This window comes from Pseudopodoces humilis, chromosome 4 (assembly GCF_049639895.1).
Source record: "Pseudopodoces humilis isolate 2021_Gansu_Grassland_sample_001 chromosome 4, ASM4963989v1, whole genome shotgun sequence".
Taxonomy (NCBI): Eukaryota; Metazoa; Chordata; class Aves; order Passeriformes; family Paridae; genus Pseudopodoces; species Pseudopodoces humilis.
In genome coordinates, this window is record NC_142203.1 from 72,966,691 (window position 1) to 73,110,869 (window position 144,179).

Sequence of the window (144,179 nt, forward strand, 5' to 3'; positions counted from 1 at the left end):
CAGCAGACACAAAGGTCCTGGACAGCTGTGTCTCCCCTCACCTGAACATCTGCAGGCAAGTTTTCTTGGGAGTTAAAGATTCAGGTTTCTTTGAATCAGCAGTCAGATCTAGTGGGTAGCATCCCTACTTGTGGCAGGGAATTGGGACTAGATACTCAACCATTCTATGGTTCTAGGCAAATAAAGAGTTATTATTTGTGTTTAGCTATGTTTCTCCTTCTCCCTTATCCCCCCCAAACATGTGGTCTACTAGTAAGAAATCATCTGGTCATTCCAATCAGCTACAGGAAGTTCAAGACTGTGACTGATAAATTATATGCACGATCTCTAATTACTCTGTCATCTGTTTTCTATCAAGTACTGGGCAATTTCAATGAAGCCTTAAGTAGGGAACTCGAGTCATACTTTCTTGTCACAGATGCATTGTACTTTGTTTGCCTCTCTGAAATATAAGTACTGCCATTTTTCCTGTAGCATCCATATTTATTTTCACTACTTCCCTCTACATCCTTCTATCTCTCGTTCCTTCTCTCTCTCACAACACTTGGCAAGTTTATTTGTGAAAAAAAAATCCATCTGTAAAAAATAAACAGAACAATAACACCTTGTAGGCATGATGTAAGTGTTGCTTGGGTTTTATTTTTGTACTGATACTTACATATTTAATTAAACACAGTCCTGGCAGCTTTGTAATTGCTTAAGAGTATTCTAACAAAAGCCTAACTGCTGAAGTGGGCAGAATTGCATATTCCTTCATTTTTCTTGCTCTTCTTTAGCACATTCTGTGTAGTGCAGCAGTGAGCGTATGATTTACTATTGTCCTGGAACAATCTCTGCAAAACCTCACTTCTGATTCCCCTCCCCACCTCTGCCTGTTCATACACACATCTACACATTTTCTATCTGGAGTAGTCCCATGGGAAGATCTGATTCACCTTGTACAACTACTTGAAGTCAGTGAAGTTTCACCATCACAGATGAGTTTGGCCTCTTCAAGCAAAGCTCTGTAGTGCTTACAAAATATATATGAAACAACCCAAAAGATATTCTCTTCCAGATTATGAAGCAGCAGATCAGGCAGACAGATGGAGCAGCAGGCAGAGAGGAATAGATAGTATTTTCTCAGAAGAAGAAATGGCAAATACATCCATGGCTGAGCTCAGAGCAGTTTAGCTTTGGAACAGATATTTGAAAGGAATTTCAAGGGTTTGGAGGCAAGTTGCAACTATAAAAACAGATGTTGCCAACGGCAAGAAAGAGGAAAGTGTTCTTAGGCATGCTTGTACCAGGTTCAGCTCCTTGACCCTCTTGGTGCTATAGGGTCAATAGATACAACCAGGGCGTGACTTCTGAAGATGCTTGGTGCATCTCTATAAAACACCATGGAACAAAATAGAAACTAACCAGAAGTTTACTTCTGAGCAACCTTCATCCTAGAAAATAAGTTATTCCCAGACAATAGTTAGTCAAAATCAAGAACTGTAGAGTAAAGCTCACATCAAAAGTTCCACACATGGTCTCATTACCAAAGCCAAGCCTTTCAGTGCACAGGTATTATGTAAGAGCAAATCTCAGTGATGAGATCAATGCTGGTTTTTCCTGAAGCTTTGTTTTTGTGAAAAATGTTCCTGCTCATAGCAGCTACCATGAAACTAATGAATGGACTTTGTCCTTCAGGAGAACTTGTCCTGTGCTCAAGGAGACTTAGATCAGGCCCAAAGCTGTTGTTTTTCTGTTATGAAGCTTGGCATGGAAAAGCAAAGAAATATGAAGCAACTGATCTTTCCTAAGGAAAAGTTAGGTCTAGGTAACAAAGCCATTCCCTACTAACTCTCTGGCTCATTTAACCCTTTATAACATTTTTAGATGCACATTTCTATCCTTAATGCCATTCATGGTTGTTTGTAAAAAGATATCACAGGATAAACACTCACAGGAGTGTTTGGGTTTTCTTTTGTTGTTGGGTTTTTTTGTTTGTTTGTTGGTTTGGTATGGTTTTTGTTTTTATTGTTGGATAATCAGAGACACCAAACAAATATTTGGAGGGTTTAGAGCTCAGTAACACAGAATACCTTAGAGACAAATTGTTTTAGATACTTTTAGAAAAGACCTAGTGGCGTTTTTTTTTTAGAGAATAAGAATCAGCCTAACCTTTTCATGTACATTGAGCAACAGTATTGATCCACAAACCTCCAGGGACAGCTTATAGGCAGAAGAGGTCAGAAAGAAATGCTCCCCGTTGCACAGCAGGGTGTTCATCAGGAGGAACCACGGAGAGACATTTGTTATTCACAATTTCCTGGAAAATCTCACTGACCTCTCCTGTGCTACTCTTTGCTGTAAAAAAATTATGTGGGGAATGAAGGTAAACCAAAGCATCAGGTTAAACTACTGAGCCTGGGACCGAATGGGAGAGGTTACCCAGCACAAATAGAAGAACAGGATTGAGTTTATGCTAAGAAGTCAGACTGAAAGTCCAAAATCTGCAGCCAAGTACACTTTTAAATTTCCAGGTAGCCCCTGCAATATCATTCTTATAGATGGAAATTCCTCCCCTACTTACTTTTGGAAATATATTGTTTACTCTGGAAACTAGAATGAGGAAAAGAGAGCTTCTGCAATTGAGCTGTCATTTCTTTAGACCTGCTCCCTATCTCTTCCAGCCTTTCCTCCAGAAAATGTAAAAATTGCAAAAAAAAAAAAAAATCTTAAAGTAACATGCAGGCATTTATGGCTGTGCAGGCATGTGTTTGCATGTATATGAAAGAGACAGATAGGGAGAGGATTCCTGACCCAGAAGTGTGATTAAATCCAAAGCAGGTTGATAAAGGATCTACTGTAGTAGGATGTATTAAAAAAGAGAGTTATTGTATCTTCTGAACTGATCAAGGTGATAAAGTAACTGATCACACAGAAGAACTGCTGGAACTGCACCCAATTCTACTCTATGAGTAAACAGAGTCCTGTGGCTCATTCAAGAGCCTATAAATTTAAGCTTAGTATTTCAGGTCTATATCTAAAGAGTGACAGAACCTCATATCTCCTGATTCATCCAGAAAGAATGCATCATCTTTTTGTACCAATCTAATCAGAAACACTTTTGCCACGTCCATTTTTCTTTTTTAAGTCAAAAAAAGGCACAGAAGAGATTTAGTTTTGGGTTTTCTTTCCCCCCTCCCCCCCACACTTCCTCCTGGATATAGAAAAAGCCAACCTCGACTTTGCTAAGCCTCTGACATACATACCCTCACTACACATCTCACAGAGAGCAACTCATTCCAATCCTGTGCTTTAAGTACCATCTAGTGGTTACAGGGATATTTGCATTTCCATTGTTGGAGGGTCTTTGGAGGGTCTTTGGATTAAGATATCTGCATCTTTTAAAAGATTAGCTAGCTTTATAATTTTTCTGAAATGAAATAAAATTAAACACTCTTCTATTTATTCTTCCCCTTTTTTGAAAGAAAATCTTTATGTCTTTCTACTTACATCATCTCAGTTCCACTGCAATATTTAGCAACTTCAGAGAAAAGAGGGCTCAAGAAAAATGTAAATGTGTTTTTTTTCTTTTACAGAGAGAAAGTAAATGTCAGCTCATGATCCTACATTACCTTTTATTTTTTTCTTTTATGATTTTTCCATTAAGAGTTCAACACATATGTCTCTGAATATGTATTTCAGAATTGGCCTTCAATTTGAGCCATTTATTATTTTTGAAAGTACTGCTCCATCTATCTGCCTATCTCACATTAATATCTCTCTTTGTGTGTTCTCCTTTCCATATTGCCTGCCATATGTTACATGATCACTGAGAGATAAGCCTGGTTTGCTTGTTTGATTTGTTATCTTGCTTTCTATGTCAGTGGACATTGGTTAAATGTACCAATTGTATTGCTCTCCTGATATCAGCAAAGTTACATCATAAACAGGGAGAGGTGACCTCTTTTCCACCAAATCTGTGTGATTCTCTTCCAGCACAAGGCTCCAAATGTCAGTTTTGTGATCACATTCAGTCTCCTTTAAACAGTGGTTTGGGAGAAATTAGATTTTGTCTTAATCTATAATAGATATTTATGACAGATTAAACGAAAATGTGTAAGACACCTGTCTTCTCCCTGATTACAAAGGCTGCTCATTGATACAGGTCAGGTTCCTTGCTATCGACCTCCAGAGATGGTCAAGCTCCTCAAAACAGAGCTGTCAGGAGACTCTCCTCTGCCTGACTGCTAGCCCAGGGCAGGAGGGTACTATAGCAGCTCCAAGGGCCTGAAATCAGGAAGGATGAGCTGAGTCCTTGCATGCTTCAGCTCTGCTGATTTGCTGTGAGACCCATCAGTCAGTGCAGCTTGTGGAGTGAGGGGATGATGCTGTTCCAGGCTCCAGGACTGCTCCAACAGCTGCCCAGGAGCCACAGGCATTGTGGTAAGAATGGCCTAAACACCAGTCTGGACATAAACATCACTAGGTGTCTAAATTCAAGTATTTTATTTACAGATAATATCCCACTCAATACTTCAGTCAGCCAAAATTTAGCAAGACAAACTCCACCACAGAAGGTTACTAATTTCACCTTGTAAGTCTAACTGGCAAGTGATGTGAGAAAAATAAAGACAATAAAACATTTATCATTCTCACACTGCCTCAGCACGGGTTATTACCCTCTCTGAGTTTGTCCCCACAAACATTCAATTTGGTGTTTGTCACAAGTGATGGAGCAGGATCCCATAAAGAAGGTCCTGCTGCTGATGGAAAATGTTTCTGTCCCTGGTTCTCAATCCCAGCTGTTTAAGCCCTCTCCCCTACAACATACATACTTGCATATAGCCATAGTCTAACTGGAGCTACCAAGAATATATGCACAGGGAGAATTCTTATATGGCAGTTAAAGAAGTCCGTTAAGTTCCTAAGTGAGAAAAACACCATTTAACTACCTTCCATTTGACAAAATTTAGAGATTCCCCCTCTTCCTGCTAGAATACTGCTCATGCTGCTTGTATCATACATCATAAATTGCTGCCTAATGTTGAGCTGTGAATTTTCATCCTAAAAGTTCTGCTGAAGACATTTTGACATAAGCACAAGATTTATTCCAGGGCAGCCAGTAGATCTGACATCTGTGATGACAGATATTCTTTTTTCAAATGAGTATAATGACACCGGGAAGAACAGGATCAAACTTAATGTCCCTGAAATATTTTTCTGTGAGTTGCAGATGTACCTGAATGCAGATTTCTGAGGAATCCCCATCAGAAGCAGGGTTATGGGAGCAAGAAGGATGTGGGTGTTTGTTTCATCAGGCAAATGCATCTTGCCCACAGGGGTGGAGAGGGCAGAAGGGTAGAATGTGGAGACCTGGACTGCAGCTAGTGGAGAGATCCTACTCTTACAGGGGAAGATACGGCACATCTGTGGGCTACAGCACATTTCTGTTACATTATCCAGAGCGAATAGTTTATTACGTATCATTACCTCTGAACAACAGATAATCAATTTGGATGTGTCCTTATTTACCTGGACAAACTCTGAAAGGCTTTGCAATTTAATGGCCTAACTGTTTGTTAGAACAAATAGACCTATTCAATTCTGAGATCACAGTCAATCTGACGGTTTATAGCTGGTTGGTTTCTGCTTTCGAACTGTGAAACCCTGATTTGTTTTCAAGGTGTAAAATTAGCAGTAACATTTTCACATGCTAACGGATAAGTCCCTTATTGAAACATATGACTGCACTTGCTTGCTGTAGAGTGAAAATAGCCTTGCTCAAAAACCCAGCACAAAGCCCATGGCCTGCCTGAATTCCACACAAGCCCTGAAGTGATACCAGGTGTGAACTGGCCCAGACACCAGCTGTCTGCTCAAGAGTAAATTTCAACTATTAATTTACAGGTTGGAGCAGGAGGTTTTCCACTCATTATTAAACTATATTATTTGTATACGGCTCTGCAGAGTAGCAATGGAGTGCTTGAACCAAGCATGGGCATTTAAAACAGTAATTCTCTGAAATTATTAGCCTTGGTAAACACCCTGAAAAGGGGTGTTAAATCATCTTCCATTGGTTTAGTAATACATTCCACCTTGTAATCACACTAGCATAAATAAGCACAAGGTTAAGAAAGGAAGGAATACCAGAACTCAAATTTCTGCCTGGAGATTTTTGAAGTTAAACGAGTGAGAACAGTATACAAGGAAAGGAAAACCAGCAAGAGGGGAAAATGCATTTTACCATCTTAAAGCATTAGTTATTTTCTTCTGTTTAGCTGGGTAGGCCAAACTAAATTCTCTTAATCAGAGAGCCAAGATAAATTTTGAAAATATCAAACCAGACTTCAGTGATAGAGTTGAAGATGGAGAAAGAAAAAGTCTGGCAAATTAAAATCCCTGTAAATCTGGTCAGTGTGGTATGAGTTGTTTCCAATACAAACAAATGTTATCCAGCAGTATCTCAGCATTAATCTACTTAAGAGACCTGCTGGAGTTCAGACTTATAAAAAAGACATCTATTAAGATGCAGAGAAAAATATACATGGAGTTTATGTGATAAGGAGATACTGTAAATACACAGTGATGTTCAAAGAGGATGCTTTTCAAAATGGCAAGTGGGTGTTTCCAGCACTCTCTGTCCGGAGGACAGATGCACCCAGCATCTTATCTTATCTGCACCCATCTGCATTTTTCATTGTTTTTCTTTTACTAGAATACCATTTGTTTCCATGAGGAAAGCCGATTATACAGTAATAATATTACTCCCCTGCCTTGCTCCTGCCTGTTTTATTTTGAAGTCCAGTCTCTTTTAAAGTCTCTATGTAAAGGGGTTCTATATTCCCCTTTTAATAGTCCTTCTCTGTAGCTACTCCAGTTTGGATTTGTCTTTTTGTAGATATTAGTACCTGTAAGTTCCTGTTAGAATTTTTTTGTATTTTCTTTGCTTTTCTTGTAGTTTCATCACTGAAATGATTCACACACATCACACAACTTCTATGAGGCACAGGTTTTTCCTCTTCCTCAACAATAACTGATTACTCTTCTTTTTAAATCAGAAATGGCTAAGTTACAATTCCTCCTAAGCTCATGAATGATACCACAGAACTGGTTCAAAAGGAATCCTACCAGCAACCTGAAGAAAATTCCACATCTGACACAATGTGTTTTATTAAGTCCATTTACATTTTGGCTATCTCACCCTTGGCCATGCTGAGATGGATTATGTTTTATTCAATAAATATTCCTTTAAATCCCACTTAAATCATAGAAATTTCACATAAGAATTTTCTGAATTGTGTTAGTTAACCACACACCTACAAAGAGCAGATGCCTTATTACATACATCACAAGCTTAGGGTGGTGAGGTTTGTGAGAAATGAAACCACACACAACATAAAAAACACAACAGTCCCAGTAACTCTAATTCCTAAGGGGGTACCCATGGACACAGGGCGCTTCACTGCCATATTCAATTCCCAGTGATACCATTAACATCTCTGTTTAAAGAACAGATCACCTAATAGTAAAGCTAACACAACTGTCACTTAGATTTTCCCATCAAAGAGCTTCTAAAGCCTTATTTTTTATTTTTTTTTTATTTCCAGCTCTTCATATAAGTGGTTTTTTTTCAATATTTTACTGCATTTCCAATTAAAGGGTCTCATAAAATGGAAGAAAAAAAAGACAGAGTGAACCATTTTCCTTATTGCCATTAACACTATTATCATTGTCATTATCTGATACAAGAGTGAGTTATTTAGTTTTTTACTAAGGCTTATTGCTTCCGTGTATCTGTGAGTGACATAGGACAGGCTTTTATTGGAGGTCCTGAATAAACTTACAGAAACATTTTTGGACCAGGGTGTTAGGAACATTTATTCAGTGATTTCTAGGGATCCATCTTTAAATTAACCGTATCTTTAGAGTGCTAAAATTTTACTTTTTCCTTACTGACATAGCTTAATTGCTTCACCATCAGGGGAAAAAAATTAGAAAGAAGAAGTAGAAGAAGAAGAGGAAGAAGAAAGAAAAAAGAAAAGCAGAAAATACTTGCCTGACTTAACAACATTAAGCAGCATGGTGCAGAATATAACTTAACAGTCCAGTGAACTGTCAGTGGCAGAAGTAATTGGAAATTGGTGGGATAGTTCTCTATATGATGGGGATAGGAGTTTTTCATGCCTGTTTTTAATGGGCAAATAGCTCTCAGGGCAGCTTCATATTCTGTCATTAATTTGTAAAGATCCTTTATAACGTAGAAAAGTTAAGATAGCAAAAAAAAAAAAAAAAAATCCAATTACATGTTTAATGACTTGGCATTTGTGGTAATGCTATCTAGCACTAATTCACCTGTTAGAAAACAGTCTATCTTTTAGTCCCTGGGGTTAATAGAGTGCAAAAGCCTAGTCTTATCTGAGGGTGGGAGAAAAGTGAGTAATTTTTTTCCTACAAATAGGAAAGAAAAGCAACGACAAAATTGATTATAAATTTCAACTTTCTTTTTGAGCTTAGCACTTCTATGTATTATTAAACACTTTTTAAAAGAAAATAACAGGTTTCTAATTGCTGGTGTCTGACTTCCCCAGGATTTTGCAGAGGCATGTGGGACTTTTTTCCCTTTGTAGCCAACATGAGCACCCACTGGAGTGAGGCTTATACCCATATCATGTCACAGGACTGCAGAGGTGATGCTGCAGAGCCTGCCCTTGAGATCAAGACCTGTTTCACTTCAACATAGAAATGGGATCCATAATAAATATGGTTTGATCACTCAATAGATGGATGGAAGGATTTATCCTGGCCTCAGCTGCATGCTCATAACTACACTGAAATCAGCACTGGATGCTTAAATGGGACTAAGAGCAGAATTTGTTCCACAGCAGCAAAGAAATACAGCTTATGCAAACATACATATTCATTTTCATGTCTCCCTTTATCAGTCACCCTGAAATAAAACATTAGAGAAGGCATTTGTAATGAACACTCCCATTTTAAAACATTTAAATAGTCTGCAGTATAAATTGCATATTCTAACTGACTGCTCTGGTGTGAATTTCTGAGTCCACTGAAAGGAAGAGAGGCAGCATTTGCTGTGTTTATGCAACAACTTCTTTGCTTAACACCAGATTTGTCTGTGTCACAGCTAAACCAGGATTAGCAGTAGAAATGCTAAATTACGTTAGAATTCATACACTTTGGTTGGCCCATGCAAAACATGGAAACAATGTAATGTCAAACAAACGAACAAACCAACCAACCAACAAACAAACAAAAAACGTAACTGTCATCAGTCCAGTGTCAAAAACTAGAAGTTTAAAGATAAGTCCTGTCTAATGCTGGAACACAAACCCTAAAATCAAGATTTATCACCCCTGTTCCTAGCTCAACTTGTGGTTCATCTGGCTGGAGATCACTAACGAAGGCTGAATACTGAGCATCCAGTCTAATGAAACCCAGTGAATTCTGTAAACTTGGGTTTTCTGAGCAGGGACCCCCACCTAAACATTTTAGGGTCAGTTATGGTTTTCTCCTTAATGTTGGTTGGAGAAGAAAACATTGAGCTTCAAATTGCCAATTCCTGAGCACCTTTCCTATGTGGCACAGAAGATACAAAATCCAACACACCCTAAAAATTTTGTACATTTGGTGCTTGGAGAATTAATACTTCCATTGTGCCCTTCAGTGATGTGGAGGTTACAGAGAAAATACATATATCTCAGGATCTTCCCTAAAGGAAGGGATTCACCCCATTTAATACTGGCTTATAAACCCAGTATTTAATACAAGTAGGTCATCTAGGCTCCCTTTAAAAGCACTCTTGAGAAAAACAGGACTGCAAATGGTGGAACATCCTGACCTCACACAATTACTGAAGGTAAGAGTGATTGTACTGCTCTTGAATGTAACTGTCTCATTCCCTTGACCCTAATCCAATGGGAGACTAGCCCAGACTAGGGAAAGTTATGTATCCCAACCAAACAATTTAATATTAAAGAAAATAATTATCTTTTGTTTATGGCCTGAATCTTTATTTGGATTTGGATCCAATGAAAATGGGAGTCTTCTGTAACTGCATGGATGGATGGATGGATGGACGGATGGACGGATGGATGGACTTAATTTTTCTTTACTGGATGGTCAAAACCTATGTTTGTGGCTTCTATATTATTTTTTTTAAGTTGTTATTATTCTTATTTGGAACAACCTAAAAGAGATGTTCAGCTACTTTGGGAAAACATGGGGTACAGAGTCAAACTTGTTTTCCCAAAGTTAGTTGAAAGTGATATCCCCTCATTCCCATGGAAAAGAACATTTCCTTTACTAGCTGACAAGTTTTTCAAGGTGTTTCTGCACATCCTGTAGGGAAAGCAAATTGTCATCAAAATTGAAAATTCAGAATATGGTTTGTTTTTTTTGGTTTTTTTTTTCCCTGAAGGTCCTTAGGGCTCTTGAAATGCTAAGTAGAAAACTGAGCTCAATGCATATGGAGGAGATTTTCATATTTTAAAAGTCAGACAGAGTGTCAGCCAGCAGACGCAGCAACTCCAAGAATCTTCAAAAAGGCAGAAGCAGAAAAGTTTACTGCTTGTTTGGCGGACACATTATTTTAGCCTGTGTTCTGCAGATTGAGAGGCAGATTGCCTAGGGTCAGAGGGTGACCCTGCCCTGCAGCATGAGTATTAGTCCTTCTTTTTTTTTTTTAAAGTGCAAATTTACATTTAGCTGCAACCTGCCTCCTTAATGATGGATCAGCCTTTTGTGCAGGTATAAGCTCTGATTGATGGGGCACGGGGATAGGAGAGGAGAATGGAGAAAACAAGTTTATAAATTTGACATAAGATTTGAATCGCAGCAGGAACTCTGCCAGTCTCTCCTTAGGCATAAAATTGGACTAGCTGGAGATATGTACTGCATGTGTGATGTTTCAGCTCTCATTGCTTTCATTATATCTTTATTTACTCAGTTAACAGACTACTGAACTTGCAAAATCTAGCAGACTATTTTGTTTTCTTTTTAAACAAATTTTATGATGGGGGCAGGGGAGAAAGAACTGAAAAACCTAAAATAACATAACTACATGGTAGGACTTGATCTGAAGTAATTGAATACAATTTACTTGATTTCACTGAAGTTAACTTACACCGATTTGCTCTAGGCGATGATCTGATTCAGTATTCTAGTTTGGTTTTACCTTTTTTTTTTTTTTTTGGAGGGGGTGGGTTTTGTTTTTGGAGAATTAACATTTCCACTTTTTTACTAATTTAACACTTTGTGGGGGGTGGATTGCAGGTTTTTGTTTTGGTTTATTTTTTTCCTCCCGACTTGGCTGTGTTGACATTTCATGTTTCCTATTATTATTATTATTTCTTCCCCTTCTTTGTTTTGAGAATTATATGGCTTATTGACTAAACAGCATTAGAAAACTAAAGTTAATGGGCCAAACTCTTCCCTAGTGCAACTTTATTGAGTTCAAGTTATACAGAGAGGAATGAGTGCAGGGACTCCTCCAAAGAGTTATTTCAGAAGCTTATTCTATAATGAAAGGGAAGTCCACAGCTTTATTGTCATTTCAATGGAAATTAAATGTTTAAAGAAGTCCAGTGCTTCATATCCAGCTGATGCGATGAAATCTGAGGTTACAGAGAACAAAAAGGCAAAATCATACATTGTTTTAATGGATTAGAACAAATTACCAAGAACTTAATTATATAATTATTATATATAATATAATTCTAATAATTATCAAATTATTAGAACACTATTATCAAGAATTCACTTAATAACACTCTTGTTCATGTCTACCTATTCCCTAGAGAACTCAAGTTTTAAGTGTAACTTATGTGCCCATCTTCTCCATCATTTCATCATTTCATCATTTGTGTAGGGATTTTAAAAAACGTGGAGATGTGGTACATGGGAACATATGTTAGAAGAAAGTTTGGCAGTGCTGGGCTAATTGCTGGTTGGACTTGATAATCTCAAGTCTTTTCCAACCTGAATGATTCTATGATTTTTAAATTCCATCAATGGCAACTGAGGGCAGAGCTGAATGACTGGTATGACAAATGTCCCAGGAGCAAGGTAAGACTGTGAGGATCGGGCTCCTAAAATTTCTAAAAATGCACTAATATGGATTGGGCTCAGAGAAAACAGACTCCTATGGCTGTGTCAAAATTAAAAAGGTTGTTTCTTACCAGGAGTTAGCACACCCATCTCGTGGTCTCAGTGGAGCTTGTAAAGTGGAACTTGCTGAGACAGCCTGAACAGTTGGTGCTGGTAACAGCAAAGGACGGGACTGAGTGGGTGAAGAGATAAGAGATGCTGGCCAGTCCTGGGTTCAATTGAGCACAAGGAATGATTTTGGACAGAACGCTGTGGAAACAAGAACTTAGAGAGTTTGTTTACTCATAGGGTCACTTAATGAGAATAGGCTAGGCATACACTAGATGGTACTACTTAGCCACAAACAAAGAGTAAAACATAAAATCGGATGGAAAGTGATAGGTAAAATTCTACAAATCAAAGCAATTGGTGTTCTGCATTTTCAGTTAGAACTTTATGCATTGCTTTGTTTTTTCTGGATCAGGATCTATGGGGTGACCTTTGTCAGAGCCTCAGCTCTCTGCAGAGTATATACTGCTTGTGAACACTCTTAGATCTTGGATATCTACTCCCTGCTCTCTGTCATCTACATCTGCATTTTCCTGAGCACATTACAAGGACAGCTTTGTTCCAAGGCTAGAACTGTGAGAAGAATCAGTTTTTGACCCAAGTGATAAAACAAGGCTTGAATTTTACTCAAAAATGGGGAAGGGGAAGGGAAAGGGGAAGGGTGTTCTTTTCTAAAACTCCATTCTTAACCCAGTAACCAGTTTACAATAACCATGTGCTAACTACCCCTCCACTGTGGGTCTGAAAACCTGACACCACTGTGGTATTTGAATAGCAGAAGCTCTCTCTGCTGTACACCCAGCATGTAAAGTCTTTCTTAGGGTATTACTAGAGGGAAAAAAACAGTTGCCAAGTCAGTTTTGTTCCAGTTCATTAGTTAGTGAAAGTCATTATCGTCTGACAGATGCACTAAGGGTTATGTACAGTTCCTAGTTGTCTCAGTCCAGTTTTTAGTGGACAGATGTCCACATTCAGGAAAGATAAAACAAATCTGACAACACAGCTACTTTCAACAACTTTGCTGCAAGTCTTTATAAACAATATGGGACATGGCTGGACATCTGATCAGTCCTCTTCCCTATCGTGGAAGTCCCACCAGCAGAAAGTAGATGGTGTATGAGGAATCAGTGTTGTCTTCTGGATGATGGTGTATATTTCTTGGTGGGATTGAGAGGTTACATATGTCTCTGCGGCTATCAGTTGAATGTGAACTGCAAGTGACATTTCTGCTTCAAAACAAGAATAATAGCTCCATTCCTTCCAAAGAGAATTGTGTCAGCAGCAGACCTCTCTATTGCTCCCACTGTTTTCTCAATGCTTCAACTCATCAGACTTCTGGGAGCTGACAAACTATCAGACTGAAAAACAGAAGGGGGGTAGGGGAGATTCTAATGCATGAGCAGAGCAATGAAGAGTGCAATCTCATGCTTGCTGTATTTTTTCCAATGACAAGAATGGCATAATATCAGCAAGTAACTAAATCTAGGTGTAGCTAGCCAGTTACTTATAATCTTCATGAGAAAAAAAAATAACCAAAAAAACTATTTGTGTACTTTTTTCCAAAGAAATTTTAAACATTTACATATTCTGAATTAAACTGGTGTTTCATGATCATGTTTTTGGGCTATCCTGGGGCAGAAAGCCAGGAGATTTCCCACTGCATCCACCAGAAAGAAGGGAAGACTTGCTGTGAGGGCAGGTCCAGACTGGGGCATCAGGCACCTCTGTGGGGATGAAACATTAGTCTAAGAGCGGGAATTGCCTCAGTGGAGTCCATGGCTGGGTCAGGAAGGGCTGTGGTAGAGCAGGAGTCTGATTTCTGTGCCACTGCTTGGACACAGAACCCTCTGAAAAGGGGTTGTGTGCCAAAAGCAGGAGGGACTGGCCACCAGCATGTCCTAATAGTCCTTCATGTCGCTCTCAGTTTCACCCAAAGCCTACAAGAGACAGATGCCCCCTCTTCTTTTGGCACAACCAAGGTCAGAATTTGCTTCACAATGAACTTGGAGCATTGTGTTCTGCTTCCAGAATGTCTTCCTGCTATCAAAAGGTATGTAGTTGCATACTAGTTCACTCCTGGGCTCCCATGTGGCATATATATATTAGTCTACTTAAACAAGAAACCCAAGCAGAGCTGCCAGGAGAGTTTGCTTATGGGTGTGCTGCAGATCAGAAACAGGAGAACTGATGTGCCTCATCTGAAATGCACCACTTGGAATAATCCTGCTCTACTTCAAGAGGCCAAAACCAGAAACATGCAACCACCACAAAGTGCTCTCATGACCTGCCCTAGCTGTCACATTACAAAAACCTTCCCCCAGGCAATAAAACAACCCTCATATCGTACGATCATAGAACCACAAAATGGTTTGGATTGGAAGGTATCTTAAGGATCCTATTTCCAACCACCTCCTCCTCCTCTGCCATGGCCAGGGACACCTTCCACTACACCAGGTTGCTTCAAGCTCCATCCAACCTGGCCTTAAACATTTCCAGGGATAGGGCGACCAAAACTTCTCTTGGAAACCTGAGCCAGCACAGTCTGCTACAACATCATCAACTTTGAGCTGGAAAAAACATAAATAATCATAGATTTTGGCCACAGGAGTGGTCACTGAAGCTTAGAAGAAAGAAGAGATGGACCAGCTAGGACATGGATGGACCACTCTGCAGGGGCCAGATCAAGAGAGGGTAGCTGTGAGTCATGAACTACCTGACACATGCGCAACAGCCCATGGTGGTTGCATGTATCATTTAGTATGGATGTTTCTACAAATGTCAAGTGCCCTGAAGGACACACAGAAGTGGCAGCAGAAAGTAAAACAGGAAAATGTCCTTATCTAGCTCTGCATCTGCTCCACAGGGAAAGGCCTCTTTCAGCTTTACTGGCTGAAGGTGTGTGGCAGTATAGACACCCATCACCTCCAGCCAGCACTGCGTCACAGCACAGGCAATGGCCCTGGACGTTCATCACTGCCTCTTCCAAGTGCTTCAGGAACCTTCAAGATGAAAAATACTCTTCTCATCTGCCTCTGTGGCAGTATCTGAGAACCTAGAAATGCAAGGTTATTAATATGAGAAAGTATTATAAAGTGACATTTCCAATTGAAATAGCATCTTTCTTCCATTTTATTGTCAAATAAATTTATTGTTTATCCTAAACATGTTTCTCTTCTTTTGCCTCACCTAATTTACTTATCTAGTCAGACACGTTCTGAAAACGTTGGGCGATAAACCACTTTAAAAACTTTTTAAAATGTCTTTTTCAGAGGTCTTCTGTAATTTTTTTCTCTTAGCTTTTTTCTTTTCTCTTCTTTTTGTTTTTTAAACAAAGCTTCAATAACTACCTATAAATGTCTGTAGGTTGCAATAGACTGTGAGATTATTAAACTGATACCACTAATTTCACTCATTGAGAAAGACTCTAATTTTTCCTGACAAAAAATTCATACCAGCACAGGTACACACATATGAATGTACTTATTGTTTGTGCACAGAGACATACATCGTTTAGCTTTAAAACAGTGAGATTTGTCTTTTAATTTTTTGCAGGTTTGTGTTTTACTTTTTCTTCACACCCAAGGAGAAAAATATGTTTGTTTATTCCTGTTATGGAAAGCAGAGATTTTACATTGAAAAAACGGGGATGGAACCGAAGTTAAAAACAAACAGAAGTCATCAAAAATTATGAGGCAGGCAACAAATGAATAGCAGCTGCCAGGACAGCTGAAACTGTAAATGTGACCAGAAAGTGAAGAATTAAGATAGAAAAGATGGATAAAAGTTCACCTTTACTGTGCAGAGCAGTCCGTTAATTTAATTATGTTTTGCACTCATGATACATGCCAAAGTGGTAGTCCTGGAAAGCAAAGACTTTGTTTTAGTGATATAGATTCTGGGTTATGGACTTCTCTAGTTTCCTATTTGTTTTGGATAAAAAGGAAAGAAAGCCCTTCTGATCACAGCACCTGAGGGGGGAAAAAAGTGTTGAGGTGAAAAAGTCCTTCTCTTGAAAGAAATCTTGCTTCCCTCCTTTGGCTCCTTCCCTCATAGTAGCTGACTTGCAGAAGGGAGCATACTAGCTCAGATGTCCTTCTACATCCACCTGTTAACCTTATCCTGCTGCAAAAATGGAAGAGAAAACACTGTTCCCATGTGACAATTATAATTTTTTTTAGTCTGAACTGTGCTGTGACAGAGCACCTGTCTGCTATCCAACAATGTTCTAAGTATAGTGAGCTAGAGCAAAATAGCACTTTTTATACTTTTGTTCAGCAGCCCTGAGAAGTTCAGCAGTTATAGTGGATCATAAAACACAAAACTTCTGTTTGTCAGTAGCTTTGCCTATATAAAGATAGTAAGTGTAGGACAAAAATGACTATACGCACATAGCATCTGTATTTTTGTCACTTAAAGTTGCTCACAATCTGTATTAATTCCCAAAGCACTGAATATTTTTTTTTTTTTTTTAAATCACAGGTTCATTTACAGTATTTTAGTTGTGGGTAGTTTCTGGCTGCCTGTGCCAGATGTAGAATCATTGTGTGATTCTTCACCCACCCTGGTGAAGACCCTTTCCTTGAGCTGAGATTCTTTAACTTGTATGAAAACTAGTTAATTAATCATAATGGAGGGGCTTTGCTGAAAAAGTTATTAACTCTGACCTTCTGTGTATAAATAATGGTGTAGTTGGATGCAGCCCTGAGCTCTGGGGGGAGCCCTGGTCTAGAGAAGGTGTCCCTGGCCACAGCAGGAAGTTGGAAATAAAGGAGCTTTATTTCCAAGACAAACTACTCTATGAGGGTCCAAAGGAAGCCACGAGGATGGTGAAAGGTCTGGAGGTGAAGCCTTAAGACTAGTAGCAGAGGTCACTTGGTTTGTTAGGCCCGGAGGAGACTGAGGGGACACCTCATTGTGGTATTCGAGATTTTCATGAGGTGAAGAGGTAAGGATCACTTCACTTATATCCTATAGCAACCAGCAATAGGAGCTGAAGGAGTGGTGTAAAACTGAGTCAGGTGAGATTTAGGCTGGATTTCAGGAAAAGGTTTTCTTCCCTAGAGGGTGGCTGTGGAGTGGAACAGGCTGCCCAGGGATGTCAGCACCAAGGCTGTCTGAGTTTAAGAAGCTCCTGAGCAATGCTCTCAGACACATGATCCCTACCCTGTAGTTGGGGCATCCTGTGCAGGGCCAGGAGCTCGATGATCCTTGTGGGTCCCTTCAAACTCAGGGTACTCTGTGATTCTGTGAGGCTGTTGCCAGGCTCCATCCCTCTCCGCCCTCAGGCGGGAGAGGAGCCATCCCTCCCGAAGCCGGACCCGCAGCCATCTCGCTGCCGCGCGCGACCACGGCCATATTGCACCCCGCGCGCCCACGCTGCTTGAGGAAGGAGGGGAGGGCGGCGGGGCCGGCGCCGCGGACGGCGGCCATTTTGGTCAAGGGCCGGCACCGATCCTTCCTCCCTTACTCAAGATGGCGGCGGCAGCGCATGCTCGGAGCGCGGCCGGGGAGGCCGGCGTTGCTGCCCGCGGGCGTTGAGGGGGCGGGTAGGGAGCAGCGTCGGCAGCCATGGGCGAGACCGAGAGGCTTTATTATGTGTACAGCTGTGACCTGGACATCAACGTGCAGCTGAAGATGTGAGTGAGCGGCGTCGGGTCTCAGTGGGAAGCGGTCACTGCCGCCCTGGGGGGGGTACCGGGCCGCCGCCCCTCGGCGGGGTGCGCTGGTGTCGCAGCCCGGCGGTGCCCGGAGACCGGCGGTGCTGGCTCAGCTCCGGGTGCCGTGTCCCTGCCAGCGTCCCGGCCCGTGGGGAGGCTGACGGGACGGGGCTGGCGAGGGGCCGGGCTGGATCTGTGCTGCGGACGCGTGTCAGATGTGCCGTGTCCTCAGGTGCTCCGAGGCAGCGATTGTCAATGAAGGCGCATAGCCTTTCACCTGTCATAGGATCACAGATTGGTTTGCGGTACAAGGGACTTTTAAAGCCTATACTGTTACACCCCCTGTCACGGGCAGGGACGGCTTCCACTATCCGAAGTTGGTCCCAGCCCCGTCCAGCCTGGCCTTTAACGCTGCCAGGGATGGGGCAGCCGCAGCTTCTCTGAGCAGCCTGTGCCAATACATCCCATGCATCAATACCCTCACAATAAAGATCTTTTTTCTAATTAATCTAAAGCTGCACTGTCTGAAGGCATAACTCCCCTGCCCTGTCACTACATGCTTTTGTAAATAGTTTTGCCAATTTTTTTCCTATAAGTTCACTTCAAGAGCTGCAGGGCCACGAGTGTGTCATAGCTCACTCCTGAGTGTTAAGGGGAAGAGATAAGCTGGTGACACTCTTCCTGCTTGTTTCCGTACTTCTGTGAAAGCATTGTGCTCTTAGTGGGCAGCTTTAGTGTAGAAAGATCTAGGTGCTGCAGCATGTAAATATTATGTATTTCTACCTGAGCATGTGGAAACACTTTTGTTGAAGCAGCAGTTACCACACAGTGATATAATTTTTTGTTTGTTTTTAAGTTCTTTTTCTTCATCACAGCAAAGAGATGCTTGGTGTAGGAGGGATGTGGCTGATTCTCAAATGTAGTGTATGTTGGTATGTTTCACTTTTCTGGCAAACTAACTTGGAGAAGCTTATTAAGGGTTGTTTAACTTTTGAACAAGTGATGGCAGTGGAAGGCGGCCCTGCTCATGACAGGGGTTAGAACTGGATGATCTTTAAGGTCCCTGCCAGCCCACACTATTCTGTTCCATCAGGAGTCAGATTCACATGATCTCTTTGATATTTCATTTCACCAAACAAAATTAAAACTAGCTTTTTTTTTTTTTTTTAGCTTTAGCTTTAGAAGTGTATATCATCCTTAGAATGCGTGTGCTAGTTCCATGCAAGTAACTTGTTCTTTTACTCTGAAGTGTTTTTTCATTGGAAACAAATACATGGAAAATGTGGAAACAAATAGGTTTTTGTTTGGTCTTATATGTTTTCCCATCACCACCACGTCACTTCCTTTTTTTTTTTTAACTTGTGCATCCACAGACACCTAATGTGTATGACTGTTTTCATTGTAGTATAGCTGATGCCTGAGAAATTCCATCAGTTCCTCTTAACAGTAACATTGCTGCAAGGCTTTAACCAAATTTTATTTGAACTATCTGCTTAATTGAGCTTTATTCTGTTGTGTATTTGAGACATGATTGACTTCCAAAACCAGTCATACATTTAATAGATGTTAAAAAATAAAGATTTACTTACCATAGTTGTTTTGGGTTTTATTTTTCCAAGCAGTATTTGGAACACATGTAATTTGGTGTTTGTTTTGTCTTTTTTTAGCAATAGCAGCATATGTCTTCTCATTTATTGTTGCCCTGCTTAAGGTCTGTCTGAGAATCCACAGGTTGTAGTAAAAAAAATTACCTCCATTTAAAAGACAAACAAGTAATTCTTGCCTTCCCTGCTCTTCCCCCCACCCCCACCTAAATCGGTACAGCAGTACATTCCGTGTTTGCTCAGCATTTCACATCCTGAGTTCCTCTCTGGTGTTTGGGTTTCACTAGAAACAAGTCATGCAAAGTGAGGATAGCCTCAGTACTGGGTAATCTAAATATAAGCTATAGAAATGTAATAGGATTTCTACTATGGATAGAATACATTTTGGTTTATTTATGTTTTCTCCTTTTCCTCCCCTGCCCTCTCCCTCATAGAGGAAGTCTGGAAGGGAAAAGAGAACAGAAAAGCTACAAAGCTCTCCTGGAGGATCCAATGCTGAAGTTCTCGGGACTCTACCAAGAGACTTGCTCTGACTTGTATGTAACTTGTCAGGTGTTCGCAGAGGGGAAGCCTCTTGCTCTTCCAGTTAGAACTTCCTACAAGGCTTTTAGCACTAGATGGAAGTAAGTGGCTTGACTTTTATTTCATATTGCTCATAGTTAGTGGGGCATCAAGTATTTCTTTCTGGCAGGAAGATTTTTTTCTGTTGTCTTCTTCAAAATGGCTTCTGTTTCTTCAAGTTTCCCTATGGTTAGTGTTATCCATCCAGCACAAAACCAACATTTTTGTGTAAAAGGTAAGTGATAAAATTCTTACTTGTGTGCTTGGGCATGACTTGCTACTTAAGTAACTTCTGGGGCCTGGAGTGATACATTTTCATGCTGTTCGCTGCCAGCCTGATCCTTGCTACACAGTCATCAAGAGAGAATATTTTTCTTTTGGTCTGTAGCCTTTTAGTCATGCTCCAGACAGGTGTTTGAATGTTAAAGCCCACAAAAAAATAGTCCATCTGCCCTAAGAAATTTTTATTCTGAGGAGAATCTGGGTTGTGTAAACTAATAGAGAGTAACTTGAATTGTAAAGCTTTATGACTAATAAAGCGTGTTTCTCTGCAGCTGGAATGAGTGGCTGAAACTGCCTGTGAAGTATCCAGACCTGCCTCGAAATGCTCAGGTGGCTCTGACCATCTGGGATGTGTATGGACCTGGTAAAGCTGTTCCTGTGGGAGGAACAACGGTCTCGCTCTTTGGAAAATATGGGTATACTGCTTTTTCTTATCTGGTGCAAATCTGAAGCTCACCTGTGAATAGTAACATAGCATGGTTATGAGAAATAAGTTTATAAATATTTTCTAAACTAGGTTAACAGTTCCATGTTTGAAGAATCAGATGTGTAGGTGATTTGCTCCACTTATTCCTGAGTGTAATTTCACACTTGCTCCAGTGTTGTATAAAACTAGTTTTCTGTATAACACCTTGGATTTTAAGATGGCAAGTGCTGAAATTAGTTCACATCTACACGCTTGTAACGCATGGATGCCAGTACTGATTAATTTTTAAAAAAATTAATTGGCTTGCAATTGACTGTGAATGCACTGTTACCTATAGGGAGTAAAATTTCACTCAGTAAATCAGCACTTTTCAAAGTTAATATGTTATGATCCAATAGAGGGTGTGTTCAGTAAATTTGTGGATGATAAGACTAAGGTGGGAAGGATTACAAGTGTGCTGGAATGCTAAGTAGTCTGAAAAAATAGGTTGTGGTCTAAGGAAGATTATGAGGCACAGGTACTTTTTTTTTTTTTTTTTAATTGATTGTTATCATATACAGAGTGGGGAGCAGTCTGAGTTTAGTGTGAATCTTAAATTTTGTGTGGTTTAGCATCGTGGTGCTCTTGTAAAATGTGCAAAGAACATTGACTACATAAACGGTTTACAAGTCTGTATGCATCAGAGACACATACACTTTTCCTTTCCTTTTCTTATCCTTTCCTTTTCCACTCAGCTGGGCTGTGTTCTGTTCTTGCCAACCAACTTCAGTCAAATTTCTGACTACTGGGAGTCTGTATCATTGAATATCTAGCAAACAGGTGTGATGAAGGAAGTGTTATGCCTAGGCAGACCGAAAAAGAAGAATGTAGAAACATTTTTCTAGTATGTACATACGGCTGAAAAATGGGGAGAAATAGCCTGTTTTGTCTTGCCAGTGGATGAGAAGTAATAAGATTAGACTGAAGTGCAGGAAAACTTCAGATTATCATTAGGAAAGCTGCTCTAACGGTGCTTGAATGCAGAAAGTGACTATAGAGAGAGGTTGTATCTCTTTCATTGAGGATACTGCTTTAACAAAAAAGAATGACATTGCCTTAAGGCAAAAAAATTGAATCTGATCAATTGGACTATGCCCCAAAGACTGCTGGTAGCTGTTAAAGCCTTAAAGCACAAAAGATAAAAATAAATTTGATTTATAAGTATTATTTCCAGCATTTGGAACTTGCATGAAATAGATGGAGAGAAACCAACAAAAATTTTTGAATGTTGTAATTTTTAAATTAAAAGCCTTGTAGTACTAATCTATGTGATGTGTAAATTCAAGGTCAGATGATCTTTCTAATTGTTATTTCTCATTTTTAATGGTTCACTTTTTAAAATGTTCCTGTCAGATGTATTTACCTGAAGTTGTTAGAGTTAAATGATCAGCTTTTATTGGCAAAGATAATGCACTTCATTCCTTGGGCCATCTTTTAGGGGAGGATCAGCACATATATGCAAGGTAAGCAGGGTTTTGCAGAGGAAAGATGTGGTCAGTTACCCTGCAAGGTTCTGTTCACTGCACACTTTTAATTATCAATTCAATTTCAAGCATTGATGGAGAAAGTGGTGTGTGAAGAGTTGTGAAGTTTTTTTGCTTGGTGTGTTTTTTTTCTGTTTTTTATTTGGCAGCTCAGGAGGCTGCTTATGCCTGTTGACCTTCAAATGCAACTTAGGTGGATAGTTTTTTAGTTGATTTTTTTTTATACTGGCAGACCTAGGGTTACTGTCATAATTTGCAAGTCAAGAAGAATACTTTCTTCTTCATTAGAAATAAAAAAACTATGAAGGTCAAGCTCTCTCCTCATTTTGTGTTTGTACCACTGCACTGACTTTGGGAATTACCCATTTTTCTTCCACTTGCCAAATAAGTTATCTCTGACTTCACAATTTTCTTCTAAACTCCATGTGCCAGTGATACAAAGGCTGTAGAGAACACAAGGTGCGAGGCACTTTTGCAGTAGAATTCAATTATGCAATTTTGTAGTTTTGGTGAAGGAAGCCACTTCATTTGTTTGCAGCAGCTGCTGAACTTTGATTCTTGACAGATATATTATTTTGAATTTTCTGAAGTGATTCTGCATTTTTCCCTTCAGTATGTTTCGACAAGGAATGCATGACTTGAAAGTTTGGCCCAATGTAGAAGCTGATGGCTCCGAGCCCACCAAAACTCCTGGGAGAACCAGCAGTACAGTCTCTGAAGATCAAATGAGCCGCTTGGCAAAGGTAATGGATTAGCAAGTAATGTTTAAAATGTTTGTGACAAGCATGCACTTCACTGGAGAGAAATGAAAACAGCTTCCTGTGCTGTTTTCTCATGTGAGAGCTCTCTTCCTTTGGTTAAATAGGTGTTTCACAGGATTTATACAAAGGAGTAAAGCAGATAATATTTAACTGCTTCTGAAGTGGTTTTTTTAAAAACCTTCTAATGTGCATAGCATTCTGTTGGAACAACTTAAGATCTAAATTCTTTGTAAAGAATGAAAATGTGAATATGCCTTAAGGATACTTAAAGCCAAAATTCCATCAGGTTTAATAAGAGAATCTCCTAACTGTGACTTGTGAGGACAGTCTGGTTTCTCCATCCATTAGCTTTGAGACTGTCTGGCATAGTGTTCAGAAGTGTGTGACATACCTCTGCATTAGAAAGAACTTGAGTAGAACTTCAAAAATTAACCCAAATTTCATTCATTTAAGCTCATGAATATATATATTAGTATTTTCACCTCCAAGCTTTTGATGGCGGAGTATATTCTTGCAATCAAAACTACTGGAATTCATCAGTGTGTTAGTGAACTGTTTCACTGTCTGATCTCTGATTATTCAGGTAAGCTTAACCCAAGCTTTCCAAACTCCTCAGTCCACTTATTCAGTGATTCAGTGATTGACTTATTCAGTGAGCTTTTTCTTAATCTTAGTCTCCCAGGTTTTATGTACACCTTGTAGGACTCGCACTGAAAGATAGAACCATTTTCTCATCTAAAGATTTATGACAGTGATAAATTAACTTCCATTTAAAGGTCTTTGTTTTATTAGTGCAGTTTGCACTGAATTTGTAATGGAAAGTACATTAAAGCCGCTGGTGCCCTGTTTCTTGATCACAGTGGAATAAATGCCCTCTGACATAAGGAAACTCAGTAGAGAGATGCTAAATATCAAGTCTTATTTCCAGTTCATCACATGTGATGTATGTAGTGGTTTTCTGAGAAAGGCATTGAGAGTGTTGGCCATCCCTTTCATGTTAGTTCTGTTATGCAAGCATTGCCATTCTCTCTCTCTAGCTCCAAAAAGTACAAATAAAGTAGAGTACTTCAGTCTTAAAATAGCTTATTCTATTTTAGCCTGTTTTTTTTGGCAATTGGAAGATGATGGCCCAAGGCCTCTGAGAAATAGGTGGGAATTCTTTCACATCCTATTTGAGAGTTGTAGTTAATGGCTAATAAAAAGCTAGTAGCATCACTGACCCCATTATTCTCTTCTGTAAGCTGTTTTGGGAGATGATAATTTCTGAAAGAGTTGTGTTTTTACTGATTTTTTTTTTTTTAATAAAGCCATTTTACCATCAGATGCTAGGGAAATTAGTAGGGTTTCTGAGTAGCGTGTGTATGGGAGCTTTCATTTGCACAGCTGTTTACACAGCAGAGAAGGTTCTTGTAATGTGTCACCCCTAAATAGCCTTTGTTCAAACACAATCAGCTTCAGTTTTTCTGTGACGTATTCACAGAATAAGTTTCTGAATGCCTCCTCATGCTACTCTGTGTGAAGGTATATTTAAATATAGGTGAAAAGACTAAGACTTGGGTATGTACACAGTGAGTTTGTGTGGACTTTGTTTTTCTTGGTTTGGGTTTTTTTTTTTGTTTATTGAACAGACTTGTCCAGTGTTGTGGTATTGATTGATATCTGGTACCAGAGCCCAAACTAGAGTCCTTCAGATAACAGGTAACTTTGGAGAAGAGCTTGTGAAAAATATTTTCTCCATCTGAAAGATAACTTCTCTTGACATGCTTCTGAGTTTATGTCTGTATGTGTTTTTTATTGTTACAAGGAATTTGTATAAAACCAATGACTAGGTGGTCAAGGAGTTGCATCCTTTTACCTTAAATAATTGATATTGTGGCAAGTCTTCCCTTTCATGTTGAGGTGCCATATGGTTGTGCTCTCACAAAACATATGAATGTTGCTAGTAAAACTGCTGATGAAAAAAAACATGGCTTTGCATTCTGGAGGCATTATGAATGCAGATTTTTTGTGTACTAAGGAATACTAATGGGAAGAGTCTGGAATATTTTAGCATGCTCAAACATGAATGACGTTAAGATGTTTCTCCCATGAGTGGTGTGTTAATTTATTCTACTTAAACTTAAAGTACTCTAGGTCTTTTTGATCCATTTATTTCCCTCACACCTTCTGCTGGCTGAATGAAATTAGATAATAATAATGTTGAGATACTATCTAAAGGGATGCATCATACTTTGTAGCTGATGATGAATGCTTCTTTCCTTGAAGGGGATACACCAGCTTCTCTCTTATTTTAAACTTTAAATATTAATTCAAGACAACAGTTCTTCATGTGTATCTATATGCTCACAGATCTTCTAGCTCTTGTATGCAGACCTCATTAATTGTTGTATTACAACTTTTTCCTCTATAAGGGAGATTCAGAGGTTTCAAATATTAATAATTTTCTTCTGAAACACACAAAATAACTTTTTTTTTACTTTATTCTCTTGTGCAGTGAACAAGAAACTGAACTAAGAATTTGTGACCAAGTTTTTTTTCCCCAAGATTTTGATTAGACTGACTTTAGACCAACATACTTGTGCCTGTACTGTTAAGACATCAGTGAGGATTTGAGGGAGAATACTGTACAGTTGGTGCAAACTCTTCACTTCTCTATCTTCGCAGTCATTTTTATTTTTAGTGTACCTCCAGTGCTGAGCTATGGAAGGTCAAGTGCATATATCTGACAGACTGTGCAACCTGGACATCTCCCACTGTACCCCAAGTCTTAAATATTCTGTGTTGTTTTTCTGTATTTAGACCATCTCCAGTTCCGTGTGGAAGCAGCAGGCTGCTGTTGTGTTCTCCTGCATCCAGTACCTTCATTCCTGTTGTCCTAGGTCTCTGTATATTGCCTGTCCCCTAGCTAGACAAAAAGTGACAGTTGGTGTCACTGTATGGTGTGTTGACATTCAGATGCTCATGGGTGGGCAGGCTGACCACAGAACAAAGTTAACGTAATAATGGTTGTAACCTATTTCCTACTAAGAGTAATTTTAAGGGGTCTCTTTGCTGCCTCTTTTTTAGACAGATACTAATTTCTTTAAGAGATGAAGGAGCTTCATGTTTTCTAGTCCCTCTGCGTCTCTTGCATTCTGAAATAATTACTAATTTTTTTTTGAAGAACACTTGTCATTCCTTAGCAGCTGAAAAAGCAATCTTCATATTTGTGTGGTCTACTTCTGGATGTTTCATAAACAATTGTGTTAGCGTATCTGAAATGACAAGTAGTATGCTCTCATCTTATCTTCCGTTCTTAATGAGTCCTTTAAACAACTTTCTTGCTATTGCTACAGCAATTTGTAAACATAGGAAAGAAACTTGAGCTACTTATCAAATGACTGCAAGAGAGAGCAAGCTGTCTATGACTTGGTCTGAGATCTTCAGTTGACCCAGTTATAGTCCCAGTCTGGAAACCTTTAGATAAGGCTGACACAGGCAGAATTATTCAGTATGGATAATTTTTGAAGTACTTAATTTTTGTTTGGCTTGGTGAGTTTTACTGTGTGAAACAGTAATACAAAAATAGGATGCCTTTCTTACATTACTTTAGTTAAGAAATAAGTTTCTGTTTTTGCTGTGTTAAAAATGCAAAGGTGATGTGCTTGGATAATTATTATGGTCTTTGCTGGGATTGCTATTTTAGCTAGTAGACTTACTTTTATGGCATGGTTTGGCTGTTTACGAGGTGTGTACTGTGTTACTCTGTGTATGCTGTACAAGGTGAGGTTTTTTTCAATTCCTTTATTTTTTTCCTCTGACTTCATATTAGTATCTCTGTTACAGCTTTAGTGTTCTTCTTCTTGCTCTGAACAATTTAAACGTTATCATTGTGTTTTTTTCATGCAGCTCACCAAATCTCATCGGCAAGGTCACATGGTGAAAGTGGATTGGCTGGACAGACTCACCTTTAGAGAAATAGAAATGATCAATGAGGTAAGTCATTGTACATCAGGTTTGGAGTTTTGGGGGGTTTTGTCATGCTAACATGAACCTTCACTTGTTTAGGAGATGTAACTCTCTTAACTGCTTGTTTTTTTTCTTCAACTGCCAGTGCATAGGGTAAAGGAAAAAGTAATTCTCTGGAAGCCTGAAGTTGTTATTACTTTAGCAATAATGAGAATCATAGAATAGATTGGTTTAGAAGGGACCTTTAAAGGCCATCTAGTCCAAGACCTCTGCAATGATCAGGGACATCTTCAATTGGATCAGGATGCTCTGGGCCCTGTCCAGGCTGACCTTGAATGTTTTTGGGGATGAGGTTTCTACCATCTCTCTGGACAACCTGTGCTAGTGCCTCAGCACTCTCACAGTAAAGTTCTCTCCCTTCATGCCCTTGTCTAAAGTGCCTCTCCAGCTCTCCTGCAGGTCCCCTTTAGGTGCTGGAAGGGCCTCTAAAAGCCCTGGAGCCTCCTCTTCTCCAGGGTGAACACCCCCAGATCTCCCAACTTGTCTGCAGAGGAGGGGTACCCCTGCCCTTGGGGCATCTTAGTGGTCTCCTGGACTCCCTCCATTAGATCCACATCTTTTTCATGTGAAGGTCCAGAGGTGGATGCAGCTCTGCAGTTGGGGTCTTTGCACAGAGGGGCAAAATCTCCTCCCTTGACCTGCTGCCCACCCTGCTGAGGAGCAGCTCAGTACACAGTTGGTTTTAGGGTAGCCAGTGCATGTGGCCAGGTTATGTCCAGCATTTCATCCACCATGGTACACAGCTGTCTTAGCTGTTTTCAACTTCAAGTGAACTTGATCATGGAAGACAGGCTTTATTAATAATTTGGAACAGCTTGGAACAAACACTGTTAGGCATGACTAACTTATCTCTAGGATTTAGATTGTGATGGGAAGCTTTTTAGACATTTGGCCTGTTCCTTGGCTTCAGACCTGTTCAGCTTTACTTTTTTAACTTTGGTTGCTGAGAAGACATTCGTAAGTTTTGAACGAATATTTAAAAAAAAAAAAAAAATCTGGTAGTTTAATGCCTAAATGGGATTTTAACCCTCATTGAGCAAAATCAACTCAATTATTTAATTTGGTATGCTCGTCTTGCACAGAGCACTGCTTTTTCCTGAGCCCTGAGAGTTTTGTTGTCTTATTGGTAACTAGAGCTTTGAAAGTCAGATTCCTTTTTAAACTAAAATCTGTGTTTTATAAGCGTCTCTAAATATGTTGATGTTTTTTAGAAATTAGCCTATCATCTTTATTATCCTTTTTTTTTTTCTTTCATTTTTCCTCTTCACTGACAGTAAAAGTACAGTGAAATAAGTTTCAAGACCCGTGCTTTAAACAGGAAACTACTTAATCTATGGTGGAAAGTCAAGCTATTTTGAATGCATTAAATGAACTGAAATTACTCATTGTTAAACTTCTTTCTTGTTTTCCACCCAGATTTTAAAATTTTAAGCACTTTTTCTAGGTAAAGCATTTAAAAAATGAGCGAATCTTCCTCTGAAGATCAATAAGCTGCAAATCTAATCTTGTAGTCCAAGTTTATTTTGTCTCTTTCATGAAGTTGGTTTAAAAAAATGATTCGGTTTTGCTATATCTTCTGGTATTTTTGCTTTGATATGCATAATTATAGGTAATGATTTAGGAAAAAAAACAAATGCCAACTACCCAGTGGTCATCTGATTATTCTGCATTTCAATTTTTCATACCTTTAGCCCACAGTTGGAAGCCGCTGATGAAAACAGTTTTTCATCTGTTAAGTACAAATATGTATCATGAAATGGGAATGTAAGGTAGTAAGAACTTCAGGAAGGTGATATAGTCTTAAGTAGTTCTATGAAATGATTAACTAAATAATTGCTACAACAGCTGATAACCTAATTAATCAGTTACAGCACAAAGGATGTAGGGTAATTGCTGTGCTGAGAATGCCGAAGATTGATGCCCTGCAATAAATGATACACATCTGTGGTGGCTCTTTCCTCAGAGGGAAAAACGAAGCTCCAATTTTATGTACCTGATGATTGAATTCCGTTGCGTCAAGTGTGATGATAAAGAATATGGAATAGTTTACTACGAAAAGGTATGTGCCCTGCAGGCTTTATGGTTGTCTTTAAAAAGCAGCATATGCAACTAAAATGAATGGGTTTTTCTGCTGAGATGAAATATCCTGCTGCAGTAGAGGAGCAGACAGCTGTCAGTGGCAACTGCTTATGTACATATAAATCAAATAGTATAGATGCAGCAAGATTGCAGATGTCAGTCATTTGTGTAATAGAGTTCAAGATTACAAAATTTAACAAGTGTAAGTGATTAAAAACTTTCTGATTTATAGTTCCTTCAGTCATCCAGCAGTACTTTCCTAGTAGCTGTATGTAAAATTATGACTTAGATCTGGAGGAAATGTACCTGTATGGAGTGGTAATTTTGTAAAAGATGAGTTATTAAAACTTTGCACAGGAGCTATGCAGGTGAACATTTTCTGTGAAATGAACAAATACGAGTAGAAGTTTAGTCTTTTGTACTGAAAATGCTGTGGAGTAATTAAGTAAAAGGCTTCTGGATTGGAATATCTTGCATCTTGCTGTTTATGAAACAGATCTGCAAAGTAATGCCTTCATATTTTTGTAAAGTTAAAATTTAATGGGATGAAGGATTAACAGTGAACAGTGAGCTTAACAGACATCAATGTGGTATTGGAAGGCATTATCACTCCTAAGGTCCTGTGTATTGTGAAAAGACCACTAAGATGGAAAAAGCAGCATAGCTGTAATCTTGGTTTCAAATAAAATTTTTTCTTAGATTTTTTAATTGTGTTTGGATTTGTAAGAAGTCAGGAAGCTACTGAATAATGCAGCTTTATTGGAAAGAGGAAGAAGGGAGAAGAAGAACCTCAGAGTGCTCCTGAGACCAGGGACACTAATTTTAAGCAGCATTTATTTTGGGAATTTTAAAAAGACTTAATTTGGGACACAAAATGTTAACATAATGGAAAATAGATTGCAAATATTTCTGTTTATTTGACTGTTACTGGTTGACCTGGACTGAAAGAGCTGTGATCTAACTTCAAGTTCTTGAAGAAGGCAGTGAAAAACACAGTAATAAATAGCAAAAATCAGGATTAAAAAAAAAAAAAAAAAGGATCAGAATCTGCTTCAACTATTTGATATATTGCAACTTAAGACTTGGAGTTTTTTTGCTTTCAGGAATGTTTTCTGAGGGTACAGTTTGGTTGGAGGGGTACAGAATTGATTTGATTTTGTTTTTGTGACTTCATTTTTCATTTATTTTAGTTTCTTGGTGAATTTTGGTTTCTTCTTCAGTTTCTTGGTGAATTTTGGTAATGTGGGTGAAAGTGTGTCTTAGGCAGATGTCTAGTTGTTTCGCATTTCTTTTTTGGGAGTGTACAGTGATACCTCTCTACACATTTGATATCTTTTTGCCTTTAGAATAGCTTTTTTCTTAGTGCTTCTGTACACTTAACCTAGAACCAACAATTGTAGAGGACTGTGCTGTTGCAAAACTATCTTGTGTTACTAATCACAGTGAAACCTACAATGTGTCAGATTTCCCCAAGAACAAAATTAAATTATTTACTTCTGTGGAGATTAAGGAAATACTCATCTGGAGAGTATATCAGAATATGATCAAAATATTGAAACTTTTTACTAACAGCTAGCTCTTTACATGAGACCATGCTATACCTTTCACAGTTGCAAACATAGGAGCATGTGGCTTTGTGTCCTCTTGGCTTTTTTCTTTTTATAAATGAACATAGCATTCCTGAAAATGACTTCCCTCCCTTACCTCCAGCAAACTGCCATTTTAGATGAATTCCTGATTGACACACATTGCTTTTTTTCCCCATTATTATGGTTTTATAGATGTGCACAATACAGGAAAGAGGATTCAGACTCCAAGCATGCATCTTTCTTTTAGCAGATGTTTCTGAAGCATATTAAAAGTGCATGGAACAGAATAACTATGAATTGGATGCACTTGAAGAAATAAAGTAACTGAATGTGTAATAGTACATATTAGAGCTATAACTAACTGCAATTTGAGGGATTTGTTGTTACAAAGTAGCTTTGCAACAAGTTCTTAAACCCTTTTCTGACAGCAGTAGGAAATGATACATAAATTAGTGCCTGTTTTCTCAGTTTTGTCATGCTTCCAATTACAGTCTGCAGTCTTTGCATCAGGCATCACCAATCCAGTGCACCAAGCATAATGAAAGAAGGTTCTGTTGTCACCTGCCTGTGACCGATAGTCTTAGCGGAGATTACTTGTCACTGTTTTGTTGATATATTTGTTTTCAAGTGTTTAGGAAGAACTAGCCTGTTAAACAGCGACTGGTAGGATTTGAGGTTCTTTGACTTGGCATTCAATTACAATGAAGTGAGCTGGAGGTGTCTCTTTCCATGTTCTCTTTTAACTACATTTAAATACAACATTCAAGACGTGAGGGATAGGGTCTGCTAGTAATGACAGCATCACTTTTGAGTCTTCATTTAGGTAGAAATTCTGTGTAACTTACCATATACAAATAACACCAGCATTTATCACTAATATATTTTTGTGCAGGTTTCAAGTGAAGCACATCTTTGGGTAAATGATTGCACTGCTGCATCCAGTTTATTAAAAAAGATAAATAAATTTGATTGTCAGAGATCATTTCATGTATTTAAAGGAAGAAGTAATGTCTACACTACTTCTGTCTTTGGTGGGGGAGATGTTGGTTTGCATTTGTGCTACTTTAAATGGTGTTTTGGTTAAAGAATAGGATAAATAGAGCCTCTTTATTTATGCCTGAAACTGATTTTTGGGCTAGTAAAGAGGGAAGTTGCTGATTTGGAAGATTCTGCAAATTTTGTGGACTGTATTAAATGGATTCTAATATTTGCAAAAAGTCACACACCTTACTGTGAAGACCTTATTGTAATGAAATATCTGCAGAGCTCTGTAACACCACAGTTTAAAACAAATTAGTGCTGTTTAGTACTGATGTTGCTTTTGTTTCTTGGTGGCAAAATAGCAGGTCTTTTCAGGGTCTGGCTGTGCTAGGAAGTGTTGCAGCCAAGAGGAACAGATTCACAGGGGGAAGAGGCTGCTAAAGGTCCAGTGTCTGCACCATGTTCTTGTGCTCTGGTCTGTCTTTCCTCACATTCCCACATGGTTGTTGACAGTTAGAGAATGTCAGGGAATTCTGAGATTTCCATGAGGTGAACTAAAGCTGTCTGCATGGGCATGATCAGGAAAGACACTTCAAAAGGATGCACTTGGCCAAATTCAAGTGCTAATTGGTTTGGTTTAGTAAGTTTATATGGTCAGGGTTGTCATGCTGCACCTGTTGCTTTCAAGGTATAATGGAGAATTACAGAAGGGTAGTTAAACATCTGACATTCTTCACAAGACAGCTAATGTCACTGTGCCTACTTGAGTATTTCATTAAACAGTCTGTTTCAAAATGATCACTCTTGACTCCACAACTTGTCCCACGAATGCTTAAAAATACTTGTTTTCATGGCAAGTTTTGGTTGAGCTTCAGGCTTTGTTCTGTCATGCAGTGAAACACTGAGAATGGTTTTCCTGGTGCTTGAACTGAATAGCTCGAACTTGTCAGCTTCACTCTACAGCATAATTTGACTGCATTTAAAGAGTTTAAAATAAAGTCATTATCATGATTCTTTTGAAAGGTTCCAAAAAGAGTTGCCAGCAATGAGTGTACAAATCATTCTTTTAACACTAATCTTGTGGAGAAAAACTCCTTAACCTTCATTTATAAACATTTTGACATGACACACTGGAAGGCTTTGCTCGTTTATTAATTTTTTTTTTTAGTTTTGTAAGTAAGCAAACTTTAGACAATAGTGCTTTTATCATTCTCATCCTAATGAGTTTTGAATTTTTAATGTCTGCCACATACTTCTAATTATGAGGTAAGTGCTCCACTTTTACTAGTCTGAAACCTTTCCTTTTCCAGGAATGTATCTGATTTTTTTTTTTTTTTCACTGAAGGAAAGATACAGCAGTGGGTGTTACTACTGCTTATCCCTAGAGAATCCTCATAGGACATGATACTATAAAGAGCTTGAATGCTTGTTAGTAGCAAGTTAGTAGCTTGTCGCTACTGAATCCCCTCCTGTGTCAAGTCTTTCATACAAGGTCTTCATGTCAGGGTTCTAAATGGAGTGGAGACTTGCCATTGGGAATTGGAATCTTTTATTTCTATAAAGGCAAAGTCACATTGCATTCTTATAATTTAGAACTGGAGGATAAAGTATTGGTAGATAGAAATCAGTCTGACATCAAATGTGCTTCTGAGAAGAAGGATTCCCCCCACCTGCAACAATTTCATTGTTTTTTATATGACTTGGCTTTATGAAACTGTGACATAATCTGAGCATTCTACCTGGTGAGGTGGCAGAGGCTTAGTACAATGTGAATGTTGATCTATCACTGTGCCTCCAGCCCAGTTTAGTCTGCTGTTAGTGATGCAGCGTATTATGTCATTATGGAAATACTTCAGTGCTATTATTTCTGTGCAGTGAGGTCAGAGCTAAGTTCATTATTTAGGCAGTATGCTTTCAGAACAAAGATACTGTAAGCAAATGTCATCTTTGCCTCTTCAATATTTGCATGCATCCTTTTTTTAAAATACTAATGAGAAAAGCAACCTGCTCATGTTCTGGGACCATCGCCAGCGACAGGCAGCCTGTATGTTTATTTCTCTTAACTAGGAAGGATATGTGTGTTCTTACTGCTTTTACTTTGACTTTTGTCAAAGTTGTTTCTTCAGAAAGGCATAGGACACTAGTAAATACAATTAAGTGTCTTTCTGAAGAAGCATTTTAATAATAAGAAATATTTTACTGTAGCCACCAACACAAAATTTATGTAGTTGGAAAAAAATATATTACTCCTGGGAGGTTAATGGCAATTTTAACCCATGTGTCTTGTTAGTGATGAATGATTCTCCCCCTTGAAACAACCTCTCCTTTGAAAGTTACCTCTGAAAAGTATAAAAGTAAAGCTATCCCAAAGGATATATGTGGTTGGAAAAGTAGAAAAAAAAGAGGGTGAGGGCAGAAAGAACCTGAGCAAGTTACCTCAAAACTTCATGGGGGAAATGTTCATATGTCAAAAAAATATTCTGATCTAAGATTTACAGCAAAATAAATGAAAATAAACTAAGTATAAATATAGCAGAACACATGTTATGCTGAGCTTGTTTTGTTCTGAGTTTGACAGTTTTGTTCTGTATTTTAAATTAAATGTCCTTTCACAGCTTTTATTAATGCTTAGTTACCCTCTGAAGGTTACAAAGCACAAAACCACACTGCTGTGTATCTGGAAGACAGAGTTGCTACTTTTGTAATATGGTGGCAGGCTTTTAATTTTTTTTTTCTTTGTGTCTGATTCAAACAGGAATCTTCTCCCTTCCTTATTTAGGCAGCACACATTAGACTCCTAAGCATCTAGTCTCTGACAGATATAGTTACATATATCTTTATATATTTATCTATGTTGAACATTTAGGAGATATATTCTGCAAGGTGGTGCTGTTTTCTAGACATCTGTTCAGGTTTGGTGGAAATACAGAGCCTGGTTTTGTTTCTCTTCAGGCTTCCAGAGGACATATCACAATGGTGGCAAATTTCTCCTCTCACCTGTGTGCCAGCATAGGAGTGAGCTGTCAAGCTGTGTCTCCTCCGGTGAACTTTCATGTCTTGCCACATCATTTGTCATCTGGGAAAAAGACAAACAATAAAAATAATCTGTTTATTATTTTATTTTTTCCCCTTTCAACTGTCAGATGTTGAATCATTCTTCCACTGTAGTAGAGTTTACAATGCATTAATATGATATATTTTCTCCCTAAAAGTTGAGATGTTTAATATGCCCTCAACTTTTTGTCATTCAGGATGGTGATGAGTCATCTCCAATTTTAACAAGTCCTGAAATTGTTAAGATTCCAGATCCCCAGATGTCTATGGTAAGCATGCTCCATGTAATGCCATCTGTATTACAGTTACTGTTGAACTTTCCATATGTGTAGATGAAAGCTTGCCATCTTAAATATTTTAAAATTCCAGTGGAAAGATATATTTAACCACTTGAGAAATACCAGTGGGTTTGAATTTTATATTTATGGTTTTTTCTATTTCTGCTGCTGCTAGATTAAAATACAAGGATTGATTTAATGCTTGTGTTCACCTCCTTTTTTCCATGCCTAATGTGCTTACTTCTGAGGTGTAAGAAAGTAGAGAAGGGGGGTTGTTGGTAAATGAGGTCAGAGGGGGGGAAGATTAGAAGGAGCTGAAGAAGAGGAATATAGAATTTAGAGACTGGTGCAGTAACTCTTGGTCGCTTCCTCTGTTAAAATGTTTTCTCCCTACACTCTCTTGTATGTTGTCTTTCATGTAGACAGTGCCTAAATACAGTTCTAGAAAAGATTTCCATTATTGTGGATGCCAATTCAGTGGGACTGGTATTGGCAGCTTTGGGAACCTTAATGTAAGTGGGCTTGTACTGGCAACACTGTTTGAGCACCGTGCAATCTAACACTGCAACAGCAAGTGTGACAATGCTGGAAACTGCCTTGGCTGCTGAAAACTCGTTGGCACTGTGGCTCCTATTGCGGCTCCTACTGTTGCTAACATGGTATTAACAGTGGGACAAAGTTTTTGAGATGTTTTTTCTTGTATACAAAGCTTTATGCTGCAAACATCATTCTAAAGAAAATGTTTATGAAATGTCTAGCACGTTTGAGTGCTGTCAATCACAGATGTGTTGACTAAAATGCTTATATTTTGCAGCAATTCACTGAAAGGCAAGGTAGGGTTTGTTAATATTAAGTCATAAACTGAAACAGACCCCCAAAACTCCCAACAACCCTCCACATATTATTAAAGGAGTTTCTTTGTAAAATAAACAAAAAAAAGCCAGAAGACGCTATACTTTCAGATTTGAATTTTCATTGCCTTCATGCATTTTTCAAGAGACTGGCGAGTCTTCACTGGATGGTTTTGTTTCAATAGTAATTTTCTCTGAAGTTTAGTATTTATAAATACTGACTTACTCTCTGCGTTTAGGAGAACTTAGTAGAAAGCAAGCATCACAAACTTGCTCGAAGTTTAAGAAGTGGACCATCTGATCATGACCTGAAGCCTAACGCAACTACACGAGACCAGCTTAATGTAAGTCAGTCATATGATGGCTAAGTTCAATTTTATTAGGTAGGTTGGTAATAATATATGGTGACAGCTTAAGGAAAATACAGTTAATTTCAGTTTATAGAAAATAATGAATGAAATGTTTCAGAGTGCTTAGTTAGAAGGGCCTAACTCAGAAAGGAACACAAGGTGCTTGTTAATTTATTTTTTTTAAACCCTTTAGGGAGGTTAAGAATGTGTATTTTGTGCCTGTCATGTAGGTGTGAATGATACACTTAAAAACAACCGTCTTTGCCTGCATAGTCAATTCAATCAACCATTGATGTTGATCACCATAACTGAGGAGCATCACTACGATGCCATAGCTTTGTGTTGTTGAAAATACTTTTTTTTCCTCTAGCTATTTTTGTGTTTTCATTGTTGTGCTTTCTCACAGTATACTTTATTAACTTGTTGAGTATGCCTGTTCACATTTTTAAACTCACTTTCTGACTTTGTATCAAATAGATCATAGTGAGTTATCCACCAACAAAGCAACTAACATATGAGGAGCAGGATTTGGTGTGGAAATTCAGATATTACCTTACTCATCAGGAGAAGGTAAGTTGAGTCGGTTTGGGCTGGAAGGCCTTTTTCCCTTTACTTTTCCTTTACTTTTAACAGTAAGCTTTTCCAGGTCTGTGCTGATGTATCTATAATCTGAATCTAGTTCTACCTTTGTGTGAACATTAATGTTTGAAATAATTTCTTTTGGCTAGCTTTTTGCTGATGGATTGTCCAATCTCCTATGTAGGCCTTGACAAAGTTCCTGAAGTGTGTCAACTGGGATCTACCACAAGAGGCAAAGCAAGCACTGGAGCTCCTGGGCAAATGGAAGCCCATGGATGTGGAAGACTCTCTGGAGCTTCTATCATCTCACTTCACCAACCCTACAGTGCGGCGCTATGCTGTCGCCAGGCTTCAGCAGGCTGATGATGAGGTATTCACTGGTCTGTGGGTACATGCAAAAGTCAGCTGGTCTCAGAATTTTTACTCTCATTGAGTCCTTGAAATGTTTGCTACTTTTTATGACATTTTAGGAATATTGGTAAAGGAAAACAAAAGACTGTTCACTGTGTTGCTATTTATTTTAAGGTTTTTGGCTTAAAATAAACTGCTTAAAATAACTGCTGTCTTGACATTATTATGTATCACACACTGATAATTGTCTTAGCATGAACAGCCAGTAGTAGCTGATTTTGTTAAACAAGGTAAAACAGCAGTATGCTCTCCTCGAAAACCAGTGATAAATTTTAAGTGTAAACCTGCGGAAGTGCTCTGAACTTTAAATAGTCAATGAAAAGATTTTCAGCAGATCCATCTGGTGAATTGAAGCAGTATATCATCATACTCTTGCTGAAGAAAATGAGTTGAAGATTATCAGTGGAAATGAAGTCTTTCTAATTGTATACTGATTAGAATGTGATGAGCTGTGATTATGAATAGAGCCCACTTAATAGAATCTAATATGTTCAATATCAGTGATTTATAAGTTTTATTTTGACAGTTAAAAAAACCGCAACAAACCCAGGTTTGAATGTATTACCATTGAAATCTTGAATCTTTGGCAGTCAATAGAGTTTAAAATAGTGAGCATAAATATATTTTTTCAAATCTACTTAAATAGCCTAGGTCATACTGCTTTGACATAAAAAAAGGACCTTTTACAAAGTACTGGAAGGTAACTAAACAGAAAAAGCTGAATGGTAAAGGCAAAGAGTTGATTTTAAACAGCAAGTGGTCAAAATTCTGTTCTTCAGTCTAAAACAAATTAGATATGTGTTTTTTCTCTTAGACCCCCAACTACACAAAAGATTAAAAAAAATAGTCCATAAGAGAAGAGAATCTCCATTCTTGATACTGTAGTCCAGATTTTATGCTTGAATTTTCAATTTTCTTCTTGTGAGTCACAAACTGAAAGCTTTATTCTGTGGATGCTGGAAGTAATAAGGGCAGCTTCACTAAAAAGAATTTTAAAATAGTCATTGCACTTGAATATTCACTAAACTAGCATTTACTGTCTTTGAGTAACAAAGAATAGTGGAATGATAATTCAGTATCTTTTGGGAGTAAAACTGCATCCAACACCAGTGTTGCTATAGTATATTGCTTGTTTAGGGAGACCTCAGTTTCTGTGTTGTTAGAGTACAACTAACACTAATCACTAAATCCTATTATTAATTAATAAATTCTGACTAAGTTTATGTGTAAATTAGAATTTTTTAAACGGAAGGAGTTATAGTTTTCTTTGACTGACACCCTTATTTAACTTGGACTTTTTTCCTCCATAAGGATTTGCTGATGTACCTGCTACAGTTAGTCCAAGCACTGAAATATGAAAACTTTGATGACATAAAGAATGGCCTGGAGCCTAGCAAGAGGGACAGTCAAGGTTCCATGTCAGAAACTATGACAACATCTGGTTCTAATGCTCCAGAAATAGACAGGTAAGAAGCTTAGACTTTGAGCAGAAAGGCAGAAACATGTAAAATTCTAAGTCATCAAATTGTTTCTTCTTTTTCGGGAAGCATTACATATTCAACATGCTATTTTATAGTCTGAACATTAAAAAAAAATCCAAGAAAAAAACCAAACCAAACAAATCCTGAGCATTCATGAAATGTGTTTCCTGATTGCATATAGATTACAGAGCAAACAATGTTAAAGTTGTGGCCTTTGATCTTACTGCACAAGAGAAATAAAACTTCTGTAGAGCAGGAAAAACACTGCCATTGTTTCCTTCTGTATTAGCAAAAGTTGTCTTCACTGAAGTTATATGAGGTTCCATTCCCATTTCCTCAGAGTGTGGATGTAAAAGTCCGATAAATTTGAAGTGGAAAGAGATTTCATCCTGCTTCTGCAAAAGAAGTATAGGGGCAGACTTGTGGAAGCATACCTTGTATACTCTCAGAAATCTAAAAGAAAGACTGAGGTAGCTAATAAAGTATTAAGCAAAGCGCGAACAAACTTGGTAACCAAAATCCTCTCTGCATATTTGTTACAGATTTTCAGTATTTTCAGTCTTGAGCTTCAAATGACTTGTGACACAAGGGTGTATTTTTTGTGTTGCAGTTCTACAGCTTTTCATTGATCTTTCTGCAAAGCTGTAAAAGTGGGTGTGGTGGGAAGGGTGGTTTATTTTGAGGCTGTAATACTTAGTTGTTAGGAGAGCTATTTAATGACTTCCTTTCAGGTAAATTTACCATCTGAAAACTTTGCCTTGCAAATAAGCATTTGTCTACTCTGTTATATGTAGTTGCATTTGAAAGACTAGTGCTTGCAGGTGTTGTGTATTAGCAGTTCATCTTAGAACATTTGAGAAAGCTCCTGAAAATGCAGATTTGTTGATCTGCTTATTTTATATGGAAGATGTAATAAAATGCAAAGTTTGTTTAAGTGAATGTCCTTCACAGGCATAAAATGTGTAGCTTTCTAGGCACAGATTTTTGCTGTTTTCAGGAACTGCAGCTGTCAAAGTTGCTGTTCATGCAGTTTGTTCTGAAACAGAGTTGGGATGCTACCTTCAAAGATACTTCTCTTCCAGTTTTCTGAATTTATTATGCTGTGGAAGTGAAATTCATTGTGATTTTCATGCATGCTCCCTGGCCTCTAAGCAAGAACTTTGAATCATGCCAATTACGTGTTTTCCTTTGTGTAGTTCCCAGATTATGAGTCCTATTCCACCTGTTTCCTCTCCACCTCTTACTTCTAAGACAAAAGAGCTTGCAGAAAATGAAAACCTTGATGTAAGTCACAATTTACTTTGTATTTATTCTACTTTTCTAGTGACCTAGTACTGTTTCATGCTTTTGTTCCTTTGGGTGTATCTTAGTGAATATTAAAAGTGCCCAAAGAATATAGATTTAATGTAAATGCTAAGAAAATAGCAATAGCTTAACTGAATTTTTTTTACAGGTCGTCTATTTATGTACATGAGAACACTATCCAAAATTGGGGGACTGGAAATGGAATTCTTCATGAAATTAATGTACTCTACTGTAAAGGAGAAAAATATTATGAAATAGCAAAGGCTATCACATACTGATTAGACACTGACAACTGCATATGTTCGAGATGTTCTAAAACAGTCTTTTAATAGAAAACAGTTATCCAAATATTTCAGTCTCTGTAATCTGTTCTTTCTGTAGCCGTATTCTTCGGCATGACATCTTTTTTGAACCTAAGTGAGACACTGTGTTGATTTACTTCTGCCAAGGACTATATTCAGTTTATGCCAGAAGTAGACGAGTAATAGGAATGGGACTGGAGGAAGGGAATGATAGAAGGTAATTGAAGGAATCTGATTTTAATCTGGTATGCGGATTAATTGGTCTTTGAAGTAAAGATCCATTCCCTGTTGCAAATTGTCCTATTTGAGTCTTAATACTGCACAGAAAATAAGCCTCAAATTGAGCATATCCATAAAGATACACAAATTTCTTGCTACTTGGACTGTTAAACCTGAAAGAAGCAGCTAAATGCTATGTATCCTATACAGATTTGTTTTCTTGAAATGTAGAACCATCTTCAAGATTGTTAGATACTCTGGTTACAAAACAGAGTGGGAAGTCTCTTTGGGGGTTGAATGTTACAGCATTTACAGCAAGATGTAATTGCATAGGAGGAAAGAGTAACATATTAGAAATTACATAAAAGGTTTCTTTTTGGAGAATATCCTGTGCTTTTTGTATGTTGGTAAATATATTTCTGGACTAGTAGTGTCCACTTTTAGTGGTGTTGCTGGATTTAAAAGAATATTTAAATTAATGTGATTTAAATGTTAGGTTGGATTGGATTCAGATTTTAGAAGGGAATATATCTCTCAAAACTCTTTCATTTACTGGTGTTTTTCCTTAACTTTGTCTGTCTCTCAAATGCTTAGATTTCTTTATAACCTAATTTTTTTTGCTCTTCTTAAATACCTTCCAGCAAGATCTTTGCACTTTCTTGATATCACGGGCATGCAAAAATTCCACGTTGGCGAACTACTTATACTGGTATGTTAGAAATTGTTTATTTATATTGTATCAACATGTATTTGAAATCAAAGCTATAATGCCCAGAAGGATACTCATCAAAAGATGACCTGTCTTGAGAGCTTCAGAATCTCAATTTTTCTCAGGGTAAAGTAGTAGATTTAAAACAATATGCATTTGAACATAGCAGTTTATTAAATGGAGGCTTATAAAATGCAGAAATATATTTTGCTGTTAGACAAAAGAAGGTGATGCCTAGGACATTAGGTACAGTGTTATAGAAAGCAGCCTAACTATGTTAAAAGTTGTCATTCAAGTTATTTATGGTGTTGAGGAGGAGATTAAGTTCACCTTTTCTCTGCTTTGCTGTCTGTGTGGTTGTATTTTTTGTGCTTACAATGTTTGACAGTGTTGTCTGGAATATTGAAGTTATACACTTAAATATTAATCAAAGGTGTATGTTACAAAGATTCATAAAGCATTATTTTTTTTGTTGTAACCTAATTTTAGCTTTATTCCATTTATAGTTAGGAGCACAAACAAAATGTCATTGCAGATATGTGCATTCTTAAGTGAGAGCTTTAGTTGTAAATATTAGTTCATCTATACTGTAGAGAGGTGGGAGTGCTTAGCTTAGGATCTTGCCTCAGCTCAGTGGTTTATGAGTAAATTTACATGTCTAAAGGAGTTATCTGCAAGTCTTCTGGACAAGCATTTGCAGGTAAGAATTTTCTCATTTGAAGCAAGCTGAGATGCATAAATCTGTACTGTGTGAAAGTGTTTCTGTGTGTATTAGTGTACGCACTTCTGCATATGCACAGCACACAGCTATTTACTTTGTATATATGCATGTGAAAAAAAGCAAGACCTTAGGTGTCTTTTACATGGCTAAACCTAAGTCATGTGATTCTCATTTGTAATCTTTGTAGCTGCATCAAATAACTAAAAATACTAACACATATGATCATATAGTGTGCTAAGAGCATTCATTACAGATAAGTTGTGAATTGGGAACTAAGTATGATATGTGCTGTAAACTTAGTGAACTTTTTTTTATAAAATTCTTACAAGAAACCTATAAACTATGCTGAGAGATTCCATTTATAAATTTAATTGTTTTTAGTAGGTTGAATTATAAGATACTTAACTGAATGACTTATATACATTTGCAGGCAGTACATACTTCTATTGCAGTGGCCAAAGTTAATGTTCAGCTTCATTAAAAATTGCTATTAAATATAAATTATTAAAATAATTGCAGACTGAATTGGTGTGAGTAGAAACCAAGTGTTTGACCTAATCAAATATTCTTCATTAAGATAAGTGTTGATAGCTTAGCTTATTTCTATCAGGCTGATAGAAACTGTTCTCTTACATTTCAGCAACATCTCAGACACTCCATCTGCAGAAAGTTCAAACATCCATAACTCTGTGAAGTTTTTGTCTTACAACTTAAAAAAAAAAAAAATTTGACAAAACAAATAAGAAAAGTCCACCAAGCCAAAAACCTAGTCAATTTATTCTTTGTTTTCTTTCCAGACATCTTAATTTCTCACTGACAAAATACAAATGTTGCAGCCACTGTTTGAGCTGACGTAGCCATAAATCCTCATGGCTCCTGATCAATTGTATGTTTCAGCTATCCAGACACAGCATGCAGCTAAAATAATCAATGGAAAAAGTACAATAACCCTTGAAAATGAAACCTTCTACTCAGTCACTTGTCATTGTAAAGCTATCCTGTCCTTTAACAGTGGCCTCAGAAGTCAGTGCTTTTTCTGTCTCTTGGGACATACGAGACACCTACCCAAGTATGAAGCATTACTCTTAGTCTTTGTTTCAAGATAGCTTTGAGAAACTGTCCAGGGCTTTTTAGAAAATGAAGATGAAAATGGCAAGTTTCAATTCATTACTTCCCCTTTTCCAAGTTTAGGTGCGCAGACTTTGGACTTAGTTTTATACAGATATTTGTGAAAGAAAAGTATAATGCTGCATTAGCAAGGCACTAGAAGGAATTTTTAGTTATATATTTCATTGGGGTTGTACACATGGAATAAGTTACATATGCCTTATTCTAGTGGGTGTATATATTATGTATTTATAAATAAGACTGCTCAAATCTGATCAGCTGCAAATGACAGACCTCTAGTCTTGTCTCACAATTATTCCATCACAAAGAGATTTTGCACAAGTACATAAGGAAGGTGTCATTCTTGCTAACAGTGTAATGTCCAAGAGAATGTCTTGAATTAGTCATTTTTGAATCCAAATTCAATGTTTGAAAATTTACTGAGATGCTAATTTCTTCCCTTTTTTAATAGTGTTTATTATATGTTTTTACTTTATATGTTTATTGCATGTTTTTGCTGCATAGTACTAAGAGATACATTGACCAACAGAAAGAAGATATACACAGCTTTCGATAAATAGCTACTTTTTGCTTGTCAGTGCTGCAAGTAGAAATTTAGACAAAAGCATTCCAAGTGAATGCTTAACATCAAAATAAATTTTCAGTGTAGGTGTTCCAGACTGTACTATTAAGTTTTGTATCTGATTCATGATTTTAGAAATGGAAACTCTGGCATGTAAGCTCTGCAGAGCTGCTTTAGGACCGATACCTTTCCTTCCATCATTTCTAATGGTAAAACAGGGAGCAGGTAGGGTGGGATTCTCCTTGTTTTGCAAGTGCTCTTTAATAGCAGGTTTGCAGCCACTAAATTATGTAGCAGGTGGTGTCACGGTGGAAAATGTGCTCAGTTTTACTTCATGGCCAGAATGTTCATATGATCTGAACTTCAGGTGTGTCCTCTTTGAGTGATGACATTTCACTGTAGGTGAAAAACCACAGAACTTTGATAGACTCTCCTGATCCAAATGGATCTGAGGACTATGCAATTTTAAAGGTTCAGCTGTTGGTTGAGCTAAAAATCAAAAAGATCATCTTTTAGTTCCAGGTCTGTAATACAGGGCTACTGTGTTTCACTCAAATCATGTAGCTCCAAGAGTATGGTATAACTTGGGTTGTTTTTATGCTGCAGGTATGTAATAGTGGAGTGTGAAGACCAAGATACTCAGCAGAGAGACCCAAAGACTCATGAAATGTACTTAAATGTGATGAGAAGATTCAGTCAGGCTTTGCTGAAGGTAATGCCTCTTGGGTAAGAAAGTCCATAATGGTTTGGGGTTGTCCTTCCTTGAACAGGCGCAGGTGTCTAAGAAAATGAGGTGGGTTTTTTGTGTATGTGAGTCACATGCACTGAAGTTTTATGAAAGCTCCTCTGCTTGAATTTTGAATTTGTAGTAAGCTGAAGAAACTGCCAAAAAGGAAAAGAACAAATACTGAAAACTCCTTTTTCTCTTTTGTTCCTTGTTCCTGTTAATAACATACTGGTTCTAAAATACTCTGCCTTACACTCGATCTAAAACCTTCTAAAAGCCTTGTGTAATCAATGTGGTTTATTTACTATTTATTTGTTGTAAACTCTTGTCCTTGAAGTGTGAGTGGAGAGACAGATCTGGAACTCAGAAACAGCACTTGCTGTTCTGTTTGTCGGCAGCAGAGGGTGCTGGAGCAGCGGGGAAAAAAAAACCTAAAACAGCCGAAAAAACTTCTGTGAATTGGAAGTATAACAGATATGCAGTCTTTCCGGATTTTCATGTATCTCACACTTAATATTATTTCCAATTTTATGGGGCTGTTACTTGAATCTGACTTCTTGTGCTTCCTAAGAATATTTCTCAGATACCTTACTTTGGCTTTTTGAATTGGTTTGTCATGCATGACTGATCACCACTGAAATTGTTGAAGCAAATTGAAGTGCACTGTTAGGTCAGATAATTGATTGCCAGCGACAGTGACCGTGATTGTGTTTTACAGAAAATACCTTTGGGATTGACGGGAAATTGATCATTATTCACTTAACCTCTTAAAAGCCCAGAGGTCTAAGAACAAAGGAATGATTTCTAGATAAAATAATTACAGAACGAGAAATTAATTCTGTTTCTTTTCATTCTCTTAGGGTGATAAGTCTGTCAGAGTTATGCGCTCGCTTTTGGCAGCCCAGCAGACGTTTGTAGATCGGTTGGTTCATGTAATGAAGGCAGTGCAGCGTGAAAGTGGGAATCGTAAGAAAAAGGTAACTAAAGGATTAGAAAGCCTGTCTGTGGCTTAAATTTGACAATGGGTAGGAATGTTAGCCTTTCACTAAAGTTCCTTAGCACTGAGATTTATAACAGATGTCCATACTTCTGTAATAATTTTGGTTAACTGTGAATAAACTTTGGAGAGGTTTTGGTACTTCAGGGTTCCAAAGTGTATTTAAAGTTTGTAGCTAGAAAACAGGAGAGGCCCTTGCAAACACTTGTGGGGTGTTTTGGCGATAGAAAGATCTGAGAATAATTATATAGTTGATGATATAACTGAACATGTTGTGGGGAACATAAGAGTATCATGTTATTGTCATGTGAGTGACATGCCAGGATAGATAGTGAAAATCAGTTAGCAGCAAGGTTTCATATGTTCCAAGAGCAACAAAACTGTTCTTCTGTAAGGTATGTGTTTATCAGAACTCTGTTTTCTGTTGGGTCCTGAGGAAAAGGTTTTAAGAAGCTTTGTTCTTCTTAGCTAAATGTTTTAAGTGCACCTCACAGGCAAGTATGGGAAGGAAAGTGGAAATGGCAGAGGGATTTCTTTTTGTGTATAACCTTTTCCTTTGACACAGATTAGTACTTCTAAACATAGGTTTTTCAGTGTTGATAGTTTCTTTAAAAAACCGTGCTTTTTAAACATATATGTATAGGGTATATTTATGCAGAAAAATAAAACACTTACTGAAAAAAAGTGAGGCAGCTTCTTATAATATCAGTAACAAAGGCTAAAAGAAGAGGAGAATTTTTCAATTTGTAAGATTCTATTTCCTGCTTGTGCATTGGTAGTGTTCAGTTGTATATTTTAGAAAATTTCTGTAAAACTATGAAACACATGGCTTTTACTTTTAGATTGCAATCTAGGTAGCAGCAATTAACCACTAGAACTATTCCTAACAGTTGTGGGCCTCCTTGGTGTCTGTTTGTGTCTGTTACATTCAGCAGGGGAAAAGGCTAGAGACATTAATGTATTTGACCTTCACTATGCAGGACACCAAGTGTAAAGAACTCAAAAATGGATGAGTTTTGTGTTTCTGATAATGACAGATGTAGGAATGTCGAGGAAGTCTGGAAATCAGATCAGTGCAAGCTGTTGGCCATTTGGTTCCTTGGTGGTAGGGAATTCCTTAGTGGAATTGAGGGATATAAAGTTTCTGAGTTGGATTTGAATCAATTCTTGAAACTTAACTAATATTTAATTTTGGTATGGAAAACAAATCATCCTGTGCTTTGTGCAAGCAATTTAGAAATTAGTTTTTTTTAAGACTGTTATATGTGGAACTTAGACAATTGCTTGACTATACTAACACGAGATGTAGTATCTCCTATGTTATTCATATTACTGCAAATAGAGTTTTTATTTTCCTGGATTATATGAATGAAACCTTGATTCTTTGTATGGATAAAGAATTTAATAAATTGAATATTTGTTAGTAATACATGCTTTGTTTATGGGTTTCATGTATACTAGTATGTGTTTTATGTTTCATGGGGTTTTTTCTTACACAAATTTTCATTCTTTTAGAATGAGAGGCTTCAGGCATTGTTAGCTGATAATGAAAAGATGAATTTAGCAGATATGGAACTTATTCCACTTCCTCTGGAACCTCAGGTGAAAATTAAAGGAATAATTCCTGAAAAAGCCACACTCTTCAAGGTAAATGAGAGCTTCTGAATAGCTGAAATACAAATAAATCTTTTGAGTCCTAAGCTTAGAAACATCAGTTGAAAGATTTAAGGGGACAGACACAGTCAAGGAAAAATGCAACTGCAGCATGGTCTTACAGTGGTTAAGCATCTCCTTAATTTCTTTTGGTTTAAAATTTAAGTTTTTAAACTTTAAAGCAGCTTTCATAAGAGTGATGCAGATTATGAAGTTCAGAATTTCCTAGAATTTTATTCCTGTGTTCAACAGGAGTACCACTTTAAGATCAAAGTTGTGCAAATGAAGGATGCTGTGCTGTGTCTCATTTAGGTCTGTGGGTCTGTTCCATTGCTTAATAAAGCTTAGGTTCATAGACAGCGGAAAGCACTGTGGTGGTCCACTTCATGCAGTTGCAGTCCGCTAAAGGTAAAATCCTGTATCCCTTTGGTTGCTAATTCCTTAAACCAAAAGGTAGCAGCTGCTTGTGACCATAAAACAGCCAATGTACTGTTGAAAGGGGTTATTTTGTTTATTTTACTGCTTGAAATGTAAGTTAATGCTTGCAGTGTAAGTTATTACCTGTGCTCTGTGCTGTTGGGCCATTTTATAAATTTGCATTCAATTCATGTAGATGACTGCAGTCTAATTCTAGGATGACCAGAATTTGCTGTACAAGTCAGGCCTATGTACAGGAGGACTTTGTCTGCCAGTTAAAAAATTCATGCAGGCTGCTGTGACAGCCAGTGTTAAATCTGTCATCTCTAATAGGTTTAATATGCATGGTAATTTCATCAGACTCCTTTTTGACTGTGTTTTAATTTGAGTTTACTTAAAATCAGAGATGAATCCTTTTTGCATAGTTTTCTACAAGTTTTAGCTTCCTTCTTTCTATATCAAATTAGTTCATTTGAAGCATAGGCTTCTGCAGTTGCAAGCTCTTGCACCTTTGGTTGGAGGCAACATTGAAAAGATATTTTCAGGAAAGCAAACTTCTGCAAACTCAAATCATCATTCTGTGTGACTGTGGTTTAAGAGTTAGGGAAAGAATTTAGAGAAAAAGATTACTGGAACAGCAGCTAAACGTTTCCTATCCGTAATAATAGCTGAAGTTCTTCAGGACAAACTCAATGTAGTCTTTTACAGATTGGTCTTCTGATGCTATACAAAAAATGTAGGACCAAAAATGTGAGATGTAACTTGTTTCAAAATCAGAGATTTTTTTTTTCTTTTCCTAATTCTGATAGCTTACGTATTTCCATTTAATGTCTCATTCCAGGCTATGGGATAGAAAAAAACAAATGTACTTAAAAAGGAAAGAATTACTATTTTTTGGTGCCGTCAGACACATCATCACATTAGCTTTTATAGGATTAAAAGCATAATTTTGCCTTTACTTGTGGAGTTTAGTTGTTTTGTGGTATTAATTTGAAAATCTAATCTAACTGCTTAAGATGGAACTGTACATTGATTATTTTTGTTTGGTTTGCTGTGGAGGGAAGTGACTTGGTCAGTTGCAATAGATTATATCATTCATATAGGTAATTGATCCCCTTTGACCCATTTTACATGGAAAAATTGCAAACAATTAAGTGGGCTTTCTCAAACAATAATGTAAAAAGGCACGTTGCTTTTGCTAAATAGATTAAAGAAGCAATTAATTGTTTAAGATAACTTGCCCCTAGGAATTCTTTGTTGTTTATCCTATAATTGTGTCGCTTTTTGATCTGATCAGTTTAAATTTGTTTCATTGTGACCTTTTGCATAGTGCTTCCTTGTTGATTGGAATTACATGCACACAGAAAATAATTGAATACTTCTGTCCTTTCCTCTTCTGCTGCTGTGGGGTGCAGGGAGGGAAAATGTATCCTTGATAAAAAAGGAAGGAAAGCTTTAAGGTATTTTTCTTGTTAAAATACAGTTACACTTTTGGTAATTGGGAGTGGTATACTCTAAACCATTGAGGCAATGTAAATATAATGTAAAGGTTGTATTTCTGAGCTCCATTGTAGCAGTGTGTTAATACAAGCACTGCTATGAAGCAGCTTAGTAAAAAATTTCCTTTTCCAGAGTGCCTTAATGCCTGCCCAGTTATTCTTCAAGACAGAAGATGGAGGCAAATATCCTGTCATTTTTAAGCATGGTGATGATTTACGTCAGGATCAACTTATTCTTCAGATTATTTCACTCATGGATAAGGTGAGAATTATTAATCTACATCCTTTCTTTCTGTTTTCTTGATTTTCCTTGTCAAAAGCAAGACTGTTAAACACTGTTAATGCATCTTATATTGGTAATAATCTCATAGTTCTCAGATCTCTAGGTGGTCTTTTTCCTTTTCTATATAGATGTGCAATTTTTTCTTTTCTATATAGATGTGCAATTACTCTGTGTAAATTAAAAAAAAAAACCAAACAAAAAAAACCAGACTTGCCAAACAGGCTTTCACTCATTATCAGTTTCAGTGAAGAACAGTGGAGATCAATGTCCAATACACATCCTTTTAGTAACAGAATCTGCATTTCTGTTGCATTCATCTTTGCTTTTGTGTATTGTTTTTTCCAGCTGTTAAGAAAAGAGAATCTGGATTTGAAGCTGACACCGTATAAAGTGCTAGCAACTAGTACAAAACATGGTATGAATACATTTATTTCCTAAAAATACAGTATGGAGAAGAATCTCCTCCCTGTGTTCTTAGTGTGTAATAAAGTATTTTTAGAGTGTAAGCCATGGAAGTAAACAATCTGAGTCACCACTGTATTCCATAGGTGACTCAAATATCTTCATAAAAGGAGCCTGGCCTGGATTTAGGAATATGTGACATTAGCAGTTACTAATCTTTGCTGCTGGCTTGCAGTGTGATCATGAATAAACAACTTAACACTCCTCTTTAGAGATCTGTGCATGAATTGGACAAAAAAAACCATAAAATCAAACTTGGCTACCATTAGATACATTCTGGATAATATTTAGAAAGCCATCAATGTACTTTCTCTCATCTTGAAAACTTGTAAAAACACACCTTTTGCAAGTTAATTTGGTGTTAATGACAAGTTGTTTTAAAAGTATTGAACACAAGAGATTGGAAAAGGGATAAAAAAAGTGGTTTTTTTATTCCTATGAGAAGCTGAATTACTGTGTATTAGTTCTGTCCATTCATAAATGTGTTAGAGAGTAGCTTGAAAGTTCTGTGCATTGGAGAATTTCTGTTTTGGCTGTTTTCTGTCGTAGGCTTCATGCAGTTTATTCCATCAGTACCAGTTGCAGAAGTTCTTGCTACTGAGGAAACTATACAGGTATGTGATGGGTGAGTTGTAAATTGTCTTCTGATCAAACAGTGTAACCTGAAGGCTTGTGCAAAATTCTCTTAGTCTCTCACCTGATTCTTTGGTCTGCTGGAAGACACATTACAGCTGGAAACATTCCAAGTTACTACAGAAGATGTTTAAAAAGGTATACATAAATGACCCCTAGAGTATCTCACATTCTAAAGATAACACTATTTAAATAAATTACCGTGGAGTTTAGTTATGATATTGAAATCCCAGCTTTGCTGTAATGATGAATGGAAGATACCTGACACTTTTTGTTTTGTTTCAGAGTGTATGTCTTTCATTTGACCTTGTCAAAATATATTTTGATAAATTCTTTTCTTTTTTCAATGAAACAACTAAGTAATTCGTTCACATAATTTTTGAAGACTGTTTCCCTTCCATAGTGGATGTATAGGTGCTGTAACTTTTGTTAGCCAATTTTCTTAATTCTCATGGATTTGAGTGGGGACACACAACTGAATAGTGGCACACAAAACTCATATTGGTTTCAAGCACAGCACACAGGCTAGATAGCAGAGCTATCTATATAATATAGCTATAATATATAGCTATATAAATAGCTGGTTGATACATATATAGCTGGATAAAAATATACCAAATTCCTGTATGAGGTGAGTAGCGAATAGTTTTTTTTAATGAAAATAGAGTACATTTATTTGGATTTGATATGTCACAATAGCTCTTTTCCTCTTTTGTAGATGATACTGAAGTTTGCATTTTTTTGTGGCTTAGTAACTGTGAGCCAAAGGAAACTAGCCCTCAGGTCCTATAAACTACATATGTTGAAAATACAAAGATTTAAATTGGTTATAATTTTTCATTATCATTTGCTTAACAAATAAGCTTACCAAATACTTTTCACATATAAAAAATGCTTATCACTAATCAGTGACAAGCATGAGGTTACATAAGTTGGTTTTTAGCTTTCCATTCCATAAAGGTTGTGATAAGGTACATCTGCACATATAATTTTACAGATTATAAAGTGCTTTCTTGACAATTGTTTGTAATCTTGAAAATGTACTATTCATAAAATTATGAATACATAGTACATCCATTACATGTTTTTATAAAATAATATGTTTAGAAATGCCTGTTGAAACTGTTATTTTTCAATTACTTACCACATCATATTATGGTTGGAAATAGATGCCCTATTGTTTCAGTTGATATGAAGACATAAGGAGCAATTATTCCTGTGAAGAATTATTAATCAAAATAATGTGCCAAAAGAGTGCAATTTCCTGTGCTGAGACGTGATAAAATAGCTGGGTATCATAGGCAAAGGAAATGAAAAGCAATTAACACTTTTAGGTGTTTTGAAAGTTTGGTTTACTCTTTTTGGAAACAGTAATTTTGGATTTCACAGCTGTTCTAGTAGAGATGAGCACTGTATATAACTACCACATTAACTAGTGAAAAGATTTAAAGCCAGTAAACCAGTGCTGTCTGTGAAATGCAGACCTGCAGGAAAGAAAAGAAGTTTTGGTTTCAGTGTTACTTACCTTTTATCAACAACCTTAAAATTACAGTTCATGTTTTAGAAGTTCATTTCCATACATGTCTTAGTTTTTCAATATGGTTTTAGTAACTTACATGTCGTCCAGGGGACTACCATGCTCCTCTTACAGTGCTTCCTTATATTGTGCTTACTGGAAAAAACTTTGCCTAGACTTGGATATAACTGAGTTTTCTCTTACTCAAGAAGGTTATGATTTTTTTTCTGGCTGATGGGGAGGATTGTTTGGCCCTGTCTGCATTTCAAAGGAAAATAAAATTTTCCATTTGATGACTCAGGCTAATTTTCTTTTTGAACTCAATAGCTGTAGTTGGTTTTATATGAGGAATCATATAAGGATGATGAACCCTGTAAGGGCATGTTCCCCAAATATAGTTATAAAGCAGGACTGTTAATCCTGTTTTAGTTTTTGTTGATATGACCTAAACAGTTTGCTTTGGAAGTATTGTCACTCATAGTTACTGACTAGTAACTTTTGACTGCATTGTTAAGTTTTTGAAACATTTAATAAAGGAAACTGATTTTCAGTTTCTGTGTTGATTATTAGAATGTGATGATTGAGACAGAATATAAATAAAGCAATATTAAATTAGATTTTACGCGGTATTTTGGGGGTGGTTGTTAGTTTAACAGATTGTAATAATGGCTATGTGTGGTCTTGATTTAAATATTTTTTTTCCTAAAGACCCAGTTTCATATCATGTGGAATAACTAAATATCTTCATGGCATTCTCTCCAGAACTTCTTCAGAAAACATGCCCCTAGTGAGACTGGCCCTCATGGAATCAGCGCAGAGGTGATGGACACATATGTTAAGAGCTGTGGTGAGTTACAGTCTTTAATACTTGAAACATTTGTCATAATGCTGATAATCTTGATTATTCTTCACCAGCACCACTCCTGCCTCAAGTCTCTGTGGTGTATTTATTGCTAGTGAGCTAGAGCTAAGATAATGTGATATGCTGTTGTTAATTGTGTGGAATTTGTTGCTCTCCAGGAAAAGTACTTATACTGATGTTTACAATTTACTTGTTACAGCTGGTTATTGTGTGATTACTTACATCCTTGGAGTTGGAGATAGACATCTGGATAATCTGTTGCTAACAAAAACAGGTAATTCTTTTTAGCAGTATAATTTTATAGCAACAGTTGTTTAATTTCTAATGTGTTGGTACTTTTTTAGTTGCTTTTCATTGTGAATATAACCCACTGAGTATTGCAGACCAGATTATTTTTTAAAATGTAAGTTATATTGTCTCATTTAAGGTAAAATTTGCTCCAGTGTGTAGTAAGAAGATGGTTTCTTAACTGGAGGAAATGAAGGATTTGAAAATAAAGCTACTTCAACTATTGTAATCACTGCTTTGGGATAGAGGGAATTTCAGTTGTTTTCACTGAAAATGAGTTCATGTGTAGCTGCATGAGCTTCACAAAGTTTTGACAAATAGCATTTCTTATAGGGGAACATATTTTTGAATTTTTGTTTGGCTTACTTTTACTTGCTTGCTTACTTTTGAACTACAGCTTCCCTAGGAGTTCTGATTGCTTGAATACCTTCATTACGTAGTGGTGGAGAATTAAGAGTTGTGGTTAAGTGTTTATTATGAAGTGAAACATTTATTGAATGAGAAATGTTTAAAGAAAAAATGTTACTTGGAAAAGAGACCTATCCATGTGGAAGGGTTGTTAGTTACAGGTAAGGCTGAAGCATATACTGCTTTTAACCCTGATTGTCTGAAAGAGTAGAAAATTAACAATTGGCCTTGATTAGTGCAGAAGGTTTTGCTCAAAGCTCATGGGGGAACAACTAAAGCAAGTGTATTTTACCTTATCTGTTTGAAAATATGGAAACAGTCATTTAAAGATTTGTCTTGAGAGGTCTCTCATTTAATTGTGGTGGTGGGTATCTTTCCATAGCAGGCTCTGCTTGCATGCTGAGAGTAGTAACAGCTCAGTGTTTTGTTTTGGGATAATGTGCATCTTAACTGTCTGTTTTAAGCAGTACAGCACAGTGGCTTTACTGGAAGAATTTGGGGAGTACAGCAGAGGGCAGTGCACATCCATCGTACATTCCAAGTTGGAAAACCTATGTTCTGCCACAAACTGAGAACTTTTGTGACCTATCAAGAGAAATCCTTACGTTCCACATGTTCCAAGTACAAAAAAGATTTGCTAACAATGCTTGTTTCTTGCTACTGAGAATCCCTTAGCCTTAAGTTAGAAAAAGCTAATTTCATTCTTCTCTCAGAATGAATGCTCCAGGTACCTCCTTCAAAATCATACAACTCTATATGCATCCTTTCTTGATGATATTTATTTAATGAATTGAAGGTTTCCAATAGGGTAAAGAATGCTGGGTACCAGCTGTGGGTTCACATATTTCTTACATATCATTACTTTTTTTTGGCACAACTTTTCCTTTTGGTGAATGTAGCCACATCTGTTAGAGTCCTTCCAACAGAATTGGTATCATCTTGTAATATACATATGTCTACGCTTATAATAGTTACAGTATAATTTAAATATTAAGCACTAGATACAGAAGTTCATAAAAACATATTGTTTTCTACACATTAGAAATGAGGATCTTTTATCATGATATGTCACTTACCTAATGAAATAATTTCTGTTACCTTTCATGACTCTTATGCCTATAGTTCTAGAAATAGAGTGGCTTATTTGTAGTAGTAGTCTTGAACAAGACATCTGGATTTTCAGGTTTTAAATGCTGTGCCATTTAAAGGACATATGTAGAAGTGTGTTTGGAAGGAGATGCGGAGAATCTTCAGTCAAAACATCCTTATCTGTCAGTAATGTTAAAAATTACAAAAAGACTTGAATCACTTTCATAAATGTGTCTTTGCTGGCAGCCCAGAGGTCACATTATATACTCAGTATTGCATGACAGGGATGTTTATTTTCTCTGAAGACTTCAAACTTTTTACTTCTCATGGAGACAAAGTGCATTTTCAGTTGCTCTATGTTTTAACATCTTGTTTCTAAATCTGCAGCAGATATTACTGTAAGTTATAGATAACAAGACACTGTTTTCAGCTGTATGCTCCGGTTTAGGCAAAATCAGTGCCTCCTTTTAGGATTACAGACTGATTTATATATTGAAGCTGGCATCTGATTTAACAGCTAACTTTCCTTTTGTTGCTTTGGAAGGAAGATCTGGGTGGTTGTGAAGCTGGATTGTGATACACGAGGCACAGCATGTTCAGTTTACTTCCATGGAGTATGCACTAGGCTGGTATATTGCAATTATGCCATGCCTTCCCCTGAGAACACTGTTCTGCAATTCTTACGCTTTCTGATTTGATTGTAGAGTCAGGATCTAGGTACTAATAAAATATCCAGATATGGATGTCTTCATATGGGCAAGGCAGGCAGTACAATTATAAGGAGAGTTAGAAAGTATTTCAGTTTTCATAGACAGGTGCAATCTTCTGTCCCATTAGAGATATATTAGTAATTTCAATTTGCTTTATTGACATGCAGAGGTTTTACAAAGGTCCAGACTATGTGTAGATATTGTAGGATATCCTAGACCTTCAAATCACTTTCTTGATAGCGCTTCTTATCTATGTGTCTGACCAACTTAATGTCACTCTAGTGATGGCCAGCTTATCTTTCAGTAATCTCTGGTCATATGCATGAAAATGCAAGTTCCCAGTATGACTTCCCAAAGTACAGGGTCTTTGACCTGAGCCATACACTTGAAATTGCTCTGTAGCAGGAGGAAAAATTGCTATGTGGATAAAATTAGGTTATTAATATCTAAGACCAGTCCAAAGACTGGGTGCTCAGAACTTGAAAACCACATTTGCTTCAGGCATCACGTGTAAATAGATGAAAGAAGTGGGCTGTCTTCTCATTTAATGCTTAGAGGTAGAACTGTGGTCACCGACTGACACCACATTTATTCTTCAGTCTTGATTAGAAAGGATTGCCAGGAAAGACAGCAAGGACCTGAACTAGATGCATATATGAAATGCATTTCATATACATGTGTTTGTACTTCCTGTGTTTTTCCACTCAGAAAAATCTATCCCAGAGCAGGTCTGAGATGGTAGAAATGGAAAACCTGCAGGATTCAAACATTTACTCTATGTCAGTACTTAGACAAGTACATTGTCAAAAACATTTATTAATGTTGCAAAATACTACAGTATATAAAATACAATTTTTAAAGATGTTTTTAAATGTTACAGGCCTTGATAGAGGGACATCCTTATTTAAAAAAAAAAAGAAAAAACAACAAACCAGTGCATACTTTTGTCCTTTAGATTTCTCTCTGGAATTCCATTTTCTATGGTACTTATTGCAAAAAAGAACATGACCTTTTAGCTTTTGATCTGCTAAAACACTTTCTCTTCTAGGCACCTTGAACAGCATTTGTCATCTAGTTATAAATACCAGGCCTATTTTTTTTTTATAATATGCCTGAATAGAATGTATTTTGAGAATGGACAGCCTGTGGAAGGGAGGTGAATTATAATGCTTAAGACAAGCTGGGCTCTTACCAGTTACATGTGTAACAGTGTTAAAATTTACCTCCATCTGTTGCTGACTTCAAAACCTGTATCCTAAATAACTTCTTAAAAATTCACATTACTTTCACTGTTGTGTAGTCTTGTGTAGAAAAGTTGTAAGATGCTACTGATGAAAATTATTATAATAAATTAGTCATTCCAATTTTTTCATCATGGCAATGGTCTGTTAGAAAAAGAGAAATTTTGACAGTAACATCAGAATTTGCTGGGAAAGCCAGAAAAGCACCCCATTTATCCAGTCATTTTCCTCAGATTAGTTTCTATTCTGTTGCTTCAAATTTAAAATAGGAATTCAGTTAAAATAATCTCTAAATTTTACATTTTTTATATGTGCCAAGTTAAAATAATAGTGGTGCTTGAGGGTTATGAAGAAATAATGAAATTTTAGGATGTTTTGATTGGTTGTTTTTTTTTGTTCTTCCCCAACATTGCAAACAGAGAAGTTTGAAATTATTTCCTTTTTTACTGTTAAGAGACAATTGCCATCAGACTTACTTTATTTCAATAATTGCATCTAATTTGCTCTGTCCTCTGCATTTTGTTTAAGGTTTTCAGAGTTCTGTCTGGTTTTCAGTGGTTTATCCTAGCAAAATGAAACAATTTTTGTGCTGCTGTATTATGTATTATGCCTATAGTATTCTCTTGTATTAAAATCTAGGTATTAGCAGTGAAAGTGATGGACAGATCACCATCTCCAGGTGCAGTCAGGTGTTACTGGCTATTGCAGGCACCAGGTATCAATTTTTAATCTCTGTAGGTCCATGCTTCACTTAATTGAAGATCACTCTCAAGGCTGAAAGGAAGTCAGATGGACTTTGAAATCCCTGATGCTCTGACTCGTAGTCAGGGTAACTTCCATGTTTTGTGCCATATCCTGGAATCTCCAGTGGCCTGTCCTCTTTATTCCATATGTTAGAAAAACAGGTGTTGAGTGGAAAAAGGTAGTCAAACTCATAGAATAAAAGAATTTAAAAAAAAAAAACAAACTCAAAGGTACCCAACAGTATCAGCTTTTAGATTTCGAATTAAATAATTTTATATGTGCATGCTGCTAACTCCTGGAAGCTTCTCTTCTTCTTCCATGCAGTAAATGCCATGTGTCTTGCTTTTTCTGCAGTAAAATAAATGGAGAGGGCAAGGTCATTTCTAGTCCACTAGTTTTAATGATGAGATCCGTTTCACCTGTTGTCTTAAGAAACTCCTGGTTTTAGTTTAAATCATGACTGTAACAAACAAAACCCTCACCTCCATAATTTAGCACTCATTTAGAAACAGTAGTAAACCAAGGTAGAGTTCGGTTTTGTCTGTAATTTATAGGCATGTCTAAAGATTAGGAGCCCTTTAAATTAAGACATAATGAATCAGAAGAAGTTGGATTGTGTTAAAACATGATGGTGTAAGAGAAGTGTATTATGATACACAGTATATTGAAGGAAGGACATGTAATTACTTTGTAAAACATCATAGTTCAAAGTCTTTAGAAAAAGTAGTGTTGCACAAAGTTCACATGAAGGCTGGATTACTGGGAAGATCGGTGATTACTGTATATAAATATCATTATATGAGTATCAGCTCTTCAGGGAAGACTGATACAGGTTATAGAGAGACCATCCCTGGGGATACTCAGAAACTTAGCCCTGGCTAAGGTACCTGGCACTGGGTGTTTGCTCAAGCAGGGGTTTGGGTCAGGTGTCCTCCAGAGCTCCCCTTATTCTTGCAGTTGGATTTATGTTGAATGAAAATTGTCACATTCATTAATACAATGTAAGTGGAATACTCAGAGTAACACCCTGGTATAATGGCACTTGGGATGATCACTTGAAATACTTGAAACCCTTTTGTCTCAGTATTAAAAGATTTGAAATTGTTGAGTTTATTAACTAGATAAATTTCTTATTTCTTAACATAAATAAGAATATAAACATCAGCTATTTTCAGTACAAAATATATAGCAAATTTAATTTGTCCAAAGCAGGCTTGTTCCTCACTTGTTCAGTTGCTACTCTGAAGGGTAACACAAGTCTAGTTCCACTGCAGAAATCTCTAGTGCTCCTTCAGGCTACTTCAGTGCTCCTGCAGGCTTCTCCTGGTGCAACACCTTTGTGCAGGAACCAGGGAGAGCCTTTTGTCCATATTCTGTAGCATGGTGCGCTGGTTTAATTGATCTTCCAGGAGCTGAATTAAAATTGGTCAGGTCTGTGTTTAGTAGACAGGTTTGAAGGGTTTTAAATATATTTATTTAAATGGGAGTTTGTACATACATTTTAAGTCAGCCTAAAAAAACAGCTGAATTTTGAAGTACAGCTAGGAAACCTAAAATTTTAATACAGGATGGCCTCATCTCACTTCTAAGTATCTATCACTTAATTATTGAAATATTTTTGAATGTTTTAGATGTATTTGTTATCAATGTAAATTATTAATTATCATCTTTTATTCCTTATCTCCAGAGCAAACTGAAAAAAAAATATTTACTGCTACAAGAGTTACTGTTTTATTCAAAATGTTGTCTCTTGACTCTTCAAGGTGACAGGTTTGAAAAAGTGAACAGACAGCAGGTCCCCAAAACTTTTTAGCTAAACATTTTTTCTAGCGTAATGATGGAAGGGTTCTGTATGTGGTTTCTTCAAAAATTTAGTGTACAAAAATGAGCTCTAAAATAATCTCCTGTACCATATCAGAAGGAATGTATTGAAGGAAGGGGTTTTTTTTATAGCACATTTAGTTATGCAAAATGTAATGGTTGTGGCATTTATCAGTCAGCAAATATTTTGCCTGTTGTTCAGGGTACTTGTGATCTCTCTTTGAAATTGGACTGTCATGGAGTTTGTTTCTTAGATTGAAGAAGAATGCTTATGACAGATCTCAAAAAGTCTTTTCTATTGATACTAAATTATTATTCAATGAAACAGACAAAGACAGGTGATTAGCTGAAAAATATGACTGCTCAATTTTTTTTCCAAGAGCACTGAGAACCTAATCTTAGGAAATCTTAAAATGAATACAAATGCTGTAGATTAAAATACCCTTTAGCATATACACCTGTCTATAATGCTGCTCAGTTCCATAATTCTGAAACAAGACTCTATCTTCTGTGCTGTCTGTGTTTGTCTAGATAATAATCATGCTTATAATTTTCCACCTTCTTGTTTAAAAGATCTTCTGTCTTCTACCTGCATGAATATCTGCAATCTCACCATCTTTTTGTAATGTAGCTGTGGTATGGCTCAAGCCATTGCATAAATTACACATTCCAAATTAAAAATACATTTGCAGAACACATTCAGAGACTTTATTTTGTTTAACATGGACAGTATTTAACTGAGACAAGATTATTCCTAAAAAAAAAGCTACCTAAGAATTATGAATTGTTTTACTTTATTTTAGGTTTTTTGAAGTTGCCTGTAAACTAAAGTTTGTTCAGTTGTTCATTTTGCCACTGATAACATCTCATGCATAGCTCAATAATATTGATAGGGAACACTCTAAATTCTCCCCCAGTTTATGTGTGAGCATTAAGGTGAGCAGCACAGCAGGCTCTTGATAGAAAGGACAGTGGCCTTGTGCATTTGAAGAGAGGAGGCATATAAAAGTTTTTGTTAATGCTGAAGAAGTGTTCTAAATGCAGTCAGTTGAACTGAGAAGGGAAAGGTAGTGATCAAGTGATCAAATTCATTTTAGTACTGAAAAAGGGTATGACAAACTTTTTGGTGGATTTGAAATCCGGCTTCAAATTTGAAGTGGTAGTGATGTTTCTTCAGTGTATTTCAAAGCCATGGATAATTTTTGACCCTACTTAAACAACTCAAAAGACTTTGGAAACAGCATTCAAGTTTCTTTGCAGATCAGTGGCTTTGAAATGTTGTTTGTAGGGCTATGAGTTGTACTTTCTCTTTGTTATATTAGTTCTATGTTACATTTACCATATCTAATGCCACAGCAATCAAATGTGAAACACACATTGTACTGCTTTAAGTATTAATATTTAAATTTGCTAACAAATTATAAAAAAGGTGCAAAGAATTAGTAGCATCTATTATGTAAACTGCATTTAATCTCTACTGACCAGTTTCAGTATTGGTTCAGTCTTCGTGAATATACTCCACATGTTTAAAAATCAAAAAAGCAGGAAAACTGATCTTGTTAGTACTCTTAATGAATTTGAAATCAGCTTTGCTTCTTAAAACCATCATTTCCAGATAAGAAATATACTGTTATAAAACCTTACAGAAAACTTTCTGGGAGCTGCTCACTATCTTCTTAATGATTATATTTTCCTAAGTTTTGCACCAAGAACAATGTGCAGTGTTTGCCTTTCCTTTTTCTACAGGTAAACTGTTTCACATTGACTTTGGTTATATTTTGGGCCGAGACCCCAAGCCCCTTCCTCCCCCGATGAAGCTGAACAAGGAGATGGTGGAAGGCATGGGAGGCACCCAGAGTGAGCAGTACCAGGAGTTCCGTAAACAGTGCTACACAGCCTTTCTCCACCTACGCAGGTAACAGCAGTAGGTTTATGCCAAAACTTATTAGAGCCGCTTTAAAGCAAGAGAGGAGATGAGCAAATCAATTGCTGAAATGTTTCTGTTGAAAATTCAAAGCTTGTTTAAATGTGAACACAAGAATTTATATGAAAGAAAGGAATGAAAACATCACAGTGTTGGTGCAATGTGGAGGGTGAATGTAATTGTTCATGATAAAGTCCCCAGTTTTGCTTGTTTAATAACTTAAATAGCTTCATTTCATAACTCAAGTAGGATATTAAATTATATTTCTTTTTGGGTATTTTTTTTGCCCTGAAGCTTCTTTTCCTCTGATTATTGATGATCAAGGAACTGTCATTTTGATTTAAGTCATTACTCATTTGCTATTTTATCCTCCTCCAGTTTAAATTAGTGATGATCAAATTCTTTGGCTTGAAGATGACAACACATATGCTTAGTTCAGTTGAGCTCCTGTGGGGCAAAAATTAGCAACTTGTAGTGACAATCAAGCATGTTAGAAATTTCTTTAAATACCCAGAACTGTGGCAGCTAAAAGCTCTTTAGACTCTGGTGACTAAACAGGTATTTCTTTTAAATTTGGAATCCGCTTCATTCTTGTGCAGTAACTATATTACTTATCCATCAACTTTCTGAGCAAAGTACCTCATTTTTGTTCTGTTTGAGCAGAGCACAGGTAAGGACTCCTGGTCTGTCCAGGGATTTGATTTAGCACATCTTTAATGAAGAGGAAAGATTTTCATTTTAATATCAAAGATTGCCTAATGGAAGCCTTCAAATATGTGTAAGAAATTGGTAATATGGTAAGCTTATGTGAAAAGTACCTGGAATGTGGAAATCAGCCAGTGATAGAAATAAAATGCTTCATGTAGTTCTTCAGTTGATAAAAGGAGGAAGACTAAGTAGTTGATCTAGGAATTGACATTATTAATGGGTTAAAAAGCCATTAACAATTTTAAAAAACAGTGGCATGTTATCAGCAAGCAGTATTTATGGCTTCAGAGAAGAGTCCAACTTCTGAACTGTGCTTAAAACTTCTTAATGCTGTATTTCTTATTTGTCATATACTTGAGTTTTTTTTATTATTTCATTATTTAAACCTAGCTGTTTCAGTGGAAAGGTCTGTTGTGTCTGTGAAAGATTATTCATTGAATTAATTTATGTAATGATTTGCTACAAAGATCATCATTAAATGTGTAGTATAGTGGTAATTTGGGTATACAACTAAACTGTAAATCAAGGTGGTTTCATTCTTAATGTCTGGAATTGGAATTGTAATTATAGTATTGCCGATATTTGCTCATTTTGTTGGAAAATACTTTTAACTGGTTCTGAATAAATATCCTTAAGGCTTTCAACAACAATACTGTATGATAATATTAGAATTATTGTAACAATTACTTTAAGCAGCTAGAACTAAAATTAGTTAAGATTACTTGTTAAAAAAGAATGATTGGATGTGGAACATTTTAGTTCTAGCAGTTCTGCATATTGACAGAAACCCACTCACAGACATCTTCTGGCCAAGTAGTGTGAAATCAAAGCCTCTGATAGCTAAGACAAAATGCTAACTTTGTCATCTCCATCAGATTGTGCTTTATTTTGTTTATTTCCCTGGGGAATAACCAGTTCTCTACATATTTCAAGTATCATATCAAGTATCGCAGTGTATCAGGATTCCTGGTGGAATGGATGTTGCATAGCGGGAAAAAAAAAGTAAGGAATTTTAAAGTTACAAGTGAAAGAATAGTTTTGTCCATTGTTTCTGGTTATAAGCAGTTCGGCATATGATAATCATTGTATGTTCTTTAGTTAGTTTGGGGGATTTTCTTGGGGAGTAGGAATAAGGAAATGCTTTCTGCTTTTATGAGCAACAGTAATCAGCTGTGTGTGTTTGTCAGCAGTGCTGTAGTGAAGGAGCAGCTGCCGCGTTCTGAATGTGTTGCAGGGCAAATTGTGGCTGTCAGCAGGACTTGCATCTTGGGCTGCAGCAGCCTTTTATGCTTTTGTTATGCATGTTGAACCTGTTTAAAGATGTTTAAATCCTTCTACATGTCAGCATTTCCTTTCCACCAAGAATTTCCCACTTAGACATCTTCAGCAGGTTCTATAGTATCACAAAATGGATCATCTGTCCCACCTCCCTGCCCAAGGAGGGTCATCCCAGAGCACATTGCACAGGGTTATGTTCAGAATTCCCAGGAAAACTAATCCGCAAACACCAGAGGTTTATGTCCAAAAAGGAGACAGAGGAGTCTTTTTTTAATTTATTCGAATAAAGGGAGAGGCCATGGGGCATTCCCCTGGGGTCTCTCAAATTTTTGGAGGATGCAGCCTCCTTTTTATCCTAATTTCCTGGCTGCATATCCCTTCTCTCTTTCCCCATTAGCTGAAGTACTTGAGAGATATGGACTTCCCGGAACACCTGATACCTAAAATTCCCATCTAATGTATTACTCTCCCTCTTAATTTTTAATTCTTATGGAATTTATGGTGTTTCCCCATTGTCTCTTTCGTCTTTCAATATCCAATTTCATTTATCAGCAAACATACAGTTTGTTTGTAAAGGCAAATATCTTTTCTTCCATTCATCGATCAGTGGAATCCTTCCCATTGTTTCTTTTATCTCTCAGCACTAGTTGTATTTACCAGCAGGCCCACAGCTTGTTTGTAAAGATAAATCCATCATTCCTCTCAGAATGTTTTGGAATTTCTCCACTGAGGGAGACTCTACACCCTCTCTGGGCAATCTGTGGCAGCAAAGAATCCAGTCAGAGCATTTTGGAATTCTTTTCCTGAGTGAGGGTCTAGACTGCTTTGTTCCTTCCAAGTAAAGGTTTCCCCTGCATTAGTCCTGTGAGAAGCTTGCTATTTAGTTTGAGTTACAGGCCATAGTAAGGGCAAAGGAGTAGGAGGTAAGTAGGAGTAGGGACAGAAGCTGTAGTGTGGGCTGAGAGTTTTTTCTCTGTAGAGGTGGGGTAGTCTGGCTGGCTGGAGCAGTTTTTCCCGATTGTTCTCATTTTAGTGACTGAGGGTGCTGTCCAGATGTGAATGGAAACACTGTACGCAGCAAGTGGAAAGCTGTGATGGCTGTTGGGAAGTGCTGCTTCTTCGGAAAGGTTGTAGTTAGGCAGTGCAGGGTCTGGATAGTGTTCTAAAAACTGGGATTAGATGGTGAAGAGAGAAAGTGAAGCTGGGTGGGATCAGGTCCATATTCACTGTGTTTGGACTGCGAGGAAATACTTTGGAAAAATAAATGCTGTAATTTATTATAGGAAACTGTGACTTGACAATGATGTGGGAGTATTCATGCTATTGAGAAGAGAATTGAGTCGTGGGGGATCCCATGTGCTACTGAAAGAAAGGTAGTGTCCTTAAGGCATTTTAAACCTAAGAATTTAGTTAGGCCAGGTAAGCAGGGCCTTAGTTTTGTACTGCAGATAACTGTATACCTTCCTGTCCTTGTCTTTATAGTGGATGTTTGTAGCTTCAAATTTGGTAGAGTGTTGCAAAATCAACACTCTAAATATTTGCTTGGTTTAGGACATCTATATGCAAAGGGTCTGGTAGATATTGAAAACATAAATAAAGGAATGCTTGGGATCAAGCAGGTATTTGAGATGTTAACTACTTGAAAACAAAAGTTGCTGTTCTCAGAAAACATAGCAATGAGAATTTCACCTTTTGTCTGATGTGGGTTTTTTTCTTGATATATGAAACCTCTTCTATGTAGAAGTAGAGGTTTTTTGTTGAATTTCTTTAATAGTACTTTATGTTCAAACCAGAAGTTAATCAACCTTCAGTGTAGCTCAGTCTTTATTTATTTTGTGAGCTAATTTGTACTGAGTTTGAAGAAAGCAAAGAATGATGTCAGAAAGATTCAGGTTTCAGTTTAAGTACTTCACTGAACCTCCTTAAAACTAAGAAAGCCTGGCTCAGAGTTTTTTCTGGCTGTGGATGTATGTCAGCTATTCCAGACACCTTTGTAATGTAAATGTCAAAGATGACTGATATCCCTTGTTTGACAAAGGTGTTTGATTTTTTACAAGTCAGGCTCCAAACTCAGGTGATTCTGCAAAATCTCTCTTAGATGAGTTTGGGCTGTCAATTCCCAGCTATAAAACCTCATGGCATATTTGCCAAAGATGTTGCCTGTAAGAAAGATGGCAGTTGATGACTCAGTTATGGAAATGTTGGGGTGAGGGGCAGAGGACAGACCTGCAGATAGTATAGTGAGCAATTCTTCCTTAATATTTAAGGATTTTTCCACTCCATAGTCCCCCACAATTACCTTCTCTATTTTTTTTTTGTTTTTTTGGGTTTTTTTGTTCTGTTTTGATTTTTTGGGTTTTTTTTGGGTTTTGGTTTTGGTTTTTTGTTTGTTTTTGGTTTTTTGTTTTTTTTAAAATGAGTTTCTTCCAGTGATCTTACTCTTCAAGAATCAGAAGACTTCATTGTATGGAACAGAACCATGTCTTAACTGATATCTATCAACGATGCCTAAACCTTTAAAATCTTTTTTTACAAGCCTCCATCACATAAATAGCTCCAATAACCTCTAGTGCTTATAAATTCTTATGCTCTATGTGGTTGAAGAGCAGAAGGGACTCTGAGACTTTGGATTCTGTGTCAGTTTGAAGGGAAAACTACTGACAGAAGATACCACTAACCTAGGAAAATACTTGAGAGCAAATACCTGTAACATTTAAGCATGTTCAAAAAGAAACTTGATAGTTTCAGGCAAGTAGAAGAAAAATTCATTAAAATCTGTGATGTCTGTTCCTAGCAGCAGAGCAACCTGACTGCCAGATTTCTTAGCCAGATCTGAAACAAAATTATAGAGTTAACTTCTCTTCTTTTCTTTAAATTTTTCATAAAAGTAATTTTCCTGACTCCAGCCCCCCACCCCTGGAGATGTGAAGTAAAACTGCTGAAAGAAATGAGGCACTGAAGATTTCTACATTTCTAAAATTAAACAGTTGATTTTAATGCTTTTCTTATAATGTCTTAAAACTTATATTGGAATGTTAGGTAGTGTTGTTTCCAGATAATAATAAAAGTGTCAAGAATTTTTGCTGGAATTAAGTTTTTCTAGAGAGATGTCTTTTTGAGCAATATTTACTTTGTAAAATACAGCTATGAAGCAGACCTTTTGTTTGTTTGAAATATTTTGTACTCCTTGAAATTGTATATATAGCTGATACATATTCGACAGCTCCCTAATAAACAAATTTTCCTGCTAAGAATTCACTTTCTATCATCAGTGAAGCTCCTGGTTCTCTTAGCAAAGCAATATTTCAAATGGTGAAGTCAGTAACATGTTTTGTGTCTTAAAGGAAAGCAGATCTTTTTGCAGAGGAAGGGGAGTTTCAGTTTGTGTTGAATAGCTTGAAACTTACCCTTTGAAAAAGAAACCGACAGCTAATTTTCTGCAAGGGCAGGATGGTGTTCTTTAACACAAATAGTCATGAATGCTTCCAACACCATTTTAAAGCTGAAAACTCTTGTCTGATTTGTCTCTTTTAATGATTATAGATGACATTTGTACTTCCTAAGTATACTGTGCTACAACTACTACTGGAGCTTAACTGAGCAACTGAAGACTTGGATCTGGTTAAATATTTAACTCATTATGTCAAAAACCCTTGCAATGATTGGAAGAATAATTTTTTGTACTTATGAAGACTTCATCTGAATATATATCATGCTGCCGTATCACTTCTTAATAAAAAATAATCTTTGAATCAGTATTCTAGCATGTTTATCTTACCAGAGGTAGAAAATGGCATTAAAACTTAAAATATATTAAAGTTTATATTTGATGTGTCTCTGAGTAAATATTCTGACAATATTGGAAAGTTGTAACAAAATCAGAGCATTTTATTTACAGTTTTGGCAGTCTGAGGGATTTTGAAGGTTAATCTTTGATAGTTAATATCAGTATCTTGTGTTCTTCAATATAAATGCTTTCAATTAGTACTAAAAATGGATCTTTGAAGCATTAAAAGTTCTTCATAAGATGATGATGAGTTCTTAAATTAAGTTATTTACAAAATGTCTTCTGTACAATTTACAAAGTGTTTTAATAGTTTGTTCTTCTGCTTAGGTATTCCAACTTGATCTTGAATTTATTCTCACTCATGGTGGATGCAAACATTCCAGATATTGCTCTTGAACCTGACAAGACTGTAAAAAAGGTAATTGTGAGGCTTTCATTGTCTTTCAGTAACCCGGGGCATCTCATTATGAAATTTTCATTCACTTGTGATGATGACTTATTTGTCTCTCACCTGAAAATACTTGCTTCGTTTTATAAGCTTTGAGCAATTTCTAGAATCATTAAAGACAGGAGAGTGTACTTGGAGAGCACTTAGCACATGTGCCCATGAATACAGAATGGCTTCTTATCATCCATGCAACTCTGCTCTAGCACTCTGTTTCACTGAGTATTTTAGCTAAAAACAGTGTTTCCACCTTCCATCAAACTTAGGAGAAGTGAGGCAGTCAGCACTAACTGTATCATGAAAGATTGTTCTATCTAGTCTAGAAACCTTTAAATCATGGATGGTTTTATAAAACTAGTCTTCTTTTAGTTATAAAACTAGTCTATTGAAGATTTAAAACCAGTAGGCTATATCAGTAGGTATATCTTCATCAACAAGAAATTTTTTGTTCATTGTGAAGGCAGACCTTATGTGTCAGTCTCCCGTAATTCTAACTTTATCCTTTATACCAGCTTAAGTCGTTTGTTGGAGAAGATGAAACAGGGAAACCTTATAAATATGATTGTTTAGCAAAAGATTCTGAAAATATGAAACCTATAATCAAAATAGAAATGAAAGCTAGCTTTGAGCTATAGGATACTGAGTTACTATATAACCAAAGAACAATAGCCTAGCCAGCTGAAGGAGAATTCCTATTGACTGAACAATACCCAAATGCTGACAATGAATCCAAAGGTGGAAGCAGCAAGAGAAGGATTTGAAGAGTAGCTTTTAGAGTTTAAAATGTAACACTGTATGGTAATGTAGTAGTTATTATAGGCTATATGTAAATTCTATAGATTGTATGTCATGTCCTGGTTGGTTACTGGGAATTAGAATATTCACCATAGAAAAAGATACAATTTATTGTAACAAGAACTTGGATCTCTTATTTTCCCCCCTCTTGCCTTTCTCTCTCTACCCCATTAATTGCCTACTGCTCTCATGCTCTTGGCCCCCTCTTTCCACTCTCCCTCAATGAGCACGGTTCTGCTGTGGCTGGCAGCATAAACGGATCTCTTCCACCTTCTACTTAAATAATAAACTGCTTATCCCAAGAGCAGCCTGGCTTAGACAAGACTCCACTGCAAGCCTGTTTTACTCCTACAGTCTTTCTTATCCATTGGGTGTTTGAGCAATAGTTGACATGAAAAATACTGGATACACCTCCATCTAGATTTCATTACGCTTACATTTTAGACAAATGTTGGGGTTTTTATAACCTGATTTATAGTGAAGGACTCTCTTTTAATTCCCCAAAAGACTTTGTGGAGCCTTTATTTCCAATGGAAATAAGTTTAGTGTAATTTCTATTCGAACAGTGGATTGCCTCTCAGGCTATTCTTCACTGTTTTCAATAAGCTTTGATAGCAGGGATTCAGAATTTTATCTTCATGGATCCAAGCATTTCTATTTAGAGTTTCCTGGTTTCAAATCAATACAAAGAGTTCTTGCAGCTGTTCAGTTTCATATTCAGGAAGCTAAGCTAATCACAAGTGCTGTATTTCATGGTAAAGATGACAATCTTCCCTCCACTCAGCTGTTTTCCTGATAAAATGACAGCAAATTATTTCTTCTTATCAGAAATTTAACCTCACCTCTGTCCCTAATGCCCTACAGATTGAGTAGGTGACTTACATAGAATATGGGAGATAAAAGACTAAAGTAGGCAACTGTAACAGTTCCTGCCAAGTTCTGGAAGTAACTACACTTCTGTAGAGGCGTCTTCTTTTCAAGGAAGAGACCTTCCAAACAGTATGCAAGCCCTATCTTAAAAATTTCATCTTTATGAAGAAGATGCATTTGGCTCTGCCTACCCATTGGAAACATGAGTTATATAGTAAGGAAGGGGTATTTCTTTTAGATTGTAAAGTCTACTAATAAATGCACCATAAATCCTAGTAAATTTGAAATATTCATCAACAGGTAGAGCAGGGGTTAATCTGGGGCAAGTTTGTGCTTGACTGAAACAGTCATCAGGAACTGAAACCAGTGGTTTCATTGACCTTAAGAAGTGCTGGTTCTTTAATGTTTGCACCATTAAGTTTGAGACTTATTACATATTTTAATTTTACTCATTACTGGTCTTTACAGGGTTCCCTGTCATTAGATCACAAGAATCCCAGAATGGCTTGGTCTGGAAGGGATCTTAAAGATGATCTCATTCCATCCCCCTGCCATGGGCCACTTCCACTAGGCCAGGTTGATTGTGTGACAGTGTTGTTCATCCTTGCCGGGAATGTGTTCTTGTCAGCTCTAATATTTTTTACAAAGAGTCTTCTGCTGCTTGCTGCTAATTAACATGCAATACCCTTGTTTCTTATTAGTATCTTGGCATTGCATTTTATGGTGGAAAACTCACTAGAAATGCTGTCCAAGGGTATATGCTTTCAGTAATTCATGATAATAGGATGCTGGGTTCTGTAAAATACTTGTAAAGGATGGTTTTAATATAGCAATAATTGTGTATTTCAGACACTTGTAAAACTCCTTTTTACTCTCTGTAACTTTCCAATATAGTTTTATTGACTTAACAAATCAAAATACAGGATTGAAAGCTAGAAGGTATTTTCTACAACTGAGAAATATGTTACAGTTCACTTATGTACAATAATTAAAAATTGAGATTATGTAAAGCCTGACAGTATTGCATACATTTGGAGATCATGGAAAGCAGCAAAATCTAAAAGAAAATTCAGAACCACAGAGTATTCTGGGTTGCAAAAGACTCAAAAAGATCCAAAAAGGATCATCAAGTCCAGCTCTTAAGGGTGTCCAAACCCAAATGTGGTGTTACCAGTGCATGCTCAGACCACCTGAATTCTGAATTAGATCCATGTGTGGTTACTTCTAAATCCCATTACAAAATGGAAATATCAGTGCTTTCATTGCATGGAAAGAAAATGAGCTTTGTTGTTACATGACAGATACACTGTTAGATCAAATGCACGCTTAGTTACTGGGATCCTGAGCTCTGACAGTGCTGCAGCTTGGTGGACTGTGACTTTTACTGGGGAATTCCAGGCTCTCCATTCACAGAGGCTTTAAAATGTGAAAGCAATTACAACTGAAGCAGTAAGGCAAGTGTTTCTGATAAGGAATACAAATCACTTTGGGAGGGAAAGATCCTACTTCCCCAGGTTCTTCTAAGTTAGAGTGTGCTTGTTCCTTCAGAAAACAAAGCCTGCACATTAAAGTATTGTCAGGAAGATAGCCAAATTGTTCAGCTCTCTCAAGGTTTGTTTTCTGGTGTTTTGTTTTTTTTGTTTGGTTTTTTGTTGTTTTTTTGTTTTTGTTTTTTTGTTTTTGGGTTTTTGGTTTTGTTGCTTGTTTCTCTTCCTGACATCTCAGCTATTTCTGACTCTTGTTGACAATTTGGTCTTTTTGGTTCAAAGTTATCCTTTAAATATACTCCTTAAATTTCTGTAAAAATAATACATCATCCTGGAATCCCTAAAGAGTGGGTAAGCAGAGGAGCCTTCCATAAATCAGTTGTTGCTATTATGATCTGTTGGACAATTATTACAATGTTCAAAGCTTCTGTGAAAGTAATTGTTTTCTTTACTTCTCAATTTTTCATTTTACTGTTTTACTTTAAAAAAGATAAACCACAAAATACCTTTAAATGGGCTAGTATCAGAATCATCTAAACCTGTTATTTAACAGTGAATAGATCATTGTTGTTTGGGTTTTTTTTTTAAATAATGTGCTAGAAAAGTTGTTTGGGGTATTAAATACCCATTAGCCCACCTGAAATCAGTTATAAGCTTTGTTAGAGCTAATAAAAAAAAGGGACAAGGTGCCTTGCCTCTCTTGGGGTGAGTGGCAATTTGATTCAGTCATTTAACAAGGTAATACTGTACCTTGTTGTAGAAAAATTGAATAAATGCTTTCAGCATCTCAATTGATTTTTATTTTTTCCTTAAAGCTTTAACAAAAAATCCATATATATTTCAACAGACTCAAATTAGGTGAAGATCCATTTTGGACTGACCTGCAAAATCAAATTACCTTTGATATGTGAGACAAGTCAATAGGCACTTTCACAGAAGACAAAGGTGGAGATTCACAAATGTTTTTTTATCTAAGAAGGTGTCCTGGTGAAGAGTAGAGGTGAAGTTCATAGCCAGCATTTTCCTCATTGGGGCTGTAGTGGCAACACTTATGCTCACTTACCTGTAGAGCCCTTCTTTTGCATTAAGGGCCTGGAGCAAGTCAGGCTTTGGGCTTACAGGCCACATGATAGGTTAGCTCTAAATTTGAAGATTATTCAGAATACTAGTTTGATGATTAAACTGCAAGGAGAGTAATTTCCTTTTTTCTAAAACAAAGGAATGCTTACTGAAGCAGTATATATATTATATATCTTATAATGCATATTGAAATATTACACTGCAATTATTTTGTCAAACAATTTGTTTGGCATAAAGATCTTTGACTGGAACTTTTCAGTAGGTGTGGCTATACTGCTGTTTTGAACTAGGCATGAATTATTCTAAAGGTTATTGCTAAAGAATGACTTTTCTTTAATGGCCACAATTTTGCTTCCTCATAGTGAAATTATTGCAATGTTAGACAGTAGCTGAACTCCCAGTCTAAACTTTGTCTTCACAAAGGGGCATCCTGTGCCACCAGGGGGCAGGAAGGGATTTGCAGGATGTGTCTGCCTGCTGGTTACAGAAAGGTGTAAAAACTGCATTCAAAAATAATTTTTGTGTTCCAGTTTCCTAAACTTTCAGCAAATAATCTATGGCAGTCTTAGACCCAGAATGAAGGTTTGATTTTAGTAATCATACACATATTCTAAATAAAAATAAAATTTGCATCTACTATATGGTAATGATGGCTAGAATAAAATAAGTTGAAATAAAATAAAGAATACTACTTCAATTTTCCATGTCTTGATTTGTTTTATTGTCTCTTGCATTTCCTGTAATGTATAGGTGTTTGATAATGGGATGCTCACTAGTTAGAGTAGTTAAGAGAAGATGTTGGAAGGACTTTCTTACTTTCAGTCATAGAATGAAACTGAGTAAGATCATAAAGAAACTTCAGTAAAACATGTCCTCTTCTGTGAGGCCATGGATTATTTAGAGTTGTAATTACTTTTTTTTAAAGAATTTCATACTGATATGTTAAATGAGACCTTTTAGAAAAATCTGAATGTGGGAAATATTCTTAAAGAATATAGCTACTAACCTGAGGAACAAAGGCAGACTGGTTGGGTTTGTTTTTTTTCCAAATTATCCTCTACTATCTAATAACAGTGGGACATCCCAGTGAGCTCACTGAGAGAATACAATTGTATAATCAAGCTTAAAATCTAACAGAAGGTGTATTGTCCAAGTGTTCTTTCTGTCCAAAAGTTGTGAAATGTCTTGGGAGAAATACAGATCAAAGGAAAAATTGGAACAGTAGCTCATGTCATGTACAACATTCTGTAAAATAAGTATAAATTGCACCTCTTTGACATGGTTTATTGGCACAGGATGGTCTAAGCACATCTGGCTGCTCTTTGCCTGTCCCACCTGAAGGAACTTCCACAATCTTGTTGTTCAAAAGGAGAGCAAACTACATAAACTGATTAACTTACCAAAGGAAGATGGCAATAGGGATAATTTTTGCCTGCTAGCAAGAAAAGAAACAAACTCCCTATGGCTTCACCTGAAGATACAAATTTAGAGCACATCAGAATTTGGCAGTACCTTCCTACTTGCTTTGCATAACATTTTATTTTATTTTTTTAGAAATTAAATCAGTGCTGATCTTAACCTGTGCATTCTCACAGCTAAAACTGGACTGAAAATAAGCATTGACTTGAAAACAAACAAAGCCTTGTTTGAAGTTGCAAACTATTCTTGAAGAGTGTATGGAAAATGGGTTTCTGAACCAGCTGTCTGCTTGCAGTGGGTATACAGTGGATATACAGAATATCACTCAGTGAGTTTACCCAGTATTTATGGAAAAAAAGCCTAGTACTCCATAGTTGCAAGAAAAAGCTTACTGACTTACTTCCCTCATTCCAGTTTTGATCACTACATTCCCCATAGGAAAACCCAGAAAACAGTATTACCAACTGCACAAAATTGTCTCCATCCTCAAGCCTGGAGAAAACCTTTTCAGGTTCTTGATGTTTAGTTTTATAATAAAAACCTTGTCAGTTTTTGACAAGAAAAAGTAACTGCAAAGCTTAAAGTTAGTAGTCTTTTTGATCCTTTAATCTCCTTTTGTCCTTTCAGTATTTATAAAGAGAGCTGTCAGTATAGTGTACTTCACCTCACCGTTCATGACACCATCTCCTACTGCCACTCTCTGATTTAGGCTTATCTGAAAACCTGGCTCAAAAATGTCACAAAATGGAATTAAATTGAAAGGTAGAAGAGGATTCTCCTCAGTTTGTGTCTGCCTTTCTCTGGCCCCTGAGATAATTGTCTCTAAATTTTCTACTTTTTACATATGCTTTTCCATTTGTCAGATTTCAGGAAAAAGGCTGGGCTGAAATCGTTATATTGACTTGTCAATGCTTAACTGATAATACAATGAAGGTATCACTACACTCACTTTTTTCCTGCCATTGCTCCTTGCTTTTCCATTTCCAGCACAGCTGCAGTGCTAATTGCTAATTGTTGGGCTTTGTAAAATTAGCCAGTGCTATAAATTCTAAGTAGTAATGACTAAAATCTGGAGTCAATTATGTAGCCAGTTTTGCGTAAGGAAGAGGTGCACCATCACTCTTCAGATGTAGCTAATGGATTCAGCATTGTCACCTCCTAACAGAAAAAGCTTTTTATTTTTCTACAGGAAAGCCAGATGGTTTCTATCTGTCCTTCATAGCAGATTTGACCTTTAAATGAGAAATCATCAGGGACTGGTGATTCATTGGCAGACAAAGGACTCAGCAGGCATTAGAGGACAGTGTCCTAATTGACTGAGCTCTGTTTCAGATGTCCATTGATTAAAGAAGGTGCTGCAAAGATGCTTCATTATAGGCGAGGTTATTGTGAGCACAGACAGCACAAATACTTGGCTCCCATAAGCAAGAGCTTAACTGCTGTTTGTGAAGGTAGCCTCACACATTTTGGTATCACCTTTGGATAGACACAAAAAAGGATAAAATCAAACTGTCCAGAAGAGAGACAGTCATCTGTCTGTGGGCTGTAATACTGAGAGCACCCTCTGCATTTCCAAGGCTGTGTGAACACTGATGGGGGTTCACCCCCTTTCACAAGAAAATGGTCAGTGTAATTGTTTGGAAACTAACAAAAAGACAGAGCAGACATAGTTGTTGTCTTTTTTTTTCTTTTAACATAATATATGTCAAAGTAAAATTATTTTTATTCTACAGGTATAAAAGCTGAAGCAGAGATGTGACTAGAGGTACAGAAAGCTTCTGAGCTAACTTGTTTCCAAACCTGACCTAATTTTTCCAAGTTTTTTCATCTGGCTTGTAGTGAAACTCACAGTGCTTTCCCCCCACTTGTGCTTCCCAGTCAGCCAAAGGATAATTGAGAGTTGATTTCCCAAGTTAGTGAAATGGAAAGGACTTTCTAAGTTGGAGCTTGATAAGCCTTTTTAGGCAGTGGATATATGTCCCGTTTCACCTGATCAAAAATAACAGTCAGTATTTGTTCAAAGGTGGTGCTAGGGAATCTTCCTAGCATTTATTAATGCCAGTAAGAAATTTACTGGAGTAATAAAATAACTTTTTCTTGATTAGAGTCTGTTTCAGTACTAATTTTTTTTTTTGCTGCTCCAGGGAGGTTTATGCTTTGTAAAAGTGTCAATTGCCATGGAGGTTATTTTGCTTTGGCAGACATTCATTTCTCTGTCCATTTGGGTAATGACACTGCAGCTGCACACCCAGCTTTTTTGTTTCTAGGCTGTTGATTTTTCATGCATATTAATTAATTTCAAAATACTGAAAAGAATACAGAAGTTGCAGTAAACATCAAAACATGAACCAAGTGTGAGAACACTCATGTGCTCCTTCTGCATTTTATCACAGTCTCTAGTTCATTTTTTCACCAGTATGATGAAATTGTGAGCTGGAACAGTGTCATCTTTGAGTACTGTAGTGGCTGAAACCCCAGTTCTCACAAAAGTTCAATTTAGAGATGTTTGCTAGCATCTTTGCTGTCTTCTGTTAAAAAAAAAAAAAAAAATATATATATATATATATATAAAAAATAAAAAAAAAATAGGGAGCCCCCCTAACTGGGCTTGTTTAGAAACCACATTTTGTTCAAATTGAACACTTGGAAACAAAAACTGTTGTTAGAATAGTCTCTCAAATTAAGTTGTTCATGCAAATAAAGCATCTGAATAGTTTGTGGTGTGAGTTGTTTGGACTGCAAGCAACAGGGATAGCAGAAAAATATTTACTGAAAAAGATGAAATGTGATAAGGATTAAGCCAAGTACTTAATGCCAGTTTCTGCCACATGAGTATTAAATGCTGACTACTGTAATAATTACATGGCAAAACAGTAAAAATAATCACCAAAAAATACTGGTTTTATACTGTTTTCTGGTTTGTTTGGGGTTTTTTTTGCTGTTAATTGATATTTGTCTCGTTTTAGTAGTGCTTACATCCAGTGTATATTCTGACCCACTGGGAAAGGACAATGAAGTTTCTCTTTAAAGCAGCTGAAGTTTCAATAAGCAATCCCATACTAGTGTGATAAAATTGTATAAAACATAAGCAGTGTTGCTTAATGTTGGTGGAAGAATAAATACTAAAGCACTCACCAGTCTTCAGAATGTCTGACTTGCAATTTGTCTGAAAACTAAACAGGATTAACAAAGAGATCTTATATGTCATCTTAAAATGCAGTACTACCATCAGTAATTCTGAAAAACAGAGCTACAAGTGTCCATGAAATATGGATTTGGGGGCTGCCCTGAAGATTTTAAAAGCTTCCATAGACTTTCCAAAGTTTATCCATAACCTGGAGCTTTAAGTACCCAATCCATTTCAGATAATGTTTTATGAGTGAGAAGATGCTTGCTAGTGAAAAATTCCTGAGGTTAATATGGTAACTGTGGTCCACATTGTAGAGCAGATCTGATTTGAGGACAAAAAAGTCTGTACAGATCTGCTCTTTGGTGGAAGGGTGAGGACAGTCTTGTGCTTTGGGAACAAAAGGGCCAAGTGAAAATCTTGGAACTCTGCAGGGAAGTGCACTTACCTACAGAAGTACTACTTCCAGTTGTGTTTTCATATGATTTCTCAATCCTAAGCCTCCAAAAATACCACTCCAAAAATATAAAATAGCCAAAGACAGAAGTTGAATTTGGAGATTCATTCAACTGAATGAAGACACTAGCCTGCCCATTTTCTTAGATCTTTAACTACCGTTCTTAATAAGATGATTAGTATTTTCTTGAATATCTCATCTCCTCCTTTTGTCATCCTTTTTTCTACTTTACACAGTTCTGTGGGGCTTACTGTGAGTTTTCTGTGAAATCAGCTTCATAGGACATCTTCAGTGCCATTTTCCAAACAATACTCAGTTCTTCTTGAAGACATTTCAAGGAAAAGAATCGAGTCTGAGTTTACCATCAGTTAGCATTGCCTGTTATCTGGAAGATGTTGTGCTCTTCTCTCCGAGTTAGATTTTTGGGATAATCATGGTGCAAAGTAGTGTTTCTTTCTTCTGTTCCCGTAAAATATTTTTTCCCCTTCTTTACCTTGCTAAGTTCCCATCTGTGGAGGAAGCCCTGTCCTTTGACAGGCTTCGTCCCTGGAGATCTGCCCCCTAAGATAAGACAAAACCTCCTAGTCATGGTGACTAAGCTGTGGACCCCTTCCTGCTTCAGGACCATGTTATCTCCCTGTTAACTATTGGTCCTCTTTCCAATTCTTCCCTTCCTGATAAAAACCCCAGCTTTTTCCCAGTTCAGTGGTTAGGTCATCACTGCCCCCCTTTGCTGAAGCCTGCAATAAAGCCTTTCTGCAGAATGCCACATGATGTCCTGTCTCTTGTTTATGTGCAGCTGGGGTAGCCCATGAATGGAGCTGGTTGGGCTGAACAGAGCTGATCACTTCAAGAGCAGAAATAACATCTGAAAAGCTGATCACTTAAGCCTCTGCTTATGCTCCTAAGGGTTACCCCTGGCTGGAAACTGCCTGGGTCCCCTGGAAAGTGGCTCCTTCCTGGGATGTCTATCTGGGTTTGTTGGCGGCAGAACTGGGGGTTGGACAGACCCCCAGACCCAGCCACAACACCCATTTTCTGTGTGATTCTGCTGCAAGTGACTATCACCTTCTTTTTTCATCATCAACAGTTAAGCCACAATTACACTTAAATGCTTGTCCCCTCACCCTCAGTCCCCATATTTTCTTCTAAATTGTCCTTGATGTTCTTTTCCCCTTTTAATTTTTGTCTTTTGAAAAATAGAAGCAGTATCAGGATAACTGACAGAACTTCCTTACAAAGTGCTTTAAATTTAACTGAAGTATAGCAAAATTTCTAGTCAAACAGTTTCTTAAAACTCTTCAATCCTCTTGTTGTACACTTTGATGCTAAACTATTCTCTGTTTAGGGGGATAGGAACAACTTTAATTTAGTTTCAAGTTGAATGCCAGTATCTTGATAGACTATTCTTACTCAGCCTCTTCATCCTTGGAACATTCAAGTTCTGCTGTTGAGATTTAGTGTTTCAAAAGAGTATTTGTACACTGAATGGTGTTTAATGTCTCCTCTGGAAACAAAGCAAAAGTTCAACTAGATTCATCAAGCTTATATTTTTCTCTGTTTTACATATCCTGAACTATAACAATGCACTTGATTGAAGTATCAAAATGGGAGCTCTAACTAAGTCTTCAGGTGGCATGTCTTTGATACCTTCATGAGGGTCATCATTCATGAGTGTGTAGAATGAGATAATTGTATATCTCATCAGAATTTCACCCCCCGAATTCACCTCTAAAAGTCTCTTCTTGTTGACCTCATCTTTGAGAAACTATCAGCTTTTAGAACTCATCCCACATTCGAACTCAAGAGATTTCAAATAAGAATTACTGTTGCTTTCTACAGGAGCTATAAGTCAGTGTGTATTAATCTTGTTGCTGCTCTTGCAGCTCAAGAGGTAATTTGTAATTTTGCCTTGTTTCTTGTCCTCTAGGTTTCAGCAATCAGTTTTAATGCAGGCCTGAAAAACTTTACTGCAAAGATCTAATACTGGACATCATTTCATCCTTCTGTTAATTGTGATTGCAAGATCTAACCATGGGTGAATTTCTTTGCACATATATCAGTGTGCCCACTGTGTTTTGTGAGAAGTGGGTTTAATTAGTCATTCCATATAATGAAGTTGCATCTTAATATAACTGAGTGTGAAAATTCTGAGGTCTTCTATGAACAAATTAGAAGACTGCCAAAGAGTTTGATTACTAAAGTTGTGTAAAGGAGTATTATGGTGATATTTTTCCTTTGTTTTCAAACTGGAGTTAGTGATTTTGCTGAATTCTCATTAACATCACCTTTTCTGTGACCACTAAAATAGATCTGAAAGAAATCCCTGCTGTAATTTGGGGATATATCTAAGCTTTTGCGTAATTGCAAGCCTGTGAGTAGTCCATTAAATTCGTTAGATTCTACTGTGTGCATCATTCACTGTCTAAAACTTCTGATGTGGGAATTAATAAACTTCCTTCTCATCCTTTTTGTTATGAAGATGAAAGTTCTTCATAACAAGAACTTCTTGGAATAATCTGCTGAATCTTTCACTAGAAACATGCTTCTTTGAAAGTTTGAACATTTTTGGCTTAATCCATTCTTTCATATTGATCAAACATCTTTTTGAGAGGAAGTTGAGGAAAAACTCACTTTATGCTTAATTCAAACATATCAGCAACAGAGTTATAATGGTTATTTTGAATGAAAAAACTTTGTGATTGTAGAACTCTTTTCCAACCTAAAGGATTCTACAATTCTGTAATCTTTCCATACTGTGCTGGCTAACTTAGGCTTTTTATTACAATGCTGAAGGGCACTGTTTTGGAATATGTTTCCTTTGAAAGGAACACAGAGTTATATTGAAGTATAAATACAATATAATATAAATTGAAATCAGTTAGCAGTCAGCTGAAATCTTGGAGCATTTTTGCTGACTTAAAGCGGGTGGTCGAGCATGTGGTATTCTTCGTGCATAGAAAGCACACAAAATAAGACATGAAGGTAGTATCGCCTCACAAATTCAACCTTATTATGAAAATTGTTGAAATTACTTGGCTCACATTTTTGTCAATGGCTAAAAAACAGTGAATTCATGGAAAACATTCAGGAAAGACTTAACTCTGTCTTACAGTCACAGCCACAAGAAGGGTAAGAAACAAATCATTTGATATTTGCCTTCATGAGAGATACTTCTGATTGATAGCTCTTTAATATAAAAAGTTTTAATGAGCTCAACTGTTTGAGATGGAAATTGGACAAATTCAGATAGCAAATAAGTCACAGTTGTCAAACAGGACAATTAATCATTGAAACAATTTACCTAGGATGTGAAACATTCTGACTCGGCACAAAGATATGGTAAAAGAGATTGTTTGATACCATTTTACCTAGTTCATTATGCAGGAGGCTGAAATACTTAAATATGATGGTCTCCACAAGAGCTTGAATTGTTTAAGATTTATCTTTATGAAAATAAAGCATGTGACTACATGGCAACAATAAATCTTCTACAACTAATGTGAATTTGCTGGGCAATTTATATGCTGTTAGCAGCACTACTTTGCAAGGTAACGAGTAATTTAAATGATGGTCATAGTATTGCTTAGGCAGTGCTAGGATCTAGGCTCATCAGAAGAGATTTTGAGGGGGAAAAGGATAAAACCAGGCTCAGTGGAGTTAGGGATGGGCTCCAGTATGTTAGGGAAATTCACCATCTGGATCAGTTCTGAACTGATTTTCTTGGAATTAGAAGCTACAGAAAGGCATCTACTGCCCCTTCATAAATGTTCTTGGCATTGCCAAGATGGAAATAGGAAAAATATAGTTGTTGCTGTACTCTTAATTATTGTGCATTCAGCTTTTAACTCATGCACAAGTTGCAAGAACTAAGCAGAATATATTACTGGTATGATGCTGTTGTCAAAAGAAAAAATCATGTAAAGGGTAGTAGTGTCTCCAACCAGTTGTTCATGGACAGTGGATACAAAGTTAATGAAATTTACACTCGCCATACAAAGGTCAGTTTTGATGGAATTGATTTGCTCACAGTCTCTTCCCATTCTGTATTCTTTACTTAACTGCCTTACAGTTTCTGAAAGACAAACATTACCTGAAAGTAGGTTTAGAGTAATGAAGTGTTACATCCTTTCTAAAATTATTAGGATCATCCAGACTCTTCCAAATCTATATTTAATATGCAAAGTTCTGAGTTTTTTCTCAAGTGGCATTTCATTCTATAGTCAATATTATCTCTTTTTCTCATAGTATTTCAGTCCTACTTAAACTTGTATTTCCAAGTATTTCTCTTGGCTTTTTGACCTTGAGCTTTGAAATTACTCATTTGAATTAGGGTACTGTTTATAGCTTATTTAAACACTATTTTTTTATTAAAGGATTTGAAATAGGTGTTTTAAATAACAAGTGTTATTAACAATAAATAACAAGTGTACATTTCCAACAATCTGCTGTAGCTTAGAAGTAAGAGAGATTCTTCACTAAACAGCCAAAATCACTCTGTCTGCTTCTGTATACATTGATAGAATATTTCATTTTTTTAACCATTCAACTAATTTTAGCCATTTCTGCTTCCATTCCAGGTGCAGGACAAGTTTCGTTTAGACCTGTCTGATGAAGAAGCTGTCCATTACATGCAGAGTCTAATTGATGAAAGTGTCCATGCCCTCTTTGCAGCTGTTGTAGAGCAGATACACAAGTTTGCACAGGTGAGGTATCTTCTCAGTTGCTGGTCTCTGTGATAGCTGATTAAGGCGAGAGGTTGTGAGTGGCAGGTTTAAGGCATAACTTCACTTTGTGATATATTAGTTCATTTTACTACAAGATGAAGCTGTGTTTTAGTTAAAAGGACTGGAGGACAAGCTTGTAGAGGTCCTATAAAAATTTTGAAGCACTTTAGCAATCATGCAACGTCTGGCATCTGGGACAAGGCAACTTCTGATGCCATTCCAGGCTTGGCATGAGCAGAGACAGAGCAGCCCTATGGAGAAGGGCTTGGAGGTGCTGGTGGGTGAGAGGCTGGACATGCCCCAGCCATGGCACTCACAGCCCAGAGAGCCAAACGTGTCATGGGCTGCATCCAGAGCCCCGTGGGCAGCAGGGGAGGGAGGGGATTCTGCCCCTCTGCTCTGCTCTGCTGAGACTCAGCTGGAGCATCCAGAGCTGGGGTCCCTGCACAGGAGGGACAGGGACCTGCTGGGGCCAGCACAGAGGGCTACAAAAGTTATCAGAGGGCTGGAGCACCTGTGCTAGGGAGACAGTCTGAGAGAGCTGGGATTGTTCAGACTGGAGAAGAGAAGGCTTCAGGAAGATTTCAGACCCTTCTTGCTCATGATCTGGGTTAACAACAGATTATTGCCTCTGTTATTTTTGTTATTACAATATACCCTGTTTGAAGAATGCAGTGTTTGACCCAGTGTTTTACTCTGTGCTGTCTTACTACAATACATAGTAAGACAAAAAAATACTTGATTCCCATGTTAAATAAAACTGTGTTCACAAAAGCATTTCTGCTTTGAATTTCCAGTATTTTGGGTTTTTTTCCCTTAAAACTGTCTGACATTTAGTTGGTGTTTATTGGGGATTTAAGATATTACACTGTTTGCCTTAAATATTAGACCATGACAAGAAATGGATTTAAGAGGAAAAATTAAACTGCTCTGAAAAGCCTGTCATTACCCTGATTTTTAATTGATACTTACTTCAAAAGGCTAGTGAAATTCTGATATGAACCAAGGAGAAATATTGTTACAGCTATCCATTCTGCTAAAAAGCATCTGTTCTTTTCTTCAAACTAGTTTTTATTTTGAAGAATTGCACTGTAGTGCAGGATAAGAAATAATGTCATTTCCATCTATGTATATATTTAATAAAGGTGAAGTTTTATGAGATGTGAAAAAAGGAAGGGTAATTACATGGAAATGATGCAAAATTTGTTGTCATTCACTATGGATTACTTTGAACTTTGGATGAAGGATGGTAATTTCATAAGACAAAGTGAAAATGCCTGGTGTCTACCTTAGGGTTCAAAAACAAAAAAACAAAACAAAAAAAACCCCAACTATTAGAAATATTCAAGATTGAAGTTTTAATTTTGTCCAGTATATGTGTAGACCTTTCCTTTCATCACATACTGACAGCCACTTTTTTAAAGACATGTCTTTTTACTTCATTGGCCTTAGGTGACTGCCACACTCTCCCAGATAATTGTTATTGCATTTGTGAAAGTGTATTATTAAGTCAGAGTTTACAGGTTTGATTCAGGTGACCTTTTCTTTTTCCATTCAGGCTTGTTTTTGCTTGATCTTTCTTCAGTTCTTAATCCTGCTTTTAAAATCACGGGACAGATTTGTTCAGAATATTTGAAAGTACCCAAGAATGTTGCTCCAGAAACTTGTACTACAGGTTTCTGGAGGATGGGCTCTGAGCAACCTGGTCTAGTGAAGGGTGTCCCTGACTATGGCAGAGGGGTTGGGATTAGTTGATCTTCAAGGTCCCTTCCAACCAAACCATTCTGACTCTGGCTCTCAGGAATGGTGTTCTAAGCAAAAAGCTGATACACATTCAAACAGGCACTGATTGCATCTTCCATTTGTATTTTTGGGAGTTAATATGCAAGCCCACTGGTGTATTACGTTTTGGATACCAATAAGCAGATGTGACAGCCACTAATACAGGCCTGATACAGTTACCGTATTTTGGGGTCTTTACCTCTCCAGCTAGCCCATGCTGAGTCTCAGCACAGAGAGCTTTCCTGAGGCTCTGTGCAATCTTTGTACACTGCTGCAGGGTGTGCAGCCTATGTGCTTTTAGCTTTCCTTTCTGCTTTGGGCAGCTGGTGCCTAGAATGAAAAACAAGTGTCTTGATTTGTAAGTGCTAAAGGCATCTCATGACTCCATGTGATGCTAGTTTTGGAGTTCCAGTTACTGCCTTTATTCATACCCCAAAAAATGTAGGCTTGCAGGCTTTCTCCTGCAAAGATAATGGATTGCAAATGTGAGGAGGATGCAAAAAGAACAGAGACAGATTAATCAGCAGTTGTCAAGTCTTAAGAATCTGCTCTCTATTAATTTATTTAAAAAAAAAACAAACTTAAAAAAACCCAGTGAAAAGTAAGTGTAATTAATGTCTATTCTCTTTATATTTTGGGTGAAATAGGATGCTTCTTAGTGATACTTATTACTTCATCAGTCAAAATTATTATCTTTCCTTTGTCCGAGGCAGTCTTAAGAATTAGCTGCTGTAGTCTTCATGGAGTCTGCAAATCGTTAAACAAATGAACAATTAATGGGTTGTGAATTTGCCATAAAGGGGTCATCTTACTCAATGGCCAATTGAAGCTTTCAATTTGTTCATCTATAATTCTCCATTGAATTGCCAGTGGCCTTGTTCTTCATAGTATTATAAGCTGTCTGGAAAAAAAAAACCAACACTACACAGGTGTTATGATACAAGTGGAAACAGCAGATTTGGCCTAATGCCACAAAATATTTCATTTAAAATGCTGTTCAATACATTTTTTGCTTATCAGTAGATATTTATTCTTTTACTGACTCCAAAATAGGCCTGCAAGGAATCTGGGCAGTCTACTGCAGCACCTAAGAGCTTTTTAACAAGGTTGGTTATTATAGTAACCATGGGGTTTCAGTATTCTGTATGTCGCTCTGCAGAAAGTAAAGTTCTTGGATAAAGTACTCTGGATGTTTTGGAATGAGCTCAGTATTGTTCTTTTCTAACATTCTAAATTGTGTTCAGTTTACAGCTGTGTTATGAAGCCTTTACTTTAGTTTCTAATGTGTCTCTAATCTGTTATTTTATCAAATATTTTACAGACCTTTTATGCACCGCCTGTCTCCTTAATGGTTATCAAAAAAAAAGTTGTCTCAAAAGTAAATAAATTCAGCATTTAGAATAATGTAATGGTGTTGTACAATAGTTCTCAAGAGGAGGAAAAGGTGCATACTAATTTTAGTTGATACTAATGAAGACTGGATAGCCATTTCTCCCTGGAGAGTAATTTTCATTTTTTTCAGCGTTATTTACTTCTGCAGAGGAAGGAAACAATCTACAGTTGAAGTGTCTAATTTCACATTTTATTTCCATTGTAAATTTACAAATCAAGTCAGTTGCATTCAGGGCTGAAATGGTAAGCAGTGGTTAGAAAAGTGAAAGCTTGTGGGATGCAGGGTGTCTCACCTAAAGTGTAACTGTACAGTTTTGGGGTTCATTAATGTTTGGCTGATAACTGTTTAGGAGCAAACTTAGTCTCAGCTGTAAACGTTGCATGAATTTAGAATATCTACCGGCTGTAACCCCATCACTTCTGCATCACAGAACACAGGCACCTCAGCACAGGGCTTCTGTTTTTATTCCTGCTGGATGCCAAAATAAGACAGGGAATGTCTACCAGCAGGACTGTGTGTATTGGATGAAATAATTTGTCAAGGGGCATAGAGTTGGTTTCCATGCTGCTTTTTCCCTTAAAAGGTTATGGAAATTACCTAGCCTTAGGCATTTCACCATGTTTTTAAACACAGAATTCAATTTCTACATAGCATTTGTTCTTTGAGGGTAAACCAGACTGAGTAATCTCTGTGCTGTTGTGCTTTTTCTTTTCTTTTAGTATTGGAGAAAATAAGCTTTTTGCCTGCTTATGGTGGAAACAAGCAAATGCTCAAAACAGAGACATTTCTCAAGACATTGTGGACTTCACCGATCAGTTTTGGAAGGCAAAAGCTGCAGATTTAATAGCGTGAAGAACTGAGAACTCAGAAGGTAGAGAAGCTTTTTGAGTCTCTGTTCATTAAAGGTTTAAAACCACTTTTTAAAGGAAGATGATTGTTTGTACCATCCTTGGGAGCCTCAAAGGTTGAAGCAACTTCTTCTCAAGCCAAAGATAACTGGAAGAGGTTGGATTTAATGGTGAATTCTTGTACGTGTTAATATATTTTCTTATTTAAAAATAGAAGTAGATACAAAGCTAAAGCAGGGAGGCTACAGTGTCTTGGTGTGGAAAAACCCCTCACAAAACCACGGCAATCCCCTCTTATCCCTCTCACCCACTTTGTTCCTTGAGTAAATTTTAAATGTAATTAATATTATCTTTTATTTCCTGCCTTGGGCAATGTTATCATTTAGAATGGACAATCATTTCTTGCCTGCTTACAGAAGTGTTTTTAAATGCTGATAAGTTACCCCAGCTGTAGGCAGCCAATTAAATGATCACTAACAGGCTCAGCAATGGGAATGCACAGTGAGCAGTTCAGTATTTCACGCTTTAACTCTAAATGTTTTCTGTACAGTGATTATATATTCTTCACTCTAATAAAAACCTTTGTTGTTGCGGTCTTGAGGTGTTCTCTTTTGTCTTTTTAATCTTACCTGCTGAGACACAGTATACTATAGGATTATGTTTGTAACTACTGTCTTTTTGCAAGAATTTTCACTTCTCAATTTACCAGATGCTGGAATAAGGCCACTCATGAAATGACTTTTGGGCCACATGTTGAGTTCATAATGAATCTGGTTTGTATGATCAATAATGTAATTAGCTCTTCATAATGTGTGACTCTCTTCAAAGGGTGCTCTAATAGTCCTATATTTTTTTAAATAACATTTTAAGTCAGGAAGAAATCCTTCACAATTACAAAGATAAGAGGGACTGATTTGAATGTGAATCTGACTGGTATTTTTGAGTCAATTTTGCTCTGTGCTTTTGTCCCTTTTTTCCCCTGTATATGTAACTTAAGAACTGCATTATCCTAGTTGCTTAGTGCTCATGTTGTCTGGGGACACACAGTGTCACAGAGGAGCCACAGTAATACCTTTTATCTTTAGCTTACTCTTCTTTGGAGAACTAGTAATTACCATTTTCTTGTGGTTTGGTTTAGTTTTTCATCTCTGTCAGACTTACACATTCCTCTACTCTCTGTTTTGCATGAAGTTGTTCTACATACAGTGCTTTGTGGTATCTTCTAAGTATAGTTCTGAGAGCCTGGACTTCTCAGATGTTCAGAGAGAATTCTGTGGAAAAAAAAAAACGCCTTTTTCCTTCTTTCAGTATGTTTCAAATGTGCATCCTACGTGCTCAGACAACTTCTGATCTTTATGAAGCAGCCACACTTTATTTGACTTGAGTTCTTGTTTCTGACCCCCCAGCCCTTTCAACTGCACATATTGTAGGAATGTTCCTCTATTTATTTTGAAGAAAACTTCCTGTTCATCCTGCTCAAGTCTAATTACGAAGGATATGGGCATGACCCACTGTGTACCAGTTGACCAGACAGGCCAAGGTTGTCTCCTTATTAAAACCCAAAAGACACCATCAACTTGATCCTACAACACATTTCACTTTGCAGAGATGTTTACAAACTGTTAACTGTTGACCTTTATAAACACATTACATATTAATGGATGGTTGTTCACTATGTCTTGTGTTTTGGAATTAACCTGTTCATATGCTGGACTATGCAACAGCCTTTTAAAACTGTACCCTTAGGTTGTAAATGTTAGCACATGAACCCAAGTGGAATGTGATTACAGGTAAAGCTTAGAAGAACCAGTTCACTATGCACTTTTTAAGTGGAGAATATCAGGCACAGAAGCAGAAAAGCCTGCCTGAATCAGTGGAAAATAGTCCAGCCAGTCTGTTCATCTGTTTCTGCATGTTGAGTGACTCTGCATATATTTTCAGTGTATTTTCCAAAAAATTTTATAAAACAGTGAGCACTGACCAACTGGATATGTCTCTCATCCAGCTAGTGGCTTTTTTTAGGTTGATGTGCATATTCTGTTCCTAGCTCTTAGGGACCTTTTCAGTATAAAGATCAGGACAGGACTGAGGCTGCTACAACATACTAGACATAAGCAGATTTACACTTCAAGCCTTATCTTCTAAATACCAAGTATTGTTGAAAATTGAAAAACATCAATATGGTTGTTTTATTTAATAGTCTTATACAAAGTTCTGACTTTGTTTTGTAAGATCTAATGGCTCTTAGCACTTCATTTGGCATCATTTATTTAAAGTAAAACAGACAGTTGAAAAGAAGAAAAACCAAACAAGCTATGTTGCTGAGGGGAAATAAGTCACTTTGTTTTAAATGAAAGGTTTTCTTTTTATTTTTGTATGTTACCAAAATTTTTGATTTACTGCAGTTAATATGTGTAGTAAGTTACCTATCACTGATACCACTGTATAATACCATGGGTGTATTGTGTGTCTGTTGTTCTGAATTATGAATCCCTTGAATAACTACATTAAATTCTGTCTTTAGGAGTACAATTCTTACAGGTGAAGTCCTTGCGCATTTCACAAAGGTAGAACCCCAGTCAGGTGAAGTTCCCCACAGGAATGTCAGACAGGAGTTTCACCCTGCATTTCTATTTGTGAGAGTGCATAAGCAGGGGGTAAACACTCACAGCTCTGCATGGAGTGAAGCAGTGAGGTCTGTCATGTGCATTGGAGCATGGTGCAGTGTGTGGTAGGAAAGCAGGCTGAACCAGTTGTGTCACAGAGTAACTTGTCAAAAATCATCTTGTTAAGTTCCTCCAGGAAGCATTACAGAGCAAAAGAAATAAAACAGTAATTTTGCTATGGACTTTTTTTGACCAGCAGTTGTATTTTATATAACTAGAGATAAAAAGTGCAATGAAACTACCTTGTGGGTGCTTTATTTGCCTTTCAGCATTCATCTTGGTCTCATACTGATCTTTTTTTCTTATAGAATCTGTAGTGGTTCTTTGGGATAGAGGGTGGAAGAAGCAAAAGAAATAATTTTTCCTTCCCTACTGTAGCCTGTTGGTTGTTTTCAACTGCGAGTGCATCAGGAGCAGAAAGTGCCACTGTAGGCTTTTCTTTTAGGTTAAAGAAGCAATAATGGCCAAAGCAGTATTTTTGGGGAAGGCAGGGTAGGGGAAGAGAAAGATGTGGATGTGCTCTGTACTTTCAATACAAAAGGCCTCTATCCTTTTGGCAAGAAATATCCCTGTTTCTGTAGACAGTTACCTTGTTTTGTTGTTCTTGTGTGCAATTTAAAATAGTAAGTGCTTTAGCAACGCTTTACAGGAATAATGACTTTGGAAAAGGGAAGAAGGGACAGTGAATGGGAATGTTAACATCCCCTTGCAGAGTGGGGATAGCAGAAAGAGAGGTAGTGTAAAAGGCCTGCCTTTTGTTGTCAGGAGAGGTTTTAGTCACAAGACCTGGTATCATCAGGGGATGGTAAAATATTGTAGTTATTATGAAGTATCTTAAGCACCTACATTTAAGGAGTCTTAAGGGAGTCATTGAAAACAGATTGCAGGTGGATTGTGTTAGAATAGATTTTTTGTAACCTCTTCAGCTGATGTGATGATTCTTTGTAATAGTGAGGCTACTCAAAGTGTGATATCCTGTCCTCCCATCATTTAGATTGGACCCTGCAAGGGGGAATGGAATTTCATTTTGGAGGATAAAATGCCCAACCCTGGTTGCTTCCTGAATAGTAACAGTGAAGTGGTTCACCTACCTGGGTTCAAACCTGAAACAGCAAGGACACTGCTTCAAGAAGAATTTGTAACTCATCTACACACAGGCATTAATCACTTCAGCTGTGTGTGGGACAGTCCGTTTCAAAGGGAGCTAAACTATACCCCAGGGCAGTACTTAAATTCCAAATAAAACTCCTTTGCAGTTAGACGCTGTGAAAAATTTAACAGAACTGTTTGGAATTTCCTCCCCTGATAAAAGAGTGTACACTTCATCAGTGGTGAGGGATCAGAAGGTAGCAGTTTACAAGAGTCAATGTTCATAACCTGCAGTGTAAGAAAAGTGATGTGAAGGTGTGGCTGAACCAGTGTGGGCATTCTGGGTAGCTCTGGAATCCTTTCTTCCACGGCAGGCAATTCACTTTGGTCCATCCTGTAGTCCTTACAGTGACAGATAATTCCACTTCCCTTGCCTTGCTCTGTGTTTAGGTGTTGATTGGATTATGTAACAGGTAAATCATACAGATGCACATTCCCAAAGTGACAAACAAACTGCTTTGTCTCTACTTCATCGAAAAAGTGGGAAGATAGTTTGCCACAGTCCTTTTTTGGTGTGTCTTCTTTCACTGGGCATCAGAATATAAGGAATTGTAACTAAAGGGTTTTCTCTCTCACATCTAATTTAACATCTCTCACTGGTTTCAGACTGAAAAACTCATAATAAAAAAAAAAAAAGTTTTAAATAAGTTTCTTTTCTTGCACAACCATATGAACAGTTTTCTAGCTCAGAAGATAGGAAGTAATTAGGTAGAATCTGCTTTTAACACACCACTCACAAGACTTCTTCCCTTTGAACTTCAGGTGGAGTAACCTAAGTTCCATATCTGGGTGCATGTATAGAGAGATGGCTGTGCATCTTGGCTGCCTGATGCTGTAGCATCTCGTCCTCTGTCCTCAGGGCAGGGACAGAGCTTTTTTTTCTTTTCCAGTAAATACTAGATTGGGGTTTTTTTCCCTTTATTTGGTGATGTCAGTTGTACTTATTCAATGGATTTAGCAGTCCTTTAATTTTTCTAATGCTATATTTTCATTAACTGACATTCAAGTAAGAGATTTCTGATGAAAGCACAGTTGGTCTAGTAGAAGTGTCTATTCCCTGAAGTAGGCATCTTCCATTTCAGCTTTGGAATTTTTCTCCCTTTGTCTGTCCCTGCTGGGAGCCATTCTTATGTAGATAACTTCCCTGATCCTGCAGTGACAGACTCAGATATTGTGTTTTCTGACCCCAGGGTGTTTAAGGGGAGATGTTGGTGCAGTGATGGTTGTCTGAGTCATTCACCAGCCTCAGGGATGAGGACATCTCTGGCATGGCAGGAAGCTCCTTTAGAGGAATAATTCAGCTGAAGTCTCTGGTCAGGTTCTGCTTTTCCAAGGGAAAGCACAGCTGCAAACCTTGGGACAGTGAATGAGGTTGTCTTAAAACTACACAGCAGAGATCTGGCTATGGAGACCTGTAACACCTGTACTTGCTGAAATCCTGAATATGGGGAAAAAAATGTGTTATATAGTTCAGAGATGTTTTGCGTAGTTAATCCACTACATTTACTAAAACCTGGAAGTGGTATGTTTTCAGTGATGTTGGGCCATACTGCACTTACCTTCCAAGCTGCTGTGTGCCATTAACAAGGTGCTGTGTGGCATCTTACTCAGCAAACAAGGAGATGACAGGTCTCAGCTCCTATTCTGCTTCTAACTTGGCAAATGCTACTTTTGAATTGAGAACTGAGAGGATCTGTGCTACAATCATGGCATGTTCTCCATTGGCCTTGAAGATTTTTTGCTTCTTGAATTTCCATTTCCCTCCCAGCTCTGTAAACTCAGTGGTGCAGAACTCATTTTTAACTTGTCTCACACAAGAAGTACCAAAGCTTGGGGCTTTAATTTGAGATGGATCTGGGAAGTGCCATTATAACTTGCCAAACAGCAGTATGTTTTGATTGCACTTTGTGTTCAGACTTGGTTCATTGGCTTTTGTTTGTTCCATACCTTAGAGCTCAGATGTGCCTGAAAAAATGTATTTTGCTGGAACAGACCCCCTGTTCCTGTCAAACAGTGTTCTGGCAGTTCTCTCCACCTTTCTGTCTTAGAAAGCTCTAGTAAAAATAGGGAAAATTAATATATTTCTGTGGTTTCATTAATTAATTAATCCTACAGTTCTGTACATGGACAAGTAAAGCTGAACTGAAATACAGCAGTTTTTCAGCTTAAGCAAGCAATAGCCACCAGACACATTGTCAGGCCTTTTGATCAGTGTCCATGTTTCCTGCATCCATGTCCAGTTTAGTGCGTACCTCATCCTGATATTAAATATGTCATAACAGATAAATTATTTCATTCAGTGAACAGATACAATCAGTAGGATAGCTAAAAGCTGTATGATTTTTTTTTTCCTAGTTTATCACCACATGGAATGCAAATGGGGCTGTACAAGAACAACTGAGAATGACGAGTCCCAAGGATTATTTTCTTGTTTACAGTTTCAGACGTATAAACGACCAAGGGTAACTCATTTAAAACTTGGAAATCAGCATAAATCAGGATGCCTGCAGCTCAGTCCTACATCTCTATTATGTGTGTATACCAAAGGCTTGCTTAGCATATGCTTTTCCACTATTTCATTATTTGGTTGTCCATGTTTATATATCCCTGGTCATGCACCTACTAATGTTCCTCAGTAGTTTTAGTGTTGAGCCTTCTGTTCAGTCATAAAGGTTGCTGGTTTTGTTGCTCATACTGAGTTCTGTTGTAGCCATTGCCATTTTTCAGCCTTGGTGTTGGTACTGGGGCAAAGGCAGGCACAGCTGTGGTGGTCAGGTTACCAGCTGTCCTGACTTTGTGCCTGCAGTGTCAGTCTTGGATTAGACTCTCTCTGAAGATGCAGTCACTGTTTAATGCTTGAATTCAGTTTGCACAAAATATTGTAATGCAGGAGAGCATGAAGGAGAAATCTGGGGCCACTGCAGTTGCTGCCACACTGACACAGATTTGGGGCAATTATCCCTATTTTAATTATACTAGATTAAAGCTGCCAGCTGTAGGCATGTTCTGATCCTGTATGTTTCAGTATCTACAGGACCCTTGTCAGTTCTTGACTACCTTTGGATAACTGCTCAAGAATCTCTTCTTCCCATTTGCCTTGCCAGAGAAGCAGGTAAGGATCACTAACCTTAGCTTTTTATTTGGATCACGGATTAGGATTTCCAAAGGAGATTTGTTCAAGGTAGGGCCTCGATTTAACCACTGTCCCTCCTGGACTCCAGGTATTGCAATACAGGAGCATAGATTACCCAAGTTTTCCATGTTGTCTCTGTCACCCTGCCATGGCAGTCTTGGCTACCTCAGGCCATTTCAAATGGCACTCTCTGCTTCATTTTAAGCCAAACTGGATCAAGGCCCATGTGCCTGCTTTAGTACAAGCTGATTCTGAAATTACTAAATTCCACTGACAATGCTGAATAGATTTTCATGGACCATACTGGGAACTTGATGCAGGTATTTCTATGAAGCCAAAATAAAGATGTGACAATTCTTTCCAATACTGGCATGTTCCTTACAAGAACCAGAGGGTATTCCTAACTGGATATCCCAGCCATGGGAGGCTTGGACAATTTTAAGAGAGTCAGGTCCTGCTAGTTGTCAGCAGAGATTCAAGGCACTGGGCCATCTCCATCGCTAAGAGGAGGTCATAGCCATGGACATGAAGACTCTGAACAGTGGAATTCACTGTGAGGTGTGGATTGGGTACATGTGCAACCAGCTCATGCTTAGGCTTTAATTTGTTTGACTCTGTAGTCACACACTTGCTTTCCAAAAGGAGTCTTAGGTACAGGAATATTCAGGGGAAGGGCTAATCCTATCATATTTTCATCCAGCTTGTTACCTTTGTTTCTGTGGGCCCAAAAGATCTTTGTTTCTGTGGGCCAGCCCATCTTCACCAGATATTGAAATGTTCGCATACAATAAAGCATAAAGAATACAAGCCCAATCACTGAGCACTGTCATACTTTTCCCATACTCAGTGACTCAGTTGGGCTTGGAGCAACCTGGGCTACTGAAAGATGTCCCTGCCCATGGCAGGGGGTTGAAAAAAGATGGTATTTCAGGCTCCCTCCAACCCGAACCATTCTGTGATTCTGTGATAGCTATAATAAGCAGTGTCCCCCTAGAACCATAGGAGGAGGTGCTGGTGTCCCAAGAAGACAGACTGCTTTTCCCTAAATTTATTAACGGATGATGTGGCAGCAGAGAGCACCAGATTCCAGAAATGCCAACTTCTCAGAAGCTGGAGCAGAGTCAAGTGTATTTCACACAACTGGGCACATGACCAAGCTTAAATCACAGAGGAGATAATTACATGGCCCCAGGAAATCGAGTAGCTGTTGTCTTATGCCCAGCTTGGGCTCTGAATCTTCCCATAGCATCCAGTTGCCACAATAGCTAGGCTTCAGATGTGCTTTCTCTGATCTCTCTTATTTACCTGCTTTCAGGTGTTTTGTGAAGCTTAAAATAGCAAATGTGTTCAGTTCCTGGTAGTGGAAAGGTGCCAAATAAGGCATAAATTATTAACTTTTCTAAGGTAGTGTTTTGCATGAATTATGTGAAATTAAATATGAATTTCTACTCATCCTGCAGTTTTCAAATGTCTCTTGAGGATTTTATTAGTTATTCCATTCATATTTTGTTTAATTCTATAGAATCCAGTGTCTTGTGTTGCAATGTAAGATATAACCAAAAGTATGTATTCTGTTACCAGCTGTTAAAACCAGGTGGGGCAGTGTTCTTTATCTGTTCCATGACCCATCCCTCGTAATTGGGGGATCTCTTCTGTTCATTGGCCATTGAGTCTCACTGCAGGACTGATAAAATTACATCACCCCATTGGGAGATGCTCCACCCAGGGGGAGGAGCCAAGCATTCCTGCCAGGATACAATGGGACAAGTCAGAACACCACAGGCAGCCTTTCTCCATGGGACTCCCAGGGGAAAACAGGACCCATCTACACCACACAGGACCTTCAGAAGAAAACTTCACCCTTCAATGGGATCATTGCTTCAACAGAACCACATCTGTCACTCCAGGAGGGCTGCAGCCACCACTTAATTGGACTGCTACCAACACCCTGACCAACAGGGTTGTGTCCTGACTCTGTTAGTAGTGGGGCTTTTTGTTTTGCTTTGTTTTTTTTTACTATTGCATTTTTATTTTTATTTTCCTATTAAAGAACAGTTATTCCTATTCTTGTATTTTGCCTGAGCGCCCCTTGATTTCAAGATTGTAATAATTCAGAGAAAAAATTACATTTTTTTTCCATTTCAAGGGATGCTTCTGCCTTCCTTAGCAGACACCTGTGTTTTCAGACCAAGACATCCAGCATGACTCAGGATGAGAAGGAGGATTTTTTTTTCTTATTAATGTTTATTTGAATAACTGAAGAAATGAGGTTTACTTGAATTTAAAATAATTATGGTGAATTCCTGCTGGCACAAGAAAGGACAATTCATCCCAGTGCTCCATGTATATCATGCTAGCTGTTTTCCGTTTCATAAGAAGAGTTTTACCAGTCTCCTTTAAATCCCATATATCTGGCATAAGGTGCCCAAGGTATACAAGTATTTTTTATTTCATCTGTTGCATCTATCTGTGTTGTCTTCTCTTGACCTTTCAAATCTGCAAGCTCTTCTGAGCAAGGATCATATCATTACATTTGCATAGTGATTGTTACCGAAGGCCTGGAATCAATGAGCATTCCCTTAATATAGTTATGGATGAAACTAGCAATCCAAGCCCAAATGACAAGGCTTTTGTAAATCACATAGCTAGATAGTTAAATTAACTGTAAAATCGGAAGGGACATTGGATAGCTGCATAAAAGCCTGTGAAGAAAATGTGTACTTGCACATTTTCATTTTGATCATTCTGAAAAGACCAGAAAACGGAAATTAAGGTTTTGTTTTCTAATTCACAGTGAAAAGAACTGTCAACTATCAGTTTTAAACAAAACTGTGTAAGCACACAGTAAAATCTTTTTAGCCAGATTTCTACGCTGTGCCAAATGACTGCTGGTGGAGAAAAAACAGGTAATATATTCAGAGACCTTAGCATTGCACAGGATAGAAGCTCGAAAGAGACATCCAAAAGTTAAGCCTGAAAAATGTTATTGTTAAGGGGGCACTAATGCCTTCCTGTGACTAACTCCACACCATGAATGTGCTGGATTGCACAAAGAGTTATCCAAGATTTATCTGTAACAAAATGATTGAATCATAGAATAATTTGGCCAACTGGCCTGGGAGGGCAGGGGTGCCCCTCGGGGAAGGGGCAGCCACACTGCTCTGGTTGAACTGTGCCAGGGTCTTAGCACTCTCATTGTAAAATTCTTCCCAATATCTAGTCTAAATTGGCATTCTTTTAGCTTAAAAGCACTATCCCTTTTTCCTGTTGCTAGAGGTCTAATAAAAAGTCTGTCCCCATCTTATTTATAAGCACTCTGTAAGTTTTGAAAGTTGTTCAGTGGAGCACCACCCTAAGGGAAAACTGGCATTATGCAGCTCCAACTGTTGAAATGCTTATTCAGGTAAGAGATTTCAGAGTTCTAATACCCAGAAAAAGGAAAAATATTTTCAAGCTCAGTAGCAGTCAAAGAGCAATGGAACATTAGGATTTGTTGGAATTAGAGAATGTACAGAAAACATCCTTATGCTGCTGCATGTGCATCCACACACTGAATGCAAGAAACGCTATGGCTGTCCCATTCCAAAATGGATTCCAAAATGGATTCCAAAATGGATTGCATATAGAGAATAGGAAGATGAGTAAAAAGCATAAGCAAGGGAATGCCTCCTAACACAGGACCAATTGCTGGACCAGAAAGCTTCAGTCTGGGAAGGAGACGAATGAAGAAGGATGTGAAAGAGATCTTTAAAATCTGCAGTGCCATGTCCAGTTCTGGGCTACCCAGGACAAGAAAAACAAAAACTTGCTGAGGAAGGGACTTCACTGTAAGGAGAGGCTGAGGGAGCTGGGGCTGCTCAGCCTAGAGAAGAGAAGGCACAGGGATATCTTAACCACATGTACAAACAGCCAGTGGGAAGGAATGAAGTGGAGGCTCAGACTGTTCTCCATATGACAAGAGGTGTGGAGGAGGTCAAATCTGGGGACAGCTTGCCCAGAGAAGCATTGAAATCTCCATCAGTGGATGTGCACAAAACCCAACTGGACATCTGCTCCAAGAGGCCCTGTTTGAGCAAAAGAGTTCAACCAGGTGGTCTAGAGAGGGTCCTTCTCTCATAAGCTATTCTGAAAATCCTGAGTTGTAAAGAAAAAAAAGCAGTAAAGAAGAAATCAGTGTATTTTTCTCAGTGAACAGATGGTATCAGGAAATTAACAAGACAAAGGTTGTAAACAAATAGCAGAGCTTTTTACACAGGGCATAATTGAACTATGGAGCTCTTTATCATAGTGTTTGTGGATGCTAAATAGTAATTAGATAAATGCAGGGTAGAAACATTCATCAAGGTCAGTTAAATACAGTATTACCCACAACTCAAGGATTTCCTGAATCTACAAGTCATTGGAACTGAGAGAATAAACAGAAAAATATTCACATATTCTTACTAATGTAGTCTCACTCTTCTTTTGACTTGTTACTTGTCACAGCTGAGGACATGACATGATACAGCTGACCTAGTATAGCTGGTCCTGTGTTTAGAAGTACAATGGATATGCATTTTCTAATCATTTGACTGCAAATGCTCTGAAAATAAAAAAAAATAAAAAGAGATAAATCAGCATTTGTCTTAGAAGAAGAAAATATGCCTTAAGAAGAGAAATAAATTATTTGCATAGAGGTCAGATTTGTTCACCAAGAAAGTTCCGTTCTCGTATCTTCTTCTGATGAGTGCCAAGGCCTTTTTTTTTAAAAAAATTGATATTTAATGTATAATACAGGAAATTCCATACTGAAAACTATTCAAGTGTAGTGAATATTTAATATGCTTTTCAGAGGCTTGATCTACTTCTAAAGTATAGAAGTTTAAATAAAATTATTTAAATGACTTAATGTCAAATGGGAATTAGGAAGTCTGTGACCTTTGCAAAACACAAGAGTATATTAGGAGACTGAAGATTTTCCTGTTTAAAAAAGTGTATCTTAACAGTTTTAAGAAAATCTGAAGCATATGCTGATGAAATGTTTTATCATAATTAATTTTTAGGCAAATTACGGAAGAATTTGTTTTGTATAAGGCAGAAGACTGGCTATCTCTGTAATGGATTAAACGGAGGAGATTTAACCCTAGGGGTTATCTTTAGCTTTGATTATGTCAAATAAACAAGTTAATAAGCAGCTACACCACTGGCTTGCAGCGAAGGGAAGAAAAAGTCTGGGTAAGAGTTTTCGTAATTCCTTTTTGGCTGAAGACCTGTGTAGTCAAACAGAGAAGCGTAAGTGGATTTGACAGGATTTTGTGCGAAGATTCTGAACAAGGCTGAAAATGTTGAGAAATTGGGCAGTGTGGGGATTAATTGAAGTCTGGGCAAGGAAGTTTTCTCTTGAAGATGAGAGCAGCTGAAACTACCTTTGAACTGATGTCAGTGGGACACTGTGATTAAACACATCTTGTTTTTAAAGCACTGCCGGTCCCTGTGGAGCAGATTATGAACCAGATCAATTATGCTTCAGTATTGCTTAAGGCTGTGTTTTTTCCTGCTTTTGCTTTCACTCCAAGTCTTTGGAATGAGATGGTAGAAAAGGAGGAACTCCAGGTTACTAACCCAGGAAGGTTGTTATTTTTGTTTGGGTAGGAAGAATCCCTTGGAATATCTTATTATCTCTTTCTTCCTCTAAATTTGTTTATAAAATTCCAGCTTTAGGTTTTGGGGTTTTGGTTTTGTTTTCTTTCTTTACTTTTTTTTTTTCCAACCCATATCTGCCCTGAGTCAGTACTGACTTCTGTGGCCATCACCTGAGCCTGATACATGCTGTGTCTTGAAGCTGTTGTGAACTTATCTGACGAGCTGAACAAAGCTATAACTGTTCTAAGTCATTTTCTGCAGTTTGATTGCTTTGATAATATTCTTCAGTTATGTGTGATGATAATTAAATAACATACAAAGCACTGTACACAAAAGAAACATGTAACTGTGCTGGAAGCAGGATAAAAATTCCCTTTATTTAAACGCTGAGATTGTAGGGAAAGGAGGAACCTGAGTGCTCTTAAGCTGAATTTTGAGTGCCTGTGGTACTGACCCACTGAGTCAGATCACTTTGACAAATCTCTCAGTCACTCTCTTTGACCTTAAAGTTTGTGCCTCAGGTTGAGCATGATATTATGCCTGTTTTGCTGGGCTTAAACACCACCAGCACTTAAATCAGGGCTTTGAGAGCAGGTGAACCTCTCAGTTTGTGGCAGCCTCAATCTGATGGGTTTGCTCTGAAGAAATATGAAAGGAAGTGCCCTTCAGGAGAATCAGACATCACACAGAGTTTCACCAGCCATGTTACAACAGATGTCAGCCATTGATGAAAGTTCTCCAGGAGAGCCAAAGCCTGTGTCCTTCCTGGGCTCCAGGCTGACATCATTTCCCTGCGTCTTTCCATAGGCTGTGATCTCCCTCAGAAATCTCTGTACTGAGTGAAAGTCCCACCACATTCCAGGGACTAGAGCAAGGACATGGTCAGAACTTCTCTGTGTGGCATAATCCCCCAAGATTCAGGATTCCTCATTCCTTAGAGCTCAAAAAAGCAGCCAGTTTTGATGACTGATTGATATTAATTACCTCTAGGATACAATCCCTCCTGTCTCTAACTATTTAAATATTCTTCTGAAAAGTCAAGAAAGAAAAAGAGGAAAAAATCCCTCTTGGAAACTGCTTCCATATTCACTATTCTTAACCCATTGGCTGTTAATTATTAACTGTGTGAGGAGCTCACATTGCAACTTGCAGAAGAGGTACCGTGAAAGATGTTATAGATAGCGTTTATGAACACAAAGAGCTCTGTAAAATCACTTTTAATGCATAGTAGTCAAGACATGCCTACACTCCAGTGAGTCGATTGCCTCTCACATGATTTGGACAGACTTTTCTAAAACTCAGCACACACCGATTTTGTTCTCTTTAATCACTTTTCCACAGAGGGAAAGCAAACCCTGCCACTGCTGACAAATAGAACTGAGGGCATTGAGGTTTTCTCCCTTTCCCAAAAAGAAGTCAAAAGTACAGATAGATATTTTACATATATATGTTTTTAAGGTTTGTTTTCAACATAATATTTTCAATAGCTGGAGCTGTTTGTTTAGCTGAAATTAACTGTAGTAATTAACATATAGTATATGAGAATGATATCTGCCACAGGAAAAGACCCAGCACAGCAGGGACACAGCAGGACATGAGAGGCTGCTCTGGAAGAAATAGTTTTCCCCTGAAGGCAGTAGAGCTCATTTTGGGATTCCACTTTAATCATGCGCTGTGGCCTCTCAGTATGTAAAAAAATGCCCCAATCAAAAGGGAATTACTGCCTGCAGATCACAAGGTCTGAGAGACATGAACAATGATGCGCTACTTCCATGAGGAATGATTTACTGGCTCAGCACAGCTCCCTTAGAAAGAAGGCTTCTATAATTTTGTTTCTTCCTAAAGGATGAGGAAAGGACAGCTGCGCCTTTCAGATCTTTCTCACAGTGAGTTTCCACAGGAGATTGTCTCTAGCAGCAAACCCACTTTAGGACAGCGTCTTCCTTCTATTGCTCCACAGCTCTGTGCTACACTGTGAGATCTGTGTGCGATGAAATCATACAAATTAACCTGGAACACAGTGAAAAACAGAGGGTCCTCCTGAAAAAAGAAATTGAATGAAAAAAGTTTAATTGAGAAGAGTGATGAATGTAGTTAAAGTACTTCCAGTTCAAAGGAAGATATGCCTTGTTAACACTTAAATGAAGATAAATCAATTTCTCTGCATTCCTTAGAGCCCCCAAAAACTGTGATATGACTGAAGAAAGTTCTTTACATGTTGAGAAATGCACATACCTGCTGAGCAGTACTATGGGAGGAAACAGAGACCACAGAGCTCTGTCTTTACCAGACCTTGAGGAATATCTCTTTATTTTGGAAAGGCAGATGAGCTTCCAGAATAAGTCCAGTTCAGTCTCCATGATCCCACTGCCTTCTAAGGGCTTTCAGTGAAGTGTTGAAAGGCTTTGGAAAAATTTTGTTGTGGGCTGAGGGTGGTTTAAAAGTTTGGTGCCCATTCACCTTGATGTCTGGTGTTTTATATGGTCAAATAATCTAGTGGGATAAATGAATGGCAGAGAAACATTTAATTAGATGGATTAAAATTCTTGGAAACAAGGGGTTTAATAACCATTAAAGTTCATCAAGCTTTTTCAATTTGCCTCAGGCACACCAGCAATGTTATTGGAGACTGATGTGGAGTTTGAATTTAGTGAACTGAAGCTGTCTTCTAGGAGACATGCAGATGTGAAGGAAAGTAAGCAAAATCAGAATCAGTTACAAAAGGAGGAAAAAAGACAGTGTTGGCTTTGTTTCCTTCTAGGTATAGATTAAACCCAAGGGGGAATCTCTTAGACACCCAAAATACTGCATTGGAATGACTGGTTCTTTGAACATTGGAAGTTTGAAGAATGGAAGAGACTGGTCTGCTATAGGGTGGTCAGTCAGCTGAATTTTCACAAGGTGAGAGTATTTGTTGTTTCAGTTTTGTGTTTTTGTCTGCTAAAGCCAGAGGGATTATAAAATTTTCCGGTTTGCCTTCTCTTTTTAATGATTCTTGCTTTCACACTGCAGCTGTTTTAATCAGCAAATAAATTAATATGGTCACCTTTCTTGATTTAAGATTCACTTCCATTAAACATACAATCATAAAATCTTTTTGTGACCTCCCCAGTCCACCAGATATAGTTGAAACCAGCTGGCAGCTTCAGCAGTTATACTGTGAGGAAGCTCAGATAGATGAAAAGTGGTAACATAAACACTCCTGCACAGAAAATGTTCTTATCTTTGAAGTCTGTCAAATAAAATGATGCTAGCTAATTTCTCCTCGATCAATTCCCAGAATAAGGGATATTATGAGCTTGGATTTTATATTAAAAAAAAAACCCAAAAACAAAAAAAAACCAACAAAACAAAACAAAACAAACAAACAAAAAAAAAACCCTCTGAACCCAATATGGTGTCTTATTGAAAAATGATGTTTTGGCACCTTGGATCCAGGAGCAAAACCATCTCCTTTGTTAGAAAGCATTAGCACTCACTTCTCATCACCACTACTGAACAAACTACTTTTTTAGACACTTTATTGCTCCTGTGATAATTAAAGCAATCCACATTGTCTCTAGTTTCACCTTATGAGTATGCCCTTCTCACGGTCCTTCAGTCTTCAGACCATGGGGCAAATTTGGGCAGCACTTTTATGGGTTCAAATGGAAAATATCCATGATAAAGTATAGTCCTATCCCCTACAAGATCATTCTTGTCTACATTTTATTCCAAGCAGCTTGAGCAGTCTGAGCCCGATTAAGGTTTTAAAGTCCTGCTCTGCAGCCTGAGAAGCTCCTCAGCTTTACAGACAGCTGAAATGGGGCAAAGAGCTGCACTTGGCTGGGATTACACGGAGTTCAATCAAGGCACAGCAGTTATAACAGCATTGTGCAGTCTCTGTGATTTGGAAATTACTCTTTCTACAGTCTTGATGGTCTGTGATTTCACCTCCCTCACAGAGAACATGTTTTGCCCAAGTTTCAACAACTGCAGAGAAGCTTGAGTGGCTATACCTTAGACAAGGAGGCAGAGGATGATCCCTCTGGCTAAGGCAGTGATACAGTTAAGTAATCTTTCTCTCCTACAAGTGATGGAAAAGCTCCATAATGGAGTATACATTCCCTGAGCTGCTCAGGTGCCACATTAATGCTGTACCCAAGTGTACAGTGGGAGCTAATTGAGGCAATTGAGTGGGAGATCGGAGCGTTGCAGGAATCACCAGCCTGGCATGCGGGACCCAGGTGTGCTTTGGAAACAAATTGGATCAGGGACTGAAGGAAAGACAAGGCTTTGACAGGGGAGGCAGAAGGCTTGGGAGGGAGGAAAGACAAAAGGGAAGAATAATTAAGGAGTTTGTTAAAGCAAGGAGTGCTGAAAATAAATGCACAGAGCGTGGCTCAGTGGGCACTCAGTAGGATTTGATGGAAACCCCCGATGACGTACAAGGAGGGCTGTTCCTCGCCCGGCTCCCTGATGCTCCTGGTGCTGCTGCTGACGGTGCTGCTTCAGCAGGTGCTCAGCTGCATTTACTTCCTTCCCTGAGAGCCCAGTGTGCAGTCTGGGAGGGGAGGAACGGACTGGGGAGCTCCAGGGATGGATGTGCTCCACATTCCGCATTGTATCACTGAAGTTGGAAAAATACCTCTAAAATCATTGAGCCCAACCACTGACCCAGCACTGTGGTTAAACATTCCTTGAACAGACAGGATATGAGTCCTGCCTTTCCAATAGAGGTGGGTGTCTAAAGCACTCATTTCATGCCCATTTTGAGGCATTTTAACATTTCCTTCATTTTAGGGGCAGACTGAAGGCTGCTCTGAGCTGCTGCTGGAGAACAGACCTGTCCTCCATCCAGGAGGATGTGGAAAGCTGGGCACAACAAGGACTGGGCCCTTCCCACCTCTGATGCCAGCTTAAAATGAGCCACATCCCACACATGGGAAAAGCTTAGCTATCCAAAACCTTTGCTGCATCAGGCTCCTGTTGCAGTAGAATGTTGCAACATCTGCCCAGAGAGTTTGTTTGGTCTGTGGAGTTACCCACTATAATCTTTGAGCTGTTTGCAGACTGAGCAAATGCTTTGTGCATATTAAGCTGTTTTACTGCTTCTGTTTTCTGATTTAACTTAATAATGATGTGAAAACAGTGTCCGTTCTGAGTTTCCCATGGAATTTGGCTTGTTCTGCCACCATCTGTCTGCATTACTGACTTTCAGAACTGTATGCTGTGAGATAAAGACTGATAATTTATCAAGCCACCTTTCTAATGTTCAGCTTTTTTCTGGCAGACTGAAGAAAACGTGTGTTGAATCCTAGTCTTGTCTTAGAAGCAGAAAGTCAGCCCTAAAGAAATGAAGCTAAGAAAAGGAAGGTTTAAATTGTGTATTAGGGAAAAGTTCTTCTCCAAAAGGTGGTCAGGCACTGGAACAGGCTGCCCTGGGGCAATGATGGAATCACTGTCTTGGGAAATGTTCAAAAATTGTTTAGATGTGGCACCTGGGGAGGTGTTTTTATGGTGAACCTGCCAGTGGTGGGTTAATAGTTGAATTTGATGGTCTTAGAGGTCTTTCCAACCTTAATGATTCTGTGTTTCTAAGTAATAACTATTCAGTATTGTCCTAGAAAAAGCTAATGAAGTGGTTTAGACATCAGTGCACTGGGTTTTGTATAGCTTTTTATGTTCTTTAAGGGAGAAAGTTCAAAACAAAATATACCCAAAAGGCAGGAAGAGGAGGTTTCAAGAAACAGTGGTTTCTTGGAAAAAGAAAAAAAAAAAAGGTTCTTTAGAGAATATGATGGGGCTGTCTTTTTAAATTGGACCCCTTATGTGGTTTCTGACACATAAATATCAAATACATTCAGCTTCTCATTCATCATAGGCAACTGATAGTGCTGGCTTGATTGCAGACATGTGAAGTGCTGGGCTCCATATTTCTAGCTTACAGAAGATCCTGTGAAGATGAGTTTTGTGTTGTTTTATATAGGAGTGGACTTCAGAGGGTAGGGTTTCTAACCTGCCTTCTACTTTGTTGTGTGGAGAGGCACAAAAGTGTTTCCAGTAATAAACTGAGCGTTTATCTAATTCACAGTAATTTTCATAGCACTTTGTCTTAAGTCTTTAGCTGACTCTTCAGATTTCCACATCACCTGTATAATTTCTTCTCATCCTCATTTAGATTCTGCAAAGTCAAAAATAGATTAGAGAGTCTAGCTTTAAAAGACTATTTATGTACATTAACTCAGGGAAATAAAACCCCACCACACAACACTTTGGCACTGAGCAAGGTCCTAACTGCCATGAAATCTCATTGAGCTGAATCTGTCCTAAAATTTGTTCTCCCCAGGCAGAATGGGCACAGCAAACCATTTGTCTGAATGGTTCCCCTGGGAGTAGTTATATCTTACATCTTTTTCTGCAGCACATGAAGTTCCCTGCCATCCCTTCAGCCCTGTTGATACAGCTGCAGTTTAAACCCAGTCTGTGGAATTATTTGGGTTAAAACAAACAGCAAAATCTTTTTTACTGCATCATTACTATGTTTTTGCCTTGTTTAACATCAGTGTAGACTCTGTCATGCTGGTACAGCAGATGGGAAGGAAAGGGAGAAAGGGAAAAAGGGGAAAAGGGGAAAAGGGGAAAAGGGGAAGGGAAGAGGAAAGGGAAAGGGGAAAAGGAAAGAGGAAAGGGAAAGGGGAAAAAGAAAGAGGAAAGGGAAAGGGGAGTTTCTTTTGGAGAAGAAAACTGAAGGAGTGTCTGTACCTCCACCCTTTTTTGTTGTGCTTTTCTTTCTTGATAGGCAAGGGTTTGAACTGGGCACATCAGTAATAGCCAGTTCTCCTCTTTCAAAGGGAAAACAAGATGGATATTCACTCCCAAGTTAGAAAGGAAGCACAGGAATGCTGTGTAGTGTATGCATTTTTCTAGCACATGATAGATTTCTTTTTAATACCCCCAGCATTTTGTAATTTGAACTGCTGCCTGCTATTTGTTTTACTTTAATCTGTGTCATTGCTCTGTGTTTATTATCTTCCTTCCCTCTGTCCCTTAAGTTCTGCATTTCTATCCAGCCTCCTATAATATTAACAAGTCTTTTCATGAAGGGAGGACTGTGTTTGTGGTGAGAGAAAACTTTAATAAATTACCCATGCAATTTGTAACTGTCAGAATACAAAATACAAAGTACTTTAAAAAAATAAATAAAACAAATGTTTGCATTTACATTCAATACTGGGAACTTTTATTTTCAACTAAAACTAAGCCCTTTATCTGAACTGTCAATGTTATAGATGGTGCCTTTATATATTTTAAAATTTGCATAGTTTTTATCAAATTGATGCACTTAACTGATTTAACATTCCAGTTGCTTATTTAGAAAGGGGGGAAAGATAATATTTTAAAAGAAAATGAAAAATGGATCGCCTTTATTCAGGTCAGTTCATTAATCTGCCTTGCATTAGTTCCCTTCAGACACAGCAGCTCTTTTTGGTGTTTATTCAGGATATAGTGTCTGAGAGATGCACTCTGGGATTGATCATCCATCTTGGTTTTCAAACTCTATTTATAAATTGTCACTCCTCCCATGCTCTTTTGCTACCAGAAGTCCACACATTCCAGGGTGAATTCCCTGACCAATAGTGAAAATTAATTCAGGAATCACTAACTGAAGCAAGGAGGTTTGGTTTGGTTTGCTTTGGTTTTATTTGCTTTGCTTTATTTAGAAGCCGCACGTTAAGTTCAGGATTGCATTTTCACATCCTGAGATCAGCTTTAACCTAGTGGCCACTGTGAGTTTTGTGACCATTCTGCACAGATGGTGCAAATCTACCACAGCTCCCCAAAACTGTGAATTCCTCACAGCCTAACTCAATCTGTCAGAGCTGCCTTTCCCTGTCCCAGCACTGGGTAAGGCCTGTGCCTATAGAATTCAGGCAGCAAGCCAACAAAATCCTGATCCATCACTTTTATAGTACTGGATTTCTTATGGCTAAACTCACTGAACTGATTTACTCAGCAAGCTCAGGAACATGAGAGGTGGTGCAAGTGGGACAGGGTATCTCTCTGTGGTGGTTCCAGTTTAATTTATCCTGCTGTGGAACAGAACCTTTGAACTACCTCAGACTGTTGATACAGCAGATTTTTACACCGAAAGTGCCCATTTTGGTCCCTGGTGTCTGGCACGTTTGGTGTCTGGATAGTTTGTTTAACAGTCTTAAGCAGGGAAATAATATTAAGGAGTATCCAGTCCAGTGCACTAAAGCGTAATAAAATTGGATAGCAGGAAGGTTAGGTCAAATAAATTCAAATGGAAAAGAATTAATTCAGTCAAGGTGTTCAAGCACTTTGTAAGCTTGGCAAAGAAGGTGGTAAATTCATAATGGAGCGTTTACACCAAGACTGGATGTCTTACTTAATAATAAGCTATAGCTGAGCCCCCAGCAAGTTATTTGGCTTGATAGTGTTCAGTCAGAGAGAAAGGAAGAATAATTCCCTCCACCACAGTAGGTGAAATTCTATGGCCTGTGTTAAACAGCAGGCCACGCTTACAGAGGACTATCATCAATTCTCCTTTGAGACCTATGAATCTTTGCCAGTAAGTATTTCAGGTTTCCATTTGATCTGTGTTTTACTGAATATGTGAAGGGAAGTCCTGTTACTTTGATGCTGGAGACAGGGATGTGACATAAACACACGGAAGCTCATGCACAACAGCCAACTTTACAGAGCGCTCTTTTCCTTATCTAGATTTGAATGTCCGTGTGCTCAATCCCCATTGGCTGAACCAGCTGCCACCCGGCCAACCAGCCAATAGCAGCCCACGTCTCCAATGGTCCACACCGGAACAAGGTACTTCTATAATTCTATAACCTTTAAGTTATAGAATTGGAATTAATTATAACTGTGAGGCCTTCAAATTATAACTGTGAGGCCTTCAGGCCAGCTGTTGGCCACCACAATGAAGTCCCAGAGCTCTGTGTGTGAAATTGGTTGCAGCTGTACTAATCTCTCAAAAGCTCTCCTTGAAAACATACATCTCAATACAGTGGCAGACTGCAGTGCCACCTAGGCATCCCCAGGTTGCTGAAGCCCTAGAATTTGTGTTATAGCATTAAAAGTTTACATCCTGTTCGTTTCCTGTTGTTGAGAAGGAAGCAGAGATTGGACACAGGCTCTTTCAAATTTGGAGTCTTGTATCCCATCATCCAAATGAGTTTTGGACCCTCAGTACTAGGCAGCCTGGATTCACATCTAGGAGAATCCAATCAATGAGCAAATGCAGCAGAGAACCCACAGTAGATGTGTCTGAAAGCAGTGGGCATGTACCTCCCTGGAAAGTCCAGCTCTGGGACTAATTTTATTTATTTATTTATTTATTTACTTACTTACTTACTAATTAACTTAATGAAGTGACAGTTTCCGTTCTTGTAGTTGATACTCTGTCACTCAGGAATGGGAGTTCAAACTCTGGCTGAGCTAGTGGAGTTTATCCAAAGAACTAGGCATCATAGAATATCCTGAGTCAGAAGAGACCCACAAGGATCATAGGAATCCAACTCCTGGCCCTTCCCAAGCAGGGAATTGGGCAGCCCAAGAATTCCATCATACGCCTGAGCGCACTGTCCAAGCACTTCCTGAGCTCCATCAGGCTTGGCGCCGTGACCATTCCCTGGGGAGCCTGTTCCAGTGTAAGAGGCACCAATCTGATTTTAACTCAGGCCTCAACATATGTTACAGTGTTAAAGGTGTACATGTGCTTGCAGAAGAGTTTTCCTGGCGGCCAGTCATGGCAAAGAAAAGCCTCCACAACTGGATTGTCAGCCATCCCCGCCACTTTCTGGTGGAGCTAAATGCCCGGTTGCCCGCCAAAAATGTTAGCGAAGTCGGGCTGTGGGAGGAGGCTTAGCACATAAAATCAGCCAACTGCAACACCACAGGGCCATTTTGCTTGGGTATCTTTGGAAAGAGAGGAGACTTGCCTGTAGGGTCCGCTCGGCCCTTTCCTCTCTCTCCCGCGTTTTCCTCCCTGTGGTCCTGCTTCCCTGCTTCATCATTCCCATCTTGTCATCGCGACAATCCGACGGAGCGGCCGCTACAGCCAGCCGTGCCCGCCGTGCTTCCCGGGCCCCGCCGTGCTTCCCGGGCCCCGCCGTCCCAGCCCTGCTGGCAGCCTGCACGCAGCCGAGCCCGCTTGCAGCCACACCGCACATCCTGCGCTGCCCGCCCGTGGTTACCCGCCTGTCGCTGCCACCTGCACTCGGTCGTGCCCGCGGCCCTGGGAACCTGCAGCTGCTCCGGGACCCTGCCTGGCCACGACAGCCTGTTCCCCGCCGACGGAAGTAACACGCAGCCTCCTGCTGTTTGCAAATCGCGCCCAGAACACCACGGGAGCTACTCGAAAGCACTGCGGTTCGCAGCACACACGCTCCTGCCCGCTAAGCTGATGAACCACCTCTTCCCGAAATCCATGCTAAATGTCCCCTGACACAGCTTCAGGCTGTGATAAATGAACTTATAAAAATTCGTAGAGATCTAAATAAATATATTTGTAGCGATAATAATATAAAATATAAAGTACAGTGTGGCCCACAAGTCCTTCCCCGATCTAGTCGGGAATTCCCATTCGAGAGATAACGATCCTAGCCGGCGCCCATCAACCGAAAAGAATGAACAGGACATGGGCCATCAGGCTGACAAAGGGACGAGCTCGGACGAGATACTCATCGCCGGACCTGAACACCCCACCTTGCAGGCCACTGTTGGGGAAGCAATCAGGCAGACAAAGGGAAAAAGTCCAGCCGAGATATCCATCAGCTCCAACCCGGATCCAACCATCCCATCCAGATGGCCTGAACCACAATGAAATCAAGGAACACTCAGAACTTCTTTACATATGAGGAGACTCTGCCCGGACGTCTATTTGACTCTATTCTCCAACGCCAGGAAATCAATTCATCCAACAATCAAGGACCCTTGGTGAATGGTGCCTGCCTGGAATTTGGCCTCAGGACACAAAATCCCTATAAAAACCCCGGACAGTCTACCCTCCTGCGTGGATTTGGGAACACCTATACCTTTGGGTATAGACCCCTGTCCACCCAGCGCTGCGCTGTTTATTTTATTGTGGTTTTTCCTCATTGTTTATTTTTATTATAAAAATTGTTTTATAATAAATTGTTCTTTTATTTAACCCAAATTTGCCTTTGCATTTATAACAAGGCCATTCCCTGGGATCCTGGCACTGTCACCAAAGAGCAGAGATCAGTGTCGGCTCCTCTCCCCCTCATGAGGATACTGTAACTGCAGTGAGGTCTCCCCTCAGTCTCCTCTTCCCCTGCTGAACAGACGAAGAAACCTCAGCTATTCCTCACATGGCTTCTTCTACAGACCCTTCACCACCCTCCTGTCCCCCCATTTGGGACTCTCTCTAATGTTTTAATATTTTTCTCATACTGTAACACGCAAAGCTCACTCGAGGTGAGGCTGCCCCAGAGCAGAGCAGGACAATCCCCTCCCTGCTGGGCTAGCAATGCTGTGCCCCCTCCCTCCCCAAAAAACAACCCAGACAAAAGAAAGCCAAAAAAAATCACAACGTCCCCCGCCACAAACACAACTAATCAAACAAACCAAAAAAACACACATGCACCAAACAAAACCCCACAAAGTCAACACACCCATGATCTCCGTTTTAAAATTATTATTCTCTTTGTCTTCAGTGTAGCCTGTGCTCTTCCTGAAGTTGGTTGTACAAATACAATATGAATCAGAGTTCAAATGTTCCTCTGTCTGCAAAGTAGGTCTTTTCCTGTTGCCTCAAGGTTTCACTGCTCCATGAAAATAAATAGTTCCTTTTTCTTACACCTTCCTATGAGTTTTAGTGACACTGGAGGAACCATAGGAAGTGAGAGAAGTGTTATGAGCTCCCATGCCCCTTTGTATATAAATCTTTGATATCATGATAAGAATCTTTGGTTTATTTTTTTAAAGATTAAAATCACTCTCTCAAGTGCAAAGAAGTCACAATTTCCACCTGAGAGGAAACTGGAGGCTCCTAATTGTGACACAAGGATTTTATTTTTAAAATGTTGTGACTATTAAATTTAATTTCACCATTTTTAGGGTGGGAAGGGGAAGACCAGTACTGCTATCCAGCCTGTCTCAAATGCCTCTACCTCTAAATGTTATCCCAGAGAAAAGTGAGTTTAACTCCTTGTCAAGATTATGTGGAGCCAATACAATGGCAATTACAACGTGTTATGGCAGCTCTAAGCACAGGGCTACAATTCTAATGTGTCCAAAATCCCCCACTGTCCTCTCTGCCACAAAAGCAAGCATCCCATCCATTTTCCTTGTTTCCTGTCTTTGGTGTTCTTACTGAAATTAATCACTTGACAGCAGCAAAGGCTTGCAAGTGGCGTCCTGTGACTTGGCTATCTATCATGGATTTCATTTAATATAATAATACAAAACATTCTTGCATTCAAATCTGTTTTGATGTTTGTTTAGGAAGTTCATGAGTTATTATATTCCTCCTGGCACCTGATAAAGCTGCGCAGAGCTTAGGAACTGCAGGTTGGAATTGCATGGTCACAGCTGTGGTGGCCATCCAAAGCGCTTGTTACCTTTGGAATTAAACTAAATTTGTCCAGCCTCTTAAGCCCAGCTTGCTGTGTTTTTATCTCCTGGTAGAGATAAAAGGGAATCTCTCTGATAGGTTTGAACAGAGCCTTCTTTGCACAAGAAGGATCTCTCGCACTTAATTTTAAGTATGTCTGATGGCATTTGATGATTAATTGTGCAATTAACTAAAGGATGATGGTTGGTACTTGGCATGGAAAAGGCGAACTGAGGGGCATCGTCAGGGTGGAGAGGTATATTAAAAAAGCAGTCTTTCAGGTCTGCTAATGTTAATTAATGTGCCTGGATGGTCTGGACAGGTGCTGCCTCAGAGGTAATCAACGTGAAGTCCAAGGATGGTGATAACAAAGAGAGATGGGCAGGAATGTGTGACCTGAGAAATCAAGATCTTTAATAAGTAAAATAAAAAATGCATAAACTGAACACAATCAGGGGAGGCACACAAAAGGCCAGAGTCCAGGCCAGAAAGTAACTTATATAAGGCAGGTTGAGGGTGGAGTTTGAGGGGAAGGAACCTATAAGAACTGGGGATTACAAATATGTAAAATAATGTGACAAAACTTAACCAATAGTAACAAAAAAACCCCACAGAACTTTATAGCATGATTAACATATAACTTTTCAAGGAGCATTGTGGGTGAGCTTCTGTTCACCCCAACTACAGGACATCCTTCTTCTCAGGGCCTGGGGCAAAGTCTGTTACAAACCCCTTGCCCTGATGGACTTCAGTATCTCTCCCTTTTGTTTTTCTTAAACAAAACAGTCATTAACACTAAACTTCAGTAAAACAAACTTCAACATGCGTTGCGGTGTTTCTTTTGGAGTGACCACTCCACCCACCCAGGCTAGCCAGACACTGCTGACCTGTGGGTGGACACCCCTCTGAATCTCTGGATTGGAGGAGTGGCTAGGGATTTCTCCCTTATCAGAAGAGACTGTCACGATGATGGAGGAGGCAGGAGTCAGGTTCTCAAGGAGGGTAGAAATCCAAGGTTTATTCTGTCCCTAGAGAGACTTCAGACCTCAGGTGTGTTGCTCCAAGAGAACCCCTGAGGCAGGAGTGACAACAGCTTTAGTATATCAGAGGAACAAAGAGAGGGGACAGATCATAAATCAACAGGGAACAAGGGGGGAGTGTGACAGGATTGGAGGGGCATTTGGGAGAACAAATGAGGAAGCTTGGGGGGGGACCTCCTCTGTCCCTGCCCTATCACTTGTCGACTCTGCCCAAGCTTTCTAGAAGCTGGGAGGAGTAGCTGGGTGACAGACAAGGCCCAGAGGACGGGGGTTAGGGGGAACACAGAAGGAGCAACAATTGGGTTAACACATTGTAATGAAAGCAGAATGGAGAGGGGGACAAACGATTATACATGATACCATGGGGAGCAAAACAAACAACATACTCTGCAGCATGGAGTTGTTGGTAAGGTGCTACAACCTTCCAGAAGCATCTCTGGGAAAGTCGCTTCTGCCAGTGCCACACACCCACACAGCCACTCACACTGCCGGATGGATGCAGTCAGTGACAAAGAGCTGAGAGGGACCTTTGTATGGGTTCCACAAGGGGAGTTTATTGCTTCCAATTCCTGAAGGGTACAGGAACAAAAGGCACAAGACAGGGCTGTACAAGGGGTGGGGAGCAACCCTCTGAAACTAGAGTCAGGGGATGGTACAGAGGAGGATCCAAGGTCAGAACGATATGAGGTGGGGGAGGGATTAGAGAACTTGGGCCAATGGGAAACCAAGGAAGAGAGAAGGTTCTAGGGATAAGGGAAGGTCAGAGGAAAGGAGGCAGGGAAGAAACAGCCCAGGGGGAGGGCAAAGGGACTGGCCAACAGGCCAGGGGGAAGGGTAGAACTGGAGTACATGTATAAGCAACAAGGAGACATCATAAGAGAGGCCTCAGCCATTTTTCTCCTTAAGGTGAGCCAGTTTAGATCATTGTGGCATCTCTGCAGGGGGATTTACCACTCTCCTGAATAGAGGGTTCACAGATCCCCACAACAACACCATACAACAGATCCCCTTTGAAAATTTCTTTCTCCCTACAACAAGGGTATTTAAAACTTGGATGTAAACTTCCCATTCCTGGATGGTGAATTTTGCTCCCATCCTGCAGTCTTCCCATCCACAGAACCCCAAAACTTAAGCAGAACAAAAAATGTGTACCGCAATAAACTCACCCTATGGCAGCAGGTCAACAAAATGGGCCTGTGGAAGTCTGCTGCCACGACTCTGTTGCAGGAGGGTTACCAGTCACTCCTCAGGATTGTCCTACTAAAACATAAGAGTCTCCCTTAGAGAAGCGGTGCCACGGCGGCTGGAATGGCAGGAGTGTTGCGACCTTCCTGAAGAAGTGTCCTGAGAAGGACAGCTCTCAGAGGCACAGGCACGTCCCTCTCCTGACCCAGCAAGCAGTGTCCGGCTTGGCAGCAGCTTCTCCCAGGCAACGCAGGGAATGAAGTACTGGAACTCTGGCTAGTGATTCCACAGAGAAAGCCTTTATTGGAGCAGAGCCCTGTGTGAAGGGAGCTAGAAAAGATGCTCTCTGAACTGGGGAAAAACTGAAGTAGGAAAAACTGAAGATGAGGGGCACGGAGAAACCAGTAACTAATGGGATGCAGGCATGGGGGCAGAGAGTAAAGGGAAGAAACAGTGGTGAACCAGGGATTGACATAGAGTTGCAGAGGTCTCTTGGGGGAGAAATTTTGCTTTCCCTAACAGCAGGATCTGAGGATCATGGATAAGTTCTCCAAGGGAGGGCAGCAAGCTCCCTGTTGGCCGGTTCTTTGGCCTCCACAAAGTGGTTGCTTCAACATGGCTTAAGTCCAGAGACGACCGATCACTGCTGGAGACGCTTTCAGGAACCTCTTTGCAGAAGTCCCTGTTAGGGTGCCACTTGTAGCGTCATGCAGGGGGTGGTAGGGTGATGCTACTTTGTGAAAATTGTCTCCAGCAAGGAGCCACTTGGCCAGGCAGAAGACACACACACACACTCCAACACACACAACTTGCAGCAGTAAAGAGCGAGAGGGACTTCGGTGTGGTCATCCAGAGGGGATTTATTTGTTTAGCCTCTTGGGCCAGAGCCCTAGGAGAACTTGGCTCCTCTCCCCCTTTCAGTAAATTGGAAAGGGGGGCTAGGTCTTCTGTGGTAATACCTAGCCAGGGCCTGACCCAGTTCAAAGACCCACACAGCTAGTAGAGATCTGCTAAGGTCTTTGGATTGTCTCTAATTTTCGATTTCTGTGGAACAAGCGTCCAGTTTGTAATTTAAAGTCCCAGATACCTACAAGGCGGCACACATTGAACCTTCTCCTTCTGGAGCTTGAACCCTTCAGCAATCAAAACATTGATCACTAGGTCAAGCATGTACTGAAGTAAATTGGTATCGGGGACACACACAGTCACATCATCCATATGATACAGGATGATTGCCTCCCCCACTTTGGTTTGCACTGGGGACAGAAGTGAAGCAATGTACCATTCACAAATACTGGGACTGTTCTTCAAGCCTATGGCAGTACTCACCAATGGTAGCACTTCATTGGGGCTTCTCAGTTGATGGAGGGAACTGAGAAGGCAAACTGCAGACCATTGGCAGGGTCAAGGGGAATTTGGAAAAAAATAATCTTTAATGTCAAAAATGGCCAATTTCCAGTTTTGGGGGAGCATCGAAGGGGAAGGCATCCCTGGTTGAAGTGACTCCATGTCTTCAGTGATTTTGTTTATTTCTCTGTGGTCATGGAGGAGCTGCCATGTTGCCTCAGATGAGGCGAGGCGACCCGGTTTGTGAGTGACACGACGGCTAACGTACAGGCCTGTCAGGCTGATCACACGCAAACAGGAATGTGGTGGACGGCGAATAGCGTTTATTTCCGGTATGCGCGGCTTTATATAACTGTGTTATGCTTACGTCATCACCGCGTTATTATGGGTTAGTGAACTTTGGAGAAAAAGGGGGCCTACTTTCCCGTACATCACGACATCTTCCGATTGGTTTTTCCCTATCTAACCACATCATCTCCCCCCCTCTCCATGAACAAAACTTTATAACTAAGTCACTTATGTAATTAACAACAAACTGCGAACTTGTTAGTAATGAACGTTAAACGTAACCACGGAGTGTTAGCACTCCAAACAAACTATTATGTAAAGTCAGGCTAACTGTCTTTGTTCTAAGTATAAACGACAATTTTGTCCAAACGGATTTTAACAAACTGGGCTAACTTGTTAAGGAGGCAGGGACCAAGTATGAGTGCAAGCACAACAACTATAATTGGTCCTGCCAAAGTGGATATGAGGGTAACAATCCAGGGGGACTGGTTGAATACCGAGTCAAACCAGTTTTGCTGAGAATGTTGTCCGCTACGTTGTTCGAGTCTTTGCTGAAGCTCTGCCATGGACTGCTTAACTGGCCCTGAATAATTAGTGTAGAAGCAACACTTCTTGTCTAAGGCAGCACACACAGACCTCCTTGGTGCATAAGTAGGATATCTAGTCCGAGTCTATTCTGCAGCATGACCTCAGCAAGGGAGTTGAGGGATCGCTCCAAGTTGGAGATAGACTCTTGGATTCTGTGCAAGTTCGCATCAACTGTTGTTTGCAGTTGGGCTAAACCTTGGTTTTGAGTCACCAGTGCTGAGACACCTGTCGCTGTGCCTGTTGCTCCTAGGCCCAAAAGCACCACGAGGCTAACGGCGGTAATGAGTTCTCTCTTTTGGTGTGGGAAACCTCTTTCTTGGCGGTAAGGCAATTCATCTCCAGGAAAATACAGGATCCTAGGGATAACAACCACTTGGACACAAAAATCGTTAGCTTCATTAAAATGTTTAATGGAAATACACAGGGTAATACCTGTGGAGCTACAGGCCCAGATTCCTGAGGTTGCTGGAATTACCCAGGACTCGGTCTTATCCAGACTCACAGGAGCGCCACAAATTTCTTCATGGTGTTGTATTGTCTGTCTGTTGCCTATGCAAATACCTTTGCCAGAAACTTGCTCTAATGTGATTCCCTTGCGAGGGGTGTTCCATAAGCATCACTTGGGGTTAACTGGGGAATAGGTCTTTTGACCATTCACTTCTCTTACAGGGAATGCTAGCACTGCGGGAGAAGCCCATTCAGCACATGCCATTTGGATCTCCTTCCAGTCTGTGAGCGGCATGGATTCTCGTGGGAATGATGCCGCAGATCTTTTAGGCTTACTAAAGTTTATTTGCATATTTTCAAAGTCTGAGTCTGAGTCAGAGCTTGAGCTAGATGCATGTTTGAGTGTGTGCCGCTCTATCTCCCGCATGCGCTGTTGGTGGCCCCAGTCCCCTTCTGAATCAGAGGTGGAAGTCGAGTGGCAGTGGGCTTCCGGGCTACGATGCTTTTTGGTGGGACTCCGCCCTCTCCCTTTCCCAGGGACAGGTTTCTCCCCTCCCTTTCTCTACCTTCCTTCCAGCGGGTTCTTTTCCTTACAAGGAGATATTCTAGGGCACGCTCCCTGATTGGACTGTGAGCTCTCCTCCCCTGTACCATCGGCGTTGTCCTCCTGCCTCCCCTTAGGCTCCCGATCGTGTATGTCCGCGTGCGTTAGGCACCCTTCGCTCCTCCCCTTGCTCCTCTCCCCGGCACCATTTCACAGCGCATATGGCAGGGGCCTTTCCCCGATGTCTCCACGGCCCGCGGTGTCAGGCACGCCCCACGGCTCTGTGGCATCGGTACCCCCCAGCGGCAGATTATGTTCTGCGGCCAAACCTGCGTTAGGGCTGGGCAGACAGGATGGTGACTCAGGTCGGCCATCATCATTGGATGGCCAGTTAGAATCAGTGGGGCAGTCAGCAAACATGGTCTGAGTAGCTGCTCCAACCCCCACCTGTGGTGTAACCTTTAGACAGCTTTGAGCTGCCTTCCAAGTTTCTTGCTCTTGGAGTGCTTTTCGCAGCGCTTGCATAACTCTCACCCAGCTTTTAAGACACTTGCTGGACTTCAAGCAGAGCACGTCATCCATGAGCGCTTTAGTACACCTAACCCAGCAATCTGGGTGAAGAATATCTACAGGATGATCAATGGCACATAATTCTATCAATCTGGCAACCACGCATTCGAAGTCCCTTGATTTGCAGTCTACCCCACTGCTTGTGCAGCTGCGAAACTACCTTCCCGAGCGACTGCATCACAGCGGTACGGGAGTGTCCTCCCCACCGAAGTTGGTCCTGCTGCTCCAGCCGTCCTTCAGCGTCCAGCGAGAGTCCTGAACTCCGGCCGCTCGAACCCATGTGTTGGGGAGCGGTCCCGGGTTTCGGCACCACTACGTTGCCTCAGGTGAGGCGAGGCGACCCGGTTTGTGAGTGACACGACGGCTAAACTTACAGGCCTGTCGGGCTAATCACATGTGAACACCAATGTGGTGGATGGTGAAGAGCGTTTATTTCCGGTAAGCACGGCTTTATATGATCGAGTTAACGCTTACGTCATCACCATATTATTATGGGTTAGAGAACTTTGGAGAAAAAGGGGCCCTATCTTCCTGTACATCGCAAGATCTTCCGATCGGCTTTTCCCTATCTAACCACATCATTCCCCGTTGCTGATCAAGGACTCTTTTCAGATTTTGATGTGTCCTTTCCACAGCTGATTGAGTGAGGTATGCCCGTGGTATGCTTTACCCCCCACTGGTTGAAAAAGTCTCTTAATCTGTGAGAGGTGTAAGCAAGTCCATTATCTGTTTTAATTTGTTCTGGGACTCCCAGGGTAGCAAACGCAAGGAGGAAATGCCAGATACTGTGTTTGGCATTTTCTCCTGCATGTGCTGAAGGAAACACTGCACCAGAAAATGTGTCCACTGAGACACAGACATATTTGAGTCTCCGGAAAGACGGGACGTGAGTCACATCAGTTTGCCGTATCTGGCAGCTATCGAGTCCTTGGGGGTTAACCCTGGAAGTCATGGCTGGAATCTGAAAAGCTTGACAATTGGGACAGCTGGCAACTATTGCCCTGGCCTGATCCCTGGGTAACTTGAACATTCTGGTTAATGCTGGCACATTTTGATGATAGAACTGGTGGGACAATTTTGCCTGTGTGAAAATGTCCAGGACTATGGCTGCTCCAGCAGGCATGGCTAACATATCTGCTCTCTTCTTTCCTTCTGCAATGGCACCTGGGAGGTCAGTATGTGCCCTCCCTCACATGCATAACATAGTACAGTTGCTTTCTGTGGGAGATAAGATATATTAACTCAGAAAGCAATTGGTGCAATTTTGGATTCGAGACTTTTAAGAAAGCATGTTCGGCTCTCATTGCTATTCCGGCAACATAAGCCGAATCTGTGACTAAATTAAAAGGTTTAGAGAATTTCTCAAAAGCTCTGACGACAGCTGCTAATTCAGCAATCTGTGGTGATCCCTCAACCACTTGGACATCAGACTCCCACTTCTGTGTCCTGGGGTACTTCCAAGTCATTGCTGACTCGTGGGATTTCCCCAAGCTGTCTGTAAAAACTGTCAGAGCCTTGAGTGGTGTTTTGCTCTGTAATAATTTGGGGACCAAATTAAATGTAGTTTTGAATAGTTTGTGGCCAGGTGGATGTATAGAAATTTGGCCTGAATAGCTATCGAGAGTGAACTGAAGGCTCTCGTTGGTTTGGAGTAAAGGCTCCAAATCCCCAGTTGTCAAGGATAGGAATATGCATGTGAATTCACACCCTGCAAGAGTGCGGAGACGAACTCTTGCTTTTTTGATGAGTTCTGCCATGATCTCCTGCAGAGTTGTGATGGTCTTGGTAGGTTGGTTGTGAGTGAAGATCCACTCGGTGATAAGGAGTGCATCTTTCAATGCCATGTCCCATTGAAAAATGAGCGCATATAAGCGTGGTGCCTTACCCAGGATAACTAGCTGGAAAGGTAGGCTGGGGTTATAACAGTGGGCTTGCCACGAAGACAGGGCCTCTTGGACCTTGAGGATGGAATCTCAGGCCTCCAGCGTGAGGGTGCATGGTGAGTCGAGGTCCTCGCTGCCGCGGAGTAGGTTGAAGAGGAGTGCAAGGACTTCCGTTGTGATCCTGAGCAGGGGACGTACCCAGTTGATGGACCTGCAGAGCTGGTGTAGGTCTCGTAGGGTCTTGGGGTCATCCCTGATGGTCAGCTGCTGGGGCACGATGGTCCGCTCATAAATCTGAGTCCGAGGTAGGTCCAAGGGCAGGTGTATTGGATTTTGTCTTCACAGATCTCAAACCCAGCGTCCTCAATTGTCTTTATAGTCTTTTGCAAAGTCTGGTGGAGATAGTCTTCATCAGCGGCACAAACTAAGATATCATCCATGTAATGTAATATAACTGCATCTGGGAACAGGACTCTCACTGGGGACAGGATATGGGCCACGTACCATTGGCAGATGATGGGCAGATTTTTCATCCCTTGTGGGAGAACAAGCCAATGGTACCTTTTTAAGGGTGCCTGCCTGTTTGGGGAGGGGACATAGAATGCAAATCTGGGGGTGTCTTGGGGGTGGAGAGGAATGTTAAAAAAGCAGTCTTTAATATCTATGATGGCCAGCTTCCAGTCCCGAGGGAGCATAGAAGGGGAGGGCATACCCGGCTGGAGGGGACCCATATCCTCAATGATCTCGTTGATCTTTCAGAGGTCATGGAGGAATCTCCACCTGTCCTTGCCTGGTTTGCATAGGACAAATTCCAAGGGCTGTTGGACTCAGTGATGTGGCCCTTGGCAAGCTGCTCCTCCACGAGGGCTTCTAGTGCGTGCAGTTTTATCTCAGAGAGGGGCCACTGATCAACCCACACTGGATGGTGTTGTTTCCAGGTGAGATGAGGGATGGTAGGCGTGGCGCACTTCTCAGTGAGCCCAACTAAAAATCCCTGCTGGGAATTCTTAGAGAAGCCCCCCATTGGGACAGGAGACCCCTTCCCCAGAGGGTGATTGGTGCTCTCACCATAAATGGCCTGATGGTTGCCATTTTCCCCTCGGGTCCTTCAATGATGACATTGCGTTTGCTTTGCATGGAAGCTGTCATCCCTCCAATCCCCAAGATCATGCCTGCCACAGACTGCAACTCCCAGTTGTCCAGCCACTCGGAGCGGGAGATGATGGTGACATCTGCCCCTGTGTCGAGCATGCCAGGGTGATTGATTCTCTCCCCATAACAGAACAGGCGGCAGTTGATGATTGGTTTATTTGAGCCCACAACCTGAGTCCACATGGATTGAGGGGAACCTGTTCCGGGCAGTCATTGGGTAATAAAAAGGCTTGTTCCACTGGAGTCTGTTCTTTTAAGAAATAAGGAGTGTCTGTACATGTTAAGGAGAAGAAGATCTCATCTCCGGGGTACACAGTCTGAACTTCCAGGATGGTATGAATTTGTTCTGGAGAGTTTGTTGGACCCCCAAGTATTAAGATGTTGGAGGGGTCACCTGGTGGTGCATGCTTTCCTGTGGGGATCTTATACATACAGTTACCCTTAAGTTGTGAGGAGAGCCTGGTTACCAGTTGGCACCGGGTTCCCATCTGGATTGCTCCACCTGCTGGGTCTAAGGTCATGGTCCCCGTGGAGGCGGGACGGTGGACCTGGCAGGAGCAGCGCAGCGGCACGGCTTTTGATTTGATGTCGGAGTGCGGGGCCATTCCACGCTCTGCTTGGAGTTTCCTGAATGCCAATGTGGTCTGGGTAACCGTTGGTGGGTAGATGGTTGTGAGTAATGTCTCTCATCACAATGTCTGTCTGCGCAGTCTTTGAAAAAATGTCCAAGTTCACCGCAGTTAAAGCAGTGGCTTTTGCTTGGGTCTGCAGCGAAAGCGCCAGACATCCCTTCTGCCACTCCCTTAGCTATCGCAATTGCCACTGTATGTTCAGTTGGGGCAGCGAAGTGCTTGGTGCAGGCTTCCACCATTTGGTCAATGGTTGGTTCGGGGTCAAGTGGAAGGGCTCGTAAAACTGCCTTACATTCTGAATTTGCATTGGCCATTGCCATCTTAGCCAGTAATTCCTTTTGTGCTTGGGAGCCCTCTATTTGTTTTTCAATGGCCAATTTTAATTTATCCAGAAACTTAATAAAGGATTCACTTGCTTCTTGTTTAATGTTCGTGAAGCTGTGCATGGGCACCTTATCGTCGGAAGTGATAAAAAGAGATGTCTTGGCAGCATTGGCAATATCCTGTAACTCTGCCTCGGGCAGATCTTGGCCCTGATCTTGAGGCTTCTGGAAATCATCTTCTCCTGCTAGTTGTTCCAGGTTTAATTTGGTTTGTTGGCATCCTTTGCATATGCATCTGCCAACTGTTTTAGATGTTTTTTCCACTGCCTTTCCCATAGCATGTATTCTGCTGGGGAGAGAAGGCAGTTCATGATATTTTCAATATCAAGAGGCACCATGATATGGGCAGTGAAGGTGGCTTCCAGCAAATGTTTGAAAAAAATTAGAGCCCCGGCCGTGCTCTTCAGCGGCTTTGCACAGCTCCTATAACTCCCTGTAGTGTAGGGTCTCCCATACATTAATGAGTGCCCCTGCCCTGTCCTTATGCACCACAGGGAATGCCAATATCTTTTTTGACAGGGCTGAGTCCCCCACCCGTGTAGCCTGTCTTTGCACCTCAGCCCAGCCATCCTCAAACTCAGAGTGAATATGTGGACAGACTGCTCTCATCTCCCTGTGGAGATGGAGGACACTTAATGACAGCGCGAGGCCGACTTTGGCGCCTAGACTTGGTTTGCTTGTGGCTGGATGAGGAAGCCAAGATGGCTTCCTTCTGGTTGGTGTCATTCCCACTTCCGGTCCCGGAGTGGTGGGACTCGGGAGTGGGGGTGTCGTTGGGGGTGTCGTTGGGGGTGGAGCTCGGGCTGGAAGGGGCGGGACTGGGGTCCATGACAGGGAAGGTTTTCCCAATGGAAGGGGCGGGGCCCGACACAGTTACACCCAGCGATGCGGTGGGAGGGGAAGAGGAGCAGGACGTGACAGGAAGAGAAGGGGTAGAGGCAGGAAAGTGGCCATTTTGAGGTGCAAGGGCGGGAAACCCTGGGTGCGAAGGAGACAAGATGGTGGAGCTGGCCACGTTGCCGGTGCCATGTTTGCTAACATTAAGAACCTCGGGGGATACAACCGGGTATGTGGGCTAGGGAGGAGGGTAGAGGAAAGGTCCAGAGCAGCATGGCCAATACCATCCTGGTAAGGGTAGAGAGACAGTGGGGGGGTGTCAGGGAGACGGCAGCAACCCTGTGCCTGGTGACTACATCCACCTGCCAACTGTCCCTCGGGTAGGGAAGAGGGTTTAGGAACACTTGGAGAGGGTAACGGGGACAGGGGTTTCAACTGGGGACCTGAAACTTCATCAACCTTTTTTCCCTCTTTCTCAACAGAAAGTATAATGGTTTGAAACAAAGGAAAAACTTGGCAACTGATAAATCTCCCCCTGCTAGAGCAGTATATAACCTTTTCCCCACATTATCCCAAAAATTCCCCGACTTTACAGAACCAGGAGTTAAAGTGCTTAAAAACCCAATGAATAAACCTCTTTAACTCCCCTTTAGAAAACATAAAATTTCCCGCTTTAAGGATGCCCACAACTTGGATATAAAAGTCCCTCTCAGGAGGCGTCCGTCTCGGTCTGGAGAGCTGGTTCCCCATCCTTCTCACTCCCCACCCAGCAGCAAAATGCAAACTAAACTAAGAAAGGCCCAAAAACCCTTAATGGGGTGACTTACACTTTTTCTTCGGCTGATGCCGATGAGGCCAACGAAAAGCTGCTGGGCGGGTGGTCACCTGGCAGCCAGTCCTCAAGGGCTCTTCTGTCTTCTTTCTCCTTGGCCCCAGATGGTCAGCGAGGGTCCCGGTCGCAGCCCTTCAGATTGTCTCTTGTGCTAGAATGCAAGAGGTTTTACTCGGGGGGTGGCAGCTCCAACAGCGGCACGCTCTGCAGTTAAAACTGCAGGCGGACACTTCTTCAGGGGCTCTTTGGATGCCCCACGTTGGGCACCACTTGCCGCGGTGGTGTCGATGGCAGGGGTGCCATGACTACCCTGAAGAAGCCGTCCAAAAGGACTGCCCAGGGGCACAGGCACGTCCTCTGCCCAGCCAGTGATCTCAGCTGCAGCGTGCAGGTGACACGGAGACAGACTAGAGAGCTGTATGGCATTTCACTGAGAAATAGCCTTTATTATAGAAGGGCCCTCAGTGAAGGGAGCCAGTGACAGCAGCTCCCCAAAAAGGGGAAAAACTGGGATATTTATAGGGAAGGAGAAGGGTGGGGAAAACTTGGATACATGTGTCGGGGTGGATTAATAGGGAGGGCAACCAATAGGGTGTAACAAATTAACATGTTCAACTCTAGGGCCTCTGGGAGTGACATTTTTTCTCTTCATGAAGTGTCTTGCCTAGGGAGAAGCTCTCCAGGGGAGAGCCAGGGTCTCCACAGTCAATAAGTGGGCTATTCTATCCACCCCTGGGATGTGGGCTTGTCAGCAATCTGGAGTAAGCCCCTGTTTGTTTCTAAGAAAATTTGATTACTCTTGATTTTTGTGTCCAAGTCTTAATTGTTCCTAGAGTTATGTATCACCAAGAGGAAGAAATGTACCGCTCCTTCGAAGAGCCTGGCCATCTCCGAAAAAGGGAAAGAATAACAGGTATAACCAATGCGATGCTACTCAGCCTCGGAGCTACCAGTGCAGCCACGGGTGTTTCGGCCATCGTGACCCAACAACAAGGACTATCCCAGCTGCAGATGACAATTGATGAAGACTTACAGAGAACTGAAAGATGTATCTCCTTTCTAGAACAGTCACTGTCCTCGCTCTCTGAAGTTATCCTGCAAAATAGACGAGGACTGGATCTTTTGCTCATGCAGCAAGGAGGCCTCTGTGCCGCCTTAGGGAAGAGTGTTGCTTCTATGCTGATCACACCGGAGTGATCAGAGATTCTATGGCTGGATTGAGGGAAAGACTGGCTGAATTGAGGTAAAGACTAGCCCAGAGAAAGAGAGATAGAGAGGCCCAACAAGGGTGCTTCGAATCGCTGTATAACCAGTCTCCGTGGCTGACCACCCTAGTGTCCACCCTGATCGGGCCAAGCCTGATGATCTTACTAGTGTGAATCTTTGGACCGTGTATTTTAAATAGGCTTGTGTCTTTTGTCAAGAGCCAACTAGAGAGGGTCAACATCCTGTTTGTAGAAAGACAGCAGATACTCTAAGAATGCACTTGGTCACCGCCTGTTCAGTGTGCCTTATGCTTGTCAGTGAAAAACTGGTGTCTATTTTATGTTTTTAGCCTTTTCAGTTAAGTATAGCATACCTTCTATTTTTACTCAAGTCTCTAATACATACTTTTAAAACTTTTCATAGTATGGATAAGTTAGATAAGCTGTTTAAAGACAGATAAGGCTAAAAATAAACTTAGAACTTTCAAGACTAATATACCTTACATTCTAGCAAATTTAGTTAAGCATAAGGAGGGGGGAAATGTGTTTAGCTAGGGCCCGGCGGTCGGAAGATACCACAATGTAGGGGAAGAGAGAATCACCCCACCTCAATACTTTATGGTAATTACCCTCCTAATTAGCCAATGGCACCTAGCTGTGATGAAAGCAGATGGGAGTGACATTGTAAACTTAGGTTATAAAGTGTCAAACTCTTCACCAATAAGCGCCATTTTGCCATCCACCACATTGGTGTCAGCATGCAGATGGACGCAGTGACCTGGGGTTGGTCACTGTGTTGTCCCTGAACCAGGTCGCCATGCCTTTCGAAGGCAACACTGGGTGATCCATTTTCCAATTCAGTTTCTGGGGTAGGAGCTCCTCAGTGACCACTATGAAAAATCCTGAGGAGTTTTTGGGATCTCTAGCTTTGCCCCACATTGTGACATGGTGTCACTTCCCCACAGGGGAACCTTAAAATCCAAAATGAATGGGTGTAAACTCAACAATTGCCAGTCCGTCAACTTTTACAAGGTTCTTGGATTGCTTATTGTCCTGGGGTAACTCTATGATACTGGTATCCCCAATCACCTGATTTATATTACATATATTAAGTTCTGCACCTTTAAGACTGGCTCTGAGAGCGAAGTGGAGGGAGGAAGAAGCACAATTTGTGTTAAAAGAAAACATCACTCCCACACATCCCGCTCCTGGACTGTGGTGTCTGCAGCACGGACAGACAGCGGGACAGAGCTTCTCTCTGGCTTTTAGTTAGTTTTAGCTAGCTGAGGCAGAGGAGTTCCCTGGACCTTTTTACCCCTTTTTTCCTGGATCTGTGCAAACCTGTTTTGTACTGAAAAACACCCCGATAAACCCTGGGAGCTCACGCCTGTGGCCCACCGGGGCCTGGGCCTCGGCACTTTCCAGTGCTGGAAGGACTGATAAGAACCTGACTGGGCCGAGCTACACCACATGGAAAGGACTTTTCTTCCTGGATTTGCCATCCCATCAAACAGTGAGAGGTTTTATTGTTTAGTATTAAATTTCTGTTAAATAAACAGCTTTTTCCACTTATCTCCAATGAAATTTTATTTTTTTCTGGACCAGCTGGGGGCAGGGGTCATTTGAATTTTGTTTTACTGGGACAACCCCCATTTGGAGTTTTTTCTCCCAAATTTGCCCTAAACTAGGACACTTATCCAATTGAATACCCCCAATGCATTGAGCCTTACCCTTAATGGGTTGCAGTTCCCAATGTGACAGCAATTTACTGGATGCTATGATCATCACATCCGCTCCTGTGTCCAGCAGTCCATTGAGGTGAAGGTAATTCTCACCTCAGCAGAGTCAACACCCCATCACTGGCTTATTCTCACCCATTACTTCTGCCCAGTAGACCCCTGGTGACGTACAGTTCACAGCCAGTTGGTCTGGCAATGAAATGGCCTGGGCGATAGCTTGGCCCTTAGTCATGAAAAAGGGTGGGTGGATTCCGCAGTGGTGTGGATGTTAGGGGTGCTGTGACTTTCCTGAGGAAGTGTCTTGAAAAGACAGGGACACATGCACGTCCCTAGCCACATGAGTGACTTCCAGCTCATCTCCACAGCAGCTCTCCTAGCCAACAGAGAGAGGGACTGGAGCGCTGTGTGGCAATCCACAGAGTGAAAGCTTTTATTGAAAGCGGGGCACTCTGTGAGGGGAGGCAGGGACAGCAGCTCTCTCTAACAGGGGAAAAGCAGGTTTGTATAGGAAAGGAGAGGGGCAGGCAAAAACTAGTAGGAAATGGGATACAGGCAACTTGGTGGGGTGACAGGGAGAGAACCAGTAACAGTGAACCAACATACAACTTGAAAAGGCCTCTGGGTGTGAGATTTTCTCACCCTAACTCAAAGTATCTGGTTCAAGGGATAGCCCTCTAGGGGAATGCAGCAAGCCTTTTGTTGGCTGATTCCTTAGCCCCCAACAACTCCCCTTTCTTTATTCAATAAGAAGGTCACCCCTAGAAACCTGGTAAGTAGCCTTTTAAAACAGCTAAATATACACAGAAAAATAAAAATAATCAAGGGAACCCAAAGAACATTTTTTAAAAGAGGACTAACCCATCCCTTGAGTTCCCAGTTTCCAAAAAGGTCTTTGAACCACTGAGGTTCTTTCTCAGTTTTGAGCTCCTGAACCATATTTTGGAGCTTTTGGATGCAGGCGTGGATGCCTTCACTGTGGTTCAATAGATTGAAGCAGCACAGCCCCTCAAACTCCTCGCAGCCATGTCCATGGGCAAGAAGCAAAAAGTCTATTGCAGCCCAGATCTGAAAGGTAGCACGTCAAATGGTCTCTTCGTCTGTCAGGAGGTCAACACAGCGGATGTTAAGTTGGCCTGCTTACCAAGCCAGCACTCCATGTGAGAAAGCTCACTGAGGGCAGGTGTGAGCTGAGGGGATTGCTGGCACTGCCCATGGACAGGCACATGTTCTGTTGGAGAGTCTGCAAGGGTAACCCACACTTTCTCCTTGGGTTGTGCTAGCAGCCAGGCATCCACGACTGATGTTCTCAGAAGCATCCAGAGGGTCAGGAACTCGAGGATGGCTCTGCCTCCCATGTTCTGTTCTGTGATGAACACAAAAAGATTAATTCTGAATTCTGATTTCAAAGGAGGGACTCCCCCTTTTTTTCTTCTAAAAACTAAATAAAAGGAGTGGGTATAGGGGATGAGGTTTGCTGGTGGGGCCACTAGCTCTATGCCCACAGCTGAGAACTCACGTGGCCATTGCTCTGGGCCTAGCTGTCCTGTTGATACAGTGTGCTGAACAGAGTCCATTATCATCACAGGATGGGCAGCTGACAGCTCCAGACGGGTACCTGGGGGCATTGCAGCAGGGAGGTTGGAGGTGAGGCACTGCAGCTGTGGGCCTCCAGGCAGTTGGTGGTCTCCAGCACAGGTGACAGGGATATTTCTGTCTTCACATGCTGCTGCCTTGTGCTCTGCTGGTAGTTCCTGCTAGCACAGAAAGTGCTGACAAGCACACTACTGCACTTGAAGGGTGTAGTGCAGGACATATGCGGCTCTGGCACAAGTGGTTCGGGTGACCGCACATGTGTGCTCAGTGCAGGTGATGGGGGCTGCTGTGGGGGCCATGCTGCACTGCAGCACAGCTGTGTCAGTGCGGTCTAGCACAGCATCATGGCTCAGTGGGGCTGCCTTACCCATCCTCACGCCCAGTGTGGTGTCCATGCCTCCTGCTGCCTTGCCCAGCATCCCTTTCAGACCATCAGGGCCTCGGAGAAGGTTGGCTAACAGTGTGAGGTCCTCTTTGGTGATCCCCAGCAGCGGACGTAGCCAGCTGATGCTGCCGCAGAGTTGGTGGAGATCTCTCAGCGTCCTGGGGTCCTCCTTGATGGTGAGCTGCTGGGGTGGTACGATGGTTCGTTCTGTGATTCACAGTCCAAGGTATATCCAGGACATGTGTGTTGTACCTTTTTGACATGGTGCTGGATTTTTCCCCAGCCACCTCCCAGCACCGGGCCAAGAGTGAGCTGCTCCTGGAAAGCAGGACAGCTTAGGGCTTATGCTCTATGGCACAGGCTGTCCAGAGTCAAGGGCAGGAGCAAGGATGAGGGAGAGGTCTTCCATGTGGCTTCCAAAAGGGATTTATTCTTTTGAAGGTTCCAGGGAGGAAAGACAAAAGATACAGGGATACAGCAACTTGCATGCAGGGGAGGAGCAAGAGTAGTGTACAAGTAATAAACCAACAGGGAAGACTTAGGGGAGCACCACAAGGTGGGGTTACATAATACATAAACCAATGGGAAACACAAGGGGAGGAGAGTGGGGCACATGGGCCAATGGGGCTCGGAGGAATAGGGGAATTCCAAAGGGGGCAGTCCCAGCGGGGGTTGACACAAGGGAGGATGGACAACTTAATGGAAGGGGAACAGGAAACATTTGGAAACAAGGGACAGGTATCAGGGTGGATTGGCAACCAGGGTAGGAGGCCATAACTGGGACCAAAGTATTAACATCGGGGTAGAACTTAACAATAAAGAAAATAATTGAATCAAATATAATGAACAAAAATGCACCACAACACCTTTTCTGCTGCTATTTCAAATCCTGTATTTTCAATTGCTGTGATGGTCTTTTTGTGGCTAGTCTGTAAGTAAGCCTCAGTCTGGGCAGAAATTAATATATCATCCATGTAATGGAAGATCATTGTATCTGGAAACTTTTTACGAATCAGTGATAGGATTTGTGCCATAATCATCTGACGCAGGGCAGGTGATTTTTTCATACCCTGGGGGAGGATTCGCCATTGATACCGCTTTAAAAGGGCCTGTCTATTTAACGATGGAACCGAAAATGCAAATCTGGGAACATCTTTGGGATGGAGCAGTATGCCAAGAAAAGAGTCTTTAATCAATGACTGTGAGCTGCCAGTCCTTAGGGAGCATGCAGGGTGAGGGAAGGCTTGGTTGCAAGGGCCCCACGTCTTCCAGGACTTCACTAATCTTTTGAAGGTCCTGAAGGAGCCTCCACCTGTCTTCTCCTGTTTTTTTTTTTTTTTTTTTTTGGGAAGACAGGGGTGTTCCAAGGGCATGTTGATGATGTTATACAGCCCTTAGACAATTGCTCTTCAATGAGGGATTCGAGCGCCTTTAGCTTTTGTTCAGGAAGGTGCCACTGATCCACCCACACTGGCTTATCAGTTTTCCAAGTTAATGGTGTGGTGGTGCGCTCTACACTGGGCCCTCACTAGAAATCCCATGATCCTGAAGGGATTTCTAGCCAAGCCCCTCATTGGGACAATAGGTCCCTGCCCCACAATGTCATTCTGGATTGCCCTATAAAAGGTCTTATTGTGGCTATCTGACCTTCAGGTCCCTCGATGGTGATTAGATGTTTGCTCTGTAAGAACGTGACAGTTCCTCCAACTCCAGATATGTTACCACAGAGTGAGACCAATTCCCAGTACTCCAGCCATTGGGAGTGGCAACAAGTGTGCCATCTGCTCCAGTATCAGTGATGCCTGTAACAGAAACTATTTTGCCTTTGTTAGATAGGTGGCAGTCTATTTTTTTCTTGTCTCTCCCCGTTGCTCTGGTCAGATACACATACAGTTGTCCATATCTGAATAGTCTTGTCCTTGTAAAACATACATTTGGGCAGTAAGTGTTCCCTTGTTCAGAAAGAAAGGTGGATTGAGGCACATAACAGCTACAGTTTTTTCTTGCCCAGGGTTTACTGTTACAACTTCAAGAATCACCTGAAGGCAGTTTGGTGTATGTTTTACATCCCCAACAACAAGAAGATCAAAGGGTCCTTCATTTGGCTCAAACTGACCAGAAGGAATATGTACTGTAACTTAGCTGTCAAACATGATTGAAAGACTACTCACCAACACCCTTTGGTCAGCTTGTTTTAGCTGTCTTTGTTGCTGGAAGAAAAGGAGTCCTTTCTGTTGGTCACAGCACTTGGGAATGTACCTCTAGGGTTGGGTGTGATAGTAAGGTAACCCTACCTTCCCAAAAGCATCTCCAGAGAGGTCAGTGTCTGAGCAGGCTGCAATCACACACACACTGACACACTGACATGCCACAGATCGCTTCAGGTCAACAGAGAGGCAGGAAGGATCTTTGTGTAGAGTTCCAATGGGGTTTATTCCAACCACACACACCGAAGGGGTCCAGGAACAAAGACAGGGAGTAATGCAGGGTCCAGGAACTTGAGAGGGTGGATCCAAGCTTCAGTGTCCAATGGGAACAGGATAAAGTGGTGCAGAGGTGGGGTCAGGGAGAGGGAGAGCCAATGGGATAACAGGGGCGGAGGAATGCACCAAACTGGGGCCAACCAGGGAACAAGGAGAGGAGAACTTTCTAGGGAGAGAACAGACAAGGTAAAAAGGGGAGGGACAGCCAACAGGCTAACTGGGTATATGTCCTAGTTTAGGGTAAATTAGGGAGAAAAACTCCAGATGGGGGTTTCCCCAGGGAAATAACCCCTCCCCACCAACTGGTCCGGGAAAGGAAAAAAAATTCCTTAGAGAGAAGTGGAAAAAGCTGTTTATTTAACAGAAATTGAATAATATTAAATAATAAAACCTCTCACTGTTTGATGGGATGGCAAATCTAGGAAGAAAAGTCCTTTTCATGTGGCTCCTCTTGTGAATGCGGCAGCAACCTTGTCCACTCATCCCAGGTATCCATTGGATTGGGTTCCTTAGCCGCATAGGGATAGTGCCTTTCCGTCTAAAGAATTACCATCAGACATGATGATAGTGTGTTGCCAAATTCATCCGTGGCCATGCATAAATTGTCTTTTTAAGAGTCTTGGTGAGGGTCACTTTGTGTAGGGTTGAGGCACAATCCATCCTGTGATGTTCAGCAGAAGCAGCAGCATCCAGATCATCATTATGTCTCCAGGAATAGTGAAAGGCAGGCTCAAAATAAACATATGAACCTAAGAAATAATTAACAAAAACTTTAAAATCTAAATCTTTAACTTAACAGCTTGATTTTTCCCCTCTACTCCCCCTTTTCTTTATTAAAATCAAAATGATAAGGGGGAAAGTAGGGTGAGGTTGGATTAAGGGTGGCAACATAAAGGTAGTTTTTAAACTTCTTGAAGAAAAATAATTAACAATATAACAACTTAAAGCTTGTCCTTATAAAGTACTGGATACAACTTACCTATTGCCATAGAAACAGTCTATGAGAGAAACATCTCCACTGTCTGCAGCCACATTATCTGTCTGAGGAGGCGTGCTTGTCTGCTTTTTCTTCCTGCGCCTCCAGGCTGCTTTGGGTGTCATTTTGGGCATTTCTTTTGTCCTTTTCAGAATCCTTTTTCAGGTGCTGCGTCCGTTTCTTGGACATAGGGCTTGATGTTTTTCCCAGGTATCCACTTCGGACCCGAACTTGTTGTGACACAGGCATACCCTCTCCCTCATTATTAATGGGAATGGACCCATAATTTCTTTACTCTCTGGATCCTTGACAAGCACCAGCAGTCTCTCCTTTATTTGTGCCCTGGTGTTGTTGGCAAAATGCCGGATGATGGGGGATGCCGGCTCCATAAAGGAGTTATTTAGGAAGTTAAAAACATATGTGGCTTTGGCAAGTCTCTCAATGTTACTGAGATACTCAACCCCACCCCCACTGCCTGTCAAGGATCTGTTTCAGTGATCTGTGGGCCCATTCCACAATAGATTGTCCTGCTGGAGAATGAGGGATGCCTGTGTTGTGGCTTACACCCCACTGATTGAGGAACTGTTGGAACTTTTGTCAGGTGTAAGCAAGTCTGTTATCCGTTTTTATTTGCTTGGGGATACCTAGGGTGGCAAAAGCTAAAAGAAAGTGTCTTATTATATCTTTTGCCTTTTCCCCAGTGTGTGCAGAAGCAAAGATGGCACCTGAAAAGGTGTCAACTGAAACATGAATGTATTTTAGTCTGCCAAACAAGGGATAGTGCATCACATCCATCTGCCAGAGTTGTCATGACTCCAGTCCTCATAGGTTAATCCCTTCACCTAGGGATGGTAGGGCATATTTCTGGCAGTTCAGACAGGATGCTACTATGGCTCTGGCTTGGTCTCTTGATATTTTGAATATCCGCACAAGTGCGAGCACGTTTTGATGATAAAAATAGTGCGACATTTTTGCCTGTTGAAAAGTGCTTGGCAAAGTGCACTGTGCGACCATTGCCAGAGCATCTGCTCTCCGGTTGCCTTCTGTGATGGGTCCTGGAAGGTCAGTGTGTGACCTGACATGCATTATATGGTATGGTTGCTCTCAGTGGGAGAGAAGGTAGACAAGTTTTGAGAGCAGCTCATACAACTTGGGATTTGACACCTCATTTAGTAAAGAATGTTCAGCCCTTTCCACTACGCCAGCTACATATGCCAAATCAGTGACCCAATTGAGAGGTTCTGGGAACCTCAAGAAGGCTCTGACAACAGCTGCTAATTCTGCAATTTGAGGTGATCCTGCAAAATTTTGACATCAGACTCCCACTTCCGTGTCGCTGGGTCTTTCCAAGTCATAACTGACTTGTGGGATCTCCCAGAGCCATTGATAAAAACTGTCATTGCCTTCAATGGAATTTGGCTTTTCAGTGGTTTAGGGACCAAATTAAAAACCGAATTAAAGAGCTTGTATTTTGGATAATGAATTGAGATTTGCCCTAGGTAGCTTTCAAGGGCGAACTGGAGGTGCTCATTTGTTTGGAGCAAAGCTTCCAAACAATTGGTCGTCAATGGTAGGTAAATGCATGCAATATCACACCCTGCTAAGGTCTGGAGGCGTGCCCAGGATTTAATGATTAGTTGAGGCATCAGCTCTTGTGGTGTAGTTGGTTGTTTTGATGGGCTGATGGCTTTGGAATACCCACTCAATAATTTAAAGTGGGTCTCTGAGTAATGTGTCCCACTGAAAAAGCATGGCGTGGAATCTAGGTGACTTACCCAGGATGGCAAGCTGGAAGGGTAAGTCCTGGTCACATTGGTGAGGTTGTCTAGAGGCCAGGGCTTTGGCCACCTTGTCTATCGAGACCCTGGCTTCCCAAGTGATGGTACATGGAGAGTCCAGGTCCTCAGTGCGTTGGAGCAGGTTGAAGAGCAGTGCCAAGTCCTCTGTGGTGATACCCAGGACAGGACAAACCCAACTGATGCTCCTGCAGAGCTGGTGGAGGTCTCACAGGGTCTTTGGGTCATCCTGGACGGTCAGCTGCTGGGGTACGATGGTCCATTCCCTGATCTTCAATCCCAGGTACCACCAGGGGCTTGTCCGTTGGATCTTTTCTTTGGCAATTTCAAAACCTGCGCTCTTGAGGACTTCTATAGTGTCCCGAAGCACAGTCTCTAGATAATGACTGTCTTTGGTATAAATTATATGTCATCCATATAATGAAGTAGAGTGGCGTTACGGTGTTGTCTTATTACAGACACGAGAATGTGGGCCACGTATTGCTGACAGATGGAAGGGGAATTTTTCATCCCCTGTGGCAGAACACGCCACTGATACTGCCTGAGAGGTGCCTGTCTATTCAGGGAGGGAACAGAAAAAGCGAAGCTCAGGGCATCCTTAGGGCAGAGCAGGATTGTGGAAAAGCAGTCCTGGATGTTGACGACTACTAATTCCCAATCCCATGGAAGCATGGAAGGCGAGGGAAGGCCGGGCTGGAGGGGACCCATGTCTTCAATGACCTCACTGATTTTTCTGAGGTTGTGGAGGAGTCTCCACCTGTCTTTGCCTGGCTTTTTAGTTACAAAGACAGGGGAGTTCCAGGGACTATGGATGGCTCAAGATGTCCCTTGGAATGCTGCTCCTCCATGAGGGATTCGAGTGTCTTTAGTTTCTCTCCGGTGAGAGGCCACTGATCCACCCACACAGGGTTGTCAGTGGTCCATGTTAACTGTGGGGTGGTGTGCTCCACAGTGGCCCTGAGTAGAAATCCTGTGATATAAATGGGATTTCTAGCTGCATTCCCCTTGAGACTAAAGGTCCCTCCCCCATAATGTAATGGTACCCTGACTACAAACGGTCTAACTGCGGCCACCTTGTTATAAACGAGGCTCGAGACTTTTTGAGGTAAATTATGCCTGGCCTGTTTATTGAGACTGAGCTGAAGCCGAAGGAGGATGCAGGCTAATCCTGTGTGCCCCACTCTACAAACCAGGATAGCAACTAAGTATCCCAACAGATTCCCCAACAGAAAAAACCCCTGCTAACCCGCAACACCATGATTTATACCCTCCCTTAGTCCTGGATTGTTCCATTTTGGATCCTCTTCAGGATTGGTCGCTTTTTTGGGCTCTGATTGGTCCATAGCTGTGTTCATCCTGGTCCAGTCATTTTCCTAGGGCATCGAATGATTGGTGGATGGTTCTTCCAATCATTACTCACAGCGATGACAACATCTTCATTACTTCATGTTCTTGAATGTTCTATTCCAGGCCCCCATAAGCCCCCTTATATTTCTTACCAATCCCCCATTCTGTCCACCCGATCCCAATCCAGTATCAACCCCAAACACTCCAAAATCCTGAACAATCCTATAACCATCATCTTAACAACTTTACAACATAATTAAGCATAGTTAACTTTTATTCCTTATAACTTGCTAATTCATAACATCAATTAACCTTCCAATAATAACAACTTTAATTAACCTCCCAAGCTCAACAAAAAGATCACTTATAACAACCTTACCCTCTGGCCCTTCAATAAGAATGGTGTGCTTGCTCCTCATGGGGGTGGCGGCTCCTCTGATGCCCAAGATTATGCCATTGGTGGGAACCAGTTCCCATGTTGTTGGCCAGTCGGAGCATGGTATAATGGTGACAATGGCTCTGGTGTCCAGCATCCCTGGGAGGAAGATCTTATTACCTCTGTAGAACAGGGCACACTCAATCAGGGGTTTGTCCTGACTCACAGTCTCTGTCCAGTACGCTATCGGATTCGAAGGAACCGAGTAAGTTCAGTCTGGTAGGAGATAGGCCATTGCAATTGGAGTCCCTTTAGGTAAAAAGTACGTAGAGTCCAAACATGTGACCTTCACAGTGATCTTCATGTGATGTCACAGTTTGGACCTCAGGGACTACTTCCAGTCTCTCTATATTATGCAGAGAGGCCCCCATGACTAAAACATCCTGTGACCATGCATATGGCCCATGCTTCCCTGTAGGTACAACATATTCACGCTGGTCATTAAAATGGAAGGATAGTCCACTCACCAACGTGCGCCTGGTTCCAGAAAACTGACCGAGGGTCTCGGGGAGGAGATGTTGTTGTTGTTCCTCACCGTAGCTTGTGTTGAGGGCTGGGAATGGTGATCCTCCACAGGACAGAACAGCCTGGCATTTGGTGTTGTTGTGTGGGCTGTCCTGCGCTCAGCCTGTAGTTCCCTAGATGGCGATGGGAGTAGGGATAGTGCTGCATGTGGCAATGGTGCTGGAACTGGGGGCAGTACTTGAAGTGTTTTCTACAGTCCCAACAGTCATCAGAATGACAGGTAGATGAGGGATGACGTTCCGTGAACCCTTTATTGCACTCCACCTGTATGTGCCCCATTTCTCCACATTCATAGCATGTCAGGTTCCCTTCACTTTGTATTGGGGAACCTTTGGCTGCCACCATGGATTCTGCCACCATGGCTTCTGCCACCGCTTTACCTACCGCTTTACCACTGCCACTGTGCGTTCCGGAGCAGACAGCCTGGTGCACGCCTCGATCATTTGTTCAATGGTGGGCTCAGGCTCAAAGGGGAGTGCCCTCAACACTCTCTTACACTCTGTGTTGGCATTATTCATGGCAAGTTTACAGAGCAGTTCATCCTGTGCTGCTATTGATTCAATCTGCCTGTCTGTGGAGTTTTTCAGTCTGTCCACAAATTTAATAGAAGTCTCTTCTGGCTCCTGTTTGATTTTTGTAAAATTTTGCTGCAGTGTTGTACTGTCTGGTGTTTGAAGAAGGGCAGTTTTGGCTGCATTCTTTATGTCCTCAAGCATGGGTCGGGGGATATCCTGCACCTGGTCTTCTGGTTTTTCGAAATCCCCCTCACCGGCTAGGTGGTCCAAGGTGATGCCTGCCCTCCCATCCTCATTTTTGTATATCTTAAGTAATGGTTTTAGCTGCCTCTTCCATACTGTTTCCCATAAAAGAAACTCAGCAGTAGAGAGGAGGACAGACATGATGTATTTGATGTCATGTGGCACCAGCACATGCACATCAAAGGTTACAGTCAGAAGATTTTTAAAATAAGGTGACCCCCTCCCATGGTCTTTACACACTTTAAAAGTTCCATTAACTCCCCATAAGGGATGGAGTCCCACTTTGGGTGTCATCCGCTCCTGCTCCCCCTATAATCAATTGGGGCTGCCAGGAGTTGTAGCTTTTCCACCATCTCCCAATTCCCATCTCTGGTAGCCTGCCTTTGTACCTCTGCCCAGTGATTGTCTTTCTCCTCCTCGGTACTGGAGGAGGAGCTGCTCTCACCCTCGCAGCAGGATGGAGGCTTAGCAGCAGAGGAGCTAGGCCTCCGGTGGACCACAGTGACCTTGGCCACCGGCAACCAAGATGGCTGCCTTCCTGTCCCTGTCATCACCACATCCAGTTCTTGTGTTATGGGATCCGGATGCGGTATGACTACCAGGGACGGAGTCAGGGACGGAAAAGGCGACTCCGGAAGGAGAGGCAGGAAAGGGTGTCCTGGTGGAAGGGGGAGATCCTGATGCAGGGGCGTGGGTGGAGCACGTCACAGGGGCAGAGCACGACGGACTGGGAGTGGGGAAAGGAGGAGGGTCACAAGGGGCAATAGAAGGGTCCATTTCAGGAGCGGGAAGGGAATAACTTGGAGGGCACAAGATGTCCATTCCCCTCACGAGGTCAGCAACATCTTGTGCCATTGGGGACGATAAAACTGGGGATTTTACAACTGGGAATGTGGGGGCAGGCAGGAGGGCAAGGGAAGGATCCAGAGCAGTGTGATCAGAACTGCCCTGGAGAGGGGACAGAAGAGGATAGGAGACGGCAAAAGGTGGGTGGCTCTACTGCGCCTTTTGGTGGTTTCTGTCTCCCAAGCTTCTCTGAAGGGAAGAGGGATTAGAGACACAAGCGGAGGAAGGTAGAACTGGGGATTTTGAACTCAAACAATTTCCAGAACTCCCAGATCCCTCAACAATCCCTGAACAGAATCATAAATCAAACTGAAAATCGGGAAAAATTTTGCAACTTTAAAATCCCCTTGTGACTGTGAAACAAACAACTTTCTCCCCACAGCACCCCAAAATTAATATAACATAACAGAATCACAAGTAACATTAAGAAAATGCTTAAACAACCAATGAATAAAATGTTTAAGGTCCCCTTTTGAAACTCCCTTCTTCCCAACAAGAGTATTGAGAACTTGGGTGTAAACTTCCCTCTGTGAGAGAGTTAAGTTTGTGTCCATCTCTCATGATACTATCTCCCCACAAGACTTAAAATGAGAAAGAAAATGTAAAAGAAAGACCCAACACCCGAAATTCACTCACCCAACACCCGAGGTGGGTCAAAAGAAGAGTCCTGGGGAGGTCTGCTGGCACGATCAATCCTTCTCACCCCTGGAGAGTTGCCACTCCTTTCAGAAACTTCCAATAAAACCTGGAAGCACTGTCAGGGGAGTGGATCGCCCAAACGTGGCTTGTTTCCAGAGGCAGAAGCCCCTGGAGATGCTTTCAGGGACAGACCAAAGTCAGGTCCCTGTTTGGGCACCACTTGTAATGTTGTGTGCAGGTGGTAAGGCAACGCTACCTTCCCAAAAGCAGCTCCAGAGAGGTCAGTGTCTGGGCAGGCTGCAATCACACACACACTGACACACTGACACACCGCAGATTGCTTCAGGTCAACAGAGAGGCAGGAAGGGTCTTTGTGTGGAGTTCCAGTGGGATTTATTCTAACCACATGCCAAAGGGGTCCAGGAACAGAGACGGGGAGTAATGGAGGGTCCAGGAATATATGTGGGCTTGAGGGGGAGGATCCAAGGGTCAGGGTCCAATGGGAAGAGGGGAAAGTGGTGCAGAGGTGGGGTCAGGGAGAGGGAGAGCCAATGGGATTACAGAGGTGGAGGATTGCACCAAACTGGGGCCAACCAGGGAACAGGGAGAGGAGAACTTTCTAGGGAGAGAACAGACAAGGTAAAAAGGGGAGAGACAGCCAACAGGCTAACTGGGTATCTGAACTGTTGTACAACAAAATGGAGGTGCAAAGCGCTATGGGAAAAGCCCTTCTTATTAACTTAAAAATGGAGGAAAACCTTACACCCTGGAGGACTTCTTCCATATCATGATAGCTTTTGGCTTTGGAGCCTTGACAGTCAAGGGGACATTTACAAAGCCAACTCCCCTAGCTACTCCTCCCATAGGAACTTCCCTATGGGGAAAGAGCTTTTCTGCTTTGGAGGTTTTAGATTGGGTATTGCAATATGGTCCCTCTGCTGGATTTATACTAGACGGAGGGCTTGAAGAAGAGGTGGATAAACTTAGTTCCCAATTAGGAGGAGGAAGTGGGAGAGTAGCAGAGAAGGCAGAGAAGCTGAGCTAGTAACTGGAGAAAAGGGAGTTGAGGAAGTTTGTAAAGGGGTTGAAGAGGAGGCTGAAGGTGTGACAGGTAGGGACTTTGGATCTTGGACACAGATGTTTACATTTGAGGCAGGAGATGGTGAAGGGATAACTGGGGCTGGTGGAGGGCTCAGGCTTACAGTGTTAATTGGGGAAGGGCTTGAAGGTAGGATAGAGGAGGGATTTGGGGTGCTGCTCGGTAAACACGTAAACAGGGAGAGGAGGAAGATAGTCTAGGGGATCCCATTTGCCATGAACTTCTTTCTCTGATTCCTTTCCTTCTTTATCCCCTTTCTCTTGTTCTCACTTCTTAAGTTTACAGATCTTAATTGTCTCTTCTTTAGTGAGATCTCTTTCCCAACAGGCCGCATAGGTTAGTTGTTCCAAATTAGGGTTTCCTTGATCCCTTAAATAGCGGTTAAGTTGGGAACAAACCCAGGGATCATTGGACCCATACCATGGCCACTCCACTTGCAGTTCTAGATTGGGCCAAACCTCTATGCAATAATGAATCATTTTGACTTTATCGAGGCTGTTTGTGGTATTATATGTCTCCCATTTGTCTAACAATTGCCCCTGTGGACTGTCAAGAGGGATGTTCTTTTGTGCTTTGCTCTTTTTCTTGGGTCTTACTTCCTTACTTACACACTTCCCCATCGTTATCTCTTAATCAGGCCTTAAAAACAAACTTACTGTGTCCCTACCCGAACAGAAACTTAATGATGGGCAACACAACCTACAAATAACCTAAACTGATTTGGCCCTTCACACTAAAAGTTCCTTAAGATGCCTCTACCCAAATGAAAGAAATAAAGACAGGCAAACTAATCTCTAATCAACTCAAACTCAGATCCTCAGCAGGGTCCTAAAGCCCAAATGATCTTGTGGCCTAGCCTCTAAACCCGGCCACCTATTGTCCCCTCAACTCTCGCAGGGTTCTATAGCCCAGATATTCTTGAGGCCTAGCCCTTCAGTCCAGCTCTCATTGGTCTTTAGTGGGGTGCACTCCAGACCAATCATTCTCCCAGGGCATCAAGTGATTGGTTGTGTTCTCCACCAAAGGTGGTTTTGGGTGTTGACGTCACCCCTGGGAGATCATGTTCTGGAATGTTCTTTTAACTTATCACCATGCAATACCCTACCAGCCCTGGACCATCCCCATCTCCACTTGAGTACATCCCATACCCATCACCGGACTTCCCTCACTTCCCTTATAAACTCAAGACAACCTCTAATCCCCAACAACAAATATATTAACTATTAACTAGGTACATAACTTATAACTCAATCATTAACAATTGGTCAACATATTACAACAATTAGTTCTCTTATAACACTTATATCATTGCATATTAAGCAATTTTCTAGTTCTTGTTTCTGATTGGATACGGACATACAGGGAGGCAGGACAGACGTGATGGCAAACAAGAGCCAGCGAGGGCAGAAGAGCCAGAAGGTCGGCTGGGGCCAGTGCAGAAGCATGAGACTCAAAAGCCCTCAAGGCTTGTGACACAGTTACTTTTATGCTGCTGGTTTGTCCCAAAGTCCACCTGCTAACAGGAGACCATTGGCTCAATCCAATGTCTCAGTGCCATCCATTGGTAGAGACCATTTGCCATCAGTTGCAGAGTGTCTCTGCAGGGTTCAGCTTCAGTGTTCCCCTGCTGTTGTCTACCCCATGTGAGACTGTTGAGGGTTAGGTGTCCTTTTTTTTTTGTTGTTCTGGCCTGCCCGTGGAATTTTTACCCATTAGCTGCAGAGACAACCTAACTGTGGATATTTAGTGGGTGCTCGACAAAGGACAAAGAGTGGCCAGGCCCAGGGGGAGGAAGGGGCAGGAAAGGAGGGTGGGGACAGTTTTTGGCTGGTTTTCTTCGGTTTCGGGGAAGGACGTTCGTTTGCTGCGTTGCAGAGCTGCTGCCGTGGGGAGAAGGGATTTCACCATCACCCAGACGGAGCTGCTGCTTCTTCTCCTTCTCCCCTCTTGGCTGGTGGCCTCGCACCCCCTGCCGTGCCGGGACGTGTGGCAGTGCCAGGCACCGCCGCGGAGCTGCTGATACACCTCATCCACCAGCCCAGGATCTCAGCTCATCCCTGCTGATACACCTCAGCCACCAGCCCAGGATCTCAGCTCATCCCTGCTGTTCCAGCTGAGTGTTCCTTGGAGCCCTGCAGGAGCACCGGGACTGCCTGCCCGAGGGGTTTGTGAAACAAAGCCTCTCCTCCATCCCGTCTCAGCCGAGAAAGCTGTCATGGGGCCCCTGGTTCTGTTTTCTTGTTATTGCTGTAGTTATTGTTTGTTTGTTTGCCTGGTTATACTAGTAAAGAACTGTTATTCCTATCCCCAGATCTCTGCCTAAAGGCCCCTTGATTTCAAAACTATAATAATTCGGAGGGAGGGGGTCTACATTCTTTCATCCCAAGGGAGGCTCCTGCTCTCCCTAGCAGACACCTGTCTTCTAGAACCAAGACAGAGACATGAACTGGTTGCCAGGCAAAGTCCCCCCAGAAACAAGGCTGTCGTTCTAATTAGGAACGGCGGGAAAGAACGACACGGACTCTCAAGGGAGTCAGAACAGGAGAAATCTCTTAGTTTATTGTTTTAGGTTTGTTATATAGATTAGTTCGTGGAAAGTACAGAAAGGAAACTCTTATTGGTTAGTAAATCACTACATCACCATCATTGGTCAGTGGGGTTCACCACCCCCTGACTTTCTCCTGCAAGGAAAACAAGGAATAGAAAACAACACCTGCAAGGCTGTTTTGTGTCCCTTAGGATTGTTTTGATTCCTCTTTAAAACTTCCCAGGCTGGACTTGAGAAAGCTATGCGGCCTGTAATTTGTACAGGCACTGTGGTTCAGATTTAGCATCCATACAAGGCTTTCCTCCATCTTCTCCTCCATGTCTCCTGGACATGGCACATGTCCAACCTCTCCCCCACAGCCCTCTGACAACCAGGGTTGAGACAAATCAAAAGTAAATTGGCTCCTCACATCATCTCTTTAAATAAATCCATTAGAAGTATACAGAACTATTTTACTCTGCCTGTCTGCAATACAGGTCATATGATCTGAAGAGACAACCTCAAATGAGAAATTTGCAAGCACAAAGTTACTGCACCAAAAAGTAAAACCAAGGTCTTTTCACCTTATTATGTAAGACACTATGAAACCTTTAGTTTCTTGCTAGAGAGAGAGAATTTCCAGAGCATAGATGAAAAGATAGGATGAAATTAATAGAAATGCTGAAGTTTGGGGTTTTCTTTTTCTATCACTGAGTGAATACAGTTCCACTGAGGGCCCATCTGGTGGCACTGTTTGCTGAAGTCTTTATTTCACAGACTAAAGGACAAATCCTACAGGGAGGAAAAGAGAAGGAAAAGGACAAATCTCGCTAATAGAGCTTTTCATGTTGCAGTGGTCAAGTGACATGGTCAAGCCTGACTTTATGTGCCTGTACCATCATGTTCTTTTCAGTCCCATTGCCAGGATTCCTGCACAGGGAATATTGGGTTTTTTTCTTTTTTTTTTTTTTTTCTTCCTTTTTCAGTTACAGCAAATACCAGAGAATAGAAAAATATCCATTTTTAAATGCCCAAGTGCATGGAAATCTACAGATATATGTATATATATTACATATTCTCTTTTTTCCTGTCAGAAATATGGTAACACTGAGCCAGTAAAACTTATTAGCATTCCTAAATAGGAACTCAGAAATTTGAAATGCAGATGTGCTGAACACGTAGCTTGAAATATCTTGTTTATTAGTTCCTATTTTATACCTTAAAAATAATTTGATATTCTCCTACTTGGAACTTCTTGTAAAGACACTTCTGCTCTTTCACACTTTATGTAATTATTAAGAGTGACTATATCCCCTTTTCTTGGAGGGAATACAGCCCTTTAAAGTCACTGATATTACTGAAATTTTGTGGCATCAGCTGAGCTGGCTGGTGGAGAGATTCAGGTGCCTAAACATACACATCCAGGCCCTTTAGATAGCATGGGGCATCCGAGACACTCCTGTGGGAAAGAGAAAATCTGGGGCACCCAGACTTCCCATTGTAAAGACTATGGACACCAAATGGGAAACCACATGGGATTACCTCTCTCTGTGTGTTACAAGACTTAAAGTGTAAAGTCAGGATGTCTCAGCCTTCAAGGGAGAGGATTCAAAGGCTGCCCACATTTCTCTGGCATTGGGATAGGAGCTCCTTCCAGCTTCTCCTCTTGTCCATTTGTTTGGTGCTGCCTTCAGCATTCTTAGGACCCCATGTCTCAGGGGAGGAAAGAGTGGTAGGAGTTTTTTGCTGTTTTATTTAATAAAACAGTTATAATGGTTACATCCAGAGTCAGCACAGGGGAGGGTGGGAGCCCTTGGCTGTGAGGAAGGGACAAGAAAGAAGGATGGACACCTCCACTTCTGGCAGCAGAAGTCCATTATGGCATTTTATCCATTTGAATCAGCACCTCTTTTTTTTCCCCCAGAGGGCTTTGGTGCTCTCTCCAGCAGGACAACTGGCAATTTTCAGGCCCCAAGCCAGCATCTCTCCCCCAGATATGATATGGGAGGATTTTTGTCATTTCCCTCGTCATGACTTATACCCTCTGAGGATCTACTCACCAAACATTGTGGTGCTGGGTGAGTTGTGGATTTTTAAGATGGGGTTCAGCTGCTTTTCTGCGAAAAGTATCCCACAACTAAAATGGCATTTAGGTACATTGAGACATTACTGAAAGCATCGGGAAACTTTAGGCACTCAACTCCAGATGAACACTTTTGAAAGTCTTGCTGTGGCCCTGTGCAGAAAGAGACGTGATAGCTCAGACTTTCCTATCCCTGTCACTTCTATGCTCTCCCCATAAAATTGTCCCTGTTAAGTAGGGATAGATGTCATTTGTGGTCGTTGTAAAAGTTTGACTGAGTTTAGGATCCCCTTCCTAATCAAGCCATTAACTTTTAAAGATGAAGCAGAGAAGAGCACAATGTAACGCAATAAAAATAATTAGGGTTGGAAACGTGTCTTTGTTGCTGTCTGGGAATTTGCAGAGGAAACCTGAATTTTGACATATGCTGTTATTGTCATGCTGCATTGATATTCAGACTGATGATTGCTCAATGAATCTCTCTTCTTCCAGCATAATGTGAGACAAATTTGCACAGGATGAGGATATTTACGTGTTCAAAATGCAGACTTCCAACGTGATACTGTAAGAAAGGAAGTTTGTAATTGAAAATTAATTCATACTGGAAAGTGTAGTCAATAGACAATTACTGAGATACAGCTTGTGTTTATTGCTTGAGGAATTTTACACAAGATTTATAACAACTAAAACCAATTACCTTTACATGTAAAGAACAGTCTAAAAAGATGAAACTTAATTAATGTAGAAGCCTTCAAACATTCTTTATCTCCTGCAAATAATCACCAACCAAATGGTAATTAAAAAAAAAAAAAGGGATGTGAAAGGCAGCATGTTATTTGTGTCAAAAAAGATTACAGAAGAGTCCCCATATTGTACATAATTCTTGTCCTATTAGTCTTGCAGAAGTGTGGCACCACCATTTCACTCCAGAAGAGCAGGAGGTGAAAACTGGATGAAATTGAAATCAAGTAGGTGCTATTTTTTAAAAAGTATTCAGGTGCATTGCTGCCTTCTTCATCCCCTGTACATGCTCTCTAGACCCCTCTGAAAACCCCAGAAACATGGAAGTTTCATTCTTCATGCAGAAACTTCAGGAGTTTCCCTGGATGTATTAATTCCCATTTGTGGGAAAAAAGTATTTGACTCTTGACCCAAATCAAAATCAATGTTCTGTTCAGAACTCTGACAGGAAATTCCTAATGACATCAAAACAAGACTCTTATACCAGAGGCCACTCTTCAACGCTTTTCTCCTGACCTGTAGTCATATTCATTAAAAATACTTCCTTGGGACAAGTTACAGTGGGGACAATTTCCCTGCTCATGAGAGAACTTTGAGGTACATTGGAAAATGTTTATCTGGAGTGCTGTGTCCAAGTCCGGGCTCCTTGGGACAAGAGAGACAAGGAGCTCCTGGAGCAGGTCCAGAGGGCTACAAAGATGATGAAGAGCCTGGAGCATCTCCCTGATGAGGAAAGGCTGAGGGAGCTGGGGCTGTGCAGCCTCCAGAGGAGCCCCAGCTGAGAGAGGACCCCATCCCTGTCTGTCCCTGTGCAGGGAGGGGCAGAGCAGGGCCCAGGCTCTGCTCTGGGGGCCCAGCAATGGCTCCAGAGCCATGGGCAGGGACTGAGCCCAGGAAGTTCCACCTGGACATGAGGCAGAACTTCTGTCCTGGGCAGTGACTGAGCCCTGAACAGATTGTCCAGAGAGGTGGAGTCTCCCTCACTGGGGATATTCCAGAGCCCTCTGGACACAACCCTGTGCCATGTGCTCTGGGATGGCCCTGCTTGAGCTGCGA

The 144,179-nt window shown here is 40.2% G+C and overlaps 1 protein-coding gene across 2 annotated transcripts; it reads left to right on the plus strand.

Moving 5' to 3' along the window:
• Positions 1-17,669: 17,669 nt before the first annotated feature.
• On the plus strand, positions 17,670-85,652 carry PIK3C3 (phosphatidylinositol 3-kinase catalytic subunit type 3). Of its 2 annotated transcripts, XM_014257065.2 has the most exons (26): positions 17,670-17,789; positions 19,849-20,037; positions 20,530-20,673; positions 22,821-22,950; positions 26,857-26,943; positions 28,940-29,035; positions 34,877-34,948; positions 35,380-35,469; positions 36,048-36,152; positions 36,636-36,728; positions 36,922-37,107; positions 38,460-38,614; positions 39,826-39,913; positions 41,097-41,164; positions 44,182-44,287; positions 45,163-45,279; positions 46,815-46,946; positions 49,002-49,130; positions 49,497-49,566; positions 50,163-50,227; positions 52,525-52,609; positions 52,824-52,898; positions 60,672-60,840; positions 66,950-67,040; positions 80,883-81,008; positions 84,924-85,652. In XM_014257065.2, exons 1-26 carry the CDS (start codon positions 17,722-17,724, stop codon positions 84,936-84,938), a joined length of 2,751 nt encoding a protein of 916 aa, XP_014112540.1. In that variant the 5' UTR covers positions 17,670-17,721; the 3' UTR covers positions 84,939-85,652. The 2 variants fall into 2 exon arrangements, with proteins under 2 accessions (XP_014112540.1, XP_005528154.1); XM_005528097.3 differs by lacking the exon at positions 35,380-35,469.
• Positions 85,653-144,179: the final 58,527 nt, after the last annotated feature.

Bases quoted from the DNA above. Each gene is read 5' to 3' on its own strand.
- PIK3C3 (XM_014257065.2), top strand. From the start codon at position 17,722: ATGGGCGAGACCGAGAGGCTTTATTATGTGTACAGCTGTGACCTGGAC. The intron at 46,947-49,001 runs GTAAATGAGAGC...TTCCTTTTCCAG, and splicing joins AAAAAGCCACACTCTTCAAG to AGTGCCTTAATGCCTGCCCA. The intron at 60,841-66,949 runs GTAACAGCAGTA...TCTTCTGCTTAG, and splicing joins GCCTTTCTCCACCTACGCAG to GTATTCCAACTTGATCTTGA.